The following is a 144,179-nucleotide window of genomic DNA, read 5'->3' on the forward strand; positions in this document are numbered from 1 at the left end:
TGTGTATCCCTCCTCCCAGTCTTCCATTCCATGCTGCCAAGTCTCTCCATTGTAGATGCTAGCCTGGGGAGAAGGACAGGAAAAAACAAAATTCTGAATTTCCCCAGTTTTTTTTTTAAGATTTTAAAAAAAAATTTTATACAATTGCTGGGTTACAGGTCAGAGGTGCAGGAGGGTGAGAGGATTCACCAGAGACAGAGCAGGGAGCAGAACAGGCAGACAGACTGAAAGCACTGCTGAGGGAAGCAGTGGGCATGACAAGAGAGGTCTGCCGCTCCATGTGGAAATCTCCCTGGCTGGCTGGGAATTCAACACACTCTGCAGAGGCTGCAGACAGCTTCACAGCACAGCTCTCAACCCATTGTGCCACGGGGGAGGCCCTCCCCAGTTTTTATTTAATCTGAACATGCTACATAATTGAGTTGACCTATGATTGACCTTGATCCGATTTTCTGCTATCAGTTGGAATGGGGGTTCACAATAGAAATTGCTTGGCTATAAAATAAATACATAAACATTCTTCTTTGTACTCAATTTTTGTAGATTAAAAATTTGTACCAGCTACATGAGGCCAAGTCTTATCCAGAACCATAGGGAGCATCGAAATCTATGGGAGTGCAGTCCAGAAATCTATAATCTATTATTTTAAACAAATGCTCCAGGTGATTGGTGCTGTAAAGTTTGAGAACCACTGTTTTAGCATCATCTGCCTTGACTTGTGTCTCCTTTCCTACTTTGCTGAATTCCTCCTGACCATTTTCTGTTTCTCCTCCATGGGGTCCTCTCCTTGGCTTTTCCCTTTCATTCTGGTGTTATCCAATCCATCAGTTTATTAGGTAGCCTTATATTCTTTTATATCTCCCGGTGGATGGATAACTACCATGTGATTATATTCAACCTAAATCTCTCATCTGCTGTTAAGAAATATAATTGTCAGTCTTCTTATTGCTCTTTTGAAGGTTGTAAGACTCCCCCCCCCCCAATTTGAAAGATTTTCTCATTGTTTTGAGTTTTTTAAATTCGTTTTAATAAGATTTCTAGTTGTGAATTTGACTTGGTTGGAGTTCATGGTGATGTTTGAATCTGTGCCTTTATTTTTTTCATCAATTTGGGGAAATTCTTAGGCCATTTTCTCTTTTAAGATTGCTCCACTTTCTCTCTCCTAGCTAAAGTTACATATTTTAAAAACCTATTCTTTATATCTCGTGTGTTTTTCATACACTTTCCTATGTTTTCCATCCTTTTGATTCTGTGTTTCGGCCTGGATAATTTTCTCTCTTCTAGTTCAGTAATTCTTTTTTCAGCCATATCTAATCAGCTGTTAAATTTATCCAATGAAATCTTTAAATCAGATATTGCACATTTTAGTTCTCACATTTAAAAAATCCATTTAATTCCTTGAACTAATAATTAGTTCAAGGATATAATTATTTAAAATAATTAATGATCTTTATTTAAAATCTAGGTCTGATAACTCCAGTATCTAAATTGCCCAAGACCTGTTTATTTATTATTTCTGTTTCTGAAAATGTCTCCAAGCATATTTTGTTTTTCCTAGGTTATTTTTGGATGACATTTTTCTATCAGAGAATTTACTTTTGCTTTTGGCAGGCAGTTCTAGGCTAAGAGCACTAGAAAACCTGGATCACTTTAATTCAATCAACTCTATTTTCACCTTTATTCCTAATGTTAGCCCACTTGGGTCCCAACAAAAAGCCTGGTACATGATCAGGGCCTCTCCTTCTTGGTAGACCCCCAATTGTTTTTTGCCTCCTCATTCTTGTTTATTGAAAGTCCTGTTACAGGACACTGTGAAGGGAACCCCAGCCCCAAACCTGCCTGCTCTAAATGGGTTCTGCCCTCCACTGCATCAAGTCAAAACATACTCTAGTGTGTAAGACCTTTAATGGAAAGCAACTTTAATACAATTAGTGTGCAACAAAGAAAAAACAGAGAATATAGTTTCCAAATCCAGCACCTGAAGTTACCTATCCCCTAATGGGTAAATGCCTAGAAAAACAGAGTAGGCCCAAAGCAGGGCTACTGAGGCCTGAAAGCCTGCCACACGTCTAAGTCACCTCCTGGTGGGAATCCATAGGAAAGGGCCAGAGGGGTTCCTGTTGTCTTATCTCCTTCCCCATCCCACTCAACCTGCTTTTCCTGTGTAGTTGTTTCTTTTCATGGTTTTCCAAGCTATAAATATTATCTGGGAGTCTTATCTTTCTCTGTTTCTTAAGTGCTATCACTTACCAACTACTGTGTACATTACCTCCACTATTTTCTTTCCACCTGAGCCCACTACTCTGTTCCTTAGAATATCAGACTTGGCCTTTCTTCATCTCCCTCCTGAACCACTATAGTAGTGTCTTTCCTAATTATCCTCCCTATTTTCAGATCCTCTCCCTTGCTTACCCTGCCTGAGATGTCAGAAAATTCTCCCAGAAAAGCTGGGACCACGTCATTGTCTACTTAAAGTCCTTCAAATGCTCCTCACAACCTCTACAGTTAAGGAATAACCCTCACCCAGGCACTCAGACCCTCCAACACACTTTTTTCACTGTACCCATTGATTTGCCTGATTCTTCCACCATCTAGCCAAATCACCCTCCCTGCCCACCATCCCCCTTCCCCTAGCACAGCACCACTCTCTGCCTCTTTTCCTCCATCATTTATCTTTCTCAATGTTTCTCCTCTGAAATAGTATCAAATGCTACTCCATTCCATCAGCCAAAATTTTTTGAGCACCTGCTATGTGCTGGGCATAATGAAAGTCCCTGAGAATACAAAGGTAAGTTAGGGAGACATGGTCTGCTAAACATATACCAAGAAAAGATTTATCTCCTGTATGAAACTTCCCTAGCCTTCCTTCTGTATTTTCTTTCTTTCTGTCTTTTTTCTTTTGCTTGTTCATTGCTGCCCTCTCCACATCAATTTTATGAATTTCTTATCTCCCTTCTTCTGGATTAGATTTTTTTTTTTTTGGCTTTAGAGGGTGCAATCTGTATCTCAGCACTCACCTAGGACCCCTGAGAAGCATATGGGTGCCCTTTGGTCTGGCTCTGGAAGAGTGCTGAGGAAGAAAGAGCCGACACAGGTCTAATCTCTGCCGTCCCTAAACTTAGGGCGCCTAGTTATGAATAAACCCAGTATATACCATTCTGTCCCAATCTCGCAATTCCACCCAGGCCAGTAGTTCCCCTCACCACTATTCTCTGCAGCTCTTTAAGACTTTGCTGCCCTGAAAATCCTGGCTAAGTCATTTTACAATCCTCAATTTCTGCACTTTCTCTGCTTTCATAGTTTAAGAACTGCAGGCTGCTCACTTGACACTTAGAAGGTCTAAAGTGGTCTTTGCGATGGTTAATTTTACTTGTCACCTTGGCTAGTCTTAGATATTTGTTCAAACATTCTAGAAAATTAACAATTAAATCAGTACAGTTTGAGTAAAGCAGATAATCCTCCACAATGTGGGTGGGCCTCGTTCAATCAGTTGAAGGTCTTAAATGAAAATGATTGACCTTCCTGAAAAAAAAAAAATTGTGCCAACATACTGACTTCAAACTTGAACTACAACTCAGCTCTTCCCCTTTTTTGTCACCAAAAGTACACGTAATTTTTTTTTTTTTTTTTAAAAACCACTTCTTGTCCCTTGCTTACAGCCTCTGTAAACCTCTTTGACATGGGTTGGTTCCTTTCTGGTTTTGTTTTACTTTTTGCATAGGAGAAAGGTCCTTCTGTTGATCCTTGCATATGCCCCTTTTCAACATGACCCTGGAATCACTCTATTCTCGTTTCTGTGGTTTAGACAAAATTAACTAGCCATGTTATTAACCTGCCCCTGGTTTAAAAGAAATACTGAAGGAACTTTTAAAAAAGAAAGTTTCTGCTGTCTTTAGCTGGGGAAAGTGTTACAAACCTTGCTGTGGCTAGTGCCATCATGGAGGTGCCCAGGATACCCGGGTTCTTCCTGACATCTGATTCCCTGTGGGAACAATCCTTCAGACACAGGGGCCTCAAGTTTTCCTAAGAACTTGGGTGAGCCCTGAGGAATATCCCAGTTCTAGAAACTCCTGGCTAACTCTGAAAAGGCGTTCAGGCTGCAAACAAGCTTTGCAAAAGGAAACATTCTTGCTTTTTTATCAAAGTACCAAAAGGCGGTAACAGAGTAGATCTGAATCAATTACATCTAAGTCAGATGGTTCTGAAGCAGAAAACAAGATGAGTTATCAAATACAAACATTTTTCTACGCCAGTTTGTAGTTTTAAAAGGATCCAGTATTTCCAAGAAGTCTAACCAGGTGTAAGGGCAGGTTTCTTGTTCCCATTTTACAAACGAGTAAACTGAGGTTCAGAAGCCCAAGTGCCAACCTCTTTAACCAACCAATCACCAGAAGCGCGGTCGGGCCAGCGCAGCCCTGAAGGCCGGGCGGCTAACGTTGCTTTAAGTCGAGACCCACTTCCTCCCCCCCGGGCCGCGGGCTCCCCGCCCTCACAGCTGGCGCCGCCGAAGTCACGAGTTTTCCGCCGAGGCCCGCCGGGCCCGCCCCCGCCGCTGCTGATTGGGTGGCTCTGAAACCATCGCTGCTCTCCGATTGGCTGCGACTCTCCAGCTCGCCAGCGCCGCCGGGACTAACCGGATGTGCGGCTCGGACTTCCGTTTCCGTCTCCTCCCTCCTCCCGCTTGTCCTCCGCTCGCAGTCGCCACCGAAGCGGCCGCTGCCGGGCGCCGTGTCGGGAGGTCGGTTGGCTTGGCCGTCAGCGTCGGTGTCCGTGCCGTTGAACTGCCCGTTATGGCTGAGCTGGATCCGTTCGGCGCCCCGGCCGGTGCCCCTGGCGGTCCCGCGCTGGGGAACGGGGTGGCCGGCGCCGGCGAAGAAGACCCGGCCGCGGCCTTCCTGGCACAGCAGGAGAGCGAGATCGCGGGCATCGAGAACGACGAGGCCTTCGCCATCCTGGACGGCGGCGCCCCTGGCCCCCAGCCGCACGGCGAGCCGCCGGGGGGTCCCGGTGAGAGCGCGGTCGCGTTCGGGGCGGGCGGGCGTGTGTGGAAGCTCAGCCCGGAGCGGGTGTGAGGACGGGTGAAACTCCTGCTCTTTGCTGAGCCGGGAGGCGACGAGGCGCGCAAAGAGGAAATGAGACCCCGGCCCCGCCGTGCAGAGCCGCCCCGGCTCGGGCAGCCCACTCAGGCTTGCGCGTCCGAGCGCTCGTGGGTGCTGCTGGAGCGAGAAGCACAGCGAGTAAGGTGACAGTCGGGCTGCGGAGCCCCAGGAGCCGGTTCGGCACAGGAACTTTTCGTGGAGCACTTGGTGGGCCGTGAGCCTGGCCTGGCCTCTGGAGCACAGCCGCATTGGCGCAGTTTGACCAGAGTGACTGGCCAGCTGGGAAAGGAGAGCAGAAAACTAGGAAGAGTAGTGGTGTAGTTTTTGAGGCATACAACTGAAAATGACCACGCGGTTCGGCTCTTAAGCACTTTAGGTGCACAGAATATTGGGCTATGCGGAGGAAAGGAAGCGGGAATGGGGGGGCTCGGGAAAGAGAGTCTAGCTTCGGAGAAAGAAATTTAGGCTTAAGAGAGACAAGACTTTTATCATTTCTTGAGCCTGTTACAGCTGGGGTTTCTGGAGCCCTTCTTCCTATAGGAACAACTTTGGTAGGCAGTGTTACCCAAGAAGAATTTAAGATTAGCCAATTTGACCTCTGTGCCTTATCTGTATGTGATACTTATGATTGTGGTGGTGGGAGGAAAGGATCAATGGAAGGAATGCTTTCAGTAGTATGAGGAAGTAGGAAATTAGCTAAAAGACAGGAGATGTGACTTTTCATTTACTGGAGGAAACATGCAATTGAAGGAGAAGAGGGCGTTGATGGGGCTGGTAGTTCTGTTTATACCACCCTAAATGCAAACCTTAAGGGACCAGGCAGGTAACATGAGAGAAACATGCTGGCTGAGCAACTAGGAGTGTTGGATACTGAGGTTTTGGTGCATAAAGCTGTTCAGACTCAGAAATCTCAAATTCCTATGTTAGCAGGCAGAATCTTTTTTGGAAGTGAGTGCTGGTTTGCAGCCTCTTAATTTGTATATGACACCATACTCTCTCCTAAGCAAAACAGTGCCCCAATAAGAACTTAACATGAGAACATGTAAAGCGCCTGAAAATGTGATTTACTGCATACAAACTGGACTGAACTGGACCATGACTGGGAGATGAAGTTGCCTTTAAGTAATTTGTCTGAAAATCATAAAATTTACTTTTTGGTTCTTTAGACACTTTGCTCATTTAATAGAAAACTGAGTCCTCCAGAGAAATGACTTGCTTAAGGAGTAGTTAGTTCTTAAAGATAAGATGATTACTGAGCCCTGAGTCTCCCCACTCTTCCACTGTACCATGTTCTGTTGCAGCTGTTTTAGGAGGGATGTACTGGGATAGGAGCTTGTCATTTCTGTAAAGCAATTGTGGTTGGCCTGGGTAGAGACAGAGTTGAGAGAATAAGGACCCATAGTTAGGGCCTGGCTAAGGACAGTGTTACTGTTGCTCAGTCTTGTATCCCCAGTGCCTTGAAGAGTGTTACACATGTATTAGATACTCAGAAAGGAATGGGCAAAAATGCTAGGTCCAAGGGTCCTGTGTAGAACCAGCAGATCTTATGGGCAATGTGGTGAGGTAAAAAGGGTGAGAATGTGTTGGCTGCACAGGTCCCTTGTGCATCAAGCTTTCAGCAAAGGGAAGGAAGGAAGAAATGATTGCTGACTTAGTTCCTAGGAAGGACTTTTTATGTGACTTAGAGCCAGATCTCTGACAGCAAGGTTGATAATAGTGCAGTGGTCAGGGAAAAAATAGTGCAGTGGTTAGCACTTTCTTTGGGAATTACAGAACTATAGGTTTCCTCCTTTATCTGTAAGTAGAATGTCCCTGTATGGTATCATTTGGTTAGCTGTTTTTTGGGTCTGAGAGTGTTCAAAGTTTTTTCCCTATAAATTAATGGTAATTGTATTCCCAGGCCCCCAAAACACCCTGCAAATTACATGAAAAGGAACATTCTACTTATGGATAATGGGGGGAAGCGGTAGTCGGACATTTTCTTTTTTCTTTCTAAGAGGCTTTCTAGTGGTTAAAATTTTGTGCAATCCCCTTAGATTGCTTGAGTGCAAGCTTTGTGGTCTCAAGCAGCTTGAATAACCACCACTGCTACCACTGCCCTGCCTCATTTTTTGCCGTAAACGGTGCAAATACGCACCACATGAGGGTTAGTAGGATTGCATCAGAGAGCACCTGTACATAGTACCTGGGAGGAGGGAGAGCGTCATAACACAGCCTGCAGGTGTAGGGGTGTGGGGGGAGAGGGTTTACTGAGGAAACAGTTTATAGGAGGGATCTCTCTTTCTGACATCATGGTGGTTTTACAGGGGTGTATTGGCAAGAGGCGCTGACAGATTGAGGAGTAGGGAAAGAACATACATCTCAGTAGCCCCAGCCTTGGGGACAACTCCCATGGAGGCTGAAGCAGGCCAAAACCAGAGAGCTTAGGCCTAAGCCTTTATTACTCTCTCACCCAGGTGGTTAGGAGATCTGGAGAAGAGATTGTATTTAGAGGTGAGAGGTAATCTGCTGGGTGAAGTGGCTTAGGGGCTACTGAGGAGGAACAAGTAGTAAGGTAAGAGGCAGTGTAAGTCTAGAGCTGTTGAGAAGCCCTCAGTCACGCGGACTGAGGAGGGAGGAGGAGAATAAGACTATTAAGGAGCTACTGAGAGAATATGGCAATGAGGCCCTTTTAGGTTCTGACAAGTACTTTCTTGGAGGAGGAAAAAGGAAGACATGGGAAAGGAAAGGTAAATTCAAGGAAAGTTTTCTGGAAGAGAGTAATTTTCTTGGTACAGTGGTGGGGCTGAGTTCAGGGAAATCTCATGCATACTACTACTGCCCATTGACTTATACTGGGTGCTGTCTGTACTTTATAATCCACACAATAATTCTAAGCTAAGTGGTAGTATCACTTTACTTGAGATGAGAACTGATCATCTTGGAAGTTAAGCAGTGGTCCAAGGTAGCAAGCTAATAAATGGTTCACTTGGGATTCAGACCCAGGTCTGCTTGACTTTAGGTGGCTGGGGAATATGGGAAGTTGAAGGTGAGTTTGGGCCAGACAGTCTTTCATATCTACACACTTATTTGGCCCATGTTTCTGTCTGGACTTCCTGAGTTGCCCTAGAAAATCTCCTACTGGGGCATCAGGTTGCTTAGCTTAGTTGTTCTTCCTAATAAGTCAAAGCCCTAGATGACCTTTCTGCATGTTTCTATAGCAGCAGGCCATCCTTTGACTTGGGCCACTTGAATGTCTATATGAGTACAGTAACTAATAAGAGCTCAAAGTACTTGCTGGTGGGTCTGGATGAGTCTGGACCTAAAGGACAGGCACCATGTGATTTCAAAGGCGATATGGGGTGGGAATTGCTTCTAGTTTTGTGTATGGGGTAGTGATCAAAGTCTCTCCTATTGGGAATGGCCCTGGGCTGGAATATATTAACTGGATAGTTAGTATATTAGCTATAATTATTAACTAGAGTGTAGGCCTGGCTAGACTAGCCAGTGTAAACTCTAAGATTTAAAATGATTTTGCTCTTTTCTGTCTTACACAGCAATGAATTACAGATGAATTAGAGGCATTTTTTTAAAGCACCAGAAGAAAAGTGAATATCTCAGAATAGGAAAGGCCTGTAGCGTAAAAGCAGACACAGAAATCATAAAGGAAAAGTGGATGTGTCTCTCTACAGGTTAAGTAGTTCTAGGTATAAATATTATCAGTGATACAAAAAGACAATGGGGAAAATGTTTGTAATATCAGAGGAAGAACAATTAATATAGACAATACTAAGATGAAAGCTAACATGGGCACAACTCAATTCAGTAGAAAAGGAAACCACATGTCAGATGTGTGGTTATTCACAGGAAATAAGATTGGCACAACAGAACTACCTTAAGTTACTGTCTCATCAACTCAGCAAAAGTGTAAAAACACAAAAATGTAGGTTCTCCCTGGTGGCGCAGCGGTTGAGCGCTGGGTTACGAAGCTGCCCGCAGCCTCTGCAGCGCCGGTTCGATCCCTGGTTGCTCCCCGGCCACCGGAGGAGGGTCCCACATGGTGTGCAGACCTCTCCTGCCTCCCGCTGCTCCCCTCAGCAGTGTCCTCCATCTGTCTGCCTGTTCTGCTCTGCTCTCCCCTCTGGCTCTGGTGAATTCTCTCACCCTCCGGCGCTTCTGACTGTACCCAGTGCTTGTATAAATAAATAAAGAAATCTTAAAAAAAAAAAAAAAACCACAAAAATGTAAAAACTCAGTCTTCAGTAAGTCAGAGAAATGGGTGCTCATGTACTGCGCTAGTTGTAATATAAATGGTAAATAGGGAGCAAATGGGGTTGGTGTTTTAGAAGTCTCTACAGTAGATGTCCCTGTGGCTCAGGGTTTCTACATCAAGAAATTTATTACAGAGAAACAGTTGAATATGTCCCCAAATATTTTTATTAGTTTTGGGCTAAGCTTATTTTCAGTATTTGATAGAATGCTTAAAAAATTTTTGGGTAGATGGCACAGAAATAGCTTAAAGTAATAAAAAGCCACTGATAAAAACTGTAAGACACTCACCTTTGTACTATCAGAAGAGTAAAACAGGAAAATTGGGTTAGGAAAAATATGAGAAATTGTTGAAATAATCAAGATATATAACCAGCAATTGAAACACAGCTCAAAGCCAAGATGGGTTGGTCATTGCTTAGATCTTGGGTTGGTATGTATCAGACTAACAGCTGCTCTTTCCCCTGACTTCTGCTAGAGTCCCTGCTGGGATTGAGCACCGCCTTTTTAAAGGCTGATTATCAAATGAGGTAAAATAAAATCTAGTTATCTCGTAAATACATGCATCTCTTAAGCGACCTTTTTTGTATTCTAAGGTCACTTGTGAAGGGCTGTGCATATAGGTTTGTTGTGAGCACTGAAACTTACTGTCTGTGGGGTGTTTAGCTCTACCTGGCGGTGATTAGTCATTGAGAATTTAGTGATCCAGATGATTACTGAGCGCATATGTTGTGGAAGTCTCGTTTTACTGAGAGAAATTTTTGGTGTGTGATTGAAGGATGGAAACCAGGGGGCTGAGTGACCATTTCCCCATTTTTAAAACAATGTATTGGTGTCAGTGAGACATACTAGGGAAATGATCTATGAAAGTTTGCTGTACTCCCAAAACATAGATAGAGTAACTGGGAGAAGCAGAAGAACTGAAAAAATGGATAAATGTTAGGGTTGCTATCGAAAATAGGTAGTTATTTTTAATTAGTGGGGAGCCAAGAAGACCAGTGGTCTGATGAAATCTGTTAACAGGAGACTCCCCGGCCCAGGCTTCTAAGAAAGCTGTGCTGTTTCCATGTGCTGCCTTCTGAAGGCCTGTTAATGGTGGCTGCACTAGCTGCTGAGCATTCCTGTTACCTCTTAGGTTCTTAAAAGTTCATTGTCTCCCATCTTCCCTCTCTCACCCTTTGCATTGTGATGGCCCTTGAAGTTTGAAAAAATTAGGAAAAATATTTAAAAGTCCTACATAATAGGTAGACTAACCTATAGGTCAACTAACATTATAAAGAATATAGAATGGGTGGATGGAAGCTGATTTTTTATTTGTCTATATTGAGGCTTTTGAGGGAAGGCAAAACAGCTAGTCCAGAGGGTGGTGTGTGCAGCCCTGTGCAGATTGCCTCTTAGTGAGGGCTCTTGGGTCAGGGCAGAAGTTAGCAGAGCTTGCTGTTGGGATCAGTGAAGTGACTGAATTAGTGAGACACAGAATGGGGTTAAAAAAAAAGATGTGCTAGTGAAGACTGGAAAATTGACCGACGCATGCTCCATGTAAAGGCTGCCCTTGTTTCTGAACTTACTGGCAATTTAGGAATGCAGGCCCAATATTCCCAGATTGTTTCCCTGCTTGTCCTTCCTCCCGAACTTGAAAATCCTGCTTTTGTGAAATTTCCTGACTTCGTACTTTGTATTTCAAATAAAATATGTTCAGCCTGTGGACTACCATTTTGTACTGGGTGGGTAATTTATCTCTAGGTCTTAATTAGAAAAACATTTTTCATATTTTTAAGATGGACTCTTTTGATTTAGCTTTTGAATGCTAATGAGACTAGTTTAAAAGTCACACTTTGAGTTTTTGTAATTTATGTTCTTTAAGGACATTGATTTAATTTCCCCTGCTCACATCTTAGTGTCTTGGACTAATATCATATGGGCTAGTGGAATTAGTAAGAAGTCTCAAATGAAGACCTTCGGGTGCCAGTCCTACTCCATCTGAAGGATAAAGTGTCCTCACCCCAAGAAAGCATCTTGGTTTGAACGTGAAGCTGCACACCTCTGCTTACTGAGTCATTCTAGACCACACTTTCCTTTGCCTTCTCCAGAATTTTCGTAAACAGTCTTGCTCTATGAGACTCTTCTGCCGGAATCTCAAAAGCCTCTGGGCTTGAGAGCTTGGGGATTTGACCACATTCAGGTGAAGTCATTGTTTATAAGCACATCTTGGTTTCATTAAATAGAAGGTAGTTCAGAGTCATATTTAGTATCCAGCACAGGGACAGCATTTAGTGGCTTGTTGTACCTGCAGCATACGATACTATATTACTTTGTAGGTCCTGCATTTCATTAGCTCTGATTGACAGACTAAAATCTTATGTCTTGCAGATGCTGTTGATGGAGTGATGAATGGTGAATACTACCAGGTACAGAGTACTCTGATTATGTTGAATCATAGTGGTCAAGAGTCTTCCTTACTTGTAAATTGACTGACTTAGAAAGGACCCCAGTCCTTTGACTTTCCTGGATATATTAGTAGCTGGTATGTTACCTGCCAAAGTGAAGGGATTTGAAGAGAAGTGACATTAATGAGCATTTTCTAACAATCTCATTGACCTAACACTAACATTAACCTTAGTGTTACCAACTTTATTCTCAAGAAATGACCTTTCATGATGACGATGATGGCTAGTTTGGGCTGTACATTGTGTCAGGCACTGTTTGTATTTAATCTTATTTTTCACAGGCTGAGGGACCTGTATTACCATTTTTCCCATTTTACAGACGAATAAGTTGAGGCACACAGAGGTAAAATCAATTTGTCTAACAAAGGTAGTATGTGGTGGGGCAAGCATTTGAATCTTCCAGGTTGTATTGGGGGAGGAAGTAACTCGTGTTTGTTTTTTTCCCTTCTGTTACGAAGCTTTCCAGTTGCCAGCCCAACTTGCATTGGTGTAAACAGAGAACTTTATAGTTTATGTAACTGAAAAAACTCTGAGAAGAACTGGTTGTCCTTGGGCCAGGAATCAGACTTAGTTTCTTTAGGACCCTTCTGTCTGCTGTTGGAGGTGGCAGTTGCATGTTCAGCTTGCCTTCCTGGTGGCAAAAGAACTGTAGCTCTTTGAGGCCTCTCATGTTGTATTATCTCAAACAAGATGGCAGTTTGCACTTCTCCCAGTCACCCAGCAAAAGGTCTGCATATCTCTCTAGACCAGCTGAAAGTAATCACTGTAGCTTAGGAGAAGAATGTGGTGTTTTGCTTATGCTGTGTTTCAGCCCATCCCTAAACTAATTAACTGACAAAAAGGATGACATTAGTTAATGGGTAAAGCCAAAGGTAGACAAACTTTTTCTGTAAAATAGTAAACATAAAGTCTGTGGGTCTTAAGGTCTTTGTCAAACTACTGTTGCTATAATGTGAAATTAAAAAACAGGTAGTGGGCCGGGACTACAGTTTCCCACCCATAGTTTAGAACCTAATTAGATCTGGATGCAGATCCTGGCCTTATCTCTTATTAGCAGTGAGTTTGGATGTATCATTTCTGTGCCTCAGTTCAATTCACCTGCTGTGAAGGGGCATAGAAACTTGCCTTTCAGGGTGCTTAGGAGATAAAGGTTTTATGTTTTTGACTCATGGAAAGTGCCAGTAACTTGGTTAATACTACTGTAAGCAGTACTCTTTTGATTTTTGTTTATAGTTTGATTATGTTAACCTAGTAATATTCCCTAGTTCACTAGGTGAAATAATTCTCTAAAGATTAAATTCTACTTGAGTTTTAACTCGTCCCTAAATCCTACCCGTTCTCAACCCCTCCACACACCATGACTCATATTTGAACTTTCTTCATTCCTAGAATTCACTGTTTTTGATGAGGTGGTATAAAGTAACCTTTTCCCTATTGTGTCATACCATTTAGAAGTCTTAGCTTCTAGTACTTGCTCTGTTGTATGTACCTTGTTACTTTGAAGATATCATAGTCTCTTTCTTTGTCAAGCGAGTAAAGTAAAACTGCTAACACTGTTTTTTAGTAAGTGGATTACCCATCTCTGACTTTTCTGCCTCCCACTCACGTCACATTTATTCACAGGTAATATAACAGCTCTTCTTCTCCCTTGAGGATTGTAGGGATTATGTGCAGTAGTGTTGAAAACTCCCTGTGTACATATCTCAGGTTGTGTTGTTGCTTTTAAGGTAATTCTTTTAACAGTTTACAGTAGCCGTCAGTGCTGTACATGACCAGGGGCTTCTAGCTTGGATAAAACACATTTCAGGAAGAAGGTTTTGGTACTGATAGAGTGTAATTGTGTTTTGTGTTAAGGAGAGTAATGGTCCGACAGACAGTTACGCAGCTATTTCACAAGTGGATCGATTGCAGTCAGAGCCTGAGAGTATCCGCAAGTGGAGAGAAGAGCAAACGGAACGCTTGGAAGCCCTTGGTAAGGAATCCCTTTCTGGTTTTTGGTGTCTGTTTTCAGTGGAATAGTTGACTCTGCGTTTATCCCTTTTTAACTTGAATTGGGCATAATGGTTTTGTCTAGTATTTGGAAAAACATTCTTTCCCAACCTAAAGGTCTGAAGGCCACCCTTCTGGAGATGCTCGCTCACAGGCCGTTGTGTGAGGATTGGGGTGGCCTGGAGAGTCACTAAGCATTCTTGCTCAGGAGGAGCCAGCTGGTGCTGTGGAAAGAGCTCCAGAATTGATGTGAAAGGCCATGGTCAGACCCATCCTTAACACTTAGCATCTGTGGGCACTTGGTTGCTCAAACATTTGCACAGTCTTATTTCTTCATCTGTGGAGTATAAAATCAGTGTCCCTGACCCCAAGAGTAGTCTGACGGTAATTATGAGAGTGCCTTATAAATTGAAGGTATTATATTCTTGCGAGAGACTGCACAGTCCATTGTCATTTGAAGGCTGAATTTAAGGTAACCTCAGGAGGAAAATGTGAGGTATGTTAAGAAACGTGTACAATTTATTTTTCTTACCTTAATATTGCTGTCAGGTAAGTTTTAGTATTTTTATGGGTGAGGAAAGTGAGGATTAAAGATAGATGGAATCACACAGCTCAGAAGTGGTAGAGTCAGAATTTCAACCTAGCTCTGCCCTGTTCAGAGTCTGCACCCATCCCTTCAGCCACTGTGCATGTAGTGGACATACTGTCTTGTTGCCAGCCAAACCATGTCCGAGATCAGTGCCAGCCAGCCTAGCCTTTGGTGAAGATGCATAAACGGAATATCAGCTGTTGGTCAAGATTAGGTGAGAGTTGGTGTCTGTACATGGTGGGGAGGGTATGGCAGAGTATGGGGGTGTTATCCATAGCGTGTCTTTCTTTAACTTCTTGCTAAAATTTGATTTACAGAACAGTTGAAAGAAGAGTAAAACAAACATCTGTACCTCCTAGATTCCATAATTAACATTTAGCCATTCTGGTTTATTTTTATATAAAGGAGGCATATAAACACAATTAGAGTTTTGCTTTTTGACTGGTTCACTTTATGTTAAAGTGAACTTTAACATAAAGTGAACCAGTCACAACCATCACATAATTCATGCCTAAATACTTTATTGTATTTCTAGAAATTGAAACGTTACTCTGTATAACCACATCAGAGATTCCCTCATGGGAACCACTGAATAGTAAAAACATGTAACTCCTTACTTTTCAGATGGGGTGACTGACACCCAGAACTAGGCAGGGACTTGACCCAGATAACACAAACAATACCTAATCTGCTATCACTCCAGTCCAGTTTACTTAATTTTAATAATTTAAATAATCACATGTGGCTCATAGGCAGTGGCCAGTGCAGTTATAGAAAGATAAACACAGGTCTCCTTGGTGCTAGCAGCCTTGGTCCGTCTTTGTTCTTTGTTTCTCTTCTGATTACACTTTGAGGCAAGACTTAGTTGGTATTCATACTACTGGAGCTTTTTATTCATTTATTTATTTTGAAGTGATATTTATTTTAAATAAATTTTATTTTATATTCCCCATACAATTGCACCCCCCTTATTTTCACCCCAATCCCTCCCCTCCCCCACCCCCCATAGAGTGTCTGGTTCATAGTTTTTTGTTGATTTTGAGTTTCACTTTCTTATAGTTATTCATTTTCCTGGTCCCTTATTTAAGTTTTCTAGATTCCTGCTATGAGTGAGACCATCCGGTATTTTTCTTTTTCTTTCTGGCTTATTTAGCTGCGCATGATCCCTTCCAGCTCCATCCATGTTGCTGCAAATTGCATGTGTTTATCTTTTTTGAATGCTGAGTAATATTCCATGGTGTATATGTACCACATCTTCTTGATCCAGTCATCTATTTTTGGGCATTTGGGCTGTTTCCAAAGCTTAGCTATTGTAAATAGTGCTGCTATAAACATAGGGGTGCAGGCGCTCTTTGGAACTGATGTTTCTGTGTCCTTTGGGTAAATACCTAGGAGTGGAATTGCTGGATCAGATGGAAGCTCTATGTTTAGTAGGCCCAGAAATCTCCACACAGCCTACTGGAGCTTTTTAAAATGTTTTTTCTCTTCCTAAATCTTAGCAAAATTGTCTTGTCCATGGAGAGAGAATACTTTGGTGCCCACAGAAGTTGCATTTTCATTTTCAGTTATCAAATTGGGCACTTTGGGAATAGTTTTAAGTCAAGATGCCTCCCTGGGGGAACTCAAACCTTTTCCCCTTCTATTTCAATTGAATTAAATTGGTCCATGAACTAGGTGTTTCTTCAGTTTCACCTTTTTTCCTTGTGAGAACTGTGAGAAAGCGCAAGATGCTAAAAGTAGAGAACCATGTCACTGGTTTTAGCTTAAGTGATTGCCACATTCTCATACTCTTCACTTTTCTGTGAACATTGAGGGAGGCCTCAGGAGGAGACAGCCGCCAGCACCCCTGCTCTCTCCTTCTCTTCCCTTCCCTTTCCCAGATTCAAAGAGATCGCATTAGACTTGCATTCTTTCTCCCTTCAAGCTGAGCATTTAAGAATTCTAAATTCTGGGTCTCCCTGGTGGCCTAAGGGTTAAGTCTCAGCACTATCACCGCCACAGCCGGAGTTTGACCCCTGGCCAGGAAGCTAACCCACATGGCACAGTAGAGCTCTCCTGTCTTGACCGCTGTTCCCCTCAGCAGTGTGTTTCAGTTGATCTGCTTGTTCTGCTCCCCACTTAGTCTCTGGAGAATCCCCTCACACCTCTGGCCTGCACCCCAGTTCGTCTATGCAAAAAACAAACAAACAAACAAAAAGCTAAATTCTTATTGCTAGTATCATTTTATAACTCAGTAAAAGAAAAAAATAATTTAAAGGGGCTGTTTTATGTAGTAACTACAGTTTGCAGCTGGTCAGTTTTTATTTAAATTAGTTTAATTTTTCAGAGATAAATTTCCATATTTGATGTGTGATATTCTTTCCTAAAAAAATGATCATTAGAATATGTTGAAAGAAGTCTCCATTCAAATAGTAATTTTTTGGAAGTAATTTCACCACCTTGAAAATGAGACACAATACACATTTTAAATTTAGTGCGTCTCAGTTTCTTCTCCACATGGCACCTCCAGCCCACAGCATCATCTCTGAACGCTTCTCAGAGCTCTCCACTCCACATACTCATTTCTGCCACAGACAGATGCATATCAGAAGCTTACTCTATATAGTCAAGTGGGAAATCCAAGTGAAATAATTCTCCTGATAGAATCACCTTCTGATAAATAGTAGATATGAAGTTCTTTATAATTTGAATGTTCTAGCTGCTCTTAACTAGCAGTTTCTAGTAGTTGGAGACACTGCCTTCTACAGGTGAGCACTGTAACCCTTGCATTTCTGGCAAGGGTCCCAAAAAGGCCCGAGACTACTTCATCTCGTCCCTTCAAGTAGACTCTGGCCTCATCAACACAGACTGCAGCTTCGGTTCTGGCTGTGGCTCTCTACTGACTCCTGTCTGGATCACTGGTGACCCCCTTCTAGTCACATCTTGGGGATTATTTCTAAGCTTGCCTCCCTTTCTGTCCCTCTGGAGGCAGCTTACTGAAGTAAGAATGCACTAGTCTCAGACCTGGGCTTTAATGTTGGCTCCGTCACTTACTAAAACCTTTAGGAAGAGGAATCAAACTCTGTAAGCTATAGTTTTTCTCACTGCTGAGCATGGAACTGGAGTTGCATTCTTAGAATTGTTATAAGTTTTAAATGAGATGTTGCTAAACACTTGCTAGATGTCCTTAAGGCCGAGTTTAAAGTAACATCAGGTGTCTGCTGCAGCAATAGCTGTGGCCTTTATTTCTCTCCCACTCGCTACTGACAAGTGTCTCTTTAGCTGAATGTCTCAGGAAAGCCCGTGTTTAGTGCTCAGACAATTCATGCTTGAGACTCCAGTCTGGCAAGCTTGAGAGATGTGCATTTTCTAGCATTCCTTGAATTTTTGGTTACCTGTTAATGATTTCCCTTTCTCACCCCCCCCACACAGTTCTCGTCATAGGAGTTTCACTTTGTTCTGTGCTGGCTTTGTACAAACTCATCCTGCGGTCTAAGTACGAATAGATACTCTGGCCCCTGTAATGCTCTGTTATTTCCTGGTTCCTGAATCATCGCTAGTAATTTTCCTAATAGTTCTCTGGCTCATAGAAGTGCTTCTACCATATTCAAGAGGGCCACCTTATATTTTAAAAAAGCATTAATTGTCAAACCCCTAGAATAGTTTGTGAGAAGAGTTATCAATAGGTTATCTAGTATCCATCCTGAAATAATGACAACATTACTAAAGAATCACCTGTAATTGCTTTTTCCCCAGTTGGTGCCCCCAAAAGGTTTTTTTCCTATTAAAAGTCAGTATTTCTACCACTCCCCATAAACCACCACCCCACCCCCGCTAGCTCTCAAAAAACCAGTGATCCTGTAAGGTGTCAATGGACTGAGGTGACATGTGGTGAGGCACTGGGAACAGGAGACTCCCAGAGCTGGGTGTGCAAATGGAGAAAATGAGCTTTTCCCTCCTTGCTCTGCCTCCAGCACACGCGCAAATGTGCCTGCACACAGTGTGCGTTTGAGAAGATAAACAGATGAAATGAACGTCAGTTTCTGTTTTGCCTCAGTTATATGGTCTGTCTTTTTCCTCCTTTCAAAGATGCCAACTCTCGGAAGCAAGAAGCAGAGTGGAAAGAGAAAGCGATAAAGGAGCTGGAAGAGTGGTACGCGAGGCAGGACGAGCAGCTACAGAAAACAAAAGCAAACAACAGGTTAGTCCATGCTGGTGCTGACACAGCTGGGTTTCGAGGATTTAATCCCATCCATTTCCAGCAGCCAGTGTAGGGGCTCAGCTGCTGCCTCTTTTAGGGTGAAATGTCTTTGCAGATTTTTACAAGTGCTTGAAGCAGAAGGGTCGCAAGTCTCTTGGGTCTTGTGAGTATAAGTCAGCCTGTGATTTAGCCATTCCAGCTGGAGGGAGCTCAGCTCAGCTGAGAGCTTGACTGATACGCATCGCAGCAGTGGTGTGACCCATCAAAAGGAAAGTCACTTCTTGCATCAGGTCCATCTGTAAAAATGTCACCCTGAAATGAAAGGTCGCTGTCATGAATGTGCCAGCATCCCAGTACTCGGGGGATGATTACAGCCATGGTTATATTGCATATCCTGAGGACAGCCCTATTCTCCGAAAGCTGCATTGTGAAGAAGGGTCCATTAGCAGGAAAATGTGCTTTGTAATTAGATTGCTGGGATGTTCCAGCAAAATGACATAAGAATTAATGGTTTTCCTGGTTTTTATCTGTGCTTAAGAAAATATTGAGTTAACTTTTTAAAAATGGCCTTTTCAGAATTTACCCACTCACTGAAGGCTAAGGAGCTGTGGAGAGAAAACACATTTGGTTTTCATCACCGCTGGCCAGCAGCTTTGGTCTGTAATGCGCCTTGTGTAGCTCAGAGGGGCAGAGGCAACGCTGCTTGCCTCTGCCGGGCTTGCTCCCCCTGCTGTGTTCAGACCCCAGCTGTGACTGGACAGCCACACTGCTCACTTCAGTGTGTATATAGGCCAGACCGGACTGCGGGTAAAGAGCTTTAGGTTCCTGGCATCACAGGCAGCAGGGGTCAAGGTGCCTTTATAACTCCAGCAGCTCCAGCGGATGCAATTCCTCCAGCGAAGTGTGAACTGACAACTATAGCAGAACAGGTGGGCTTTTACACATAGCAGCCTTTAGCTACTACTTTGGCCATACTTGGCCAAAAGTTCTGTCAGCTTCCCTCTGGGTGCCATGCTCAAGCCTCCTTCCTGGAGGATGCACTCTCAGGCATGGCTGTTGGCATCTCTGACAGGTATGGCGATGGCCATTCTCTTGTCTGAGTGTCAAGCTCCTGAGGTTGGATCAGCTGCCGGTGTGTCTGCTGAGCTGGCGGTTAATATGAAGTGCTGGCAGGTTGTTGCATGCCCTGTGCTTGTTCAAGGTGCTTCCCAGATGCACATATCTAAGGAAAGGTGACAGGTGCTTGGTGCAAATACTGTGTGAAGCTGTTATCCACAGGCTGCCTCCGTGGTGCTGCTCTGAAGTGGTTGGTATAATCAGGCTGACCCTTCTGGTTTGGGGGCCCTGAGTCAAATTTCAGAGTTCAAAAATGATTGTAGACATGTTTTTAAACCAGATTTGTTAAACTGTATCCCTTCTGTAAAGAAAGGAGTCTTTCTGGCCACAGTATCAGCTGTCCTTAGGATGATCTTAGCTGTTTTTAGGAGCGCAGTCTTAAGACGTTAGTCCCTGCAGACACTGATTTGGGACGTTGGTGTGTTTCTTTACTTGGGATTGTAGAAGATTGGGTTGGATGGATTGATCGATGAATCCCAGAAGTTCAGAGAACTCACCACTTTCTAAGAATGGAGAGCTATTTAGAAACGGGATCACTTGCTGTGTGGAAAACTCTCAGCCAAGGGCAGGACCCTGAGTATGTGCAGCTAGTGGCACACTAGCTTCATGGACAGAGGGATGTTTCCAATGATTCTTCAGAGGGAGCCATTATAGAAGCACTTTGGGAGACTTCTTTCAGGGGCATATGCCTTCCCCTGGAGATTTCGGTAATGCTGACTGCTTCCCCTCCCACATTTGATATTAAATTTTAAAGTCCTAACCCTATATGTAAAGTGACTCTTCTTTCTCCTTGTCTATAGGTGTAAGTGAATATCGTAAGAAAGTTAGGGTGCTAATTTCCAGCAAGTGTCTTTCTCCCTGGATGTTTAAGGGGACCACAAAGATAAGATAGAGATATTTGAAAGAGGAGACTGGGGCAAGGTAGGGTCTATTTTTGAGAATATCATTAAGCTTCTTGACTTCCAGATGCCCTCACCCAGAGCCTTGGGAGCACATCTGTACCAGGCACTGCTAGGTGGGGGCGGGGGCAGATGAAATCAACAGACAGCCTTGCCCTCACAGTTTAGTGTCCTCAGCTTGCATCTCCCTCCTTTATCCCAAGTTGGAGCCTATATGTCTTACACAGAAGCCATGAATTACTAAGTGATGGCCAGTGGAAAAGAATTCTCTTTTCATAGGAGCCAGTCTGAAGAGTCATTGGCTCCTACAGTTGGATAATTTTACTGATCAAGAATATGGCCCCAGCCCATATTCCTTTCCAAACCACATCAGAAACACCCCCAATTATAGGTAGCTTTGTGCAGACCTGTCAAGTCTTGCAAAAGCTTGCAGAATCCATGGTTCTCAGTGATGGTAGACATTTTTTCCCATACCCACTCTGGTCTTGAAATGTCTGTGGGCCTCTTGAGTGCCCTGGGGTGGGACCTGAAGGCGGTCCTCTTTCTCCCCCTCCCTGGATTCCCTTGTCTCACCTGAAGGTTGCTGCCCTCAGGCCCCTCTCTTGTTTATTTTTTCAGGCCCCCTTGACTAGAGGGTGAAGAACAAACAGGTCAGGGGCTGCCTGTGTTTGGCGTGCATGGTTTTCACTTCCCTCTGTGGCTGTCACTTTGACAGGGCAGTGTTGGCACCGACACTTTAGTCTTGGGGCTTACTGCAAAGGAGCTAGAACCCCTGACATTCAAGCTTTTTGATGTCTTAGAGATGCCTTGACAGGAGTCTTGGAACCTTTATTTTCTTCCAACAGAAGTGAGCACAGTTGAAATCCGTTAGGTTTAGTCCTTTGTGTAAACTACAAGGATTGTGGGTTTACAAGGTGCCTGCCTTTCCTTTCCCTCCCACTCATTCTGCCCACAAACAACTCTTTTTTTTCTTGCTGACTCACTTTGAGTTGCAGTCAGGCTGTTCCTTTTGCTTTCTTTAAATTTCCACAAAACCAAAATGGAAAAGAAGGGTATGTGTGAGTTTAAAAATAAACTGAAAATTACTAGAATTTCCCTTCAAATAAATGTGGCACTTAGGTTAATGACCAAGCATGATTGTCTATAAAAATGCCTTTTCTACTTCCATGCCCCAGACTAACCTGGCAAAGGACAGGGTAGGGATTCCTTGAGGAAGGGTCCCTGCCCACCCATAGTAGACACTATGGGCTGGTCGGGCTCCAGAATTCAGCCAGGGACAAGACAAAGCCTGTTTCCTGCAGTGTAAACTCTCTACCCAGCATGGCCCCCTTCATGAAGGTTCCAGATCCCTACCTTCTTGATCCAGTCCTGATGTGAGAGTTGAGGGCGGAAGTCCTGGCCTCTGAGCTGTACCTTGTGAAAGTCAAGTCTGGCACAGACTGCCGGCATGGTAAGGGATACAGAGCTAGAGCCAGGATCTTCATCTACGGGTTTTTCCACCAGCCCATTAGCATTTTTATCTTAAGGTGGGGAGTCTGAAAGGACCTGTATTCCCAGGAGACTGAAAATTGCTCCCATCCAGCCAGTGTGGGGAAGCAGTAGTCCCAGCTACAGCTGGCTCTGGGACCTGTGGCATCTGGTGTCTGGCAGCCTCCATGCCCAGTGGTGCTGACTGGGACTGTCAGAAGGGTAGCCTGGTTTCCTGAGCACACGCCAGCTGGGAAGAAGCGTTAATGTAGAATGAGGAGAGCCAGGCAGCTTGGGTTGAGTTCCGCCGGCGCCGCTTGTGTCTGAATTGCTTCATCTCTAAGCGTCGGGCAGTGCTCAGAGCCCTAGGTTGTTAGGATCGAGGAGCAAATCAACATAATGTCTGTAAAAGGGCTTAGCCCATAAGGGGGTGCTTATGAAATGCTGGTTGTTGCTGGGTGAGGCAGCGGGAGGGGGTGAAGCTGGCAGTGTCTACACTGGAGCATCCTGGTGGCGATGGCCAGCGGGAGAGTTGCCCCTGCTGGGGCCTCCAGCACTGAAGCCCGCTGGGTTAGGACGGAGCCTTGGGAGCAGCTCTCCAGAGCACATGTGAGCCTCTACTGTGGATTTCAGATGTTTCTGCTTCTCAATGTTCTCTCTTTTTTCCTGCCTGCTTGCCTGCCTTTTGGACCTCTTGCTGTCTAGGGTGGCAGATGAAGCTTTCTACAAACAACCCTTCGCTGACGTGATTGGTTATGTGTATGTTGCAAAACTAATTCCTTTTCTTTTGATTCTTTTTACTTTTCATTTAGAATTAATGCTCCTTTTATGTCACAAGTTTCTTTGCTTTTTAAATTATTTCAAATTGGCACTGTGGGGGCTGCCTACAAGTTGATAAGCTGGGGGTGTGAGCCACTGATTGTCTTGCAGAATCATGACGCCCTTTCCAAATGTGGGTCATTCATGGTCTTGTCTGGGCAGGCCTTGGGGCAGGGGTGGGTTCTGACCTGTTGCTGCCCCCACTGCTGCTTGCCTGCTCCAGGTGGGAAGGCAAAGTCTCGGGCTAAGGAGCCAGTGAGGGCAGCATTTTCTGCGCTTGATTCCTTTGAAGAACAAGGGTTGGTAGCCTTTTCCTTAGAGCAGAGGGTGGTCCCCATGTAATCGTCTATGGTTTTCCATGTTGGAAATTGTTTAGTGGCCAGTGTCTGATGCCCTGTCTTAGCTTCCCTGACACAAAAGACCCCCCCTGCAACTTTGAGGTCAAGATAGCTAAAGCTGTCTGATATGGGCCTCCTTGGCCTCCCTCAAAGAAAACTGCATATCCTCTGGAAAAGCTTTTTATTTAAAGGTTGTTGCTATCGAAGCATTATTAATGAAGACTTGGAATCAGCTCCTGCTGCTTCCGCCTTAAAAATTAGAACTAGCTTTGGCTGTAGGGAGCTGAGGGCGGATGGATGAGGAGGGTGGGCAGTAGGCCGAAGTCTGTAGCACCTCCTAGGGACTATGTCCTGATGTTCCTCCCTTTGAACTTTGAATACAGAACTGGGTTTCCTGGGCCCCCAGATGCATTTGCAACGAATCTTGTGAAATGCTGGACTTACAGGTGGTGTTGGATCTGACTTTTGCACATTCTCTCTGGAGTAGAAGTGGAGACTGGAAAGGTCGAGTCTGGGTTTGCTGGGCGGCGGGGTGGCCCAGCAAAGCCAGCTGCACGTTCCCAAGCGTAGAGTGAGTGGCAAGGGCATGTCTAGCTTACTGACCATCTGCATTGAGCTCATTCTCATTTTCTATATCTGACCTAAAGTTTCTCCTGTTTCTTTTCTTCTCTTCACCTTAAGCACAAACATAAACCATCCTTGCTACAGCCTAGAACAGTTAAGTAAACCTTTCTCACTGCCCCTAACTGTGTGTGCCATGAAGTTGCAGTGTTGTAGTGGCTCTGGGCTTCAGCGGTGTCTGCCACGGCCATCCCTGTGAGAGTGCCACCCTGTCCCCACAGACCAGTCATCTCCATTGCTTTTGCTTTGCCCGTGATGCTTGTTGGAGTAGATGAATATAGTGTGTCTTCCTGCCTCCTACCAATGTCCTTTCGGCTGTAGCTCCCACCAGTTTAGGTCTCAACTGGGGGGGTGGGCTGACCTTGTCGTGAAAGAATGTTGAAGCAGCATCTTCCCCAAAGCCCTCCCATGGGTTGGCTCTTTAGCCATCGGGCGTCCGTCCCCGCCCATGGGCCCTGAGCGGCCCAAGGCACCTGGCTGGAGGGGAAATGACCAACTTTTGGCTGAACTGGAGAATGTCCTAACAAACCCCCTTCCAGAATGGCTTGACTCTCTAGTGCCTGCTAGCATGGAAGCTTTGTCTTGAATTCCTTTTGATCTGCCTCTTTCTCGCCAGCCTTAGGAATACATCCAGAGGCTATCGTGCAGTGACCTGTGCGCATTTCAGAAGTCTCAAAATTTACTTGAAACTCAGGGCCGCCCAACATGAACTACTGCTTAAGTTCTTGATCAGCCTCCTGTCTTGCTCTTGTTAATGAAGGCAGTGTGTCGCTGGCCAAGGACTTGCTTTTTTTTTAATGCTCTGTCTCGACAGAGAGAGAGAGAGAGAGAGAGAGAGTGAGCCCTGAACCAAACACCTGTATTCCAACATTTTACACAGCACTCCAGGCACCTAGTGCCTAGGGGAGCTAGCCACGTGTCTGCCCTAGACCAGGGGCTGTTACTCTTTGGAAAACCAGAAGGCCGTTAAATCTGGCATAGAGAGGCAGTTGCTTTTTGTAACAAGGCAGTGGCCACATAGCTGAGGGGAGGTTCTCCAAACCAACATACTTTGTTGTTGCTTCCAGGGCAGCAGAAGAAGCCTTTGTAAACGACATTGATGAGTCATCCCCAGGCACTGAGTGGGAACGGGTGGCCCGGCTGTGTGACTTTAATCCCAAGTCCAGCAAGCAGGCCAAAGACGTCTCCCGCATGCGCTCTGTCCTCATCTCCCTCAAGCAGGCCCCCCTGGTGCACTGAAGAGCCACCCCGTGGAACACTACATCTGCAATATCTTAATCCTACTGAGTGAAGCTCTTCACAGTAATTGGATTAATTATGTTGAGTTCTTTTGGACCAAACCTTTGTCTTTAGAGTTGATCATTGTTTGTGATTGCATGTTTCCTTCAACTGTGTTCTCCCTGGCATTCTGAGAGGAGGGGGAGGCGGCGGAGGAAGAGAGGGAAGCCTCCAACGGTAGCCTCAGCCTGTGCTTTTGTGCATTATTCTGAGAATAAATTTCTGTTTCAAGCAATAAACATAAAGCTTCTTTATTGACCTCAAGATCTGCTGCTCTTTGGAGTGAGGTTGAAAGGGATGCAGAGTTCCTTTTGGCATTTCTAGCTCCAAGTTTTGATTGATTGTAGAATTCTGTGGGCGTTTTCATTTGGAAAGGGCGTTCCATTACTACAAGTGCATCCCTCGTTGCCCACCTAACTAACAGAGGTATGACCCCCCACCTCAGCATAGACTTTTCCCCCAGTGGCTCATATCTCGGTCCCTTTCTCTAAGATCTTGTAATATGTTGCAGATGGAACCTATCTGGGGGTCTGGAGACTTTTTCCTATAGATCTGCCCAGTAAACCTGAGTCAGGAGGGCATTAGCATGTGGTTGGCCCATTACTCGGGATGCATGTAATGTGTTGGGGTCTGTGCTGTCCCTGGCACTTGGCTCTTATTTCTGTTGTCAAATCCTTCATCTAGACCATGCTCGCCAGTACACTAGTCACTGGACACAGTGACAATACATTCCTGAGATATGTCACGTGCTCAGTGGCCACATGTGGTTGATTAGGTAGCATCCAGATTGGATGCACAGTGTGGCCTTCAGAATGTCTCCATCCCAGGAAGTTGGGAATTGCCCTGATTATACAACAGGTGCCTCTGGGAGGCTGCTCATTCAGGCAGCAACACATGATCTGCCCTCAGGACCTGGCACATTTTTTTAGATCATTGATTCAAGCACTGCATTTCACTAATCTGCTTATAGTTACCTGATTTTTACAAGTTGAAGACTGAGGTAAGTTCCTGTGGTACCACATCCAGGAACGCCTGTGCCCAGCTTACCTTTGGCCACGCCGTTGCCAAGAAGGAAAGTCCATCTTCTCTCTTGTGGTAGTTACATCTGCAGAGGAAAGGACCCTTCCTTTTTTTCCTGTCTTCCCCCTTTCCAAGCTTCGTAAGTCAGGTGTTCCTTACGTCCTAGCCCGTATCACTGGCCTTTTTGCTCGTTCATTCCGTGTAGCCACTTCTGATTGTAATCGAGCACTTACTCACTGTTGTCCATTCTTTACTTTTGGGCCTTAATAGTGCCACTCAAAATGTCAAAATCCATTTTAAAAAGTAGCTCAAAGGCCACCTGTACAGTGCCTTCCCTAGTCCCCCCGTCCTCCCCACCCTGAACACCCGTGGTGATCTACGTGGGGCTGTTCACCTTTTGGTATTGTCTTGGTGGTTTTGCTTCCCACACCAGATGGACTTCTTGAGGACAGATGTGGCAGTTTTTTTTTAAAAGTCAGTAAAACCTCTGACATCCCGCAGAACAAGAGGTGAAGAGGTGCTCGGATAACATCACAAAAGCAATCGTGCTGTGTGACTTCCCAGACTAGGTTGCGAGAGGCAGATCAGCTTACTGCTGGTTTGTTGAACACTAGCTGGTAGCCCCTCAGCACCATGTGAAAAATGACCGCCTTGAGGCCTCCACGCTTTAAGGAAGCCCAGACAAGCCCACAGAGACCACATGGAGACCCTGAAACTATGTGCAAAGAGATGTCTAGAGCATCCCAGCCTCCTGTTGGCCCAGCACCAACTCCTGGCCCACAGAGGCCATAAGAAAAAATTAGAGCTGGAAGCCTCTTGAGTTTTGTTACACATTGTAGTATCTTGGGAATTGTTTCTCATGTTCTACATTACCCATGTGGGCTTCATAAAGAGGGATTTGGCTATGGGCTTAGTGAGTGTTCACCATTTAGTTTCAAACTTTTTTTTAGGGCCACTGTGCTATTCCTGTCAAATTTTAGAAGTCACTTAATGGCTTTCTATTCATCAGATTGTTTTGGTTGAGAGAGCAGTACTAGATACCTTCAAAAAGTAATAGGACCTTCAAAAAGTAATGCAACAATATAAATCTCTTCTGGGAAGGGGAATGCTTTTAGTTGAAACAAAACACACAAAAAAACCTAAGATTTCCACAAGGAAATGTATTTATTTTTTTCTTTATAATTTATCTCAGAACAGCAACATAAAGATATTTACATTAAAATAAATTAAGGTGATTATGTAATAATTGTATTGGAATATATTAGGCTCTCCATGAATTTAATAAAAAACTGAGAATTGGTTTTAGGTTCAGTATCATCCTTCCACATATTTGGTGTAAAACTTGGCAGCAATGCAATCTTCTGGCCTGCAGAGTGGTTACGGAGTCCACCAAACACCTGATCCCCTTCCCAGCACACTGTCTTGCCCTAGACACTGATGACCAAGCAAACCAGCTTCCTTCCCAGGGATTGCCATGGAATGCTGAGATGACCAGGACCTGGAGATTATTTCACGGTTCTTGGAATTAACCAATTTACCAGCAGGAAGTTAACCCACATTAACCCAGCAGGAAGTTAAGTTCACGTCCTTCACTTAGTTTTGATTCCTTCACGTAGTTTTATATGCTAACACTGAAAACGTGTTACGGAAACCTTCATATTTTCCTAAAATAACAATCTGAAAAACATGCACATATGCTTTTTTAGATCATCTGAGAGTACCCCCAAAAACCTGCGACTAGACCAAATACTGTATTGGCAAAATCTCCACTGCATAGAGGACTATTTGATTAAATTCTCCGCTGAGCGAGAATTAATGCAAATGAGATTCTTACTAAAGCTTCTGGTAGCCTGGAGCAAATTAGGAAATACACGTTTTTGAAAGTTTTTGAGAGGTGGTGTGGCTTAGCAAAAAGCACAGAGGAACCTGGGATCAAACCCTATCTGTCTCAAAAACTCACTAGCCACAAAGCTATAGGCACATTAACTCTTAGTTTAAGCTTCTATAAAATGGGAATTAAAACATCTACCTCACAGGTGGTAAGAATTTAGAATAATGTATATGAAGCACCTAGTTCAGAGCCTGGCACAGAATAGGCACTTAATAAACAGTAGATATTAGTAAAACACTGCACCTTAATCTTTTTTAATCTATTTTTTTCCTTTTGTGTAGAACAACTGGGGTATAGGCCAGAGGTGCAGGAGGTGAAAGCATTCACCAGAGTGGGGAGCAGAACAGGCAGATCTACTGAAATACACTGCTAAAGGGAACAGAAGACGAGACAGGAGAGGTCTGCTGCGCCGTATGTGGGTTAGCTCCCTCACCAGGGAGCAAACTGAACTCAGACTGCAGCAGTGATAGTGGTGAGACTTAACCCCTAGGCCACCAGGGAAGCCCAAACACTGTATCTTGATGTATGTGAAAGCACAGACTCTTATTTAGCCAGGATCCAGAGTTACGTATGTGAGCTCTCGGTATGACACACACACACACACTGCTTTAATAGACTCTCCGGAGTCATATGCCACATAGTAAGAAATGCTATTGAAGGGAGAGGTATCTGCTTTTCAGCAGCAAAGATCCCTTTGGGACAACTAATCACCTTTCAGGGACTGCGTCCTAGTGGCCTCTTAGCTGCCCTTAAGTGATAAGGACAAGAACACTAAAGCCGCAGTAATTCTGATCCCAGGTCTAAACCTTATTCACAAGTTCTGCTAATAATAGTAACAACATATTTGAACAAGTAACATTTGGGGGTTACTGATGTCCAATTTCTTGATTGTGGTGATGGTTTCACAGGTATATACATATGTCAAAGGTTATCAAATTGTATGCTGTTAAAAATACCTCAATAAAACTGTTTAAAAAAATTTACTTACGCCTGTCATGGTGAGATCTTCTGTTCCCTGACTGGATCCCTTTTTGCAATCTATTTAGGCTCAGAGAAGGAAGGATTATTAATCCAAACTCCAGTATCGACCTCACATGCTGAGCAAGGTACATTTAATCAGCAGAACTCTAAGGCTTCCTGGTCTACTAGCTATTTTTGGCACAGAAAACTGTGACTGGTTTTGAGCTGAAATGATCCCAAAAAGAGCAATGTCTACAAAAATGGGGCTTAAGGAAGGCGATTTTGAAAGAGGAGACAAAAAGCAAAAAATTCTCTGCCAAAGTTGCCTGCCAAATACCAAATTAAAATACCAAATTTGCTTTTTAAGAAAAGCTCGTCTAAAAGACAACCTGAATCCACAAAGGAGCTCTCGAGTTTTGGTCCACATCCACCCCAGGGAGGCCTAGTAGACCCTGCGGGTTGTGTAGTCCAGAACCATGCTGGCGGCACCAAGGAGGGCGGGATCAGCCAGATCCGAGGCCACCACGTCCACGTCCTGGACAGATGGGAGGGCTTGCTGGCGGATGACATCCTTGACAATGTGAATATAGTGGCTGGCAAGGACTCCAGACAGGATGACCAGGGAAGGGTTCATGGTATGCAGGATGTTCACAACCCCAAGGCCCAAAGCTGTTCCAGCTACAGGAACACAAAACAAGTTTCAGCGAGAGTGCCAAAACAAAATGCCAAAGAACAGTTAAATCAGCAACAGTTAAATCCACAGTCAGCAACAGTTAAATCCATTCACACTGTCTCATGGAAAGCAGGATTTCAAAGAATGTTCATGCCTTAATGTGAGCAAAAAGGATCATAGAATACTTTGAATGAAAGGCTGGGTGTAAAATTGTGCATACTATACGGTGTCAATTATGTAAAAAGCAGACTGGAAGGAAATGTTAAGTGCCAGATCTCTGAAAGGTAAAACGCAAAGTGATACTTTTGCTTTCCTATCGTTCTCTAAATTTTCTATAAGAAGAGCCAATGGTTTTTTTTCATAGTTGAAAACCTGATAAAAGGCAGTGCTGCTGAACACCTTGAATGAAATTGCCTTTATCTTGCAATGAGCAGGAAAAATACTTCTGAACAGACATTCCCGAGCACTGCTCCCGAGGGAAGCGAGGTAACTAGGAGCCCAGCCCATGTGGCTGAGCTGCTGGGAGCCACACACTCACCTGTTCTCAAGATGCTCTGGGCCTTCACATTGCCGAGTTTTGCCGCTTGGATAAGATGGAGGGCACCCACGGCTTCATCTTTTGGCACTGACATCCCTTCCACCAAGAGCAGGTCTTCTGTTTGAGCAGAGGAAGGAGAAGCAGTCATTAATGAGCTGTGGCAGCCCTATAGGGAGGCCAAACTTTCAATTGTGCCTGTGGGCAGCTAGACCCCAAGTGAGAACATTTTCTTTTCACATTTGCAAAGCTGCTTCTCATTCAGATACTCACATACATCCCCAGAGGCCTTGGCTGCTATAAGTCACCTAATACTTCCCACCCACTAGCAAATCCCCAACTCTGACCAGAGCCTCCTTCCCCTCTAGCTCTTTCACTTCTTTTTTTCCACATGAACAGAGTCCTTGAGGCGCTTTCTGTCCGAGGTGCAGTGCTGCTTGCTTACTCATGCCTCACAGCCCGGGAGGAAATACACAGCCCTAAGGGGCAGCTGCTGACCTGGACTCTGCTGCTGGCTCTGCCACTACTAGCCGCCCAGTCCTGTCCATACACATCACCTCTGATGTCTCCTCTACAAGAATGGGGCAATAAAAGCTACCGCACAAGGATTATTTTGTGGGTTAATACCTGCCCTGGCAAGATAATCTTCAAATTGAGATAACAGACATAAAGTACTTAAGTGCTGGTTCAAGGAAATCCTAAACAGGTATTTCTCTTGTTATCTATATTTCTTGTCTTTCTACCAGTCACCAACCCAGATTGATCTGCCTCTTCACCTGCTATTATACTTGGGTATGATGGGAGAAAATCCCCAGCCACGCAGACTGCTACTTAGGCACCAACTGGTCTCCTCTTTTTCTGGAGCCCTGACAGCTGCCCTGGTCCACTCTTCCCCCATTCTTCTAATTCATTGCTCTTCTTCATCTCCTCAACCCTACTTCCACTCTTACTACCAAGCAGTTTTCCATATTGCTGGTATCTTAAAGGACACTACCATGGACTACCCTTACCTGCAAACATGTATGCGTTTGCACACCTTTGTTTCTCCTTTCCCTTGCATGGTGCTCTAACCTGCTGGGCTTTCAGATCACCTCTTCTTGCCTCTCCAGGGGCCTTACTAGGACCTGACCACGCTTTCTCACCTTTATTCTGAAGCTTCCCTTCCAGTCTCACTGTCTCCTTACCACTGGTCATGCTCACAAATTCCATGTCCTTAAAGCATTTCTTCCCTCTTGCTCAGTATTATGAGGCTTCTGTTCCAATTGTTTGACTGAACCTCATTCTTGGGACACCCATTTGTTCCCGAGGGTTGCTTGTTGGGGGCAGGAAAAACCATCTTAATCTTTTTATACAGATGGTATACTAACAGAATTTATCTGTGGCATTGAAGTTTCATAGGATGGAATAATTAGGAAAATATGTTTGAACAACCTTCTAAGGGAGTGATAAAAACAAGCACCATTTTTAGGACTTCAGATGATGCTATAATGGCCCAAGCTGAAGAACTTTCCTAATTTTATCTTCCCCATAAGCAGCATTTCATACTATGGACTTCCCTCCTTAAAACACTTCCCCTTTTGGCTCTGTGACCTTCCCTTTGCCTGGTTCTCCCTGAATTTCCAATGTTGATGTGTTTTCCAGAATTCCATCCTCAATCCTTGCCTAATTCTGGGCCTCATTCATAGGTGCATTACCACCTCAAAACTTTTGATGCCCAAATCCCTGCCTCTAGCCCTGACAACTCTCCTGAGCATCAGTCCCTGGTTGCCAGCTGCCTCCTACACATTTCCACTTGGAGGTCCCACAGCCTCCCAATCATCATCTTCCACTAAAACCTGTGCCTCCTCTTCTATTTCCCACCTTAAGCTGTCCATCTAGAAAACTGGTCGTCACCCTTGAGTTGTCTCACTTAAAGCTATGCTCCATCTTCCATCCCCTTCCAGAAAATGAAGTTAAAAACTTAGTGAAGAATCTGAGATTCAAATCTGATCATGACTTCCAATTTTTTCAGTGATTTCTCCATTTAATTGCTGGTTCCGATTTACCTCCTGTTATGCTACATCCGGCCATGCCCTTTATGCACCAACACCAGTGTTCCCCATGCTTCAGAGTGCTCCCTTGCTCATCCAAGCATGCCCCACTAATTCTGTTTACCCTCTAACTCACACACCCCAGGACAGCACCTATGGCTCCTTTCCCTGTGTGGAGAGGGCAGAGGAAGGAGATATTGGACCAAGGACAGTTCACTGCTTCCATGTGAGGGAGGCCCACTTTTCCTCCAGGAAGTTAAAAGGTTAAAAGTTCTAGCTTCAGTGTTCAGCTGTCTTTGTACTTGACCACCATTTGGCTATTTAATTCCTCAGGAAAAAGAAACTAACCATCATGTAGTTTTTTTGCTTCTCTCTGCAAGGCCATTCCAGAGGCATAGGCTTCAATACAGCCATGGCTTCCACAGGAACAATCAGGCCCATCCAGGGACACAACAAGGTGGCCAAGTTCTGCCGCACAGAAGGAGCTTCCATGGATCAGTTCGTGCTGATGGATGATCCCACCGCCAATTCCTATAGTGAGAGACATCAATCATCAAGAGGGTTCTACATCCAGCATAGAAAACTGTGATATGGCATCTGTTCAACAAAGCTTTGGAATCTAAAGTTCATATAATGCCTACTTTTCTAGATAATGAAAACTTACTAAGTACTAAAACTATTTGGAATCATCTCGGATGAAGATATATATATATATATATATATATATATATATTTTAAAGATTTATTTATTCATGCATTCAAGAACTGGGGTACAGGCCAGATGTGCAGGGGAGGGGGGGAGTGAGAGGATTCACCACAGACAGACACATCTGCTTAGCTCACTCTGATTTTAACCAAGATTCAGTAATTACGAACATCAATGGCTGGCTCTTACTACAGAGTTTAGAAGTTACTAATAAAGGGCATTTTGCCTTAGAAGGCTATCCTTTTGTAGAGTTGTCATGCTTCTTATGGCAATTACTTCTCAACCCCCATTGGAGCTAAGCAAGTTATAGAAGTGAGCTAGAAAATTATATATAAGCTTGCTAAAACTGTGTGTGAAAATTAAGAAGCAGTGTTGATCTTAAACGTGAGGTGGTATAAATGCACAGTTCAAATCATGTGCATTATGAAGTTAGATATATCTGGGATCAGTGCTGGCTTGACCACTTACTAGTTGAGTATTTTCCCTTATTTGAAAAGCAAATTGGGACATAAGCAAAAAACTGCAGAGTAGGAACTCCAAAAGTCCACCCCTTCACTGAAACAATGAATAAATTGGCAAAAAGGTTCAACTTTTTTTGAACTTTGGAAACCACAAGTTTACAACAATCAAACTGTTTAATCAAGAAAAAACAGCTGAATCTTAACAGCTTTTTGGCATTTGCTGGTCTTAACCACCCATACCCCAGCTTGCCAGTAACCTTGAACAGCAGCCCACTTTCCCCATACAGTTGATAGTACTGGACTGAACAGGACAAACCTTACTGTCAAAGAACCATGGTTGTTCTGAACTGCCAGGTCCTAGCCATCTCAGAGGACTCACCCCTATCTCACCTATCTCAGAACGTTCCTGTGCAGCTAGAGGGCATTTGTCAAAGACATTTAAAGGTCAAAAATACAGGTATCTGTTGCCTTGGGGAAAACAAAAGACTAGCCAAAAAGAGGAAAAGCTGGGGAATGAGAAGTCTAGGAGAGTAATTCTGACACACTCCTATGGATTTAGGTGGCCACGCATGTGCCTAAGGCAGAGCGTGTGCTCAGAAAAGACCTGAGCAGGCCCAAAGCGCCCAGGTGTGGCTCCTCTTCAGGCACCACTCAGGCAGGGAGTGAAGGAACAGGCAGAGCTCTGAAGTGCCTGAAAGAGTGCTGAGGGTGTGCCCCGACAGAGCTGAGCTCCTGAGCAAGCTTGTCTTATTCCTCTTACCTGTGCCTGTGATCAGTGTCACAAAGTTTTCCAGACCCTTTCCTTGGCCAAATTTCCTTTCTGCCAGGGCAGCGCAGTTGCCATCATTGTCTACCCACACAGGGAGATGCAAATTGTCAGATAGGGGAGTTCTAAGGTCTACAGAGTTCCATTCTTGAATAAGTTTGGTTGAATGTAACACAATTCCTTCTCGAGGATTCACACGGCCACCAGTGGAAATGCCTGAGCTCCACCATAAACACAAGGAAAAATATAATCAAAGAGTAATCTTAGCAAAATGTGCCAACTTTCTAGGCTGAGAACACAAATCAATTCATCCAAGTTCTCCTAAGACAAACATTACACCAAGGACTGTAAGGAAATGTCAGGCAGTTCTGAATTAAATCTGTACATCGCCACAGATTTATAACATCAATGGTTTTTACATAATGCTCACTTGGTATCCCAGGAACTCCCTATTCTTGGGGCCTAGAGACAGGAACTGGAGCCATCTTTATACAAGATGGTGACCTGGTGTTCAGTCACGCACTGGAACTCAGCAAACATTAAAAATACCATTTCTTGGATAATGTAATTTACAATCTCACCTACACCCAAAATTCTGCAATTCAATTTTACAGCTTCTGCTGCAGCTTCGACACACATCTGCAGGATCAAATTAATCCTTTCTTCATAGGTTTTAGGATTGAACTGAGTATACTTCTTAACTATTTCACCCTAAAAGAAAAAAAACAACAACAAGATCTGTCACACTTGTATTAGTTAAGGAGCACATGGGGAATCTTTTGACCTTTTTCATGATAAATAAGACACTGCCCTAGATTTAGATGACTGCTTAGAAAGGGGGCTACAGTCTGGCTTGGGCCAGCTATGGGGTAAGTCCAAGTAAATCCCTGGGACATGGCTATTGAAGCAAGGAACAACTCCACAGCCAACCAGACGGCCCCTCAAGTGTAATCTGAATCCAGTTCATTAAAATACTACATTTTACTCTTTAAAATGTGACAGAATGGTCTTGCTTAACTACCAAGGCAACTAAATATATATCCTAGTGAAGTTTTACTCATCCCCTCTAACTGAAGCCAATAATGGTATGACCTCAGGCTAATAATCATTATTTTAAGTAAATTTCAGAGTGATGGTAAACTTTAAAAAATCCCATTGAAATGTTACCTAGAATTACGTTAAGCACAACTCTAACATTTGATAAACACTCAGTATTCCCATCCACTATATTTTCCAAGTCTTTATATTTTACAGTAGCGTTTTACAACTTTATGTAGATCACATAGTTTTTTGGTTTAGGTTACTTTTAGCCGTCTTTATTATAGTTCTGAATAGGATCTTATTTTCCATTATTTTGTAATTAATGAAGTTTTCTCCACTGGCAAGGTTTAAAGCTGTCACTAATGATTGTCATTAAATATAAACTTCAAGTTGTGCTTCTGTACATCAGAACTACTACCTGGATAGCTTTGAACAAATACTGATGCCAGAGAATTAGCCTGGGGTTAGAGCCTAGACAACTGTAAATTTTTTAAAGCTTCTAGGTAATGCTAATGTGCAGTCACAGTTGACACTCACCTAGAAAAAATGCAAATCTTTGGTGACAATTTCATATAACTAGAAAGTTTTCGATATTTATCATCCAATCATTTTACTCATTTCTCTTATTAATTTTACAAGTTTGTTAGTTTATTTGTATTATCTACAGATAATATTTTTTGTTTTATTCTGTCTACATTTTTGCTGTTTTATTCTTGCTTCAATCCCTTAAAACTTATGTTAAACAATGTTACAGAAAACATCCTTCTTTTCCTCTTTCTTTTAATAACAATGCTTCTAGAATCTTACCACTTACACAGGGTGTTGGCCATTGATATAGGTCATCTTCATGTTAAGAAAATATTTTTTTATTAATGCTTTTTAAGTAGTATTCATAAAGGCGGTCTTTTGGCTTCTCTTGAAAAAATTATGTTTTGATTTGCTTTGGTTTAGTTGACCTAGACAATGTTGTGTTTAAAATCCTTGTTAATTCTTATGGACTGCTGAAACTTCATAATTAATTTACAATACTTCAAATGAAGATTTTCCTGGTAGGCTTATTCTTCCTTGTTAAGTTATTAGGGATAATTCTCACATGTACAACTTAGTTTTTTCATGAAGGCTCTCTTAAACTCTCTCAACACTGGTGATGTTTTAGGTAAGAGATTGAGGATTTGCTTTATTCAATGTAAATCATTTTCTAGAGGAGATGCAATTATTCTCACCATTTGCAGGCTCTTCTCCTAGTCATGGAACTAATGGACATACTCTAATTCTCCAGGCTGTTTCCAAGTATAGAATTTCAGGTCTCCTGGGATGCCCTCTCTGGTGCCTAAGTGGTCTCCCAAGTCTACTGTCTTGAACTCTGAAAATTTTATTTCTCTGAAATGTTAACAGCAAAATAGTGAAGCAGTGTAATGAATCCAAAAGTCACTACCGTGGATAAATAATTACAAGCTCCTGTGCATGTTTCTAGACTTAACTTTCAACTATACTTTTAAAAATAAGTTACTCATATGGAATATAAAGTTAAAACTTTTAGGAGTTATTTTACCTTCATGCTAACTATTGCAACTCGGAGGTTCGTCCCGCCGAGATCAACAGCCAAGGCACTCAAAGTTTCAAGAATGTGGTCAATATCTTGAGAAATGTTATCCTTCACAGGAGGAAAGCAGAATTTCTTTTGTAATGGCTCTTGAAGATCAATAGATTTGAGAAATTTCAAAATTCTTGGAACAGCATTTCCATCCCCATATATCTTTGAACTGCAATATCCAAAAAGTCTATTAAATTAATTGTTTCTCCCACACATATTAAATGATTGAGGATTTGATATTAATATATCTGAGACTTCAGGTAATAAGGTTTGTGCTTATTCCTTTTAAAATAACAACATCTGGAGCTCTTTAGCAAAATAGTAACTAAGCCCCTTTATATTACCATATAATGTCTAATTCCATTGTTGATAGATATACAACTATTTCCAGCTGAGCTACCATTAACAAAATGCCTTTGTCATCCAAAAAAAAATTTGGTTAAGCCAATTTCAGAAATATCATACTTAGGGTAGTGAAAATTTTTGTTTTGTTTTTGCATTTTTTAGTTTTTATCTTTATGTTCATGGGGGGTGGGAGGGATGGTTATTTTCAGGAAAAAACATTCAACCGCAGGAAAAGCTAACTAATTTGAAATAGAAAGGAGGGTAGTCTAATTAAAATACTGAACCAGACTATTTTTAAAGAAAATTAGTTACATCATTTTCTAATACTTAGAGAAATTCAAAGTAGACTAAAGAAGTATTTCCTAGCAAAAGTACTATATTAATTAATTGAGATAAATAAAATTACTCTCCACTAGAACCCTTAATAATAGGGGGTATGGCATTAGCAAGCTCTCTGTCACTGGCAGCCCGGGACTCATAGGGATGTAGATGTTACGGATGATTATACAGTGATCAGAGTTTGAAAATGGGACCTGAGGCAACTCCCCTTTTAAATTGCTTAAAATATATACAGGGCAGGGCCTCCCCTGGTGGTGCAGGAGGTTGAGTGCTGCGCTATGAAGATGTCCGCAGCCTTTGCAGTGCTGGTTCAATCCCGGCCGGCAGGCGAGGGTCCCACATGGCGTGGCAGACCACTCCTGTCATGCCCGACCCCTCCTGTGGTGCCTTCTGCTCCCCTCAGCAGAGCACTGTCAGTCTGCCTGTTCTGTTCCCCGCTCTGGCTCTGGTGAATCCTCTCACCCTCCCACGCATCTGGCCTGTACCCTGGTTCTTGTATAAATAAATAAAATCTTAAAAAAAAAAAAATATATATATATATAGGGCATACACTCACCAAGGATATTGTTTACCAAACTGAAGTTGTAGTGCTTGCAATATTTTGTCTTTAGTATCAGCATCCCGGACATGAAGAACATTCTCCCCTAAGTAAATGCAGTAACATATTACAATGGTAAGTAGGACTATCCAAAGAAAAAGACATTTGCAGTGTCTTGTACTCATAATTAGCCCTGAAACCCTGAAGACTTCAAATACTTCTTCTAAAGAGATCATTTTTTCTATTTTATACCTTTTAAAGCACTTTCAACAAGATTTCCCTATCCACTAGTATTTCAAATCAAGTTTTGTGCTTTGAAATACACAAAAAGATTAGCATCCAATTACCACTTATCTAGTTATCTAGCATGTGCACTTTTTCAATCTTCCCTGCCTTCCATCCTCTCAGCCAGCTTGTTCGGTCTACTCAGCAGGCCAAGCTGGTCAGTTAGTCACATTTTCTCCACACATTTTCTGCCCAATATGAGGGAGTAAATAAAGTGCAAATGATTGGGTTTTTTCCAACTGAATTGGCTAAGAGGAAAAATGCAGAGAGGGGCCAAGGAAGGGGTTGTTCTTTGTTTTTCAGATTATGAGAGAGACATAGGCGTGTTTAAATGACAAGGAGGCTAAAGATACAGGGAAAAGAAAGGATGACTGACGGATCTCTGAAAAGACAGGAGGGGTGGGAATTTAGAATACAAGTAGAAAGCTGAGCAGTAGATAGGCAGGAGAGAGCCCACCCCCTCCAATGTAAAGAAGGAAAGGATGGACAGGCACATGTTTATAAGCGTATGGCAGAAAGTACAGAAACTGCTTTTGACAAAGACCATGTCGCCAATCCCCAGTGTTCAGTTCTCTGTTCACATCTTGTTTGAACTCAGCAGTCTTAAACACCATCTCGTTAAAACATTTCTTTTCTGGGCTTTTATGATACCACATTCCTGGTTTTCCTCCTACCTCACTGGCAGTACCTTTTTAGTCCTTGACAGCCCTTGCCTCCTCACCAGAACTGTAAATGCTGAAGGGCTTTTGAAGTTGGTCATGGGTTCCACTTTCCCTATTTACACGTTCTCTCAGGGAAATATTTAGTTCCTTTAAAAAAGAAACATCTATTGCAGAGAGTACCATTATTCTCAATATCCTTTCTCTACTGGTAACAGAATTTTTACCTGGGCATCTGATCACTCAACTAAAGACTATGTTTTTCAGTTTCCTTTGCAGCTAAACCTAACTCTGTGACCAAATTCTGATAGGATGTGAGAATATTTGAACTTCCCAATTGTGCTTTTATTTATTTTTTTATTGAACTTAATGAACTTGATTTTATATGCTGAGCAATACTGCCTAAATATAATGAATCTTAATGCTAGTTTAATGGTGGTTTAATTTTTTTATACATTTCACTTACTGTGCTTTTAAAGGGAAGGGCATCTTTCCCCTTCCTCCTTCCTAGTGGCTAAAATATGGGCTTAACAGCAATAGCTGGAAATTAGTGAGAAACCAAGATAATCTAACGCATGTAAGGTACTATTATTTTGGGTCTCTGTTACAGCAGCCAAACTGGTACCCTAACTAAACACCATCTATATGCCAAACGACTCTCAAATTTCTATTTCCAACTCAAACTTGCCCTGAAACTATCTAGCTGCATACCTGCTGTCTCCACTTTGATACTATCAGGCATCTCAAACTTAACATGACCATTAAAGAACTCTTAATTCCATTCCCTCCTAAATCTGCTTCTCCTTCAGCATCCTCCCTGTAGGCAAAGTGTGCCCTCACTGCTCAATCCAAAAATCTAAGAGTTATGTTGATTCCTTTCACTACTCACATATAAGCATCAGCAAGTATTATAACAAACCCCAATTCTAACTTTTCTCTATCTCTTAATACTACTACATGGTTTAAGCCACTACATCTCATATAAACTGAAAGAACCTCTTACTTAGTCCCTGCTTCCACCCCTGCCCCACCACACTCCATTCTCCATGTAGCAGCCAGAGTGACCTTTCCCAATGCAAGTCTGTGTCATCTCTCTTAAATGGCGTCTCGTCGAAGTATTACTTAGAGAAGATTCCAGATATAAACAGCTGTCCTTCTCTAACACCATTTTGTATCACGTTTCCTCTTGTCCATTACTCTAGACCTACATTAGTCCTCCTGTTTCTCACCTAGATCAAGTTTGTTCCTATCTTTTGGTCTTCACATTGGCTGTTGCCGGTGCTCTTCCCTGATCCTCACATAGGTAATTCCTTGTCATTCAGATCTCAGGTTAAATGTCAACTCTTAAAAGAGGCATTCTTTTATCCAATGTAATATTGTCCATCACACTGCCCTGTGTTGTAATCTACACAGCACACAGATATCCTGGGCTTTTTCTTTTCTATTATTGGTCATCCCTCCCACGAGAATAGAGAAAGTTACATGAAAGCTCAGCCCTTGCTACTCTAGTTTACCATCAAATCCCTATGCAAGCACAGAGTGAGTGCTTATTAAGAATTTTTAAAACAAATCACTGAACTTGAAAGATTTCATTTGATGACTTCTATTTTCTCTGTGAAGAAGGGAGTAAAGTAATACATTGTGAATGAAAGAGTAAGAAGGTCTAAAGAGGTATGGTGGCAATTATGAAGAACTGAGACCTGATATCCTGGATTCTGATATGACTTTTTGTTTTTCATCACCTACATGCACTTTCCATTAACTACAGAAATCTATCTGTATGTTACTGTGTTAGACTTGGGCTAAGCTAATAACATGATCTAGCTCAGTCAGCAAATTCATTACTAATAATTCTACCTCTGCTTAAGTTATTTAAGGGAGATTCTTGCTTATTGCTATGCCCTAAAGTACTGAAAAAAGAGACTCTTTACTGGGTCTAGAAAATGAAAGACTAGCATTTATGTACTTATTACATGTTCAGCCACATTCTCACCTAAACACAGCCATCAAAGGCCATAATTAAAATAAATCTTATAATAATTATAATAAAATCTTAGCTCTGATATTACAAAGACAATAAAAATATAAGTAGAACCCTACAATTTTTGGCTAATCACTGTGTGTGAATTATAGACTTTAGGCTACAGTCATGATTAACTCACTTGTTTATAAAAATATATACCAGTCAGTGCATACATCATACCATCTAATAATGCATACTTATTTATCAAGCCTGGTTAATTGAAATATATGCAAAAGTAAACACCTGTTTCTCTTCCAATCTGACGTGTTCCTAGGTTGATCACAGGTGTTCCAAAAGCTCCAACCTCGCGTACCCCACAGCTGCTATTCCCAATCATACAACCAGCATGGGCAACCAACTGTATAAACTGGTCAAATGGAACATGCTTAACTGCACGAAAATTGGGATGATGCTCAATGCCCTTTTTCCGCATCACTCGAACCATCTCTTTGCTCCCTGTGAAAAAGAAGAGTCAACTGTTAAAAGTTTCGAGATAAACCATTTTCACGTAAGTGTAGTCCCCCTGAATCTCCCTGTAAATACTCATACCAGATACTAGGGAAACAGTACTTTTAATTATTGATTTTTTTCATAAATGGTGAACACCTAAAATCATCTGATCAGCTCTCTGCTTCAACTTCTCTAGGAACATTAAAGAGCAGCAGTTGGGACTTTTCAAACAGGACTGAACAAAGAAAATGCCTTTTAGTCATGTCCTAATAATAAATGCCTTTACCTTAAACAACAATTAAGAGGCTCAAGACAGGCCAACAGTCTTTGTCTCTTAAGCAGTGAGTCCTAAATGGAAAGGTCTCAAACTCCACACAGCAAGCTGGTCAGAGTATCTCTCCCTCAGCTATGTTCACATTTATAGTGACAACAGTTCAACTGGCTAACACTGCCCCTTGGACTAAGCTCTGAGAGAATACAGATAGATTCTGATATTGTGGCTGACATTTTGTTCTAAATGTATAATTTTTAAAAAAAGTTACAAATGTATGAGAGTAAGGCAATATTTACTTTTTAATTAATCTCACCTTTTCCCAGCTACTGCCCACCAAGGGAGGCAAACCTGCTAATCTGATTAGTTAGAAGGCAGGCAGCAAACACTCTTCACCAGTGGGCAGGAGTCACTGATTTAACAGAAGTTAGGAATGCATATGTTTTTTTAACTCTATGTGACAAGATAGGTACTAAACTCAGGATTTAATTCTCTAGAGCAAGTCTGGACACTTTTCTTCTGCCAGGGTATGCCAGTCATCACCTATATTATTGCAGTGCATGGGATGCCAGAGGTGCTGCTACTCCAAGATCTGCATTTGGGCCCAGTTGAAAGTTTCTCTTTGACTTTAAGCCTAAACCACAAGGACTAATCCTGTTTTTCAGAGAATGCTACATTGGGGAACCAGGGAATAGCGATGCCTTACTAGTTCCCTATTGCCTCTGGTGTATATTTTATCAAAATCCATGTGAGGAGGAGCGCATTCCTTGGATCCTTTACTTTCACAGGGGAAAATATCTCTAACATGTATACAGTCAGGAAAAGTATATTAAAAATAGAGTATCACTGGCAATGAACACTGAATGATAAAGATACAATTACATTATAAATATTTATGTATAAATTTAAAGGATTAGAAAAAATACTAAGATTTTTGAAATTTGATACATTACCTGGATGAAATCTGGATTGAGGGGTCTTTTTTTTCCAACTAACACTCTACTTTGCTTCCCCTAATAGAAAAGACTATTCAAGAGATACTAAGAGGGATTCTTTCAGAGTAAGATGGTGACATCATGCATTGCAGAGAAGGGGTCCTGCCTCCTTTACCAAAAAGAAAAAAAAAGCTTAACAGCTTAGCAATGAGTAGTATCAGCTAATAATAACCAACATTTGAGAATTCCTCAATGTGAAGCCCTTCTCTGGCACTTCTCATTTACATCTCATATCCCCATTAATCTCCCTAAGGTCTCACTAGCACTGAAGCCTACAGTACCATCTACCAGTCTGTGATTAACCAGGTCAGGCTTGAGGGTCAACTGGTTGGGGATCCCAGGTTTACACTGTATAAGCTTGATGACTTTAAAATACATTGATAGCTAACATGACTAAGAGAATAAGAAATAACAACAGTACATTTTATATGGCAGTAAATGTGATTATTAGTTTCCTAGAGTCATTTTTTTCAACTTCTAAGATTTATGTTTCTTGGCCACTACATATTCTTTTTGGTGTAAACTGGAGGGAAAAGACTAAACATAAAACTAGAGTAGAGATTCGCTTTTTTTTAAATTTTTTTTTAAAGATTTATTTATTTGTATAAGAACTGGGGTACAGGCCAAAAGTGCAGGAGGGTGGGAGGATTCACCATAGACAGAGCAGGGAGGAGCACCAGAGACAGAACAGGCAGACTGACGAAACACACTGCTGAGGGGAGCAGTGGGCGAGACAGGAGAGGTCTGCTGCACCATGTGGGTTTCTCCCTAGCCAGCCAGGATCGAACCCACGCCACAGAGGCTGCGGACAGCTTCACAGTGTGGCACTCAACTGCCTGCGCCCCCAGGGAGGCCCTAGAATGATTTTAAAAAATATATCTTTTCTGTTAAGTTTCTACTACATTAACAAAAGCATAACAACTCTGATCTACTGCAAAATTGGCTGTTCTTGAAAATTGGAATGCACTTCAGGAAAGAATGGCTATCAATAAGATGAACTAGATAGGAAAGGCAGGCAGGCAAAAAAAAAAAAAAAAAAGACATAATGGAAACATAAAATTGGAAAGGTAGGTGGCATAATTTCATTTTCAAGTTCAATTACCTGCATCAATATTTGGAAACAGAATTAGAGTCCGCTTGTTAAATGAGATAAGTGCATCCAATGTAAGTTCAAACATTTTTATGGAATGCTTAATATCAGTGGTCACAGGGTGCTGTAGTGCAACAATGTAATCTTTAGATTTTACATCATCACCTGTTTAAAGAAAATCAAAACAAACTGCTTCATTTGTTAAGCATCTTAAAAGAGGAAGAAGCAAATTCCAAAAAGCAAGACCCCAAAGCCTGTAAAAAAACAAAGTTTGTCTCACTTTGTCATGATTCCCCACATCTAAATGCAAAGAAACCTAATGTAGGTAGGGCAACCAAACTGGGATCAAATAAGAACTTACAGCAACAAGCCCCAAAGATTTGTAAAAAAACAGTTTGCAAAGGTGCTTGTTACCACAAATACAAACAAAATCTATTTTTAAATAGCAGGCCTAGAATTCATTGTTTTTAATTGTTTTTAATCCAAAATATTTCAAAACATTACAAAAACGTGAATCTTCCCAATTTCTAATTAGTGTTTTAATCAGCAATATTAATGTCACCAATCAGAGTGTGCAGAAATTAGATAAAAGGCATTAAACATTTCATATAATGCACAGGAGCTTCCCTATCACATCACTTACCAGATACAACAAATGGCAAATGTTTCTAACTCTATTCAAAGGACTAGAAAGCCTTGATTCATCCCCAGGCTGGGACACCAAGGATACTTCCTAAGCAAAATTTCCTCAGTGTAAAAAGCTTAGTTAGATAGTGCTGTGCCAAATAACGCAAACACTTATCAACAGGGCCTACAATATTCCATAAAACTGAAAATGAACTCCATTTGCTTATTTTTAATGAAAGAATATATTTCTTTGTGATATTAATTTTAATGGTCAACTTTATCACGATCTGTAAGTTTATCATTAATTTCCAAATTCAACCAGCAGCAGTTGTTTTTTATGCTTAATGGTAATAGAATTTTTACCAAGACGCTTCAGTAGTATTTGACTTAAAAGACTAAGGGCTCCAAAATTGTATTTTATAAACATTGAATATTTCCACCTTATTATGTTCTAAACTGGGAAGGGAGGCATATAAATGTTAAAGTTTTATACACAGAGGAAAAAGATCTAAAGGCTTAAAAGAGGGCATCAGAAAAAGAACTTTAGAAAGGTGAGATTAATATAATGTCAGATAATCTACTAATATAGATCAGCGCCAAAGAGAATTAAGAGCTTGGAGGAGTGGCAATAAAAGAGGTGTCTTCACTGTAAAGAACATGGAAATACCAGGTATATGCTACAATTGATCACAAGTATAAGTAAATCCTATAAAGTGTATTTCTATAATGTGAATGAACTCATTCATGACATAAATGAATGATGTCAGCCTATAATATAAGTCAGTTACTCATTCATGATTCCCCACAGCTAAATGCAAAGAACCCTAATGTAAATGTACACAAGCTGTTTTACCACAAAGCTCCTTCAACCCACATTCTTTCTCTTGGTTCAGTCTGGGCCCATACTGTCTTGAGAACACATTTAAGGCAAATCATTTTATCTTCTTTTTATTGGTGACAGTTTTCCTTAAGAGTGAACATATCAGGGAGCTTCTGTGCCGTTTTGTGCAGAGGATCATCTTTACAGCTTATTAGTTTAACTTACTGAAGGAGCAAGTAGAAGATGAAGAGGAAGAAAATTTCCAGATTACCCCATGAGAGCTTGCCAACTTCCCATTTATCTCTGTGTTAAGTGTGATTTAAACATTTGTAATATGTAGAAAATAACCGTATAATGCAGAATGCAGCAACATTGAGTTTTGTACTTAAGGTTCTATGTGGATCCCTTTAAGCAGTTTCTTTATAAAAGAATGGCAAAAACTGGATTGCTTTTTTAAACCAGTGAAAAAGAAAGCACAGGGCAGTGAACTGGAGCTACCCATCTCTGGCAGTAATAGACTTTTCTTTTTAAATTTATTTACTTATGCATAGAAGAACTGTGGTGTAGGTCAGAGGTGGGTGGGGGCGAGGATTCACCAGAGACAGAGTAGGGAGCAGAACAGGTGGATTTACTGAAATACACTGCTAAGGGGAGCAATGGGCGAGACAGGAGAGGTCTGCTGCACCATGTGGGTTAGCTCCCTGGCTGGGGATCAAACTCAGGCCGCAGCACTGACAGCATGATAGTGCGCAGACTTAACCCCTAGGCCACCAGGCACACCCCACGCCCCACAGCAATACATTTTGTGGAAAGCCTGCACCTACTTCTCAATGTGCAACTGCTGACAGTCATTCTGCCGTTGTCTCCAAAACTCAGCATCTTCTGCCCTTCCACACAATATTTTCTACTAAGGTTACCGTCATTTTGTTTTGTGTTGTAGTTTGATTTGTACTGTGGCATTTCTTTTATTATTAGAAATTTAATGTCTTTTCAACTTTGCAAATACTTTTTACTGGGATTGTTATTTATTAATGTTCTGGTAACCAAGTTGTGTGTTTTGAGTGGTCTACTCAAACCTATCTTTCTTACAGGCAGAGTGATAACAGCAGGTCGAGAAGCAGATACAGGCTTTACAATGTATTATTGCCAGGGTAGGTGGCCTGAGTACATGACCTTGTGTTTTTTCCCAACTGGTTTAAAAATATCTAGTTTTTGCTATTTTGTCATCCTTTTTACAAAGAAACTGCTTAAATTGTTACAATTAGAGCCCTTAAGTCCTGTAAGTATAGTCTTGCTGCATTTTACTTAATAAAGATATTTCTATTCATTCTGTTTTTCAGAATATAGTTAATAGTATAATCAGACCAGAATGCAAGAATGTTTATTTAGAAGCACACATAAAGGAGAGACTAGAGGGACATATGTTTGCTCCACCAGCATTATCCATACAGATTCCCTGATAACAAATCTGTCCAAAGATAAGAAATACATAGGTGGGTACTTCAGTTGTAAGTGTTTCATGGTGGCATACATCTGAAGAGGGTGTGAACCCATCCCCCTAAAACATATACAGTACAGTAAACCAGTGTTACCCCAATAAAAATGAATACCACTTAAGTTAAAAAAAAAGAAATAGATAACTGAATTTCTTTTCTGTTCTAATGTGATCTAGATTTAAAATATGTATAATCTCTTTGATTACCTAATAGCCAAATCAATTTACTATTCTTAACTTGATTACTTAATGGCTGTACCTCTTAAAAAGTACATAAATAAATCCCGATTTATCCTCTAGACATTTCACTGTTAGTTAACCACTTGATATTCTGTTAATAAACCTATTTTCTTTGCTTCTAACAAAAGGTAATGTCCAGCAAGATAAGTCATTAATCATTGAAGATTTCATATCTTTAGGCTTATTTACAGAGATAATAAACTCAATGTACAACTGTGACTTTTGCCTTAATAAGTTAAATTACCTTATATTAATAGTCACTTATGGCTTACTACTTTTTTTTTTTAATTTTTTTTAACATAATAAATTTTATTTTTATATTCCCCCATACAATTGCAACCCTCCCATTCTGACCCCAATCCCTCCCCTCCCGCCCTCCACCCTCCAAAAAGTGTCTCTGGTTCATAGTTTTTTGTTGATTTTGATTTTCACTTTCTTATAGTTATTCATTTTCCTGGTCCCTTATTTAAGTTTTCTAGGTTCCTGCTATGAGTGAGACCATCCGGTATTTTTCTTTTTCTTCTTGGCTTATTTCGCTGAGCATGATCCCTTCCAGCGCCATCCATGTTGCTGCAAATTGCATGTGTTTATCTTTTTTGAATGCTGAGTAATATTCCATGGTATATATGTACCACATCTTCTTGATCCAGTCATCTATTTTTGGGCATTTGGGTTTTACTAACTACTTTTAACATTCTCTGTCTCATCTGAGTATTACAAGATATAAGATATCTTATATCTTAAGATATAAGATTTTATCTTAATTTTATCTTAATTTTATATCTTAAGATATAAGATTATATCAAAATTAAGATATAAAATTAAGATATAAAATTTAAAATAAGTTTTCATTATACTAAAAGATAAAATACAGAAAAATGAAAACAAAAACACCCATAATTCTACAAATCAGAAATAAATATTGTCAATGATGTGGTATATATACTTCCTAACCTTTTCATTATATTATTGTTTTTTTTTTTAAAAAGACATCATATTACATATACTTTTGTAGTTTGATTTTTTTCCTGGTTTTTGCTACCACAGGATCTGAGACAGTCACCCAAAATATTGTATTTAATGGATTAAAAGCATACCGTATAGCACAGATTTAAAAACTCAATTCATTAAGTCTATTTTACAAAAAAATTGAGTCTCAAAGAGGTGAAGTCATGCCACAGTGAGATCTATGAACTAAAACCTTAGCTTTCTGATTGGTAATGGGATATTCTATCCACTATAGTTTCCAAAAACTGAAAGCTATCCAACACCTTCTGACAACCACTACCACCAGAATGAATGAATAAAGCCTGATACGTACCTAACCACATGCGAATGATGCTCATGTAGTCTTTGTTCTTAGCAGAGAGAAGTTTATCATAGGAAGGGCAGCCTGCCAGAAGGATGCGATCATGGTCCTCACACATGGATATTAGGTGTTGCTCTGCACTTCGAGTGCAGCACACATGATAATGAGCCAGTTTTGTGATGGCATGTCTGATAGAGTCATCAATGGTCCCACTGACTTCCCCACCTTCAATGTGAAGGATTCGGATGTTCATTAAGGCAGCAGATGTAGCCAGAGCCAGGGCGTCAAACCTGTCTCCATGAACAATCATGATATCAGGCTTCAGGCGATTGAGGACATCTGGTAGCTTCACTAGGGCCAGGCCCACTGACTCCACCATGGCTGCCTCATCTTCCCCTCTAACAATTGTGTGTAGCCTGGTGTTAATGTCAAAGTCATCTTGTTCAATCATGCGATATGTGTTTCTAAAGCAAGAGAGAAATGAAAAAAATGAAAGCATATTCTTAATTACAGGACCAATATGAGAAAATCTTGTATCAACCCAACATGGAAAATATTTTCTAAAATTTACTTTTTAAAGTCAAGTAAAACAACTAAAGTATAACTTACACTCAAAATTAAAAGCACAGATCATTATACAGACAGCTTAATTTTTCTAATAGCCCTATTGCCAGCATACAGATCAAGAAATAAAACATTCAGCACCTTGGAATTCTCATTTGTGCCTGCCTCAGTAAGTACCTGGAGGAAATATCTGAGAATTTTTTTTTAATTAGGAAAAAATAAATGAAATTTTGGGCCTCCCTGGTGGCGCAGGTGGTTGAGCGCAGTGCTGTGAAGCTGTCCGCAGACTCTGCAGTGCCAGTTCGATCCCCACCGGCCTTGGAGCAACCCACATGGTGAGCAGACCTCTACTGTCTTGCCCGCTGCTCCCCTCAGCAGTGTATTTCGTCAGTCTGCCTGTTCTGTTCCCCACTCTGTCTCTGGTGAATCCTCTCACGTTCCTGTGCATCTGGCCTGTACCCCGGCTCTTGTATAAATAAAATAAATCTTAAAAAAAAAAAAAGAGGGCCTCCCCTGGTGGCGCAGCGGTTGACGCTGAGCTGCGATGCTGCAGTGCCGGTTTGATCCCTGGCGGCCGGCGAGGGTCCCACATGCGCACAGACCTCTCCTGCCGCGCCCACTGCTCCCCTCAGCAGTGTATTTCATCGGTCTGCCTGTTCTGTTCCCCGCTCTGGCTCTGGCGAATTCTCTCACCCTCCTGCGCTTCTGACTGTACTCAGTGCTTGTATAAATAAATAAATAAATCTTTAAAGAAAAAAAGAAAAAAAAATGAAATTTTATACTGGTCATGACTTTTAAAAAAAAATTGTTTTAAATGAAATGCTACTAAATAGGAAAAAAAATCACTTACAAAAACAAAGCTCATTAAAGAAAATAGCAAGGAGCCAGGATATGGGAGATGTTACTAATAAAATTTCTGAATGATAAATTTTATCTCCTGAATCCTTTGCATGGTACTATGGGACCTATTCTGAGTCAAAGAGATTGCATCTTATTTCTAAGTTACCATTTTGAGAGTTCTAGGTGTAAAGTAAGCAGCTTAACTCAACTCCCCATTATTGATTATGAACCAGTGCGTGCACACACACACACAGATTTTCTCCTTATAAATAACTACAAAAGAACACCAGCACCTTGTTCTTTCCTCATCAATAAGAGGAAGGCCATGTGCTGATTGTTAAAAAAGATCCCACACTCCAGCTTTCTGCCTTAAGACTCCTGTCAAATAATCCAAATTTCAAACAGACGACCTAAACTGAGCTAGCCCACTCCCCTGCTTGAGTCTTTAAAACTTTCCTCTGCTGATGACTGTCAGTTAAGAGTGTGGTGCTCATAAAACTTCCCTCTGCCCTCACGCTGGTGGAATGCCCTTGGTTGTGGACCTGGATCATGATTCCCATTCTCCAAAAAATGCTTTCTTGTTTATATTACAGCCTAAGTCATCAGCTTAATGCCCCCAGAATCAATGTCCCCAGAATTAATGCTTAATTCTGATTGAGGTAAAAATGTAAATTTTATAGCATTAAATTGGCTGTGTAGTTACAAGTGTGTTTCATGCTTTAATAACATTAACAGTTTTCAATGACTTAATGTCATGGCTGTAATGATTAGAGTTTTTTACAGATGTTTTTTCTAACATTTTTTAAAAATTGGAAAATGCAGATAATTATCATCTGTAAACCTACCACTGAGCAATATCAGTGTTAACATTTTCTCTAACCATTTTATGCATATTTTAACATACTTGAAAACACATCATACAATTAATTTTGTAAAATTCTTAATCCATTTCACACTAATATTTTCCCAAATCATAAAGGGTTCTTTATACACATCATTTTACATCACATAGATGTCCTGGGCGTCACTTTATAGATTTAACTGAAATTCCCTGTACAGCTATGATGTTATATGTAAATAAAGACAATCTAAATGCCTTTTTTCTATTTCTTGCTTTATTTGGTATAAGTTAAAGAGAAATAGTCAAAGTGGAAAGCTTTACCTTGTTCCCAATCTTAGGAGGAGAGAATAAATTTTATGTTATAGGTTTTTCACAGCTGGCTTTTATCAGATTAAGAGTTTTTATAATGTATTTAATGCTTCTTAACATCTATTTGACATGATCATATGGACTGTCCCCTTTATTTCTGTTAATATGCAAGTTAACAAATTGATTTTCAAATGTTAAATCAATCTTAATTCCTACAGTAAACCCACTATATTGTTTAAAGTTTTATGTCCTTATTCATGAGGACTTCTGGTCCGAATTCTTATTTTTATAATGCCTTTGTCTGGTTCTGACATCAGGATGGAATATTGTTCAGTACTAAAAAGAAATTATTATCAAGCAATTACTTGAAATTACTGAAAATATATGAAGAAAGTTTATATAAAAGAAGTCAGTCTGAAAAGGCTATATACTGTATGATTCCATCTGTGACAATCTGGAAAAGGCAAATCTATGGACACAGTAAAAAGATCAGTAGCTGTAGAGGGTTGGGAGAGGAAGGGATGAATAGGTAGAAGTTTTTTTTTTTTTTTTTAAATATCATACCACTTTTTTTTTTTTTTAAAGATTTATTTCTTTACACAAGAACTGGGGGTACAGGCCAGATGTGCGGGAGGGTGAGAAGATTCACCAGAGACAGAGCGGGGAACAGAACAGGCAGACTGACAAAATACACTGCTGAGGGGAGCAGTGGGCGAGACAGGAGAGGTCTGCTGTGCCATGTGGGTTTCTCCCCGGCCGGCCAGGATTGAATCCATGCTGCAGAGGCTGCAGACAGCTTCACAGTGTGGCGCTCAACCACCTGCGCCACCAAGGAGGCCCAGAATATAAGTTTTTAGGGCAGTGAAATTATTCTATATGATACTATAATGATGGGTACATATCATTATACTTTTGTCCAAATCCAAAAAAATTTACACTACTAAGCTGAACCCTAATGTAAACTATGGACTCTGGGTGATAATAATGTATCAGTGTATGTTCATCAGCTATAACAAATGTGCCTCTCTGTGGGAGGTGTTGATAATGGGGAAGGCTATGTGTTTGGGAGCAAAAGGGTGTACAGAAAACCACTGGACCTTCTGCTCAATCTTGCTAGAGAACTAAAACTGTTTAAAAATTAGTTTTTTTAAGGTATTCTTTTACATTTACTCTTACTAGTCATTCCTTCCTGCAGATTTAATTTCCTTGGAATATGTATCATTTTTCTTCAGTCTGAAGAATTTATCTTAGCATTTTTTTTTGTAGTGTATACCTGCTGGTTGTCAGTTACTGGTTTATCTGAAAATACCTTCAATTATTTTTGGAAGATATTTTCATTGGATGATAAATTCTGGGTTAAAAAGGGTTCATTTTCTTCTCTGAATATATTAAAGATGTTCCAGTGTCTTCGGGCTTCTATTGTTTCAGATGGCAAGTTATTCATATCATTGTTTACCTAAAAGAAATGTCATTTTCTGTATTGCTACTTTCAAGAAATTGTTTTATTTTCAGTAGTTTAAGTATGCTAGGTCTACATGTACCTGTGTATTTATCTGTTGGGAGTTATTGCCCATTCTGAATCTCTAGTGACATTTTCAAAAAATTTGGAAAACTCAGGCCAGTATTTTTGTAAGATTTTTCTGCCCCTCTCCTTCCTGAGATACTAATGAAATATATTTTAGATTGTTACTGATATTGTCCCAGAGGTCACTGAGGCTCTGTTCGTAATTTTATTTTTTCGCATTCTGCTCTTTACCTAGATAATGTCTATTGATCTGTCTTAAAGTTCACTGACCTTCTCTTTTCTTCAGCATCTACATCAAGTGAAATTTTTTTTTTGCATATATTATACTTTTCAGTTCTAGAATTATTTGGTTCTTGTTTAAAATTTCTGTTGAGAATAGCTGCTCACTGAGCTAGTCCTTGTCTGCTGATGCCAACATCTGAGCCATCTCTGGGTCTGTTTTCATTGACTTTTCTTTCTTTTAATGTTGGGTGAAATTTTCCCATTTCTTCACTTATCTATCAATATGTGATTTTCTGTTGAACACTGTGAATAATATAGAGGCCCAGGGTTCTGTACATTCCTATGAAGACTGTTGATTTTTGATCAAGCAGGCAATTAAATTACTGGCTGTGCACATTTTGAAAGCTCAGTTCAACACTTAATTAGGGTGACTCAGTTTTGCTCTTAAAGAGCAAAAGGAATATAGGTTTTACTCCTAAAGTGTGGCCTTTCTGGGATTTCAGTAAAAAACCTGAGGTATTTTATTAAGTCCCTCTAACCTGGTAGGACTCAAATTCCAAACTGTCTCCCCTGAGGTGGACAGCAGATGAAACAACTCCTCAGTTTCTTCAGTCTCCAGTTGTTTTCTACTAAGCTTCTTGGAGACCCCCATGCATATGTAGTTCAGTGGTCCACCAAGAACTCAAGAAGAGTTTATAAACATATTTATAGTCTGAGGCTGTTCAGTGGCTCCTCCATTTCACAGGTTTTTTTCCCCAACTCCAAAATTTCCAGATGCTGAGCAGCCCAACTGTCATTTTCTAGTACTTCAACCTAAACAACAATGGCTTTCTTCTTGAGTTCTAGATAATCTATACCATGTGGACTGATACTCACAGGAATAGCTCCTTGGAAACATGGATCTCACCTACTACATTCACTTCTTTCAAGGATCAAACCCCATCCAGTTTCTGTTGTTGGTCACTCTCCAATACCTTCAAACAGCTTTTAAAAATATGTCGGCAAGAGTTTATAAGGATTAGCTGTGGGAGAATTAATCATATACAAGCTGCTCTGTCATCACTAAATTTTGAATTTTTTCCTTATTTTATACTTTCTTGAGGTAAATATTAGTTTTGTTACTCATGTTTCCCCTTATAACGGCAGCATTTAAGGTCATAAATTTATTCTAATTATTTTCCCCTATCATTTGATTTCCTTTATTATTTTATTATCTTATTTTTGTTATCTTTTTATCATTTGTCTCCCCCACCATAATGTTAAGTTCTATGAAAACAGGGATTTTGTTTCTATCTTATTTGCCATGAATCTAGATGCTTAATACTTATTGAAGGTGCACAGGGTCTCCACATATGTAGCCATGCTGAGTTCTTAACTTTAATTATTAAAAAGAGAAGTCCCTTCACAGTAGTATTTCAAGAAGGAAAAATGCCTATAATCAGGATATAAATACAATCAAGAACTACCTTAGCTGAGCTTGAATTCTGGGCTGCTTGGTAATTTATATTATCTGATTAATTTTGCACACAGAATACAAGATAATTTTACTCCCCAAGTTCAAGCCATACTCTTTCTTTCAATGGAGGGGAGAAAGACAACTGAATACACATTTTGGTTCTGAGCAATTACAGGTTAGCTGAAGGGCATGAATTTCAGGAAAGTTTTATTTTTGATTACCACCTGATAAAACATGACTTTAATTCTAAGACTATCCCTCCTACAGAATGTTCTCCTTTCATGACCACTTGACTCTTTCCGGAACCAGAAGCAGAATTCCCTGCAACAGCATGTTAAAAGCAAACACCAAAAATATGTGAAGAATCTGCTAAAGCCTATTGAACCCAAATATAGATTTCCTTTTTTTTTTTTTAATTGAGAATTTTTGCATATGTGTTCTTTTAGAGAGAGTGGCCTTTTTTTTTTTTAAAAAAAATATTTATTTATTTATTTATACAAGCACTGGGTACAGTCAGAAGCGCGGGAGGGTGAGAGAATTCACCAGAGCCAGAGTGGGGAACAGAACAGGCAGACGGATGAAATACACTGCTGAGGGGAGCAGCGGGCAGCAGGAGAGGTCTCTGCGCCATGTGGGACCCTTGCCGGCAGCCGGGGATCAAACCGGCGCTGCAGAGGCTGCGGGCAGCTTTGCAGTCCAGTGCTCAACGGCTGCGCCTCCAGGGAAGGCCCTTGATTTCCTTTTTTAAAACTAAATTCTATATTGTAAATTCTTCAAACTTGAATACTTTTGAAAACCATGGGACTCTAAAAAGACTAGGCCATCAATATATTATTCTTTGACTGAAACTGGACTTGATCCACTGCATTTGTCTTAAGTCTCTAACCAACCTCTTCACAGTTCTATGGTCTGATGGTACCCTCATTACTCATTAACATTTACTGTAGTACCTTTCCCCCTTGTCTCTAACTTAGAAGCATCATTCTTAGGTGAAAATGAGTTGACTGATCTATCAGTTTTTGTTTTCTAATTCTTTCTTTTCTTTGTGCTGCATATTAAAGTGTAAAGAAACATGACCAGCATTTCTCAAACCTCCCTTTCATCAGAGAAATCTGATCCTTGAGGGACTTAGTTTTCTCAACTTTCCCATTGGTGATAATTCCCTTACCATGTCTCCTCCAACAAAAAATGCTCAGATAGCTGTATTGAGTACCACAAATCTTATATAACTATCTTGAGATATAGAAGTTATGTGTAATAATTATGTTGAAGACACCTATTTTCTGTTAGAGTGAACTAGACTTACAAGATACTAATTCCTCCTAAGAGGATACTACCACCTCCATAATCAGTTAACATGTTTCACAACCTCTTCTAAGTTTTTCACTTTAGTTTGCTATTATTTTCACTGACTATCCAGAGTAACATCCTTTAATCATTAGAATATTAATCCCTCTGACTCCAAAATATTTTAACCCTTTTTATCTGAGCAACTGTGGCATGGAAACCAGTCTTCACAATGTAATGAGGACCAGTTGAGTATATAACAGGGTATATACTCTGTTGAGTGTTTGTGTGAGAGAGAAGAAGGGGAGGGAGAGAGGAGAAAAAGGACAAATACACCCACAGAAAAGAGAACAGCATATTTTGACATACATAACTTTAAAATTCTCAAGCAATCCCGAAGTACCAAAAAGAGTCATGAAATGATGTGCAGTTTTGCTAAGCAAGAATCTGGATCCCATGGATTTGAGGCTAATGCAGGGGAGCAAGTCACTGAGCTAATCATTAAGCCACTGTACAGACCAAAATACAATGTTCCAATAATTTTTTTCATATTTTTGAGAAAAATATCATAGAGCAGGATTTCTCAATGGCTACAATGTTAACATTTTTGGGTCAGATTTTTGTTATGGGGGACTGACCTGTGCATTGTAGGATATTTAGAAACGTCCTTAGCCTTTCAAAAAAAATTTTCTTTAAGATTTATTTATTTATGCATACAAGAGCTGGGGTACGGGCCAGAGGTGTGGGGGGTGAGAGGAGACACCAGAGACAGAGTAGGGGAATAGAACAGGCGGATTGACCGGAGTACTCTGCTGAGGGGAGCAGTGGGCAAGTCAGGAGAGGTCTGCTGCGCCATGTGGGTTGTTTCCTGGCAGGGGATCGAACTTGTGCTACAGAGGCTGCTGACAGCTTCATAGGTTGCATCTTAACCCTTGCACCACCAGGGAGGCCCTAAAATTTTTTTTTAATAAATGTACAAATGAATTTCTCAGTAGTTTGTTGTTAATAATTTGATTTCATTTTGCCCAAGTGGCTGAAGCTTAGTGCTTCTTAAAGTAGAGAGTTGATTCACATGGTTGAAAATTCAAGATACAAAAAGCCATATAATAAGCCCTTTTGCAGCCACTGCTTAAGAGCCAGCGGCCAAAATGAAGTTCAATCTCTCCATGACTCTGACTGGAATAAGAGCTATGAAAGGCATTTTAATGCCCCTTTCCATATTCATAGGAAGATTATGATTTTTCCCTCTTTCCAAAGAGCTGAGATCGAAGTAGAATGTTTAAGCCAATTCGGAAGGATGATGACATTCAGGTTGTCCAAGGACACCTACAAAGGGTAACAAATTGGTCAAGTGGCCAGGTTTACAGGAGGAAATATCTCATCTACACTGAACCTGTACAGCAGAGAAAGTGAACAGCCCAAGTCTTCATATGGGCATTCACCCCAGCAAGGGGGTTATCACTAGACTGAAACTGGACATAGATCACAAAAACATCCTAGAACATCAGGCCAAATCTTACCAAGCAGGAAAGGAAAAGGGCAAATACAAGGAAGAAACAATGGAGAAGATGCAGGAATAAAGTAATCTTATATACAACTTTCATTAAAAGCTGCTAAAATGGTAAAAAAAAAAAAAAAAAAAGTTATACAGTGAAAAGACTACCTTCTCACTTTTGTTTCCCAGTTAACCAGCTCCTCTCCTCAGAAGCAACCAGTTTCTTGTACTTTAAACATACATTTTCCTTAAGTACTAGTCACATTTTCTACTTAACAGTCTTACCAGACAAATAACTGCCTTTTCACCTTTAATTAAGGTGGCAACAGATAGGAAACCTATCACATTTTCCTTGAGAGCCTCTCCCACTATTTTTCCTGTCAAACTTATAAAAGTTTGACTTAGAGACTTTCATCTCAGGCTCTAGTTAAAATTTCTCTTCTACTTTGTTCTACCTTTGTCTTAAATATGTTAAGGGAAAAAAAAACCCACAGAGATGTTCTTAGTTAAAATTCACTTCCCATTTTTAAAATATATTAATTTTTTAGCTATCCATAAATTTCTTCTTACAACCAGCTGCTAAATTGGTGTTAGAGCAGGTTTTTGTTTTTAGAGAATAGTCTGAAAAAGACAACTTTAACACAAGCTTCTTTCAAGTTTAATCTATTCCTGACTATATTTGGAGTCTGTATTAATGTTTTCATGCCACAAGGGTGCACTAAATGCCACTTTATTACATTTAACAAAATGAATGGTCATCTTTTGTTTAAAATTCTGCTCCCTCAAAGATTTTCCAACTTTTTTTTTAATAAGTTTTTTTTTTTTTAAGATTTATTTATACAAGCACTGGGTACAGTCAGGAGCGCGGGAGGGTGAGAGAATTCACCAGAGCCAGAGTGGGGAGCAGCCGGGGATCGAACCGGCACTGTAGAGGCTGCAGGCAGCTTCGCAACCCAGCGCTCAACCGCTGCGCCACTGGGGAGGCCCAAAGATTTTCCAACTTTTAACAAACCTAATGTCACAAAAATAAGTATCAATGGTAACTGTAATAACATTCTACTTTACCTTGTAGAGCAATTAGATTTTTAAACTCTTGTTCCATAATTGTAATGTGAGATATAAGAAAATGTTTTTATCTTACCCATAGTCATCTATCAGGTGAGAGCCAAGTACCACCACATCAAGTTCAAAGAACTCAGGTTCCGTTTTAATTCCAAACATGATTGGGGCAAGTTTTGAATAATCAGCACGGTTGCAAGTCGCAACGCAAACACGAAGTTTTCGGTTATTCCCGTTCTTCTCCATGACTTTTTTTTTTTGTTTTGAAAGGTTCTTAAAATAGAGTTCCTGAAGTTGCAAAAATAAACATTCTTTATAATCAGAATGATAGGTTCTACATATAAACACAGAATCCTGCAGTTCTAAGTACAGTGATTAGTACAGTGATTCTTAACCTTTTTTCTACCCTGCTTCTATGTGACACACCCACTGTTACATCCAAAGTTATGAAATCCCAGCGGACTATGACTCCATCCCTTTCTCTCACACTTAAGAAAACACACTGGGTGTGTTGGTCAAAAATCAACTCGCACCAATTAAAAAGGTTTTGCAAACATCAGCTCCGAATGATTAGTTTGAAGTTACTTGTCATATCTCACAACTGATTTTGAATACATCAGACTATTCCCACACTTACAGAAAGGGAAATACAGGTCTTGAGAGGAGAAATTACTTCCCCAAGATTTTTTTTCAAGATTTATTTATTTATTCATACAAGAACCAGGGTACAGGCCAGATGCGCGGGAGGATTCACCAGAGACAGAGCGGGGAACACAACAGGCAGACTGACGAAATATACTGCTGAGGGGAGCAGCGGGCATGACAGGCGAGGTCTGCTGTGCCATGTGGGACGCTCGCCTGCCGGCCGGCCGGGATCAAACCAACACTTCAGAGGCTGCAGAGGCTGTGGAGAGCTTCACAGTGCTGCACTCAACTACCTGCGCCACCAGGGGAGGCCCTCCAGAGGAGGCCCTATTTCCCCAAGATTTAAGATCACCTCTTACAAAGGATGAGAGCTATTTACCCTCACGCTCTACAACCCCTATATATAAAACATTGCGATTAATGCTGTGTAAGATATAAACACACACGCGCGCGTGCACACACACACACACACCCCTTATCTTCAAGGCCTCATTAACAGCTGAAAACCAGCGTCTACAAACTTGACAACTCCAAACACCTACCAGATACCATCTTAAAGGCACATTCCCAAACTAAACTCATTTTTCTTTCTCAACCCATCCTTCCTTCCTGGTTCTCTCAGTTATGAACTCCATCCATTCAAATACCTTTATATCCTTGTCTTCTGTTCCCACCCTGAACCTCCTATACCCTATCAAATTCATCTGAATATCTTTCAAATCTATCTCCTCTCCATCCACACCAGAACATCCCCTAGTCCAATTCTTCACCTTAGGTCAAAATGATTTGCCTACCTTTCTAGTCTTGCCTGCTCCCATTAACTTCAGAGCGATTGTTCCAGAGTTCATAAATCTGATTATCATGCTAAACAGGACACACCAACTATGGATAAAGTCCAAACTGTTGATCTGGATGGAGCCCATCCTTCCAACTACTTCTCCCCTTCCTACAACTACCCTCACTGCTGAAGTCATACTGAAGTGCGTACAGTTCATTGGTTTCCATATCTCTCTGCCTCTCTAGATACAAATCTCTCTCTGCCTAAATCTTCCTTTTCCTCTTGCCTATACCCCCCATACTTCAAAATTCAGTCTGCATGTTACCTCTTCTGGAAAGCCTTCACATGAAACCTAAGTTCTTCCTCACTGCCACCCTTAGTTGCTGCCTCCCTTCTGAGCACTATGGCGTTACCATATACATACACACCATCACTCAACTCCTCTGCCCGCCCACCCACCCCTTTGCATACTCTCCATTCAAAAATGAAATCCAGAGGCAAGGGATAAGAGATATGTTTTATGGAATACTATGGAACATTTTAAATATCTTTATGTCAACACAAAATTTTATTTCATGGCCAATCTCAATACTTATGATTCAAGGAGTACATCAATATTTAGAATTTGCAGTCAAGAATCCAGAGCAGTTTGAGTAAGTTGTTTCAAGTAAGGGCAGAGCAGGAGTCTTTTCGACGAGAAAGAAATGCAGTGGAAATCCCACCAGTAGTCCTCTGTTGCTGGTATACAGCTAGCACTCCTGGGATCATAAAACTGCCCCATCATGAGGCTATTCTGAATGCATGGTCACCAGTAAAAAGCTAATTCCTTCCAATGGAAAGCACTTGCAAGCTTATGAAAACAGGCTTCCGTCAAGAGAATTGTATTCATAAGAGCTCAACTACCCAGTCATCAAAGAGACAAAATTATTATTTCAAAAATGGTGTTATTGTATATAATCTTTCTTCCAATTATCACTAACTGTAAGCTGAATAAATTTGTGGTAATATTTGTTGGATAAGGCAAAGCAAATCATTAGTTCATGATTGGTAAATTTGTATGTTTTAAAAGAACATTAAACTTTCCATCTGGCAATATTAAAATGCTTAGTATATAACAGGTAACTCAAAGGTTATGCTACCAAAAATGAGAGTAGGCCGGCCATATAAATAAACTATGAAAAACATCACAGTGCTACTAAGATCAAAGCTATTTTAAAGAAAGTAAATCTTAAAAAGCTAAAAGTTAAATCATTAATTTTTAAGATTTAACTTAAAAAATAATGCTAAAATTGCCTTCTTAAAGATTGAACTTTTTTTTTTTTTAAAGATTTATTTATTTATTTATACAAGCACTGCGTACAGTCAGAAGCGCGGGAGGGTGAGAGAATTCACCAGAGCCAGAGCGGGGAGCAGAGCAGGCAGAAGGACTGAAGTACACTGCTGAGGGGAGCAGCGGGCGGCAGGAGAGGTCTGTGTGTCATGTGGGACCCTCCTCCGGTGGCCGGGGAGCAGCCGGGGAGCGAACCGGCGCTGCAGAGGCTGCAGGCAGCTTCTCAACCCAGCGCTCAACCGCTGCGCCACCGGGGAGGCCCAAGATTGAACTATTTTTTAATATTTTTAACTTATTTTAGATTTAGGTAATACATTTTACATACTTTAAAGTTGAAAAGTCTTAAAAGAGTATATAGAAAAAAAATCTTCTCATGTGTGTTCCAAGCCATGTAGTTCTCCCTGTGAACTAAAATTGCTAATTTCTTACTATGCAATATAAACTATGCATATACCCTTACATATATATGCTTACATATGTAAACTGAGTTTACATATATAGTCTATAAATATATATAGTCTAAAAATATATATAGTTACATATAGTCTATAAATACATAGTACATATTAAGCAGTTGGTAACAATATCTACAAACTTGTTTTATGCCTTGATTTTTTAAAATTTATTTTGGTTTTCAATTTTAGTAAAGTACAGAGTTAACAAGTATAGAGTTTTCTACATAGGGAAGGGCTAGTCAACCACATACCTAGTCTTTAAAATGTTTTAAAGTATTTTTCTGAACGGGTAAAATAGTAATGTTTACAGGAATTAGAAATATTAAGCCTAAAAGTACAAAGTTTGAAAATTGCTAGTCACCAAATATTAAAATATATGAGGGTTATGAGAGCCCTGAATACAAAATACTATCACAAGCATTTACTGATTATTCACTGTATGCAGAACTCTGTGAAGAGAGTCATGGAAGTGAGGAAGACCCAGTCTCTGATTTCTAGGAACTTACAGTTTAGTATATGACACCAGACCAGATAGTAGACCTTAACTAGTTCATTTTCCCAACAGAAGCTCCAAAAACAAAAATAATAATCCACCAGGGTGCTTTATTTTTGCTCTAGATGTCATGCTCAAAGATACATTTCCACTTAGAACTATGACCAGATTCCAGATTCTCCATGACCAGTACAGAATGAATATGACAAATGGACTTAAAACTAGAATAGTTTAAGTTGCATAAAGTGCAATGTAAAACAAGCAAAAACTACTTTCTTCACACAGCGTAATCCTATACAGCAATTAAAATGAATGGACTAAGTCTATATTTGTTAATGTTGATAAATCTCAAAAAACAATAGAAGCAGCAAATTCTAAAAGTTAGCAGGGCACTTTTTAAAAAATATGTATAACATTACTGGATGTTATTTGTAGTAAAATTACATACCAACTCAGGAAAATAATTACCTCTTGAAAGAGAGGAAGAAAGGGGAAAAGGAATTGAAAGGGCTTTAACTATACAAACATTTTTTAGCAGAGATCTGAAACAAACGCGTTAGTCTATTAATGTGTTGATTGGCAGAGGGTATCATATTTTCTGTCCTGTCAGCATATTTGAAATAGTACATTTTAAAAATAAAAATCTCCAGTAGAACAGAGGCTACCAGAGGGGGAGGAAGAGTAAAAAATGGGGAAGGAGCACAATACATTATGGTGGAAGACTCTGGGTTCTTTAGTGGTGGGTGTAGTGTGGTAACAACACCTGAAGGGGGCAATCCTGTACCTCTAAGACAAACAACTTTGTGTAACAGAATTACCTCACTTAAAAACAGAAAAGTGTTCAAGCAGCAACAACAAAAAAATCTTTTAGACTCTGCAAAGTAGGTGTTTTGTCCAATTCAGGAGGGACTGGGTATTTGCATCCTTTTCATTCCTCAATTCCTTAATAGTAACCAGAGTCACTAAAATTAAGACAGGTAACAGAAAAGTTTGCCTTTATATTGAACTCACTGGCAATTTCTGAGAAACCTAATTCTTGAAGACTCCTTTCTGCCTTCTCTCAACTCAAGACTGCCATTGTAAATACAGCAAAAGGTGACCAGCTCTTTCCAAAAAAAATGTCCCACTCAACTGTCTGAGCAAACAAGAACAGCGACATTTGCCAGGAGCCGTGTTAACAGCTTTATAAATATTAACTCATTCCATTCTCACAGCCCTGTTTGATTAGTCCCATTATACAAGGGGCGCTTGGAGTGCAGCGGAAAACAACTCACCTGTCCCGAATCAGTTATTTGTCAGAACCAAAAATCGAACCCGGTACTGAGGATGCAGCCCACACCCAGAGTTTGCCTTCGCGTCTGTTCATTCCATAAACATCCAGGAGAACCTTCCCGTAACTGGTCCTGCCAGGAACCATGGAAATGAAGAGAACAGGATATACCTTTCTTCCCTCGGTGCAAGAGGGGATGAGACTCAGGAATAAGAAAGAAATGAGCTCTAATTACCAACAGATGTGGCTTCTATGCAGAGCTTCTATAGTTGGGCCAACCAGTTCTCTATACCACTAAGCTGTACTCCATCCCTTTCTATCAGAGAAGCAGAGAACACTTTTTTGTGTGTTGTAACAATGTCACTGGCAAGCTGACAATGCGTGTGTGTGCTGGCGGCGGGGGGTGTGATAAACGCACATCAAATTGCCCATGAAGTCGAGACTCCGTGGATTCCAGCTTGGGCGAGACCTTCGCGTTACCTCCCAGTTACCTTTCGACCCAGCTCCTTCCACCCCGGGCGGCCGGTCTGCCGCCGCCTCCGCACGCCTGGGTTCAGGCCCCTCACCTCGTTCAGCACCGCCCGCGGGATGGAGCAGGTCCCGCCGCCCTCTAACGTCCTCCCCAACTTGCCGAGTTTTCACCCAGGGTCCTCGCCGGACCAGGCGCTCCCCCGGCCGCCAGGCGGAGCCCGGAGCGGGGCTGCAGAGCGCGGCGGGCAGGAGGGCCCGCGAGGGGCTGGGGCGGGCCGGGAAGCTGAGGCCCTGGAGCGGGGCCCGGGAGGATGCTCTCCCCGAGCTTGCTCGCCCCCGAGTCCGCCCCAGCCCCTGTCCCCGAGTGGCCGACTGACGCACCGGTCTCGCCAGACGCCGGTCCGAGGTTCCCTTCCGCGCCACCGCCGCCGCCGCTGCTCACGTCCCCAGCGCGGCGCCAAAAAGCTAACGGGGCGACAACCTGCCCCTCAGCTTCCTCCACTCGGCCACGCGGGTCGATGACTCGTCGCTCGACCCCGGCCCCCCGCACGCCCTGGCACGTCAAGCCCGGGAGCACCGAATCCACGAACACGCCCTTACGTCACCTGAAGGGAGCCCCGTGATTGGCTGTGCCCGAGGGCGCCCTCGCGTGAACCAACGGTTTTTGAGGCGGCCGGGGGCGGGGTGAGGTGGGCTCTCGAGTTCCGGTGTCGTGGCGTTGCCAGCCCGGCCAGACGTTTGACGCGTCGCCGCCCAGCCTCCTCCGACGCGGGCCGCCGCGACGCTGCGAAACCCGAGCCCCGCGGCGGGCGCCTCTTTTGGCCTGGCGCCCGCCGCGGTGTAGCTCGCGCCTTCCATTCGGTCAGTCGCTTCGCAGGCCAGGACCAGAAAACATCGCTGCCAGGTGTCGGGCGCGCGGCCGGCTCCTGCGTGGGCGACAGACTGCGGGGGCGCCGGGGACGCGGGAGCTCGCGTTGGGCCTCCCGCGCCGGTGCCAGCCCCGCGACCTGCGGACGCCCGGGAGGACTTGCCCAGCTTGAAGACTTTGACGGTGTTTTCAAACTCAGTGACATGAAACCACGAATGAATTGATGATACAAAATATTAAAGCATTTTCCTACAACCATTAAATAAATTACCAGGTAAAACTAAACTCATTGAAAAACGGAACAAACGCGGGGAAACTGGGGTTGACCCTCTTAAAATTGAATATCTTGCCATAAGCAAATTTCAGATCCAAACTTTTGTACTTAGTCACGTTTTTCAATTAATGACGAAACCCCAATTTGTACAATACTGACGCACTGTTAGTTCCTCCTCGTAGTTTGGCATAGAGTCACTAAAAGGTCTTGCCAGTCACAAAAGGGGTTTTGTGCAAGGAAGTGCTGTCATTTCTCTTTAATTTTTTTAATTTTGGGATTACATCTTTACCTGTCCATCTGTGCATAGATCCCACTCACCCTCCACCAACCCAACCTGCCAATACACCATGTCCCCCCCCAAGCTTTCCTTCTCACCTGCTTCCTCCCCCCTGTACCCTCTGGTAACCAGTAAATTGTTTCTGTTTGGGTTTTTTGTTTTTTGTTTTTTCTTTTGTTATTCCACAGATGAGTGAAACCATCTCTCACCTTCTGACTTATTTCACTAGTATAGTTACCTTGAGGTTCACCCATTTTGTCCCAAAAGACATGATTTCATCTTTTTAAATAGCTGTATATATTCCATTGAATATATTATGTTAAATATATGTTGACGATATAGATCCACAATACCTTTATACATTTGTTGTGGCCGTCGTGAACAGTGCTACCATGAACATAGGTGTACATAAGTATTAGAATTTTCATACTTCTTGGATGATGGTGGTGATAAGCTCCATTAGCTTCTGTTTGACTGGGGAATCTTTATATCACCTTCATGTTTGAATGATAATTTTGCAGGATAGAGTGTTCTTAGCTGGCAGTTCCTGTCTTTTAGGATCGTGAACACTTCTTTCCTCTTTATTCTGCCTGGAGAGTGTCTGGTGCAAAATATGAGGAAAGCCTAATTTGGATGCCTTTGTAAATTATCTTCTTTATCCTAGCTTTGTGTAAATTTTTTTTAATCTTTGATTTTTGATAATTTGACAACGATGTGTCTTGGTCTAGGTCATTTTGTACATACAAGTTTCTTTTCTGGACATCCAGACTGAATTCATTCCTGAGGTTTGGTAAATTCTCAGATATTATTTCTTTGAATGAAGTCTCTGCTCCCTTCTCTCTTTCTCTTTACCTTCTAGAATACCCATTATTCTATCTATCCTCTTCTGAGTCTGAGTTTCTTGTAGAGTTTCCTCATTTTTCCTGTCTTATTTTTCTTTTTCTCTAGTTGGGTGATTTGTACACTTGAGTCTTCTATTTCTGAAATTCTTTATCCTGACAGTTACATTTCATTCGGAGTTTCTTTTTTTGTTCTTTTAATAGTTTCAGTCTCTTTGATGAAGAGATTTTTTTTTTCTTTTTTCCTGGATCTCCTTTCTAGGATTTTGCACCTCTCTGCCTTTGCCTTTGCCTGGCCTTCCATTTTGCAATTTTAATGTTGTTTTAAAATCTTTGCTTGACGAAATAAATCAGAAGGAAAAAGAAAAATATCGGATGTCTAACTTGTAAGGGGAATACAGCTAAACCAAACAAAGGATCAGGAAAAAGACAAAACTTGCAGTTAAACCCTAGATCTGAGGCATACAGCAGGGGAGGGGGTGAAGAGGGGTCAAAACAGGGGAAGGAAGAGCACAAGGGACTATGGTGATGGTCATGGGTACCACGGTGGTGGGAGAATTATGAGGACTGCACTTGAAGGAAGAAATCAAATGTTGTACAAAAATGAACAGCAATGTAAGAAAATTTAATAAAATAAATGTTGTGTATGATGTGGGAAAAAAATAAATAAATAAAATCTTTGCTTGATAGGTCTTCTATTTTTATATCATTTGTGTATGTCCCTGAACTTCTGTTCTCATTTTGCTTTTCCATCTTATGTTTGGAAGTTCCTAAGCATGTGTGTTGCCATATTTGCTTTTTTTGTGGTTGGGGAGCTGTGGATTTAGTTTTGTTTTGTTTCTCTTTTTAGTTTACCTTGGTGTGAGGTGGAAGTTGGAGGAAATTCTGGGGCTTAAATTCTCTATTTGAATTTTGCGGAGGAGTGAGGTTGGCCACCTTTGCCTCCTCTCCTCTCTCTCCACAGCAAAGTCTGCTGCTTCAGTTGTCCTAACGTCCCACCTGCCCCCCTGTTGCTCCTTTCTGCTGCAAACTGTGATCTATGAGGACTGAGTCTCCTATGAGAGGGACTAGCTCTAATCCACAAGGCTTAACGTTCAGAACTCAGTTGGGCCTGCTAGGTGAGCAGCGTGTGCCCTGTTGTCTAGCAATAGCTGTAGGAGTGGCCACCACTACAGCCTCCACTGCTGCTCTGCCACTTCCAAGAGACCCAGGTTGCAAGCTCTGCACTTGGGACATTCCAAGAGTCTGGTGAATTCTCTCTCACCAGGCCTTTTCTCTGCTATTGGGCTGAGTATTGAGTCTGGCCTCGCTCTCCCTGGTGACTCTTTGATCTCTTACTCCTGGGAGGTAGGTGGTGGGAGAGCTTTCCTTGTCCATGAGAGTAGCAGAGACACCCGTGTCCCAGGTTGGAGTGCACCTGTGCATGACTGCAATTCCTTTCTAGAAAATTCCTCCAGGGAAAGTCACAGTGCTCCCGAGTCTGTGGCTAGCTGACCCCCAGCCCATTCTGCCGGCTGCTACACTCCTCTAGTCATACTCCCCTTCACTCCTTCCCACTTCTTGCCTGCAGCCAGCCACCAACTTTATTTTGAATCCCCTGTGGGAAAATTCTAGGACTCTGTTGAGCAACTTCTGGGTCTTCCTTTGAGTAAAAAAAATTTAATAGCTGTTTTTAGGGCAGAAAGTGATCCCAACCTCTCTACTCCATCATGATGTGGATTCAGATTTCTCTTTTAAATATCACTTTGGCTGCTACATGGAGAATGTATTGGGTAAGAGTAAAAAATGTTGGCAGTGAAGTTTCTTAAAGGATACCTAAAAACTGGTGCCACTTACAGGCCTGGGGGGAGGAGACTGATTTGTCACTGAATACCTATCATATTTTATAGTATGTGCACATAAATAAATTTATTAAATTAAAATATTAATTATAAAAACTGGTGGCAGTGTAATAAAGCATAATGCAGTGTGATGGTGGTAATGGAAAGACCTCTACAGAAGTGGATGTATATGAGATTTAGTTTGTAACTAAAATTGATGAAAATTATAAATTAGATGTAAGGGGTTAGATGACTTCCAGGTTTCTGGCATTAGTAACTGGGTGTTTGGTACCATTTACTAAGATGAGAAAAGCTAAGAATGACCCGGTTTGGAGAGGGGGAAAAAAAGTAAAGTTTTAATTTGGGATATGTTTCAGATTCTTATGAGACAGCCACCTGAAGCTGTTAAAAAGGAAGCAAGACATAATGGTGTATTAGTTTCCTATTTCTGCCATAGCACACTACCTCAAAATCAGTAGCTTAAAACATTTATTATCTTACGGTTTGGAGGTTAGGGTCTGAATGGATTTCACAGGGATAAATCAATATATCAGTATGGGTGAAAACAAGAAAGTCTTTTAACAAAGGACTTTACTGGAGGTGGCCACCAAGGGAGTCCACAGGATTAGCACCCAAAAAGAAGCCAGCTGCACATTGGCTGTGTGCAAGCTGGGGTAATATAAGGGAGAGGGGAGTTGAGGAGAAGGGAAGGAATGCAAGGAAGTACAAGTTGTGAGGGCTTGAGAGGCTTCCCATTTCCAGGTCCCAGGAGGGGATGGGTGGCTGGGCACCTACAGTTACAGTGTTTATCTTCTCCAGCAGAGAATGTTCTTTTGGGGTTAACAGCCTGTAACAACCAGCAGATGCTTGCCCTTGATGTTACCTCAAAGAGGCACAAAGAATTTTGTTAGACATGTAACACAATCCATTCTCAAGATTTCCAGGAATAGAGTTGCAGAATAAATCATACAGGGAAAACAAAGCATGTTTTGTATTTGATTCTCCAGTTCTAATTTTCTAACAAGAAAGCTCAAGCTACAGGTTGAGGGGAGGGGAATCCAGCTGCACAGATATCATCACAAGAGAAATGTGACTGTGTTTGGCGAGGATGTTAACTACACTTACTATGGTGATCATTCTGAGACACACACGCAAACATATCCGCATATACATTTAGACTGTAAGACTAAATTAGTGGATACCAGAAAGGAGGGGGGTAGATAAATCGGATAAAAGAGTCAATCGTTTGATGAAGGACAGAATTGGACTTTTAGTAGTGAACTTAATGTAGTATGCACAGGGGCCTCCCCAGTGGTGCAGCAGGTTGAGCACGGCACTGTGAAGCTGTCCGCAGCCTCCGCAGCGCCGGTTCGATTCCCGGCCGGCCAGGGAGATTCCCACATGGCGTGGCAGACCTCTCCTGTCTCGCCCACTGCTCCCCTCAGCAGTGCTTTTGGTCTGTCTGCCCATTCTGCTCCCCATTCTGTCTCTGGTGAATCCTCTCACCCTCCTGGGACTCTCGCCTGTACCCCAGCTCTTGTATATAAAAAAAATAAATCTTCAAAAAAATGTAGAATGCACAGATAACTTGTATATACATACTATATTACAGATGATTTATAAAGATGCATACTTAAAACTTTATATAATGTTATAATACAATATTACTTCAATAAAAATTATTTTTCAAGTGGATAAAAGAACTGGACGTAAGACCTGAAACCATAAAATATATAGAAGAAAATATAGGTAAAACGCTGCAAGACATACATCTCAGAAGCATCTTTAAAGACTCATCACCCAAAGCAGTGATAGTGAAGGCAAAGATAAACACCTGGGATTACATCAAACTGAAAAGCTTCTGTATAGCCAAAGAGACATTAACCAAAACAGAGAGACACCCCACTGATTGGGAAAAAATCTTTGCACGCCATTCAATTGATAAGGGACTGATCACAAAGATAGACAAAGAACTCACAGGGCTCAACAAAAAATAAACAATCCAGTCAAGAAATGGGCAGAACTCAAAGAGGAAATGCAAACGGCCACTAGGCATATGAAAAAATGTTCAACATCCCTTATAATCAGGGAAATGCAAATTAAAACCACATTGAGATACCACCTTACACCAGTAAGAATGGCACATAACAGGGCCTCCCCGGTGGCACAGCGGTTGAGCTGTTGCGAAGATGCCCGCAGCCTCTGCGCCCTGGTTAGATCCCTGGCCACCGGCCAAAGGTCCTACATGGCACGCAGACCTCTCCTGCCACCTGCTGCAGACCTCTCCTGCCACCTGCTGCTCCCCTCAGCAGTGTACTCAGATCCTTCTGCCTGTTCTGCTCCCCACTCTGGCTCTGGTGAATTCTCTCACCCTCCCACACTTCTGACTGTACCCAGTGCTTATATGAAATAAATCTTAAAAAAAAAAGAAAAAAAGAATGGCACATATCAAAAAAACGAGCAACAACAAATGTTGGCGAGGATGCGGTGAAAAAGGAACTCTCCTACATTGTTGGTGGGAGTGCAAACTGGTCCAACCACTGTGGAAAGCTGTGTGGAGGTTCCTCAGTCTACTAAAAAAATGGAGCTACCATATGACCCAGCAATTCCATTCCTAGGGATCTACCCAAAGGACACAAAAACATTGATTCAAAAGAGCACCTGTACACCTATGTTTATTGCAGCACTATTTACAATAGGTAAAACCTGGAAACAACCCAAATACCCAAAAATAGATGACTGGATCAGGAAGATGTGGTATATATACACAATGGAATATTATTCAGCAATCGAAAAAGATAAATTCATGCCATTCACAGCAATGTGGATGGAGCTAGAAGGAATTATGCTCAGTAAAATAAGCCAAAAGGAAAACGAAAAATATCGGATGGTTTCACTTATAACAGGAATACAGAGGAACCAAATAAGACATCAGTGTAAAAAAAATAATAACAGTACAAAACACAGCAAAGCAAAAACAGACAATTATAAACCAGAGACATACTGCAGGGGAGGAGGAGGGAGAGGGGTAAGAGGGAGGGAGGGAGGAGCACAGGGGATTGAGGTGATGGTGCGCGGGTGCCTTGGGGAAGGAAATTCTATGGGGACTCAATCTGAGGGGGTGGAGAGAAGGAAATATTGTCTAAAAAAATTTTAAAAATGATAAATGTTAAATTAAGTATTCTACAAACTAAAAAAATTATTTTTAAAAAACGTGTTATGGGTTTATAATATAATAAAACCACAGATTTGTATAGATTATTCCATAAAGCAGAATGACAACGTCAAACATTCAGGGTATAATTAGACTATCAGGGGATCCTAGATGATAGAGATCATCTCATACAAACTCATCAAAGGGACAGACCTAAGTATGTTTTTCTGCCACTGTAGAAACATTTCTTCTAACAGGGACTTGTCTTCCTCTTTGTATCTGTTGATTTAATTATAAAGTACTCTACCTCCATAAATGCCACTCACAACCTCTATAAATAGTTTTACCTACTATTCTAAACACTTAATCTTTTTTTGTATAGTATATATATATATAAAATCTTTTTATATATATTTTATATATATATATATATCTTTCTGTGGTAGTTATCCAGGGGTGTTCACGAAAATTCAGAGTTTGAAACAGGTATACTATACAAATGTCTATACAAAAAAAGATTATATATTATATATGATATATAATATATTTTTATATATAATATAATATATAATATATTACATAGTATATATTATATTATATAATATATAATATATATGATATATAATATATTTATATATATAATATAAATATATATGTATAATATATATATAATATATATTATAATATATAATATATATGATATATAATATATTTTTATATATAATATAATATATAATATATATTACATAGTATATGTTATATATTATATTATATAATATAATATATATATATAATCTTTTTTTGTATAGACATTTGTATAGTATACCTGTTTCAAACTCTGAATTTTCGTGAACACCCCTGGATAACTACCACAGAAAGAAAGAGGACATCACCAGCAACGGTGGGCTGCTGCTCCATGACCCATGAAAAGACTTCGCACCAAGGCTGTGCTTAGTAACAAACACAGTGGTCATTAGCTGAGCATGTTAAACCAGCTCTCTGAATCATTTGCACTGTGGGATACAAGGAGGAAGGGCCAGTTGGAAATGACCTGAAAAATGGGGCATATTAAAATCACAGGCACAGTTATGCTATGAGAGGCAGTGTAGGTGGGCCATAGGGAGAGGATAGTCCCTAACTTGTCTTGGATCCCAAACAACCCTCTGATCCCAATCCATGTGTTTGCCAAAATGAACCCTCTTTTTCTTAAGATGCCCTGTTTCTGGCATCAGAATATACAGCAAAATCATAAAACAGGAAGAAACCCAAACCCCATCACTTAGATTCCCAACTCCAAATGATAGTGGCTATCTGGTGAACTGTGTGGAAAATTACTCTGAGGTTGAGTTCTATGGAAAAGAGTGTGGTGGTGTGTCTGCCGTGTTGTTTGGGAGGGCAGGGAAGAGGGTGGAAGAGAAACAGGGATGGTGCCACGAAGAAAGCAACCAAGATGGGAAAAAAAAAATCAAAAAACAAGCAATTAATCACATTATGCTGAATATTTCTATTTAATATTCTTCCCATATCTGCTCCCCTCTATATCTCAGCCACAACACTTTTATTTTCTTACATCATTGTGAACAATCATTTGTACAATATTTGATTCCTTACCTCAGGTGTAATCTCCACACACCTCCCATTACCACCTCATTTGTGAACCATCACCATAGCCCCTTGTGCTCTTCCCTCTCCTGTTTTGATTCCCTCCCTCCCCCTGCTATTTGTTCAGATCTATAATTTGCTAGTTTTGTCCTTTTTTCCTCTGACCCTGTGTTTTGTTTCTTCTATGTTCCTCCTATAAGCGAAGCCATCTGATATTTTTATTTTTCCTTCTGACTTAATTCATTGAGCATAATCCATTCCAGCTCCATCCATGTTGCTGCAAATGGCATGAGTTTATCTTTTTTGATTGCTGAATAGTATTCCATAGTGTTTATATACCACATCTTTTTGACCCAGTCATCTGTTTTTGGGCATTTAGGTTGTTTCCATATCTTAGCTATTGTCAATAAAGTGGCAATAAACACAGGAGTACAAGTTTCCTTTTGAATTAATGGTTTTGTGTCCTTTGGGTAGATTCCTAGGAGTGGAATTGCTAGGTCATATGGTAGCTCCATTTTTAGTAGTTTGAGGAACCTCCACACCGCTTTCTATAGTGGTTGGACCAGTTTGCATTCCCACCAGCAGTATAGGAGAGTTGGTTTTTCTCCACATCCTTGCCAGCATTTGTTGTTGCCATTTTTTTTTTTTTAATGGGCCATTCTCACTAGAGTAAGGTGGTATCTCATTGAGGTTTTGATTTGCATTTCCCTGATTATAAGGGATGTTGAACATTTTTTCATAAGCCTGTTGGCCATTTGCTTGTCCTCTTTGGAGAAGTCTTTTTAGCTCTCCTGCCTATTTTTTAAACTGTATTGTTTACTTTGTGTTTGTTGAATCATGTGAACTCTTTGTAGATCTTTGATATCAGTCCCTTATTAGTTGTATGGAGTGCCAATATTTTCTCCCAATCAGTAGGGTTTCTCTGTCTTTTGGTTATTTTCTCTTTTTCTGTGTAGAGTTTGATGTAGTTCTAGCTGTTTATCTTTTCCTTCATTTTCTTTGCTTCTGGGGATGAGCCCTCAAAGATGTTTCTGAGGTATATGTCGTGGAGTGTTTTGCCTATGTTTTTTTCCTGTATAGTTTATGGGTTCAGGTCTTACATTCAAGCCTTTTATATACCTTGAGTTGGTTTTTGCGTATGGTATGAGATAATAGTCTATTTCATTCTTTTCTGTGTAGCAATCCAGTTTTCCCAGCATGTATTGAAGATACTATCCCTGTTCCATTGCATATTGTTTGCCCCTTTGTCATAGATTAGCTGACCATATATGTGTGCCAGCCACAACACTTTTAATTCACAGTCTCTTGATCATAAAGAGGAAAAGTACATCTTCCAAACCAGATATCACCTCCCCAGAACAGATTGAATTGCTCTTGTTATGCTGATCAGAAAATACTATAGATGTGGGACAGCGATTCCCATCTTAGGAAATGCATGGCAGGACTAATTTTTCACTGGCTGAAAGTAATTCAATAATATCCTAAACTGTATAGGTCAGTTTCAGGTTTATGAAAATGTGAAGCTGAAAGATATGCTTTCTTTCAAGATTACAAACATACTAATTCAGATACTCAAAACTGGATAAGGAATCTTTTTGAAATTCATATTTCAGTACCACTTGTCACTATTCTTATCTCCAATTGTTAATCAGTTTACCACATCAGCCAATCAGCTTGCTAAGCATATGTAGTGGGTACTGTCCCTGTGCTAGTTTTCCCAATTCTAGAAGAGATGTACAAACACATATGATGACTATATGTTTGTTTTTGTGACATATTCCCCTCTATTAGGATTTTAAACTGTATTTTCCTGTATGGGCTATGAACGTATCTTATTTCAAACCAATAAACAATTTTATTTCTTATCTGTTTTCTGCTAAGGAAAAGAGGGAAGTCAGAAAGCGCTCAGTCATCCCTGACTAATAGGAGCTCAAAATGTTACTGGCATACTCATTCCAGAAGAACTGGAAAAGTATTAAAAGCTTGTTTGCCTTTTATCCTTGACATTGTGAGAAGTTGGATCAACAAAATTTCATTCTAAAATAACTACTCATTAAAGAGTTACATGAGGATTATGTTCTTTAGGCTTTTTTTTTTTTTAAAAAAGATTTTATTTATTTATACAAGAACTGGGGCACAGGCCAGAGGCGCGGGAGGGTGAGAGAATTCACCAGATTCAGAGCCAGGAGCAGAAGAGGCAGACGGACCTAAGATATTACTGAAGGGAGCAGCAGGTGAGGCAGGAGAGTTCTGCCACTGGCCGGCAATAGAACCTTCAGTGCAGAGGCTGTGGACAGCTTCACAGCGCTGTGCTCAACCCGCTGTGCCACTGGGGAGGCCCTGTTCTTTAGACTTTAAAGGATTTGCCTAAGATCAATAGCACTCAGTACCAGCAACAAGCGTTTGGGGAAAGGTCATGATTTCTCAATATAAGTTGGGGACTGAGTCAAGGTATACCGGCCACATCTCCTGGAGCTGAGGAAGAATACACATTTGGTGATAAACGTGCAGTGAAAGATGGAGGTGACAACCCCACAGGGATGTATTAAAGTGGGTTTCTTAATACCTATGTGGATGCTTAAGACAGCCAAATGTACATAATTAAAAACTATTAGGTCTATGTGTGAACATAGGCCTCGACCACACTCTTAGATCTTTCATGCCCTTATTCTGGAATGATCTGTTTCAACCTTTCAAGTCATTTTGTGCCTACCTTGCTTTGTGCCCCTGTAGGTGGGCACTCCTTTATTGTTATACCTCTGCTGCTGCTCTCGGTTTACTCCATCTTTCAGAATTTCATTCACTCACAAGTCTTCCATTTTGACCTCTCTATAGATAATTCCCTGGCCTCATCTATCTTCTGAGTGCTAGGCTTACATCTTCAGCTACCAGCTAGCTATTTCCTCACCTTGAACTCAGTCTATAAGATTTAGTTTGGTTTTATTTTCCTTCTTTACTTCCCCATTTCTTTTAATGGTACCAACGCGCCATTTTCATTCAGAGTCATATTTTAATCTTCTTCCTTATCTTCTCTCTGACTTTTAACACCCAATCTTTCAAATTCTTCATACATTATTTTGTATCAACTCCTTCCCATTCCTACCATTACCGCCTTAGCCCAGATCTTCATCCTCTTATTCCCTTAACTCTGCAATGCTAATTTTTTTTCATGATTTCACATACCTAAAGTCAAGGTTTATTTCATAATCCATATACATAGAAGGTAGAGTTTATTACAAAAATCTGTTATGTCAGCAGTGTCTTAGAATCAAGGAAATAGGACATCTCAGATCTAAATTACTGTGCTTCTACCTGCCCTTCCAGCCTGCATTCCCTCCCTTCTCTAGCCTGTCCTGCAAAATCCTGCCTGATTAATCCCCTTAAAACACTACTTTCATCAGTCATTTCTTAAGAAAAACATCAATGGCTCCCCATTCCCAGTTACATAAAGTATGCCTAGGGAATCCAGTTTAGCACTTAAAGCCTCCTACTTCCTCCCATCCCTGACCCCTTTCTGTCCTTACCAACATTATTCGCCCACCTAGAACCTATTGCCCAGAACATATCCTTCTCTATCTCTGTCATTCCCTAGGGTCAGAAAGCTATTTCTTACGCTACTTTCATCTACTTAGGCTTCAAGCACTATCTTTGTTGTGAAACCAAATATGAACACCCTTTCCCAAAATAATCTTCCTCTTGTAAAGTACTATGGTACTTGTCTTGACTGCTCATTTCAGACAATTAATTACCTTGAATGTATCTGTCTATGACTGTGAAGCTGATATTTACAGGGAAATTGAGAAAATTAATTACCTTACATGAGTGTCCTATTTCTCCCATCAGATAATAATAACTTTAATTCCTTAAAGTTAGCTCTGTAAGATATATTTGTCTCCCTATAATTCCTTAAGTTGTGATGGATTTAACAAACAGTCTAATAAGCATTGAGCCAAATTGGGGGGAGGGGGCGGGCAGGGGATCATATCTCTTATCACAGATTCATTGCCAACCTATTCTTTTCTCTATGGCTATTCCAAGTCACTTGTATTCAACTTCTCCCACCTACCCTCCTCTAGTGCCTAAGCTTAGTATCTTAGTAATATAACACTGTTGCTCAGCCATTATACTAAGTCAAGTGTGAAAGATCACAGTGAGTTGCAGATCAAGGAGAAACTTAGTGATATTATAAGATAAATGTGTGAAGCAGATAGTAACTGGAGGTGCAGTTAAGATGCAGTGTCTGGCTCTGTCAGCAAGGCTTTGTGTGGCGGCGTTCTAATGAGGTCAAATTTTCTTTCTTTTCACTTGAGTTGCCAGAGTTTTCAGTCAAAGAAGGGACATAATCAGATTTGCTTAATTGAAGTTGTGGAAAATGGACTGGAAAGAAGAGGAACAACTGGAAGAAGGGACACCACTTAGGAGTAACAGGGTAGTTATTGAAGTTTGGGGGGTGGCTGTGGCCATTTCTTAAAATAATAAAATTTGCTGCATCGATTGACTCTTATTAGCCCAAAAGATTTCTTGGTAACATGTGATACTGTTTGATAACATTTCACTCACACTTTCAAAATTAGGGTCAACCTTCTCAACCCTTCTGCAGCCTTATCAACTACATTTCTATAATATTCTAATCCTCGGTATTATGGCATCTTCACCAGTAGATTCCACTTCAAGAAGACACTTTCTTGCTCATCCAGAAGATGCAACTCCTTATCCATTAAAGTTTTATCATGATATTTCAGCGATTTGGTCACATCTTCAGGCTCGACTTCTAATTCTAGTTCTCTTGCTATTTCCACAACATTGGCAGTTACTTCCTCCACTGAAGTCTTGGACCCTTAAAGTCATCCATGTGGGTTGGAATCAACTTCTTCTAAATTCCTGTTAATGTTGATATTTTCACCTCTTCTCATCAACCTGTTAATGTTGATATTTTCACCTCTTCTCATGAACCATGAATGTACTCAATGGTATCCAGAATGGTAAATTCTTTCTAGAAGGTTTTTAGTGTGCCCAAATCTTTTAGAAGAACCATTATCTATGGCAGCTATACTTTCACAAAATGTATTTCTTAAATAATAACATCTGAAAGTCAAAATGAGGAGAAGGAGGAGGAAGAAAACACAGGAGGATGTCTGGAGCAGTAGCCAAACACACAACCTTGTGAAAGGACTCTTCCAATAGAGATGAGAAAACCACTGAGGATTGGGACCCAGGTAGGATTATTACCCTCTCAGCCCTGAGAGAACAAATGCATACAATTTGAATTCTGTCAAGTTAAAAAAAAAAAAAAGGAACAGAAAACTAAAATCTGTTGTTTGGCGTAACCTCCTCCATCAATCATCTTAGATCTTCTGGATAACTTGGTGCAGCTGCTAGATCAGCACTTGCTGCTTCACCTTACACTTTGGCTGTGGTGGAGATAGCTTCTTTACTTCAACCTCAGGAACCAACTTCTGCAAGCTTCATGCAGCTTCCTCACCTCTCTCAGCCTTCACAGAATTGAGGAGAGTTAGGGCCTTTATCTGGATTAGGTTTTGGCCTAAGGGAATGTTGTGACTGGTTTGATCTTCTATCCAGATCACTCAGTCTCCTTATCAGCAATAAGCTGTTCCATTTTCTTATCATTTGTCTGTTCACTGCTAGAAGTTTTAATTTCCTTCAGGAACTTTCCTCTTGCTTTCACAGCTGGGCTGTAAACAGTTTAGTGCAAGAGGCCCAGCTTTGGGCCTGTCTCAGCTTTCAACATGCCGTTAAGCTTAATCATATCTAGTTTTTGATTTAAAGTGAGAGACATGTGACTCTGCCTTTCACTTCACTCATAATGGGATATTAACTGGCCCCATTTTAGTACTGTTGGGCCTCAGGGACCAGGAAGGCCTGAAGCCAGAGACAGAGGTGGGGAACTGCTGGTGGGTGGAGCTTCAACACAGAGGCACTTAGACGTTAAGTTTGCTGCCTATTATAGTTGTGATTCATGGCGTCCTCATTGACAGTAGCCACTTGAAAGATTATGCTCAGTGAAGCAAGTCAGAAGGACTTACTTCCTCAAAGCAGGGGTGGGACAAGCACAAGAGACAAAGGTGATGGCTCATGGGGGGTGTGGTGGTGGGAGATTTATGGGGACTACACCTGAGGGGAGAAATCAAATACTGTACAAAAATGAAAACAATGTAAAAAATTTAAAAATTAATGAAAGGAAAAGAAAAAGATCATGGCACACAGATCACCATACAAAGGAAATAACAATGAGAATATTTGAAATATTGTGAGGATTACCAAAATGGGACCCAGAGACACAATGTGAGCAAGTGCTACTGGGAAAGTGATGTGGGGAAAGCTGCTCCAGGCAGGATGGCTGCCAGCCTTCAGCTTCAAAACGAGCATGTCTGTGAAGCTCAAGGAGGAAAAGCACAGGAGAGGAAGAGCGACTTCTTCTGAAATAAAGGGGAAGTGGGCTTGGGGATGGGCTGGAGTAGGTGTGAAGATAATGTGTTCTGACTTAGATATGATGAGTCTGTAGCATTGAAAGGACATTTTCATGAAATCAAGGACCCAGAAAAAGACATTGGTTGGAGATACAGAGTTGTGGTGGGCATTGTTCACCTAATAAAATCGCTCTCTCTTCTGAGTCCACAGCTCATTCTTAGCACACGACTACATTTCTTGTCTTACCTGTTTCACCAGATTTCCCCAATGCCCTGACTCCCAGTTTGTTATACTTTTATGCTACACCATTCGGAACACTTTTAGGATACTGTATATATAGTAGCATGCTAAATCTTAGACAATTTATAAATTTAATTGTATAGGATGCAAACTTCCGTGGAACCCCGGGGACTTTAGTTTATTATGACTTGTGTTTGAACATTCAGAGGTGCTCTTCTGGCCGTGCTCCTGCTTTTCCTAGCTCACGTTTTCCAGCTGCCTGCCTCTCTTCTTAGTCTTTTCTGCCTTTAAGATTCTCCTCTTAACCCTTCATTTTTTTTTTTAAGATTTATTTATTTAGGTATACAAAAACTGGGATACAGGCCAGAGGTGTGGGGAGTGAGAAGATTCACCAGAGACAGAGTGGGGAACACAACAGGCAGATCGACTGAAGTACACTGCTGAGGGGAGCATCAGGTGAGACAGGAGAGGTCTGCTGTGCCATGTGGGTATCCCCCTGCCTGGGGATCAAACTCGTGCTGCAGTGGCTGTGGACAGCTTCATAGGTTGCGTCTTAACCCCTTATGCCACCAGGGAAACTTTCTTGTTTCTGAACTTCCCAACGAAAGGTCCATGCAGCAGGCGGGAATGCAGGAGCCAACCAGGAAGCCCACCTGGGGGGCAGGAATACGGATACCTGCCTGGAGGACTCAGACAATGAGCCTCCCCCCACCCCGGAGTCTCATCTCAGACAAAGAACCTCTACCTGCCCTACGAACTTTTCCCGCCACACGAGCCCAACTACCCACCTGACCTCTCCTCGTCCTATAAAACCCTGCTTCCCCCTGAGCCCAACTACCCACCTGACCTCTCCTCGCCCTATAAAACCCTGCTTCCCCCTAACAACATGCGCGACTCCACTGACCCCTGCCTTGGGTCTGTGAGGTCCGCCCGGGACGCAATAAACTTTCCCTCCCTTTGAGAAATGTAGCCTGGCTCTCCTTTTCTTTACCGCGCCGAACCTTTCACCCAATATCCCATCTACCTCTATAAGTGCTCTGCTGACATACTTCCCAAATCCATATTTAGAAAATTAATATTTCCTAGGATTCTATTTGGTGCTTTCCTCTCCTGTCATTTTGGTGTGCACCCAGTATGACTTCATCCACTTGTGTGGCTTAACAACTATTTTCAATTATTTCTAATTCTGAATCTCTAGCCCAGTCTTCTTCATCCAGATCCAAATATCCCACTCCTCTCGGGTCATCTTTATTTGGATGTGTTCTGCAAGTCCTTCAAATAAAATTGCCCAAATAAAGTTTTCTTCTACCCCATAAACCTAGACTTCCTTCCATCTAACCCTCAGGGAATGGCGCTGACATCCTCCCAGTAGCCCAGCATCCTTGACATCTCCCCTCATAATTCAGTCTGTTGTGAGACCTGAACAATTTTACATTTTAAAAGAGCATTTGTGAAGAGAACACAGTGCCATCAAAGATAATGAGAAGGTAATGAGAGAGCTGACAGAGGAGACTAGCCTGGCTGGAGATAAGTTTTGTTGGGGCATGTTGGAAAGCTTGTTTGGATTACAAAGTGGGAAGAACCTTGGAAGGAGACTTATGGGCCACACAGAGTATTTCAGGGTTGATGTGCTCATTGAATCAACGAATATCAGGTAGTTCAAAGATCATTAAAAGAACAGTCACTGGGCCTCCCTGGTGGCACAAGGGGTTAAGTCGCAGCACTATCAAGGTCTCGCCAGCCACTGTAGCAGCAGTACGAGTCCTGGCCCGGGAGCTGACCCACAGGGCACAGCAGACTTCTCCTTTCTCGCCCACTGCTCCCCTCAGCAGTGTATTTCAGTCAATCTGCCTGTTGTGCTCCCCCTCCCCCCACTCTGTCTCTGGTGAATCCTCTCACCCCCCCACCTCTGACCTGCGCTGCAGTCTTGTATGCATAAATAAATAAAATAAATCTTTAAAAAATAAATAAAAAAAGAATAGTCACATGAAAATGGAGCGATAAGTCAGAGGTGAGTGAGAGAAACTATCACCACATAACTGGACACATTTTATAGAAGACACAAGCAAAAAAAAAAAAAAAATTAAGGAGTCCCAACAAGAAACTCAGAAAGTCTGACATTGAATTTAAATGTAAGTGTAACAGCTACCGAAAAATAAAAAACAAATTCTCATTGATGATGGCAAATAGAAATCAAGCATTAGGGATGCGGCTAGAAATAAATTATTCAGAATAGTTGCACTGACATCATTCAATGGTAAAGTTCTTATTTTAAAGTTCTCATAAACCATCCCTTAATTATATATGATTTTTTTAAGATTTATTTATTTATTTATTCATTTATTTTTTATTTATCCATTTATTTCTTCATCCACACAAGCACTGGGTACAGTCAGAAGCACGGGAGGGTGAGAGAATTCACCAGAGCTAGAGCAGGGAGCAGAGCAGGCAGAAGGACCGAAGCACACTGCTGAGGGGAGCAGCGGGCGGCAGGAGAAGTCTGCGCGCCATGTGGGACCCTCCTCTGGTGGCCGGGGAGCAGCCGAACCGGCGCTGCAGATGCTGCGGGCAGCTTTGAAACCCAGCGCTCAACCGCTGCGCCACCGGGGAGGCCCAATTATATATGATCTTTACATGGAATACACACACACACACACACACACACGTATTTTTAATACACATTTACATACACATTTCACCAAAGTGAAATGTGAGGATGGTATCCTAAAACATCTGGATTTCCATGTGCCTCAATAAGTTTTTTTAAAAGATTTTATTTATTTATACAAGAGCCGGGCACAGGCCAGAGGTGCGGGGCTCAATAAATTTTTTTAGGTTAAACAATCTATATTTAACAACATATTTACAAATTGATAAACATGATCTTTCCATTTTATTTGGCTTTTATTGGGAGGCACCTGCCTCCCAATGTGGTCAATCAGTAGTTAAATAACTGGGAGAAGAATAAGCCCAACGCTCCCTATACCATGTTTCTAAAGCCAAAGAAAAAATCAAAATAGTTGCAGGAAACACTGCACCTTTTGGAAATAAGATATATTTATGAAGCAGAACATTCAAACTGTAAAAATAAACTCACTTATCTGATGACAGCATCAGGAAGCTAAAGAGTTTATTTTCAGCTTTTTCTTTAGAAATAGGGAGATCATGAGTTTCAACATAGTAAATGTGAAACAAATAGCAACCAGAGAAAGACTAACCTGAATAAGCAGTAAAAAACATGACATTTAAAAAAAGATATATTTAAAATGAAAGCTTTCCATTTCCTTTTTTTTCTGATTGTAATTTTAATCATAAAGCTCCATTGAATTGCTAAGTGTACTTACATGAGGTCCTTGAAAGCCCGACTCCCAGTGAGGATACATGTTGATTTCCATCCCGTAGCTCAAGCTGTATATCACAAGCTCTGTATACCTGGTGTTGTTTGAATTAATGAGCAGAGCAGCTGTTGGTTCTCTTGGGTTAGCTGCCACCAAGCACTCATTAATAGCTTTCTAAACTCCAGATTAAATCTTCAGCCCCGCCTCTCTGAAAAGGAAAAAAAAAAAGTGACTCTGAATTCTTCCTGTATTTCTGGACAGTAACTTGAATGTAGGAAGACACCTGGTGTCCAAAAGTTTCTCCCTATTTTTGATTTCCATTCTATCTGCTGATTTTATTTTCACGAGAGGAAAAATATTTTTTTCTGCGTTTCTTGAAGGTAAAAAGAAAAATCTACAATCAAAATCTCAATAATCTTTTTCACATTGCTTTCACATATAGGTGTATTCAGAACATTTATTGATATACTATTTTGAGTAAAGGAAGATATTAAACACGAGGATTTGCAGTTCCTTAAGAATCACAGACCTTAGGATTTTTCAACCTTTGTTTCAAGAGACTGGAAGAAAATTCAGTTTGTTGCATTTTATGTAAGCTACTACAATTGAAAAACGTTGCTACATTTTATAAAGGATGGACCTTGCACTTTTGTTGAACGCCTACACTCAAGTAAGTGGCAGAATATAGGCTCATGATCTGCTTGTCTTCTTCATTTCATTGGTATATGTTCATTTGAACACATCATCGGCCTCACCTTATCTAACATATGAGTTTGCTTTCTACTTAAGAAAGCTAAAATAAGGAGTAGTCAACTTTTAAAAACACTTTATAGTGTTGTTTTTAAAAATTAATGAATAGGATGAGCAGCATATAGATTAGAAGAGGCAAGCACATTTATAGAACTAATACAGACTAGTACAAACCAAGGAAATGAAGTTGATTTTTAAAATGTATGTTTCTAGATTGTGTAATTTATGAAATTGAACTTTGGGGTTACATTTTGACTACTCCACATGTGCACATCCTTCACTCACACTCCACCAATCCTCTGGTGCCTAGCCCCTGAAATTGATTGAAAGAATCCTAAGGGCCTCCCAGGTGGCCCAGGGGTTAAGTCTCAGTGCTATCACCCTGCAGACTGAGTTCAGTCCCTGGCCAGGGAGCTGATCCACATGGAGCAGCAGACCTCTCCTGTCTCATCTGCTGCTCCCCTCACCAGTATATTTCAGTAGATTCGCCTGTCCACACTGTATCTCTAGTGAATCCTCTCACCTCTGGCCTACACCCTGGTTCTATGCCAAAAAAATAAAGAAAAATTAAAAAAGAAGTAATGTAAAAAGGAAGAAATCCTAAGTAAAATATTAGTAAACAAAATCCAACAATCTATGATAAGAGTAATACCAACCAAATAAAACTTGTTATTTGGACTGTGAGAATGGTTTAGTTTTAGAAAACTATATCTTACATTCTGAAAAATCATTTCCTTCATCTTTCCTAATAAAACATAAAGCTCTTTCTGTCATGTAGAATATCTAGAAACTTCCTTATCTCACTAAAGAAAAACTACCAAACCCTCTAATAAGTGTCACAAATACCCTCTTTTGCTCCTGCCATCGCTATTCACATTGCACCAAAGGCTCTGTCAGTACAACAAGACAAGAAAAATATATGAAGCTTGATTATGAGAAAGTAAAAATTAAAGTCATTCTTTATCTGTAGATTGCAGGGTTATTTACCTAGATCTCCCAAGAGAACCAACTAAAATAAGTTACTTACTTATTTTACTTAGTTACTAAGGTAACTGGACACAAAATCCTCAATGACAATTAATAGGAAAATATAGCAGGGAAAAAAAATCCAATTCACAAAATCTATGAACATAAGAGAATTAACCTAAATAAGTGTGCAAGATTTATTGAAGAAAACTCTAAACTTATTAGAAGACTTAGACTTTACAGACATTCTCTGTTCTTCCATGGGAATATTCAGTATTGTAAGGATGCTGATTCTCTCAAAATAATCTACAAGTTCAAGGTAGTCCCAATGAAAATTTTCACAATGTTTTAAACCTAACATGACAAGCTGCTTCTCAATTTCCAGGATAAGAAATATACAAAAATAAACCCAGAAAAACTAGGTGGAAAAAATAAGGTGGATGGGCCTCTCTGATGGTGCAAGGGGTTAAGCACTGCACTATGAAGCCATCACAGCCTCTGCAGCATGAGTTCGATCCCTGGCCGGCCAGGGAGAAACCCACATGGTGCAGCAGACCTCTCCTGTCTGGCCCACTGCCCCCTCAACAGTGTATTTCAGTGAGTCTGCCTGTTCTGTTCCCCACTCTGTCTCTGGTGAGTCCTCTCACCGCCCCCCCCCCCCCACCCCGCACCTCTGGCCTGTACCCAGCCAGCTCTTGTATGCATAAATAAATAAATCTTTTAAAAAATATAAGGTGGAGAATTTACCTTACCAGATATAAAAACAATCTATAAAGCTATAGTTATTAAAACAATGCAGTAGTGGAATTGAAAAAACACAACAGAATAAACAGAACAGAGTCCAGAAACTGACCTATGTGGTCAGTTGAATTTAACACATGCTAAATGAAAACAGTAGGAAAATGAAAGATAATTCATAAACTAGTACTGGGACAATAAGAGAGGCACAAGGAAATAAAATAAAGTGAATCCCTACTTTGTACCATATTAAAAAATAAATCCAGATTAATTTAAGATCTATAGTACAGAAGCATTAGAAGAAAAAAGCTTGGCAATATCTTTATAATCATGGGGTGGGAAAGACGTGGCATCCATAAGAAAGAAACAGACAAATTTTATTAAACAGAATTTTATTTATTTATTTATTTTTAAAGTAATCTCCCCAACTCTGAGGAAAATTACTTGCTTTTTTTTTTAAAAAAAAGATTTATTATTTATTTATACAAGCACTGGGTATAGTCAGAAGCGCGGGAGGGTGAAAGAATTCACCAGAGCCAGAGCAGGGAACAGAACAGGCAGACTGATGAAATACACTGCTGAGGGGCACGGCAGGAGAGGTCTGTGCACTATGCGGGACCCTCGCTGGCCTGCCGATATTGAACCAGTGCTGCAGAGGCTGTGGGCAGCTTCGCAGCCCAGTGCTCAGGTGCTGTGCCACCAGGAGAGGCCCTAAACAGAATTTTAATACTCTTCACAGCAAAAGACTAGGAAATATATTTGCAACATATACCACAAATGTTTAAAAACTATAATATATAGACCTGCTCTCAATATATGATAAAAATAAGAAAGCTATTAGCAGAGGAGAAAACCAATTCTTAGGAAGAGAAAGTACAAATATTCCAATAAATATTTGAAAAGATACAAAGTATCAGTAGCAATCAGGGAAATGTAAATGAAAACAAGCAAGGAGGAATTACTTTTTGCCTATCCAATTTTAAAAGGTAAACGGATTGATAACATGCTAGTGTTGGGGTAAAAAAGAACTTTCATACTGTCAATGAAAATATGAAGGTTTATATCCTTTCATCCTTTTTGGAGAACAATTTGGTAACATTTATCAAAATTTTTATTATAGGGCTTCCCCTGGCAGCGCAGGTGGTTGAGCACCGCACTGTGAAGCTGTCCACAGCCTCTGCAGTGCAGGTTCAATCCCCGCTGGCCAGCGAGGGTCCCACATGGCGCAGCAGACCTCTCCTGCCTCGCCCACTGCTCCCCTCAGCGGTGTATTTCATCAGTCTGCCTATTCTGTTCCCCATCTGTCTCCGGTGGATCCTTTCACCCTCCCGTGCATCCGGCCTGTACCCCAGTTCTTGTATGGACAAATAAATAAATCTTTAAAAAATTTTTTTATTCTATATTCTCTAGCACTTCAAGTTATCTATCCCATGTACATGCCTACAAATGCATACAAAGGTACATGTACATTTATAATGATGGTGCCTCTCTCTCTCTCTAGTGGACATAACCTAAATAACTCTTAATAGGAGAGTGGTTAAATAAAATACTGTGAAATACTAATACTGTAAAATACTATGTGACTGTTAAAAGGAATGTAGATCTGTTTGTATCCATATGGTATACTTCTTAGACACACTATTAAAGGAAAAAGTAAGCATCTAAACTACATGAATAGCGATCCCATGAATGTAAAATGGAGTCTATACTACATCCTACCAGTGTGTTTGGGCTGCCATAATAAACTACAGGGCACAAAGCGAACTACAGTCATAATAAACTACAGCCACCTACCTGGGCGAGTTCATTCTCACCTCCCAGACCACGAAGTAAAGCGAGCCAATGGCTTAGAAACAAAAAATTCTTACAGTCCTGGAGGTTGAGAGTCTGATGTCAGGGTGACCACAGGATTAGGTTCTGTGAAGTCATGCTTCTAATCAGCTTCTCCCTTCTTGTGTCCTCACAGGTTAGATTGTAGTGGGAGTGCCAGGGGCACTCCTGACTCTTAAAAAGGACACTGATCATTTTTAAGGATCACTTATACCACTAAAAGGACATTGATCCCAGTCCAGGGCTCCGCTCTTACCTCATCTAACCCTAATTACCCCCCAAGGTCTTATCTCCTAATCCATAACATTGAGGGTAGGATTTCAACATATGAATTTGCAGGGGACTCAAACATTCTGTGCACCATGATGCCTCATAGGATGCAGTGGTTCTAAGGAGTGAAATAAAAAGCATGATTTGGGAAGGCAGAGGGAGGCTTGAGCTGAATTTCCCAAACATTCTCTATCTAGTTCTGTGTTGCAATTATTCTCAAGGGAGGGAGCGTAGTGACAATGAGAAACAGGTGCTTTTGGGTTTCAGTGAGTAAAAATAACTTTTGCAATGTTAGGAACTATCCTGCACAATGAAAATTTTGCCCCAAATGGCAGGGCCACTGCCCTCTGAGAAAATCTACTGAAGTATTAAATTCCCTCTCCTTTCAAGTAGAAAGCTGAAGGAATTTGTGCTCACACAGTAAACAATAGCATTGTCTTCTGCGATTTGGTTGGGCGATTCAAGGGCATTCTGTATCATGGGACTCCTCCCAGGCATGGAAACTCCTAGTTAATCATTATATATTTGTTGGTTACTGAGCGTATGGGGTCTGTGTTTAAAGCAGGGTTGCAATCAGAGAAGCCAGCCAGGCCAACAAAGCGTGATTTTAAATAACTCAACTTCCTCCTTCTGTTTCTCAAATGTGCTGGAGGGTACACACAAGCCCCTGCTGGGCCAGGACAGTCACAACCTTCTGTAAAATGTGATTAGTTAATTCAAATTAAATAAACAGAAACACACAGGAAACAAGGTTGTATATTGATGCGTTGCCCAAAAAGCCCTTAGAGACTCACAGGAACCTGAGCCGTGCTTGCCCCTCAGCGAGTGCTCAGCGCTGGCTAAGTCAGCCAGGACAGCAGCTCTACAGAGCAGGTGTTAGGGGTATACTGTAGGGAGATAGTTTGGGTTTCACACACAAACCTGAAGGTGCCTCAGGGACGCGCCTCCCTCCCCACGCCACACTGAGGACCACTGCTCAGGGCGGTGACGTTGGGCAGCCAGGCTTCCAGGGATCGCCGGCTCCGGCAGGGCTGGCTGTTTTATTCATTTTTGTATTTCCAGAATCTTACATAGGTCTGGGCACATAGCAGTCCTCAGCACATTGTGAGTTAAATGAAAATGGACTGGGGGTAAATTACTAATGAGGAAGATAAAGAAACTAGAGAGGCCTCCCTGGTGGCGCAAGAGGTTAAGCACCGCACTATGAAGCTATCCGCAGCCTCTGCAGCATGAGTTCCATCACCGGCCAGGGAGAAATCACATGGCGCAGCAGACCTCTCCTGTGTCGACTGCTGCTCCCCTCAGCAGTGTACTTCAGTCAGTCAGTCAGCCTGTTCTGTTCCCCATTCTGTCTCTGGTGAATCCTCTCATCTCTGGCCTGTACCCCACATCTCTGGCCTGTACCCCAGCTCTTGTATGCATAAATAAATAAATCTTAAAAAAAACCAAACGTGAGTGAGAATGGTCTTCTTGGCACTGAAGGTCAGCTCAATATTAATCTTCATGACTTTATTTCTAGAATATATGATTTGATCTAACATGTTTTGGATTAAAGTAAGAACAATTATATCACAATATGGAAGCGGATTCTTATTTTAAAAGAAAATCAAATGTGGAGAGAATATACTAATATTCCAAGAATATGTTAATTTGAGAACTATATAGAAATATTTACTGATTAAATACTTGATTCTTAAAGGGGATTTTTATAGTGTGAATTTTTTTTTAAGATGTAGGCTTTAAAATAAGGCCTAAGCCCATTCTTCTGGTGACTGTGTTAATGTTAATATAAATTTTAACGACTCCAGATTGGAAAATATTTTTCTTACACAAACAGAGGTATGTATTAGGTCTATGCTCTTGATGAAACAATGACTTGCAACTCCATGTGTCAAATTCATCCCGTGTCTTACTTTTATTTACATGACTTTTTCTGGCAAATGAAACTGTATGCATTGGAAAAGGCTCCCCAGTTTTGTTCCTGTTCCAAAGCCCTACAATCAAGGTGTCTTTGTATCCGGGTGAGGAGCAGGTACTGAGCAGATGTGACCACAGGCCACGAGTCCAGGGAAGGGAGAGGATGGAAAATCACTGAGCAGATCATGACCTAAGGAAGGACAGGGACTTCTAGGTGTCCCCCACACTGCAAAGAGCACCTGACTCGCAGGAGACACACAGCAAACAAGCACTGACCCGACACTAACAGGGTGTGTATCCAGGGCCAAGGAGACCTAAATCCTCCTTGGCCTGAAGGAGATCTTCAGGACTATATCCTTGGAGAAAGCGACCTGGGAAGAGTGAGGCACGCAGGATTGGGGCTGGTGGGGGCCTGAGCAAGGGGAAGCAGAACCTTGAGCGGTTTTGGCAGAGCTAGACCTGAGCAGGAGGCTTAAGAAGACTCAAGGTTAAGGGTCCTGATCATGGCACAGGGGGCCTGAGTCAACCCACTGTAGGGGCAGGAAGGGCACAGTGCAGGTTTTCTATGACCCGAGCAGATGGGTGAAGGAGGAGTCCTGGAGGCCTCAGTGGCTTTTTCAGGGTTTTATTGGGTTTACCAGGTACATGGCAGGCAAGGGTGCCGGGGTGGCCAGGAGGCTGGCAGGCCTCTCAGTCCCTGGCAAATCTTCACTCTTTGTGGGCTCTCTGGCAATCTCATCCTTCTCTCGTTCTCTCTCCCTTGTTCTTGTGGTCTGTTCCTCTGGCATCACCGAGATGCCGCCCTTCTAAGCCCTGTCTCTGCCCAGGTGAACCCACCTACGTATGCCCACACCCTACTCCAGGTGCCCACCATCGGGCATGCATTCGGGACCGCAGGGATCTATCATTAATCCTAATGGTGGGAGGGCAAAAAAGTCTAACATTTACCCTACACCACCAAGGAGCAGAAGCGGGAATTGGAGGAGAGGAAGCCTCTCACCTGCTTCCTGTGTGTGCATGTGCCTGGGTGATGAACCACAGCAGAAAAAGGTTGAAGAAGCTTCTCACCTTAAGGAGCCTCTCACCTGTATTCATTTTCTGTGACTGTCCTAACAAATTACTCCAGACTGGGAGGTGACAGTGGTGGTGGTGTGTGTGTGACCTAAAGCACAAAAATTTATTAACAGTTCTGGAGGCCAGAAATCCCAAATCAAGGTGTTGTAGTGTTGTCAGGGCTTCACTCCCTCTGGATGCTCTAGGGAGAGTCTTTCTTTGCCTCTTCCAACTTGTAGTGGCTATAGGCAAGCCTTGGCTTCCTTATTCGGCTTGTGCCCACATCTCTCCAATCTCTTGCCAGTTTTTCACTTGGCCTTCCTCTCCTCTGTGTCTCTTCAAGGACCAGTGTCCTTACAAGGATAGGATTAAGTATTTACCTGAGTAATCCAGGATGACCTCATCTCAACATCCTTAATGGCATTTGCAAAGACTTTTCCAAATAACACTCCCTGAGATTTCCCTGAGGACCTATTTTTTCGGAAGGATGAAGATCAATTTTGTATATCAACTTGGCTGGGCCATGGTGCCCTGATTTGTGCTCAAACATTATTCTGGATGCTTCTGTGAAGGGACTTTAAGATGAGATTTATATTTAAATTGGTGGACTTTGAATAAACCAGACTGTCTTCCATGATATTAAATGGTCATCCAATCAGTTGAAAACCTGAGTAGAATAAAGGGCTGACCTCCCCTGAGCAAGAGGAAATTCTGTCCCCCCGGTTGCCTTGGGACTTCAGTTATAGCATTGGCTGCTCCTGAGTCTCCAGCCTTCAGCCTCCTCCATCAGATTGGGACTTACCGAGCTTCCATAATCATGTGATCCAAATCATTAAGCTTCTTAATGTGTGTATGTGCGTGTGCATACACATATGTGTGTGTGTCTCCAAGTATGTAGTGTATGTATGTACTCATATGCACATATACACATCCTATTGGCTCCTTATCTCTGGAGAACTCTGATTAATACAGGGGGCCACCATTCAACCCCCTGCACCAAATATCTCATCTACAGCACTTTCTGAGACCTAAATGTGCATTTGGTCTTGTTGAAGTACAGCTTCTGCTTCAATAGTTCTGGGCTGGGGCCCAAGACTTCCCATTTCTAACAAGCTTCCAGGTAAAGCTGGTGATCTCAGTTAGGGTGACCAGTTCCTCCCACGACTATCCCAGTTCTAACACTCAAAGTTCCTTTTCCTGTGGAAACCTTGAGCCCCAGGCAAACCAGGACAGTTGGTTACCCTTCCACTGGCCCCAGGACTGCACTTTGAGTTGCAGAGGCTAGAGATCCTTGCAGAAAGAGGACATTGTGAAAAATGGAGATTTTTCTAAAACCTGGGGGTAAGTATAAAAGTATCTTGCGGGATAAATCCATATGTATTAGTTCCCAACATGAGGTGCCAAGGATGGTCACTCTCATGTTACTCTCAAGAGTCTTCCTTTTCCAATGCTGTCATTTCTTTTAATTTTCTATCAGAACAGAAAAAAAAAAAAAACAAAAAAAACCACAACCCACACCTACACTTCAGTCAGGGTGATTTTGTATCAAATTCCCCACAGTGACTCAGCAGATGACTTTAGGGAAACAGAGACCTCCCCAAGGAAATTCCCTGTGCTTCCTCCCCCACGTTGAACATTTTTTTTTGTCCTTTTTCTGTGCACTGATTACTTCCTTCCCCTTGCCTGGCAGATAGTGAAAGGGATGAGGCATTGAAGTCAGCCAAAGCTGTGTTTGAATTCCGGCTCTGCCATTTAAAGTCAACTGATAATGGACAAATTAGTTAACTTCTCTAAGGCTGCTATAATAAAACACTGGAAGAGATCATATCCAGAGGGCACCACCAGGGGAAGGACACACCGATGCAAAATTCACACCCAGTGCCCAACACTCTGAGTTTCCTTGCTGTCCTGATGCGGGCAGAAGTTGACACAGACTCTCGTGGGCGATGCAGGCAGTGGGGGAGATGGTGTATCTTGGTCTGATGACCAAGCTAGTTATAGCTCGTAGTGTTATTTTACTTACATTTTCCCTGAAGTCAACTTTGAATGAATTCATTTTTTCACTTCGCTGGTTCTAACCAATATTATTTGTGAAGTCATGGGTTTAACTTGCTAATTATATATTTTTTCAAATGCACAGTAAATGCATTTAGGTAAAACATTCAAGAGCTATTTAGTCTTTTATGGTTGCAATAGGATTAACATGCTAGTTATAGATCTTCCTTCTAATCTACATGAGAATGAATACACTCGGGTAGTCATTCGTTCAGGACATAGCAGTGACTTTTTCTGTTAGAACAGCCTGGTGTGGTTTAGGCTCTTGGCACCCATACCAATGCCACTGACCCCAGGTCCCACTTGGTCCTAAGACTGAGAAGATCCGAGGCTTGCCACACTGTTTAGGAGGCTCTGGTATGTGTGTTTCAAGGATCCTGGCCAGTATGCAGTAAATCCCAGATCTAGTGTGGAGGTTGTAAGGTCAGGAATGACCACTGAGCAGGTTTTCTGATCCCATGCAGACCGGGTAAAGGAGGAGTCAGAGTCCTCAGTGGTTTTGCAGGTTTTTATTGGGATTACCAGGTACACAGCAGGCAGGGGCTCTGGGGGGCTGGTAGGCTGGCAGGCCTCCCAGCCCCCAGCAGGTCTTCACTCTGGGCTCTCTGGCCTTCTCTTGGCTTCTGCTTCTCTTACTTCTCTCTCAGCTTCTGCTGCTTCTTTCTCAGCTTCTGCTGCTTCTCTGCTTCTGCTGGCGTCCCTGTGAGGCCGCCCTTAAAAAGCACAGCCTTAGCCCAGGTGAATCCCATCTACCTATGCCCATACCCTACTCCAGGTGCCCGCCTTCAGGCATGCATTCAGGACCATAAGGATCCATCATCTATCCTGACGGCGGGAGGGCAGAAAAGCCTGACATTTTCCCTTACCCTACAGAGGTTTTCTTCTGCTCTTTGTTAACTTCCATATGACGGAGAGAAGTTAAAAAGGATGGGGGAATCTATTTTGGGGTTTGGATGTCTTGTTCTTGCTTTCTCATCTAATTCTTCCTTGTATGTGACTAAAAGAAAAAATGACTAAAACCTGCTGTGTGTTTGGCCATGCTTGCACGCGCACGGGTGTATGCTTGTGCACGTGTGTACTTTTTCTCCCTCTCCCCTCCTGCCTCTTTCCAGGCAACTGCATGGGTAACTTAGCTCAGGACCTATAGCAACTAGGCAGCTCAGCCACTATCACTATTTTTTTTCCCTTAGGGGGCCTGGCCCACATCCTCCTCAGAGCAATGCTCTGAGCTCAAGGTCCACACACTGATAAGATGCCAGATTCAGATCTGGAGAGAGTCTAGGAGATGCCACCTCTGGGCTAAGCCAAGAGCTCCAACCCAGGTTTATCTGACTCTCTGAGACTGCACGTCCGGGTATGGTGCCCTGCTTCAGCTAATGTGACCATTAACATATCCAGCATTTTTCAAGGAGCCGCCTGCATTTGGACTTGACTTTTCAAGTCAAGTCTTTGTCTTTTGCTTTTTTAGTCTCTTCCTTTCTCTAAGGGACTTCCTCCTTGTGCTAACATGCTCCCTCTAAGGCCAAAACAAAACCAACCAATCAAACCTAGGTGTCTCTATTGTGTACCCTTTGCAAGTGGTCAGCACCTGGTCAGCACCATCTTTTTCCTGCCTTTCTTGACACTTATTTTATGAGTGGGTTACCGTTAGGGTCTCCATCTGCCAGCCTCTCTCCCATTCATTCATTTTTCCACTGGATCTTTAGGCCCCACCAACCTCCTGAAACTGCCATCCTGAAAGTCAGGAGTGTCCTCTCATGACTCTCATCCACTTCTGCAGCCTCTGGTGCCTTCACCCTCTGGTAGTTCCCACACCAGATGGCCTTGTGCAACTCCTTTCTAGGGCTTATCCTGACTCATCATCTCCTCCTCTCTGGAGGAGGCTCCCAGGGGGCCATGTTTTCTGGCCTCTTCTTCTCTGCCTGCATTTGTCCTCTCTGGGAACAGCCATCATCTGTGTTGCCTTCTGCTCTCATCACAACATTCGTAGGGTAAAGAATTGTCAGGCTTTTCTGCCCTCCTGCCATTAGGATTAATGATGGATCCTTGTGGTCCTGAATGCATGCCTGATGGCGGGCACCTGGAGTAGGGTGTGAGCATATGTGGGTGGGTACACCTGGGCTGAGACTGAGCTTATAAGGGCAGCGTCACGGGGATGCCAGCAGAGCAGGGAAAGACCATCAGAAGAACAAGCAAGAGAGCAGCAGAACGAGAGCATGAGAGAACGCTGGAGAGCCCAGAAGGAGTGAAGACTCGCTGGGGGCTGGGAGGCCTGCCAGCTTCCTGGCCCCCCAGAACCCCTACCTTCTGTGTACCCAGTAAACTCAATAAAAGCCTGAAAAAGCACCAAGGGCTCCAGGACTCCTCCTTTACCTGTCTGCTCAGGTCATAGAGATCGTGCCCTGGCCCCTCCTGCCTCTACAACATGCCTTCTGCCTTTGCAAAAGAAAAAGGCGGCAGCATTTTGTTCCATTCTTGTTCCTTCTTGGAGCCCAGTACTAAACATGGAAATGTTGAAAGCTTAATGAAAAGGCCTCTGGGAGGGTCAGTGGGAGCAGCTCAGGGTTTCAGAAAGGAAGCGTGATCCTTGGAATGATCTCTTGAGATGCATGAGAGTACTCATAAAGAATGAGATGAACTGAACCAGCGGCTTTGCTTTCTAGTGACAGGAAGCAAACTTGTTAGCTGCTCAGGGGGATGTGTAGATATCAGCTCCTAAGTCAAGAGAGGCATCCATCAATGTTTGTTTTAATAGATTAAGGACAAGAGGGCGAGCTGGGGCCCAGGTGGAAGTGAAGTAAAGCCATTTATCCTAAAGACCTGCGGATAGCACTTATAGAAGGGAGGGGCTCCTCAGTTACCCAAGGTCCTTTAGTAAAAGTTGAGGGGAAATAAAGACCCAAGAAGGGACAGCTGTGGGCAGGTACTAGTCCTTCTGCAGCTCAGACTCCTCAGCAAACCCACTCTGATTGCCCATGCTCTCTGCAGGGTCCTGGAGGCCTTCATAGAGGCTCCTTTTTATGAGGCAGAGGCAAACCTCTTAGACATCTGTGGGTTCTAACTGTGGCTGGCAGGAAGCTTTCTGCCATTCAGGAAACAGGTGCCCTGGGAGAAGCATGGAGTGCTTTCTTGGAACCATGTCCAAGTGCTGCCTGGATGTGAAGCCCAAATTCCTTCAAGCTACTTGGACAGAATTATAATTAGGGGATAGAAGTAGGTGGGCACCCAGTCTACCCGAAGGCATTGGCAGATTATGGAGACCAGGTGGTCATGCCAGCATCAGGTGAAACTAGTCAGAAACACTTTGGCTCTGCTTTATTTTTTTTTAAAGAATTATTTATACAAGAACTGGGGTACAGGACAGATGCGTGGGAGGGTGAGAGGATTTACCAGAGACAGAGTGGGGAATAGAACAGGCAGACTGGCCAAAATACACTGCTGAGGGGAGCAGCGGGCGAGACAGGAGAGGTCTGCTTCACCATGTGGGATTCTTACGAGCTGGCTGAGATCAAACTGGCGCTGCAGAGGCTGTGGACAGCTTCACAGAGAGGCACTCAACCGCCTGCGCCACCAGGGGAGGCTCATGGCTCTGCTTTATTACCAACAGATCTTAGTTAATAACTTTCAGAACCCATAACATTGCTAGTAGTGGGTGAGTGTGTGTGTGTGTGTCTATGTGTTATGTACATGGGTGTGTTTTCAATGGGGGATATGTTTATGATGACATATGTGATGTTAAGACAATATAAAATAAAAGGTGCAAGCACAGAGGGGGTAAGTAGAAGACACAGAAGGTAGGGTAGAGGGAGCTAGTCAAGACGAGGAGCCAGAATGGGAAAGAAGGCTGCAAGAGACTTCTGTGGACAAAGCCAGCTGATCTTGTACACAGAGGATCTCCTTGGCCTTCCTGCATTGTCCAAGAGAATTAGGCATCTGTCAAGAAGATGACGACAAGGGCTCTTGACCAAGGAGGCCGGACACTGATGGGAGGAGTGAAACTAGTCAGGAACAGCACAGATCCCAAGAGTGTTTCAAACACCTGGCACCATTCCTGCCTTCCCTTTCCTCTGTCTGTCTGCTGTTAGAGGGTGGGTCAAAATCAAAACAAGTAAGTTAGACCTTTTTTACCTCCAGATTTTCTCTTAACAAATCTACCCAAAGAGCACAAAAACATTAACCTGCACCCCTATGTTTATTGCAGCACTATTGTAAGATATGGAAACAACCCAAATGCCCAAAAGTAGATGACTGGATCAAGAAGATGTGGTATATATACACAATGGAATACTATTCAGCAATCAAAAAAGATAAACTCATGACATTTGCAATAACATGGATAGAACTGGAAGGGAGTATGCTTAGTGAAATAAGCCAGGAGGGAAAAGAAAAATATCTGATGGTTTCATTTATAGGAGGAATATGGGAGAACCAAATAAGAGATCAGGAAAAAATAAATAAAATAACAAAACTAGCAGGCAACCAAAAATCAGAGACATTCTGCAGGGGAAGCGGAAGGAGAGAGTTCAAAACAGGGGGTGGGAAGAGCACAAGGGACTATGGTGATGGTTCACAGGTGAATTGGTGGTGGGAATTTTACAGGGACTACACCTGAGAGGAGAAATCAAACACTGTACAAAAAATGACAATGAAGTTACATATATATATAAATATTAAAAAAATGAAATTCTTGAAAGAAAGAACAGAGAAAACTGGCAAGAAAAAGAATGTGAATTGGAAACTTTGCAGATAACCTGACAATATATATAGAAAACCCAAAAGACTACCAAAAACTGCTAGAAATAATAAATGAAAACAGTAAAATGGCAGGACACAAAATCAATATACAAAAAATCAGTTGCATTTCTATATGAAGAGAATGTACCAGAAAAAGAGAAATAAGGAAAACAAATCCCATTTACAATCAGGCCAAAAGAATGAAACACCTGGGAGTAAACATGAAGGAGGTGAAGGACCTATATATTGAAAACTATAAAACTCTGTTACAGAAAATAAAAGAAGATACAAAAAATGGAAAGACAGCCTGTGCTCATGGTTTGAAAGAATAAACATCATTGAAATGGTTATATTACCTGAATCAATTTACAGATTCAATGCAATACCTATCAAAATCCCAATGACTTTTTTCAAGGAAATTGAATAAACAACTATAAAATTTATATAGACTGACAAAAGGCCCTGAATAGATAAAGCAATCCTGAGAGAAAAGAAGACAGATAGACGTATCACACTTCCTGTCTTCATACTGTATTAGACAACAACAGTAATCAAAATAGTATGGCATTGGAAAAAAAAACGGAAACTCAGACCAACAGAATAGAACATAAAGTCCAGAAATAAACCCAAACAAATGTGGAAAGTCAATCTTTGACAAAGGAGTCATTACCATACTAAAGGAAAGCCTCTTTAACAAATGGTTTTGAGAGACATGAAAAGCCACATGCAAAAAAAAAAAAAAAAATGAAACTAGATCCTCACTTAACTCCATACACAAAAATTAATTCAAACTGGATAAAAGATCTGGATACAAGAACCAAAACCATAAAATATTTGGGAGAAAAAAAAACACAGGAGGCACACAACAGGTCTTCTATCACAAAGATGTATTTGGGACACAACTCCAATGGCAAGGAAAATAAAAGCAAAAATAAGTAAGTAGAACTACATAAAACGAAAATACTTTGTACCTCAAAAGAAACCATCACAGAAAAAAAAAAGGCCACCTATAGAATGGGAGAGAAAAATGCACATCACATAATTTCAAAAACATATATAAAGTAATTGTACAATCTAACAACAAAAAAAGACAGCCCAATTAAAAAAAGAGCAAAATACCTAAATAAATATTTTTCTGAAGACACACAGATGACCTACAGACATATGAAAAATTACACTTATTATAAGGGAAATACAAATCAAAACTGCAATGAGATATCACCTCACCCATGTGAGAATGACCCATGTTAAAAAGAATGGAAACAACAAAAGTTGGTAAGGTTGCTTTGAAAAGGAACTCGCATCCCCTGTTTGTGGGAATGCAAGTTGGTATAACCTCTATGGAAAAACAGTATGGCGATTTTTCAAGAACATTCAAATGGAAATCTTATATGACCCAGCAATACCTCTACTAGTTATATATCCAAAAAGCATGAAAACTCTAATATGAAAAGACTTATGTAATCCTATGTTCATAGCAGCACTGTCCACAATTGCCAAGTCATGGAACCAACCTCAGTGTCCATCAACAGATAAATGGATAAAGAAATTGTGGAATATATACCCAATGCAATACTACACAGCTATTAAAAGATAAAATAATGTATCTTGGGGCAAAATAAATGGACATCCAGGTGATTATGCTAAGAGAAATAAGTCAGAAAGTGAGATGTCAGATGGTTTCACTCATCTGTGGAATATAAATAAAAACAACAAAAAACATACACAGGCAAAATACAACGGGAACAAATCTTGGACTTAGAGGAACAATTCACTGTTTACAGAGGGAACAGGGAGGGAGGAGATGATGGGAAAAGAGGTAGAGAGGGTACTGCATGGGTGGTTTAGTGGAGGGTGAGAGGAACATGTACACATATGAAGCAGGAAAGATGTACCCCAAAATTAAAATTAAAAAAATAACGGAAGGTTAAAAAACAGAAAATTATAATAACGCAGCTTTAGAATTTTAGCATTATGCCATTTTGCATCAGCTCTTGTAGTTGAGAGAGTAAATATCACAGATACAGTGGTGGGAGCTACTCTTTTTGTTTCTGAATCTACTTCATTTCCATCAGCTTCTAGTCAGTGGAGCTGCCTTCTGGCTGTAGATACAATTTGCTTTGAGACTCATGGTACTTAGGCTTTGATGTGGGAAGATAAGCACTGAAGTGGACCTTCAATCCCCCATCTCTTGCTTAGGAAGGAAGACAGACGTTGGAGGGTGGGGTGTGGGCATATCTACAGGAACAGGATGTCTCATGAAACTCAAACTGTGCCCAGGTAAGAGCACCCAGTGAAGCACTGGCACCAGTTTTTCTTGTTTATGACTTCAATCTTGTTTGTTGTCCTTCCGCTCTTGTCTTTATTGAATTTCACGCCCTTGTTTATGATGTGCCCTTTTAACTGCTAGGGTTCATGAGCATTACTATAATTTTCCACTGAAATGACTTGACCTGTATTGGGTGTTACCACACCCAAGCATTTCCCACTTATCCATCTGAAAAATTAAGACTGTCATAACTAGCAGAGATTTCCTGAGGATTAAGTAGATAATATATATAAATATCTAGCACAGTGTTCAGCAAAACATAGTAAATGTTTTTTCCCTTTGTTTCTAATTTCTCAAAAAGCATCTGTTTTAAACTCCACCTGGAATCCTCAGAGTATTGCCAACAAGCACCACAGTTGGAATTTCTGGAAATTACTTTTGATCCATTAATGGAAATTCTGACACTTCCTTTCTTCTGATTAGCCTTCATGCTAGAAACCCTGAAGGATTAATGGTGTTAAAGTCTGATTTTTCAAAAATGGAAAAATACATTTTTCAGACAGATATAAAATCAACATAGGTCAAAGATTTTATTCAATGAGTTAACTAATGAGGACATCCTGAGGATGGCAATAGTGTTTCAAATTTGAAGAATGAACAATCAATGAAGAAAAATAGAAATGGCTTGGCTAATACATGCAAAACTGGTTAATATCATAGTACAAGAAAGAGCAGTATTTGGGGTTATCTTTTTACGGAGAAGATTATGTCTTTAGCATACAAAATCCGATTATGTCATGGCAGACCAAGAATCATTTGCATTACTATCAATTATTTTTTATAAATGTACTTCAACTCCTACAGAGATGGAAAACATCCTAGTGAGCAGGAATTCATCAAATTGCACAACGCTGTAGAGTCAGAGAGTCACAGAGATTCCATTAGGCAACAAGAAGCGTTCTTCTGAGAGGAAACCTAGTCACTCTTTTTGTCATTTCCAAATTTAGGACTCATATCCTGATGATACCTTAATCTTTAGGATGTAGCCTGGGGGGAATTTTCTTGCTCTGAATTGCGGAACACAAAGTCCTGGCACAGTCATCCTGGCCTAGATCTTATATACCCAAGCCTTGTCACAGCCAATTCTTCACTCCTGGTCTCTGATTACAGGAATCTCCTCTGCCTGGAGCATGATGAGGGCTGGGGAGTAGGCACTGTGGGCAGTCAGCTCCAGCATTTAAGCGCTGTGTTCCTGGTTTCAGAAGCCCAGGGACTAGCTGTATATGAAACACCATTTTTTTTTAAAGATTTATTTATTTATTTATACAAGCACTGGGTACAGTCAGAAGCGTGGGAGGGTGAGAGAATTCACCAGAGCCAGAGTGGGGAGCAGAACAGGCAGACCGACGAAGTGCACTGCTGAGGGGAGCAGTGGGTGGCAGGAGAGGTCTGCGTGCCATGTGGGGCGGCTGGGGATCGAACCGGCGCTGCAGAGGCTGCGGGCAGCTTCGCAACCCAGCGCTCAACCGCTGCGCCACCGGGGAGGCCCTGAAACACCATTTTTAAGGTCTCCCAACACAAACTGCCCCAAGCCAAAGAGATAACTAATATATCTTATATTTGCAAAATTATCTGGTTGCTAAGTTATGACACATGCACTACCTTGGACTATCTCATGTATCATATTATTTATCTATCATTTTTTAAAGTATTGTTTCTCATGTCTTCAATGAGGTTGTATTTCCTTGAAAGCAGAAATGATTCCCCTTGACCACCATCTGATCTTAGGTTCTATGATTGCTGTTTAACAGGTATTAAATTATGTATTTAAAGAAGTGTTTAGATAGGTGTCAAAGAAATAGGTGTCAAATGACTGAAGGGGTAGATAGAAGGTATTACAATAGAGTTCTTTCCCGCTTGGAAAAATTCTTTGTCTTCCCAGTGGTTTCAGAATAACATGCCAATTTATCAGAAGCCTCTCCTCCCTGTCTCAATACACCAGATGTTACCATAAGATAGCATGTTTTTGCATCTCTGTATCTACTCTCCCAAACTGAAATGCTCTTTTCCATTGCCTTCAGGATTTAACTCAAACCACATGTCTCCCATGAAGGCTTCCCAGATCCCTCTGATTAGGAGTTACTTTGTCATTTGCCTTGTCTTCCAAACAGCCCCAGTGAGGTGGTGAGGGAGGCAGGCTGTGGAGTTAAGCTGTCTGAATCCATTTATGAATTCAGTGATCTTTGGCAAGTTACAAAACCATTCTGTGTCTTTGCTTTTTAGTATAAATTTGGATAGAATACTATTGCTCACCCCATAGAGTTTTTGTGAGTATTAAAAAAATTATTACATGTAAAGCACTTTGAAGAGACCTGGAATGTAGAGAGTACCATAAGAGTAATTTGTTATTTCTTTTGATGTTCTCATAATTCTAAACTGGTGCCTCCTTCAGTTTATTCATTCTGTCTTACATAGATTTTATTTGATTTTTATATTTCTGTTCTGTCACTGAAGAAGGACCCTTAAGGGATATTGAGGGAATATTTGCTGAATGAGAGAACAAATTTAAGAATGGATGAATGAGGAATGGCTGCTGTGTCTCTCAGTAACAAACCCTTATTTAAACCTGTTAGGGTTTACAATCACTGCTTAACCAGAAAAAAAAAAAATCATGTTTTGCTCATAGTATTTGTGACTTTTCTAACTACCAAATCTTTTGAGCATTTCTTTTGCAATTTCAGGCTTTGAAGTGTAATGTTTGAATAGCTTTGACACCTTCTACTGCTCCAGGATCTTTACTGCATAAACCATATTGGGCATATTTGTTTTCTGGGTGTTAGTCAGAGTACTAAATTGATAGTCACTTGTATTCCCTTCTAAAACTCACACATATAGTTAATTTTTCCTAATGAAAGAACTATTACAAATGTGGAAGCAGTTTTTTCAAATAGGCCATTCAAAGACAACAAAAGATGCATATAATCTTTATTGAAATTCCAGTGGAATTTTTCACATAAAAAAATCCTAAAATTTGTGTAAAATGACAAAAGACCCTGCATAGCGAAAGCAATTGTGAAGAATAAGAATAAAGAAGCATTACAAGTTCTGATTTTAAACTATATTACAAAACTGTAGTAATCAAAATATATCCAACAATGGTCTAAGACTCAAAATGCACAAGGGATCCATACAGCTTACCACACACACACACACACACACACACACACACACACACAAAATAACACAATTAAAAAATGGACAAAGGACCTGAAAGGACATTTTTCCAAAAAAGACATACAAATGACTAGCAAGTACATGAAAAGCTCAACATCACTAATAATCAGAAAAATGCCAGTCAAAGGCATAAAGGGATCTCACCTCATACCTATTGGAATGACTATAATCAAGAAGATAAGAGATAACAAAAGCAGGCTATAAGTGATGCTGGATGGTATTACTGTTATGTGGAATCTATCATTAAAAAGTCAAACTTATAGAATCAGAGTGAAAAATGGGACAAACTTTCAGTGATAAGATGAATAAAGTCTGAGGTTCTAATGTATAAATGGAGACTAAATTGGTAATACGATATTGTATAATTGAAATTTGCTAAGAGAATAAAAATTAAGTGTTCTCACTAAAAAAAGGAAATTGATGAAGTGATGGTTATGTTAATTAGCTCAATTAGGCATCCTTTCACAGTGCATATGTATAACAAAACATGTGTCCTACACTTGAAATAGCCTATAATTTTATTGATCAATTTCACCTTAGTAAAATTGAAAAAAAAAAAAATCAAGGCCTGGTATTAACTCAACACTTGATGTTAAATAAATAGATAGATTCAGGGATGAAGTAATAGGGCCTGAAGCTAACTGGAAAAAGGATTCAGTTGTAAGAAATAGTATGAAGCATGCTCAGAACTTGGAAAATCTAGGGAATCATGATTAACATGATTAACATGATTAATCATGATTAATAAGACTAAGCCAGACCAGAACTCCTGAAGCTGACGGTTTACAGAGGCTTCTGAGAAAATGGAGTCTCTGAGAAAACTCCCTGTATCGCTCTGAGGGCCCTGGGTCTCCAGGGAGGGAAGACAGACTTCTGCCCTCTAGTTCCTCAGATCGGAACTAAAGCTCTTTCTCTTCTGCATTTATAACAATCTGCCACAATCACAGGCTTATATATAAATTGCTTTCTGATAAAAGTTATCTTCTTTCAAATAGTGTCTCTAGAAAAAATAAAAGGGATCATAAGAACAAGGCCTTAAATTCATTTAAAAAAAAAAACTTAATCCAATGATTCTGAACCAGGGTTGGTTGTGTCTACATATCTATATATTCAACAAGCATTTGGAGAATTTGGGTGAATGAATGAATGAAATACCTGAAGCCATCTCGATTTTCTCAATGGGCAGGAGCAGTGTGAGAAGGGTATGGGGAGAGAGTGCCAGATGAACCTTCCAGAAAAAGGTTTGTCTGATGAATAGGTTTTAAATTTGTCACAAGGAACGCAGAAGCGGACATCCACCTTTTATGGGTAAGCCTCTGCTCGGCCTTAGAACACCGTGCCCTGGGCCTCCCTGGTGGCACAGGCGGTTGAGCGCAGGGCTGTGAAGCTGTCTGCAGCCTCTGCAGTGCGGGTTCGATCCCGGCAGGGAGAAACCCACGTGGTGCTGCAGACCTCTCCTGCCTTGCCCGCTGCTCCCCTCAGCAGTATATTTTGGTTAGTCTGCCTGTTCCGTTCCCTGCTCTGTCTCTGGTGAATCCTCTCACTCTCCTGCACCTCTGGCCTGTACCCTGGTTCTTGTATAAATAAATAAATCTTAAAAAAAAAAAAAAAGAACTCTGTGCCGGAGACAGGTTGACCTTTTATTTCCCCTGTGTCAGGGCAAAGAGGCTTTCTGATTAATGTTCTCAAGATAGAGAAACAATAAATATAAGCAAGTATGTGGTCTCAGCAGGGAGAGATTTCTTGTTGGAGCCTTTTGTCCAGTTATAATAGAGTCTGTGATAGGGGGATGGCATTATTAAATTTTTGCCAAATGACCTTTTGAAAACTCCTCATTCTGGGCTATGTCAGGCCATCATCAGCCCTTGAAGAACAGACAGTTGTGGAGGCCTAGGTGAGCTCTCTGCTGCCCCCCTATGCAATGGCAGCATCTGGGAATCCCCTGTGGCTGGCCCAACTGGCTGCCTTTTGTTTAGATGACCCCTTTCTAGAGCTGGGGGAAGGAGGTGACATTCATTGCTATTCTTGGGAAGATACACTCAGATGACTGGGAGCGCCCCAGGCCTAGTAGGAAAACATTACTTTGGACACTGATAGGCCCTGTTTGGAGGCTGATGCTACTACCTGTCTCCAGCTGGGCCACTGGGAAATTGCTGTACAATTCCTACCTCTTGCCAGGTTAATCTAAATCTGAAAATGGGGCCTCCCTGGTGGGGCAAGGGCTTAAGTTGCAGCACTATGAAGCTATTTGCAGCTATCTGCAGATGTGTGCTGCTGGTTAGGAGAGGGTAGAGGGAGGAAACGTCCCCCTGGCGCCCTCCCCCACAATATAAATAGCCCGCATGGAAAGAACATGGTGCCAGTTACTAGAAATCTTCTCTTGCAGCCCTGCTTGACCTTGGATAACACTCTTGTCCCAGGGGGCCTTAGTTTCCCCCTAGGTAAGTTAATCACCCACTGAAGATGAGTGCACTGGGAAAGGGAGCAAGCAATAGGTAGCATGAGTTTGATCCCTGGCTAGGGAGGTGACCCACAAGGCACGGCTGACCTCTCCTGACTCGCCTACTGCTCCCCTGAGCAGTGTATTTCAGTCAATCCGCCTGTTCTGTTCCTCACCCTGTCTCTGGTGAATCCTCTCACCCCACCATACCTCTGGCCTGTACCCCAGTTCTTGTACGTATAAATAAATCTGAAAAAAAAAATCTGAAAAAAAGGGCCTCCCCAGTGGCGCTGGGTTGCAAAACTGCCCGCAGCCTCTGCAGCGCCGGTTCGATCCCCGGCTGCTCCCTGGCCACCGGAGGAGGGTCCCACATGGCGCGCAGACCTCTCCTGTGGCCCTCTGCTCCCCTCAGCAGTGTACTTCGGTCCTTCTGCCTGTTCTGCTCCCTGCTCTGGCTCTGGTGAATTCTCGCTCTGGCTCTGGTGAATTCTCTCACCCTCCTACGCTTCTGACTATACCCAGTGCTTGTATAAATAAATAAATAAATCTTAAAAAAAAAAAATCTGAAAATGTTAATCCTTAGCCCTGCAGGAATAGCACCTGTGGGAGTTTAAAAGAGGAAAGAGAATGGGAGGTGAGAATAAAGGGGGAGCCAGGCTGCACACCCAGTCACTTGCAGGTGAAGAGCCTGGTGCAGGCAGAAGCCTTGACTTGGGGGCTCCTAGGGAGAGGCCTGCAGATAGAACTGAGAGCTTCTATTAACCCAGAAAAAAAAATCCCCCCTGATTTTCATTGATCACTTTAGCCTTTTTTCCCTCAGGTAGGAATATAGGCAACACATCATGGTGTATTAGAAGAAGCCCTGACTTGGGCAGGATAACAGTCGCAGGTGTTTTCATCTCATTACAATTATCAGAGATCTTGAAATATCACTGATATTCAATACTGCTTAAAATCAGTTGTTATTAGACCTGCTACTGGATCTTTGCCTTTAGTGCCTTAATGAAGCAGCACTAATCTCCCATATCACCAACGTGTTTGTTTTGACAATTACTCTTCCACAGAATCGGTTGCCTCTATGGTCCTTTGTGCTTACTTCACACGTTAGAAATTCCACTCTGAGAAATGAAGCCCAGCTGTCACTGCCTGAGGAAGGAGAGGGCTCCTGGCACTCCAAGGGTTAGGAGCTAAGAGAAGTAGCCAGCAAAGGGGAGGCGCCAACGCACAGAGTATGTGAAGTTCAGGTTCAACATCCTTTCAGAAGACACAAATCCCTTTGTGGCTCACGTCTGTTACCCTCTCACGTTGGTTAAGAGCCAACTTAGAACAGGATGGAGACATGGGAGAAGAATGGGTGGAGGACTTCAGGGATGTAAAGAAAAGGGAGGGCACAGCCGACACTCCCCAACACGCTGCACGCCCCCCTCTCCAGCCGCATCCAAGCTGTGGCGGCTGCGGGTCCCTTCCAGCCTTAAGAGCTTCCGACCCCCTGTCAGTTCCTGACACAGCCAGCCAGCTGCCTTTGCAGATACTCTCAGGCTCCAGACATCGTTTCCTCCAGAAGGCGGAGCTGAACTTTATGGTCTTTGTTTGATGAGTTTGCTGGTATTTGATCACTGAACCAAAGCCCAGTACTAACGCCTGACTTGAACTTTACAGTTTCCTTGTTTTATTAATAAGGCCATTGTAGAGTCTGACCACATGTCAAGGACGCGGTTGACTCAGAGCCACCCCCTTCCTCCTGGAGTCTTGGGGATGGAAATGTGGCCAGGAGCCAACAGGAAGCGGCGGGGAACCAGCAGGGAGAGGCTCTGCTGGCAGCTGGCTGCCCTGACCCGGCAGGCCTGCCCGGACCTCCGGGGTTGTGAAACTCCGGGCTGTCGTTTTATGATTTATCGCTCTGGGATTGCTTCCGTAGTAATCCCAGGCTCCTGTGTACATTTAAGAAGTGGGGGTGGGAGAAAGAGAAGTGCAGTGAAAACAGAGCCTCTGGGGTTTCTTCTCTGCTAGCGCTGACGTTTACACGGGGACAGAGTAAAGAACACTCTTCATTTTCCCTAGGAATCTGGGTAGGAACAAATGAAAAACCTTACCAGCCCCACTTATCTGCTGAATAGCAGATGTGTGCTGCTGGTTAGGAGAGGGTAGAGGGAGGAAACGTCCCCCTGGCGCCCTCCTCCACAATATAAATAGCCCGCATGGAAAGAACATGGTGCCAGTTACTAGAAATCTTCTCTTGCAGCCCTGCTTGACCTTGGATAACTCTCTTGTCCCAGGGGGCCTTAGTTTCCCCCTAGGTAAGTTAATCACCCACTGAAGATGAGTGCACTGGGAAAAGGGAGCAAGCAACAGGTAGCATCAGTGCAAGGAGTACAGGAAGGCAGGTGGGATGGGAGCCCTGGCCCCGGAAATGGCAGACTTTCTTCTCCCAAGCCCATGGTGAGGTCCTAGTCAGGGACCCACAGATGTGGCTGTCCCACTGACCACTGGTCCTGAACACAAACTTCCTCCCTGGCCAGAAGCCCCTGCATGGGTGCAGAAAGAAAAGGAACAAGAGTTCCTTCTGTCCTGCAACACTGGTTAGAGTTCTGTGTTTACATGAAAGAGAAGAGGGGTGCAAAGTGAATCCTCCCTCCACCCCTCCAGCCTTCCCTCCCTTCCTCTCTCCCTCCCTCCCTCCGCAGGGGTTTGAGGGACATCTAGCCTGAGACTCAGGAGACAGGCAAATCTGGTGATTACTGACATATGGGAAATAATCCAGATTCTTGGAGGAGTTGCCTTGGGGGAAACACTTTGGTGGAGAATCCTCCCTTGGGAAAGATTTGAATAAGCTGTCTTTCTTCTCAAATACTAGTGCTGCTTCCGTTCAAACACTGTGCAAAACAGTACTGCATTTATGAAATTGTGAGCCCTGGAAGACATTTGCATGGTCATGTGGGTTATGATATTTTATTTTGCCAATGAGAGCAAAGTCAAATTGAGATTCTGTAAATGGGCTTTGCTGGTTCAGCGTCAAAGGTCATTCAAACGTGCACCTTGGGATTGCTCTATGAAGTTGTCCAACTATGCCCCGGGGGTCATTTCTGCTTTGCTTCCCTGGAGTCAGTGTCATCCTGAGATAATTCCCCCCTTGCCTGCGAGATGACTATCAGTTGCCAGTAAGGATTCTGATTTCCATGTTTACATCAGGGGAAGAGGTAGCATTTCTGAGCCAACATTTTAAGTAACATTCACCTTAACTTGCACCTCCTGGATTCCCTCAAAGCCCTGACTTTGCCCAAGGGAACAGAATGTGCAGGTGGGTTTTAACCGCCTGAAGCCCAGCCCTGCAGCTAGGACCGGAGTCCTTCCCTCCTGCGAATGTGTGGCGCCTGGGCAGGGTGGCAAGGAACTTTTAGGAAGAAGGACTGAGGAAATGCATATGCAGGAGGCAATGAGAAATGTTCATTAGACAAAGCATCTACCTCTGCAAACCTGAGCACCCAGTCCAGGGACAGATGCTGCATCATCAGCCTTAGGGGAAACTGAATTAGAGGGGCAAATAATTTTAAGGGGAAAACAATGGATTTTTCTTTTGAGGGTGGTGGGTAAAATAATTGATTTTTCGTTCACTTCTAGGTTTCAACCCTCCTCCCCCACCCTCACCATCAATATGTGAATGATTCCAGAATCTTCTCTCCAGATCTTTAGGGAGTGCCTTTGTTCTCTTAGGGAAGGGGTGAATGGGAAAGGCAGTTGAGAGCCTGCCATATGGGTGGTGCTATCGTTAGCACTTTCACTTGCATTAAACGAATCCAGATAATAAGATTCTTTTCAGTTAGTAGATGAAGAAATGATGTGCCAAGAGGTTAAACAAACTATTCATGAGCATGTAGCTAATTCCTGGTACATTCCCTATATTAGTTAGTGAGTAGAAGTTTACTGCATCAAAACCAGGGAAATTTGCTCTAAGGACCTCAGGGTGTTTCAGAGCCCAGGGGCTGAGGTGCAGGCAGGACAAGGACCAGGCACTGAGGAGTCTCCAGGTCTTGCTACAGAGATTTGCCACTAAAATCACTGTCCCTTTTGTTCTTCAACTCCAAAATCCTGGAGAAGGCTCACATTGGCGCAAGGGGTGACAGGATACAAAATAGCTATCCTGGCCCCATCTGGGTGGGTGTCAGTTAAATAAGGTCTTGATTAGCTGTGTGGATAGCCCAGAGTGGTACTCTCTTTGCAGATCAGCAACAGGCAAACATCTGTGGGTAGTCAGGGACTTTCACCAGGAGCTGAAAGGAGCTTTGGTGGCCTTTTTCTGCTGGTGGCCTTTTTCTCTGTCCATGGGCATTTTTCCAAATAGCCCCTGTACTGTGAATTGTGCACTTCACAAAGTGGATTAATGAAGTAGTTGCTGGGGACCGCAGAGTTTCTTGCTTCTTCGCTATGTGATGACATTCTGCATCATTTCTTTCCCGGGAGTCATGACAGGCCAGCCTCTGTGGGCCAGGTCAGGTTCTCTGGGCAATCAGCCACCTGACTGTGGGGCATCAAGTTGCTGATGGCATCTGTATTGTGTGCACAAGCCAGTGTTCATTCCTGATGTTGAGTGTGTTGAGTAAGTGGGGAGAGATTCTCATCCTGCCTGGGCTAAAGTTGACTTGAACCTACACACATTCGGGAAAGGTGGTTCGCCCTTGGGAGAACCAGGGGAAGCCTGGCAGCCTCTCCTTGACATATCTCAGCAAAGGAGCAGCCATTCGGGTCCATGCAGAACCTGGCCCAGATCAGGAAGTGCCAGTTCTTGGAAGAAGGTAGAACTGTCCCCCAGCTAGTGCTGAGAGCTAAAGTTGGTTCCTTATATTTCCTAGAGGCCTTTTGCAGAGAAGGGTCTTTTCCAAAGAAGCCTTTGACACTGGTTCTGATCTGAAGGGGAGGAGTCTTTTTCCAGTAGGGAAGGAAGTGGTGGTGCTTTCCTAAGAAGCTTCTTTCTAGGTCTGCTGAAGTCAGTCAGTCTTGTCTTAACTGATGCAATGAAATGCTCCTAACACCCATGATCCAGGCTTCTCCAGAGCTCCAGACATGGGCTTTCAGTTGCCTTTGGACATCTACCCCAGTGTGCACAAGATGTCTAAAGACCAGGTCCTCATCTTTCACACACACTCTCTCCTCTCTCATCCTAACTCTGAGCAAAACCTGTTCCTCCTGTAAGATTTGCTCCTTGGGTGAGTTTCCCTACCAACCACCCAACCCTCCAAGCCAGGGACTCATTCTCCAATTCTTCACTCATGAAATGATTCTCGAACTCCTACCAAGTGCCAGACTCTGTGCTAGGCCCTGGTGTAAGAACATGAATCAGTGCAGACTCAAGCCGCTCATAGGCCAGTGAAAAAGCCACAAGAGCTCACTGGCAGAGGGAAAATGGCCCAACCCAGGTTCATAAAGCTGCTAGGAACATTGCAGAACATGTGGCTTTTTGTGTTGATGGCTTCATATTCTTTGGATAGATGCCCAGGAGTGGGATTGCTGGGTCTTAAGGTTTTTCATTTTTAGCCGTTTAAGGTAAATCCAGATTGCTTTCCATAATGGCTGCACCAGTTCCCATTCCCACCATCAGTGTAATAGGGTTTCTCTTTCTCTGCATCCTTTCCACTACATACTGTTGGAGTTCTTTTTAATATATGCCATTCTCCCATTGTTAGATGGTATCTTTTTGTGATTTTAATCTGCATCTCTCTTATATGGGTTACGAAATGTGTAAATATTTCACCCCATTCAACAGGTTGTCTTTTTAACATTGTATTTTCCTTCACTTAGACCTTTTAACTTGAGATAATCCCAATTATTTATTTTTGTCTTTATTTCCTTTGCCATTGGGTAGAGTCCCCAACAATGTATTGTTGTTGATGTCATGGAACACATCACCAATGGTTTCTTCCATGTATTTTGTTGTTGCAGACCTAAATTGTTAATCCAGTTGGAGTTTATCTTTGAGTGTGGAGTTAGAAGTGATCCCACTGTCCACCTCCTTATTTAACTCCAAGGTATTTAACTCTTTTTGCAATAATTAGAGAGTTCTTTTTAAAATTTCTTTTCCTACTTGTTCATTGTTTGTATTAAAAGTTATGGATTTTTGTGACTTTGCAACCTGCCACTTTATTGTATTCATCTATTGTTTCTAATAACTTTGGGGGGAGGAATATCCCCCAAGCTCCTGGGGAGGGAGGAAGAAAGGAAAGGAAGGAAGGAGAGAAGGAAGGAATGCAGGCAGGCAGGCGGGCGACTTTACTGATATATGTATCCATATATATCATGCATGTATCTATCTATCTATATATCTCATCTGCAAATAGTAAAGTTTTTTTCCCCTTTATTTCCCTGATAGATTTGGCTAAAACCTCTAATTCTCAGTTAAACAGAAGTGATGACAGTGGCACCCTTGTCTTACTGCTGATCTTAAGGGGAAAGCTTTCTGTTTTTCAGCATTAAGTATTATATTGACTATTGCTTTAAGATATATGCTTTATTCCCAACCTGTTTAGATTTTTATAAAAAATGCATGCTGAATCTTATCAAGTGCTTTCTCTGCCTCTATTAGTATTATTTATCACTTGATTTTTATCTTTACTTTTGTTAATATGCTGTATTACTTTGATTGAATGATGTATATTAAACCATCCTAACATTCCTAGAGTGAATCCCACTTGACAGTGGTATTATCCTTGTGATATATATACTGTTGAATTCGACTTGCTATTATTTTGTTGAAAAATTTTCATGGATGTTCATCAGGGATGTTGTTCTATAATTTTAACTTCTTGTGCTCTCTATCTGGTTTTAGTATTAGGGTAATGTCAGCATAGTGAAATGTATTAGAGAGCATTCTTTCTTATAGATATATATTTTTAAGATTTATTTTATTTATTTATGCATACAGGAACTGGGGTGTAGATTAGAGATATGGGGGTGGGAAGACTAACCAGAGACAGAGTGGGGAGCAGAACAGGCAGATCTACTGAGATACACTGCTGAAGGGAGCAGCGGGCAAGACAGGAGAGGTCTGCTGCGCCATGTGGGTTAGCTCCCTGGCCTGGGCTGGCATATAGCGCTGAGACTTTAACCCCTGCGCCACCAGGGAGGCCATCTCTGCTTTATTTTTAAAATCAATTTGAGCAAGATAGGCATGGGCTCTTCTTTAAAGGTGATTTTGTGATTCTGTTTACTAATATTTTCTCTTCTTTGTTAACCTATTGATAGCTAGAGGTTTGTCTATTATGTTTTTCATCTCAAAGAATCAACTCTTAGTTTCACTGATTTTTTGGTATCATCTTTCTGATCTCCATTTCATTTATTTCTACTCTTATTTTTACTATTGCCTTCCTTTTACTAACCTGGAGTCTTGTTTCTTTTTTTTTCAAGTTGCTTTAGGTGTAGATTGTATATTTGGGATTTTTCTCATTTATTTCTGTGGGGCTGTATTGAAGTTATCTTACCTCTTATGACCACTTTTGCTGTACCCTATACATTCTGATAACTTCTACTACCATTTTGTAAGGTATTTTTTAAATTCTGCTTTAATTTCCTCTTTTACCCATTAGTTATTAAACAGCATATTGTTTTAGTCTCTATGTATTCATAGTTTCTCCTTATAAATGATTTCTAATTTTACCAGCATTATGATCAGAGAGAATACTTAGTATAATTTCAATCTTTGTAGTTTTATTGACAATTGTCTTGTGTCAATTTTGCTTTATCACTTTGAGGCTGGACAGGGTTGATCACTGTGTTGCTTTACAATTTAAAAGGGAAGAGCACCTTCGGAACAGATATAGGCCTCAGTGTCAAGTGTCCAGAAGTCCCAAACAATGGCCACTTGTGGAAGATGAGGTGACACCCCAGCAGCCTGAAGGCTGGGAGGGATGCTGCACCAGACAACTACAGACTCCACATCATGAGGAGGTGGTGCCAGAGAACCAGAGGCTGTGGGCAGCTCTTTGAGACCCTGGGCTGAGCCTAACGTGCTCCTTGCAGGCAATGCCAGAGGCCGGCGCAGGTGCAGTGGCTGAGTACCCCCTGCACAGCTCTACGGAGGTGTGCAGGCCTGGAGTCATCTAGAAGACTACTGAGGTCTGATGAATCCCACAGAGGTCAAACTGCTTGATGCTTCTCTTTCTTCAGAGGCTGGGAACAGAATCTTTCTTCTTCAAAGGTGGTCTTATGAATGTTTCCTATTCCAGTGCCAACTCGTGACAGACTGCTGTCTTTGGGGGGCAAGCTACAGACTGACTTTCCTCTTCAGAGGTTGGGAGCAGAATAAATCAAGCTGGCTCTTGACCTGCCTTATAGTATCTTAAGGTCCAAACCTGATTGGGTCATTTTTAATCCTAATCATCTGATGGGTTCTTGAACTGCTTGTTTAGAAAAATGTTCTAAATTACCTCAACGACACATTACTAAAAAAAGCATCAATCAGCTCATTTTCCATTTTCAATCCAAATACATTAACTGAAGGTTGAGTGACAGCTGGAGAACTTGAACCTGATCGGTCCCTTTAGCTTGAACCTAATAGATCCATAGCTCGATCCATTTAGGATCCAAGTGCCACATATAAAAGGAGGAAAAGTTCAGCCCTTGCCCAGACCGATTTGCACTCAGGTCAGGGGAAGCTTGTGGGCCTATATGCTCTAGGGAGCCATGGCCAGAGCCAGACTTGCTGGGGTGGGGGGAGTGAACAACCACAGATGGTAGACTGAGGCCCAAATGCCTCAGTCCCAATAAAGCTATGGCCTCTGTGAGCCATGGGGATCTTTTTCAGACTAAAGTTGAAATGAACAATAACAGCTTGTATCAGACATTCCCCCTCAAATACATTCCAACGTTGACCTATGTCGAAGCAAAGTCCTGCTAGTTACTTCTCAGGACAGAGACGCTTCCAGTTGTATTTGCATTAAGCATTTGAGATAGAGACCTAAGAATTTGGATGAATGTAAGATAGCTCCTCTCTGGGGAGAGTTTGAAAGCATTTGACTCAATTGTATAAGCATTTACTTTTTAATCCTTCATCCATTTAGCTGAAAGATTGAGGACTTGATAGTTAGATTTCAGGGCAGACCAAAAGTAGAGAGGCAGCTATTATGTATCTTGGCCTTGAATCCTCATCACAGGATGAGACTGCATATGCTGTAGAACCTTAGCAAAGGTCTTCATTAGGTAGTGTTGGGCCCAATCTTTAGAAATATTGATAACACGGTAGAGTGGTGTCCATAAATATGGATTTTAAATGAAGATCTTAAATCAGCCTCTATGCTTGAGAAATGCTGCTTTGGGAATGAAGGTAATGAAGTATGATGCCGTATTGACAATGCATACCCTGAGAAAATCTCCCAGCCCTCCACCCCCCACACACTTAATCAAGGAGTGTGTGTTAGTTCCGTAGGGCTGTTGTGAAAAATCACCACAAACTGGGTAGCTTGAAAACAAACACAGAAACAGTCACACTTTGGGAGGCTAGACGTATGAATACAGGGTATGGACAGGCTGTGGTCTTTCTGAAGGCTCTAGACCCTTCCTTGCCTCTTAAAGTTTCTGATGGCTGCTGAAAAGCTTTGGCATGCCTTGGTTTACAGCCACATCACTCCATTCTCCTTGTCCATCTCCCTACAGTCTTCTTTCCTGTGTGTTCACTCCTGTGTATCCTATAAGGACCCCAGTTGTCCTTATAACCTCATCTTAGTTTATTTCTAAGTTATATCTGCAATTACTTTATTTCCAAATGAGGTTATATTCATCAGACCTGGGTGTTAGGACTTGAACATTTCTTTCAGGGGGACACAATTCAACCCACTACAATTTGCTGTATCTTGCTACTCACGGTGTGCTCAGACCATCAGCATTGATCTCACTTGGGAGCTTGTTAGAAATGGATCATTTGGGCTCATGCCAGATTACTGAATTAGAATCTGCATTTGAACAAGATGTCCTGGTGATTAGTCTGCACATTGTAGTTTCAGAAGTGTTACAGGTTTGAATAATAAAAATAGCAACTTTTCTTTTCATACCTAGTCCTGGAAAATTAAAGTTTGTTTTCCCTGGTTAGAGTCCATACAAGTTAGATTCTACTCTCCTGTTTGAATCATTTTCTTAATCAAATAGCAATACATTCTTTTGAGAATTTGCTCCTATAGTTAGTTTTACAGATGGAGAAACTAATCAATATCCCCATTTTCTGTTTTCCTTCTATTTTCAGTACTAGGAATCTTGAGTTTCATTGTGGTATAGACCACCGTGAAAATTATGTCAAGATAATTTCCATTTATTCAGTTTTACAAGGTTTTTTTAAACCATAAATGATGTTGAATCTTATCAAATGCTTTCTCAGCATCTATTGATATGATCATATGGTTTTTATATTTCTTTTTGTTGATGTGATGAATTACATTTATTGATTTCAGGTATTGAACCATCCTCGTGTTCTTGGCATAAATCTTAGTTGGTCATGATGTATAATTCTTTTAGTACCATATTGGATTTGGTTTGCTAAGATCTAATTGAGGATTTTTGCATCTGTATTCATTAGGGAGTTGGTCTGTAGTTTTCTCTCTGTTTTTGTGTTCTTTGTTAGGGTTTGGTATTGGAGTGATTTTGGCCTTATAAAATGTGCTTGGAAGTATTCTTTTTCTCAATTTTTTGACAAAGTTTAAGCAGGATATGCAGTAGTTCATCTTTGAAAGTTTGGCAGAACAGCCTTGTAAAACCATATGGTCCTGGACTTTTGTTTTTTGGGAGAGTTTTAATTGCTGTTTCAGTTTTCATGCTTGTGGTTGGTTTGTTCAGGTTTTCTATTTCTTCCCTGTTCATCCTTTGACGATTGTATGATTTATCCACCTAATATAGGTTGTTGAACTTACTTGCATATAGATGCTCATAATAATCTCTTTTATCTTCTGGATTTCTGTGGTGGTTGTTGTAACTTCTCTTTTGTTTCTAATGCTATTTATTTGTGTTTTCTCCTTTTTTCCATAGGTAGATGTTTGTCTATTTTTTAAAAATTTTTTGAAGATATTGGTTTTATTGATTTTTTGATTGTGCTTTTTTTATAGATTTTTTTTTTATTTATACAAGAGCTGGGGTACAGTCCAGAGTCACAAGAGGGTGAGATGATTCACCAGAGACAGAGCTGGGAGCAAAACAGGCAGACGGACTGAAAGCACTGCTGAGGCGAGCAGTGGGCAAGACAGGAGAGGTCTGCCTCGCCATGTGGGATTCTCTCTGGCTGACAGGGACCCGAATCAGCGCTGCAGAGGCTGTGGACAGCTTTACAGCACTGCACTCAACCCACTGTGCCACTGGGGAGGCCATGTGCTTTTTATTTTTATTTCATTTATTTCTGCTTACCTTTTACTATTTTCTTCATTCTCCTAAATTTTTGGATTTTTGTTTGTTTTTTGATTTGCCTTTTCTAGTTCCTTGAGATGAGAGACAAGATCATTCATTTGAGCTCTTCCTTCTTTCTTGATGTGGATGTGTGTTACTATATACTTCTATGCAGGTACTGCTTTTTCTGTGTCCCATAAGTTCTGGAAGATTGTGTCCTTATTATCATTTTTCGTAAGGTTTTTTAAATTTCTTTTTTGATTTCCTCATTGATTCAATGGTCATTGAGTAGTATGTTGTTCTGTCTCTACGTATTAGAGGATTCCCCTGCTTTCTTTTTGTAGTTGATTTGTACTTTTATTGTACTTCTATACTTTTATTGTCAGATAAAATGCTTGTCATATCTTCATGAATTTGTTGATACTTATCTTGTGACCCAGTTTGTAATCAATCCTGGAGAATGGCCCATGAGCACTTGAGAAAAATTTACATTTGGCTTTTGTGGGGTGAAATGCCCTATAAATGTCTGTTAGATACACATGATGTAATTCTTTGTTTAATGGAATTAACATTTTGTCTTGTTGATCTGTCCAGAAGTGAGACTGGGTTATTTAAGTCTCCAACCACATATGTATTTTCTCCAGTGTCTATTTTCAGAGTTGATAGTAGTTGCTTAATGTATTTTGGTGCTCTTTCATTTGGTGAGTCTGTATTGGTAAGTGTTATGTCTTCCTGATAAATTGTTCCCTTAATCATTATATAATGTCCCTCCCAGTAACTTGTACCTTTTTAGTTGGAAGTCTATTTTATCTTATTTTAATATAGCTGTCACTGCCTTTGTTATAACCGAAAAGTAATTAAAAGCAGGGTCTTGAAGAGATATTTGTATGCCAGTATTCATAGTAGCACCATTTAAAGTACTCAAGAGATAGAAGACCCCAAAGGAATGTATAAATGTGTATTTATAAACAGGATGTGGTCTGTAAGCACAACAAGATATTATTCAGTCTTCAAAAGAAAGGAAATCCTGTTACATACTATGACCTGCATGAACTCTGAGGGCATTATGTTAAGTGAAAAAAGACAAATTCTGTATGATTCCACTTCTATGAGTTATCTAAAGTAGTCAAATTCATAGGGACTCAAAGGTTAGTGGTAGATACACATCACCAAGGATACTTCTCTATGATCCTTTGTGTGTGTGTGTGTGTTTTAAGATTTATTTATTTATTTATTTATACAAGCACTGGGTACAGTCAGAAGAGCGGGAGGGTAAGAGAATTCACCATAGCCAGAGCGGGAACAGAACAGGCAGATTGACGAAATAAACTGCTGAGGGGAGTAGCGGGCACGACAGGAGAGGTCTGCCATGCCATGTGGGACCCTCGCCGGCGGCCAGGATCAAATCGGCACTGCAGAGGCTGTGGGCAGCTTCGCAGGTCATCGCTCAACCACTGTGCCACCAGGGGAGGCCATCTATGATCATTTGTAATGATCATTATTTTATTGTATGGATGTGAGAACATTAATTGAGACAATTTAACTAGTTTCCTATGGCTAACAAATTACCACAAATTTGGTAGCTTAAAACAACAGAAATCTATTCTCTTGTAATTCTGGAGGCTGGAAGCCCAAAAATCAGTGTCACTGAGTTGAAATCAATCTCTGGCTGGGCCACATCCCCTCCTGAAACTCTAGTGGAGGATGTGTTCTTTGCTTCTTCCACCCTCTGGGTGCTGCCAGCATTCCTTTGCGCGTGGTCATATCACTCCGATTTTCAAACCCCTCTTGCTTTGATTTTGCGTCACCTTCTCCTCTGTGTGCCTCTTTACCCTCTTGCTTCCCCTGTAGGGGTACAATTTATTGTATTTAGGGACCATCCCAATAATGCAGAACCCGTGAGGACAAAACATCAGATACAGAGACAGCATGCAGTTACAAACCTCGAACTCCAGCAAGAAGGAACCAAGGGGTGAAGGCAACTTCTAGGGTCTCCTTGTGGGAGATAGGCTCAAGGTGGCGGTAGCAATAATCAAGAAATCTAGGATAGGGCCTCCCCGGTGGCGCAGCGGTTGAGCGCTGGGTTGTGAAGCTGCCCGCAGCCTCTGCAGCGCCGGTTCGATCCCTGGCTGCTCCCCGGCCACTGGAGGAGGGTCCCACATGGCGCGCAGACCTCTCCTGCCGCCCGCTGCTCCCCTCAGCAGTGTACCTCAGTCCTTCTGCCTGCTCTGCTCCCCGCTCTGGCTTTGGTGAATTCTCTCACCCTCCAGCACTTCTGACTGTACCCAGTGCTTGTATAAATAAATAAATAAATCTTTAAAAAAAAAAAAAAAAAAGAATCTTAAAAAAAAAATAATTAAAAAAAAAAAAAAAGAAATCTAGGATAAATTACCCCAGATCATAGGAATCTGCAGTCCAAGCTGTTTTAAACCTCTTATTTCCCTCCCGCCCCCAGAAAACCTTGGAATTTTTGCAAGATTAATTTATTTGATTGCAAATATTCTCTTTACAGAGCTATGCTACCAAGTTAGAACCTCTAGTTCTGGGTTTTTAAAAGTTGCTATGCTACCAGTGCCAATTTTCAGTATCAGTCATAGGTTATGTAAAAAATACTGTAACCATGTTATAACGAATTTATTATAATTATATGCGAGGATGAACACCGGCCTGCGAATGGGATTGGAGTGCAGTAGGCCTAATCAAGGCCAGGCCTTCTCCTGGCATTTCAGGGGCTGGGGTTATAAAGACTAAGGTTCTGCTGGTCCAACCACTATGGAGAGCTGTGTGGAGATTTCTGGACCTACTAAACATAGAGCTTCCATATGATCCAGCAATTCCACTCCTAGGTATTTACCCAAAGGAAACAGAAACATCAATTCCAAAGAACACCTGCACCCCTATGTTTATAGCAGCACTGTTTACAATAGCTAAGCTTTGGAAACAGCCCAAATGCCCAAAATAGATGACTGGATCAAGAAGATGTGGTACATATATACCATGGAATATCACTCAGCATTCAAAAAAGATAAACACATGCAATTTGCAGCAACATGGATGGCGCTGGAAGGGATCATGCTCAGCGAAATAAGCCAGAAAGAAAAAGAAAAATACCGGATGGTCTCACTCATAGCAGGAATCTAGAAAACTTAAATAAGGGACCAGGAAAATGAATAACTATAAGAAAGTGAAAATCAAAATCAACAAAAAACTATGAAACAGAGACACTTTTTGGGGGGTGGGGGGCGGGAGGGGAGGGATTGGGGTCAGAATGGGGGGGTTGCAATTGTATAGGGAATATAAAAATAAAATTTATTATTTAAAAAAAATGAATGGATAAAGAAAAAGTGGTATATATAGCCATATTTCACATAATTTTGGGTCAATGATGCACTAATATATGAAGATGGACAAAAAAATAAATTTGTTATTACATGGTCAATTCCTTTTGCTTATCTTTTACAAGCAATTAAAAAGTCAACTATGTCTCATTTAAAAAAAAAAAAAAGACTACGGTTCTGGGATAGTAGGACTGGAATTGAGAAATGGCAAAGAAACTGGAGGTCCTCCCAGGAGACCAGAGCTGGGATGTGGGGAACTGCTGAAGATTAGACAGGGGTAGCTGTGGGGTTGGATTTGAAATGTCTACATTGGATATACATATGTCCATAAATATACATATGTGTATAACCCACACACTGGTGAGGGCCGGGACATGTTGGAATAATGAATATTTCAAGCTGAAGGAACTTCAGAATTTGACCTGCCATTCTGAAGTGCAGGAAAGGCTTTTTTTTTGGCCTACTCCTGAACAGATCATAAAGCCCAAATATTAGAGGTGCACTCCCTGGATCTGGAAGAAAGGACCATCCTATCTCCAAGACAGAGGGACACCTGAATCTGAAGGAACAGGTCTTCTATTCCCCCCAGTTTACTACTCCAGCTCATATCCTTTTCACTCTATCACATTTTCCACTTATTTCCATATGTCATTAAGTCTAGCATAAAAACACTCAGGTTTAACAACTTTTGGCTCCTCATTATAAAGCTCTTGTAGCACTTAAAACTTCTATTTTTTTTGGTGGAGTTTCTTTCTGAAAGTATCTTGTTCATTATTATCTTTTATTTTTTACATCATTGTTCATTTTTACACAATATTTGTTTCCCCCCACCCTCTCAGGTGTAGTCCCCATAGAGTTTCCTTCACCAGTGCACCCATGCACCATCACCACAGTCCCCTGTGCTCCTCCCTCCCTCCCTCTGATCTCTCTCCCTCCTCCTCCCCTGCAGGATGTCTCTGATTTATAATTGTCTGTTTTTGCTTTGTTGTGTTAAAACTTCTATTAAATAAATTTGTATACTTTTTGTTACAGGGATCCTGAGTTGAGAACTTAGAAAGATAAAGAGAAAAAATATTTTTCCTCCCCTATAACCAATCAAGGAAACTTTGATTAATCTACATTTTGGAACTCAGAAGTCAGTGAATCCTGAGAAACTAACAGGAGATTAACATCTTTCATTTTATTAAATAAAGTTATGTGGTAGTGTGGAAATGATGAAAAATAAGTTCTGCTAACCCAGAAAAATGCTCTTCACAGATTATAGAAAAGAATGAAGCAGTTGTATTATGAGCTAGCATTAAAGCAGCCCATCGTGTGCATTACAGGCAGCCCACTAAGAAGACTGCAAAGACAGAGAGAAATCCCCCCCCCCCCATGGTTAGCCAGGCAGATACAACCCACTCCATTAATGCAAACAATCTTTTTCCAAGAGCAAGATCCTTTCAGATCTTTCTAACAAGCAGGAGGTTACAATTTGGAGTTGGGTCCCCTGGAAAAACACCCACAAGGGCAGGGGGGCAGGCCTTCCTTCTTGATGTTCACATTTCAAAGAGATGGCTCCAAAGACACTGAAAAATGCGTACTTGACATCAAAACTGCATGGGATTTATTCAGCCCTTTAAAACATTTCCATACACCTCAAAGAGAGAGGGAAGGATTTACAATTGTAAGTGTAGTTCTCTTTCCCTTTTGTCATCAGGGAAAACCCAAATATTTTCCAGATTTATATCTTCCCATGCAGTGAGGGCTGCTGATTGTCAACCATGATGAGTTTTCTCCTTCTTCCACAGTTGTGAAGTTGAAGCTGGCTGGAAATCTGCTGAGTGAGACTGCATGTTATCCGGCCTCTGGTGCCTCTGCCTGTGGTTCTGTTACCAAGTCATGTCCTGGAGTGAACACGGGCAGAAGGAAAGTGCAACTGCTAAGTCCTCTTGCCCTGAAGGACAAGTTGCCGGCCTGGAGTGGCCTCTTTTCATGTGTTCATGACCGAGATGCAGTCACAGAGACAAGGACGTCCTCTCTGGGGGGAGGGGTGTGGGGGGGGAGGGGGTGAGATGACAAGAGGGAGGGTTCCTGAGTTTCTGAGTAGACTGCAGGGAGAAGAGCTGCCCTACCAACCTGCTCTACCTGTCAGGCAACTGTATGGAGGGGACTACATTTCTCTCCTCCAGACATACAGTTTTAAAGCTCTCTTGGCCATAAAGCAGTTGTTCTTTTATTACTCTAAATAAAAAAGAATATGAACACATATTAATATCAATATGGATATTAATAGCATGTATCTATCAATGTCCTACATTGTTGTATATATCTATAGGAGCACAGGGGAAAATTTGTCGCTACCCCTCTGGCTTCTGTTGGAGATTGAACAAACAAATTAACATCAGATAGATTAGTAGGAGAAAGGAACAAATTTAATTACATCTGGAGACTTTACAGGGCTGTAAATTCTAGGGTACATGGGCAGCCTGAGGTTTTCATTCTTGAGCTAATGAAAGGGATAGAGGCCTGGGCCATCAAGGGGAGAAGACAGGGACTCACAATGAGGAGAGGGTGACTCATACAACAAAAACCAAATGCTCTGTAACTAGATGTCTATCTGCTCTACAGATAGGTCTCTTCAATAAAAAGGCTAATTTTGGAGATGGATTTAAATGTGGATAATCCAAAGACTACAAAAGCACTCATTTGAAGAGATATCTGCACTTCTATATTCATTGCAGCACTATTTCCAATAGCCAAGTTATGAAAACAACCTAAGTGCCCAAATACAGACGAGTGGATAAGGAAGATGTGGTATATAAACACAATGGATTACCATTCAGCTATTAAAAAAGATAAACTCACACCATTTGCAACAATATGGATGGAATTGAAGGGGATTATACTAAATAAAATGTCAGAAGGAGAAAGACACTTATCAGATGGTGTTACTCATATGTGCAAGAAAGGGAAACCCAAAAAAGGATTGGATAAAGCCAAACTAACAATAAATCCTAGAAACCTGACTACAGAACTGAGGCTACCAGAGAGGAAGAGAAAGGAGCAAAACAAAATAGGGGGTAGAGAGCACAATGGATTATAAGGATGGACTGTGGGTGCTTTGGTGGTGGGTGTGATCTAGTAATACCTGAAGAGGAAGATCCTGTACCTCTACAACACAATGTGTAAACTAGTTACCTTAATAATAAAATATCTGTGTGGTCTTTTTTTCTAGGTAAGTAATGGTCGCAGTGTCTGTTGAAGCCTACAAAGCCTCAACTACATGTCAAGGTGACACATACTGGGAAAAAACTACACATCTTGGGGAGGCTTGTATATCTGGGGAACCTAACTTTCATATCTCACCTGTAGTGTGTGTGTGTTGCCTTCTAGTTACTTTACCAGTTTATAAAAGAAGAACGTTTTTATACCAAAAAAGTAGGAAAAGGATTATTGCAGAAATAAGTGTAAACTTAACACATGCCCTCATTTTTCTCACTTTGGCACAAAGTGAACATGATCCAACCATGCATCAGTTTTAGTGCATGCATTGTGTTTTGGGAATCACTGCTCATCATTATGGAGGACGTGGGATCTGATTTCCCCATTCAGACAGGGGACACAATGAATAGCAGAAGGTAGAATGCTAAATGAGTCTGTAACAGAACCTTTTTGGGAAATGGCAGAGTACATAACTTTTAAGGTAAGTCATTCCTTCATCCATGCATTGAGAGTCATGAGTGCAAGTTCCTGTGGGAGGAACCACACTCCTTGTGGGGTCATAAAAAAGAAAAAGGGACACTTTTTGCCTTCCAGCAGCTTACGTTATCCCGATTTACCATACAACCCGGTAAGTACCAAGATGGATGCTTATAAGGTTTTAATATGGGATGTCAGAGGTGTCTGGCTCAGCATGGGGAACAGAGAATCTAAGAGGTGCTGACACCTAGTGCTGCAGGTAGATGGACAAGATGGGGGGCGGGTGTGAGAGGTGGAGGGGCCATGAGTAGATGCACAGGGAGACAAAGAAGACAACACATAACTTACAGGAATGTCCGCCCCTACTCAGAACTCACGAATGTCCTCCATGTCTACCTACACTCATGTTAGTAAGGTTTTTGAAAAATTAGGTCATCGCATAGATTAAAAATAAAAGGAAAAGGAGCTATGGATCTTTTTTTGCTATACATTCAGGTTTTTATTCAATTGTACATGTTTGAATAAAATAAGCACATCTCCTCCCAGTTAGTCATTTTCTATTTCAATCAAGGTTAATGTACAAATGATTTGTCTTACAGTAGGGCCAGTTTTTACCCAAACACAATATACATGCTAAACTAACTGAGCTCAGCTAAAGGGTCTCAAGGAAATGGGGAATTTTCTCAGTATTTGTCTTACAAATAATAAAGGTTACTTCTGGAGCCACACGTTTTCATTTTTAGCAACTCTTGTCCTAAGTTGCTAAACATTTTATTCCTAAACATTTGCTAAACATCCATTGCTAAACATTTTATTCCTAAGTACTTGGTGTGTATGTTCTTTCCTTTTTTAAGTGTGCATTCATCTTTATAACTCCCCTTAAGTACATCTTCAAATAAAGGTTTTCTTTTCCTGAAGAAATTACATGCAACAAAATTGGAGATTCCTCAAAAAATTAAAAATAGATCTACATATATGGTCCAGCAATCCTACTCCTAGATATCACCCAGAAGAATGCAAAAACACTCCTTTGAAGGATATGTGCGCTCCTGGTTCATGGCAGCAATCTTTACAACAGTCAAATTATGAAAATAACCTCAATGCCAGATACACGGATCAGGGAAATGTGACACATCTCTACAGGGGAATAACACCCGGTGACAATGTGGGTGGATTTTGAGGTGATTATGCAGAGTGAAGTAAGTCAGAAAAACAAGGACAAATCCTGGATAATTTCATTCATATGTAGAATATAAAGCAACAAAGCAACAAGACAGAAACAAACCCTCAGGTTCAGTGGGGAGCTGTGTGTGGGGGGCCAGGTCCCCCAACAGGATGTCTGAGATGCTTCCCAATCAGCACTCAGCTGCAGTGGCCAGAGCTGGAAAGCTGGCAGGCTGCACGGCCTCTCTTTGTCCTTCTCTCTCATCTTCCAGGGCCGCTTTTTCTACAGCAGGGTGGGGATTTCCTTCTAAGGTGACTCAGAGGGCCAAGAGAAGTCAGCTTTCAGACCTCAGGAGACTGGAACTGCCCAGTGTCACTCCCAGTGACTCTACTGGTCAAAGCAAGTCAAGCCAGTTCAGATTCAAGGAAGGAAGACAGACTTACCTTTTGACGAAGGAGCAGCCTGTGTTCCCAGGAGGATGGGAGGACTGCCTGGTGGCTATCTTCACAAATATCTAGCTTCTGGCTCCAGACCCCCCACCCCGTACCCCTGCCTGCCTCCTGCCCCTGCCCTGCTGTCTCCACCGGATTTGTAGTGGCCGCTTCAGGTGTTGGTTCATTCAATATGTCAATCTCTGAGACTTTTGTTGCATGAGCTCTTGTATCTGCAATGTTCTCCCCTTGAGTTTTTGAGAAATGATCCTTCTTGTCATCGAGCGTCCCTAATCACCCAACCACAGCAGTGCCCTGTTGCCATCTCTTCTTGCTAATTTCTTCATGCCGCACTGCTCACTATCTGAAATCGTTGCATATATATAACTGTGTGTGTTTACATGCTTATTGTTGCACCCACTAAGAGATATTGTCTGTATCCCAGCATGTAGTTCAGTGCCCATCACAGGAGCTGTTCTATAGATTTTTTTAAATAACTAAATGATCTGAATTCTAATTCAATAAAATTACACTTTTTGGGGGTTATGCTTCTAACTTGCAATTTCATTTTGGGTTTCTTGTGCAAAATCATTAATCACATAGAATTGCCTGTGCACATCTTCAGATATAACTTATGCATTTATTACAACTCTGAGGAAATTTTCAATAGAATTTTCCAGGGAGCTTCAGGACTGATTCAAAAGTTTACATGGAAAATGTAGGAATAACAAGAATGCCATATAAAAAAAGGTAAAGTCATTTTAAAAAAACAAGATGGAGGGCCTCCCCTGGTGGTGCAGTGGTTGAGCGCTGGGCTGCAAAGCTGCCCGCAGCCTCTGCAGCACTGGTTCGATCCCCAGGCACCAGCGAGGGTCCCACATGGCCCGCAGACCTCTCCTGCTGTGCCCACTGCTCCCCTCAGCAGTGTATTTCATTAGTATGTCTATTCTGTTCCCCGCTCTGGCTCTGGTGAATTCTCTCACACTCCCGCGCTTCTGACTGTACCCAGTACTTGTATAAATAAATAAATAAATCTTTAAAAAAAAAAAAAAAACAAGATGGATGTACACGCATGTGTAAACTATTAAACTATTATTGGAAATACCCTATGAAAGAGTGGGACTGGTAAATAAGTTATGAAACACACACTATTATTGCATTCATCTTTATAACTCCCCTTAAAATTTCCTTGAAAACAATCTTGGGAGTGAGAATACTGGACAACAGGATTCTTTTGCTTTTAAAACATTTCACTTTGAAATAATTTCAAACTAACAGAAAAGTTATAAGAATAAGGAGCGTAGAAAGAATACTGTACTTCGGGCCTCCCCGGTAGCGCAGCGGTTGAGCGCTGGGTTGCGAAGCTCCCCGCATCCTCTGCAGTGCCAGTTCGATCCCCAGCTGCTCCCCGGACACCAGAGGAGGGTCCCACATGGCACGCAGACCTCTCCTGCTGCCCGCTGCTCCCCTCAGCAGTGTACCTCGGTCCCTCTGCCTGCTCTGCTCCCCGCTCTGGCTCTGGTGAATTCTCTCACCCTCCCATGCTTCTGACTGTACCCAATGCTTGTATAAATAAATAGATAAATCTTTAAAAAAAAAATGCTGTACTTCACCCTTTACTCAGATTTTCATCCATTGCTAAACATTTTATTCCTAAGTACTTGGTGTGTATGTTCTTTCCTTTTTGAAGTGTGCATTTTCTAAGAATAAGATACTCCCTGAAATAACCACAGAATTTATTGTCAATAAATTTACTTGAGATACAATACTTTGTTTTTCTTTAATTTAGTTAAATTATATATATGTGTGTGTGTGTATATATATATATATATATATGTATAGATGTATATTACATCGCTCTTCCTTTCTGTACAATGCATGCTTTCTCCTTTCAGGTGTAGTCCCTGCACAATTCCCACCACCAATTCACCCGCGCATCATCACCATAGTCCCTTGTGTAAGAACACATCCCCTCCCTTGTTTTAATCCCTGTCCCTCCTCCTCCCCTGCAGTCTCTGATTAATAATTGTCTGTTGATTTTGTTTTTTAATTTATTAAAATTATTTTTTCCTGGTCCTTTATTTGGTTCCCCCACATTCCTCCTATAAATGAAACCATACGATATTTTTCTTTTTTCCTTCTGGCTCATTTCACTGAGCATAATCCCTTCCAGCTCTATCCACATTGCTGCGAATGGCTTGAGTTTATCTTTTTTGATTGCAGAATAGTATTCCATTCTGTAAAAACAGACACACAGATCAATGGAAGTGAATAGAAAACCCAGAAATAAACTCATATATTTATGGACAACTAATCTTTGACAAGGGTGCAAAGAATATGCAATGGAACAAGGATACAATACTTTAATCTAGTGTCCATTTCCACTCTATTGTTGACTCAGCAAGTCAATAATGTCTTTACAGACTTTCTCCTGCATAAGATTCCAGTTGGGATCTCATATTTAGTTGTAACATATCTTTAACCACCATTAATTTGGAACATTTTCACAGCCCTTCTCTGTCTTTAAGACATTAACATTTTAAGAGAAAAGAGTGTTCCTCATTGTGGATCTGTTTGGTGTCAGTTACTTCAAGATTGGATTCAGGTTGTACATTCTTGATATCACCTCTGGAGGTACACAGCGTCCATCTGTCCCCCATTGCGATGCTACCTTGAATCATCTGATATTGCCAATTTCTCAATTGTGTAGTTAGTATTATTTCCCACGGGAGTCAACAAGAAACTTTCACATATCCAGTTCATCAAAATTTCTCCCTAGATTTATCATTGATTGACTTTTCCCTAAAGCAATGTTTATAATCATAACTATAAAATAATGATTTTCTTTCTATTCTTTTCAAAAAGATTTATTTTTATTTATACAAGAACTGGGGTACAGATCAGAGGTGTGGGAAGTGAGAGGATTCACCAGAGACAGAGTAGGGAACAGAACAGGCAGACTGACTGAAGTACACTGCTGAGGGGAGCAGCGGGCGACTCAGGAGAGGTCTGCTGTGCCCTGTGGGTAGATCCCTGGTTGGGGATTGAACTCGTGCTGCAGTGGACAGCTTCACAGCACTGTGCTCAACCCCTTGCACCACAAGAGAGGCCCTTAAAATGATGATTTTCTAACTCCAGTCTGTGTCCACATTTTTCAATTTACTCAGCACTTTACTGTCAACAAGAGCTCCCTCTCTCCCATTTATTTGTAATGAGTGTGGGTTACAGATTCTTATTTTTCCCTGCATTGCTGAACTCAATGACTTTAATGCTCAAGTGGCCCCAGACTTGACCAATGAAAGCCCCTTTGAGCAGACTGTCTCTGCCCTTTTTTTTTGAGCACTTCCCTACTTTCTGGCATAATAAAATATTGCAGCCTAATCTTGCACACACCCTGCCCCTGTCCTGGAATCAGCTATTTTACCAAAGAGACCTTGCTCTTTGCAGTGAAGAACAGTATTAGAGACCAATATCTGGGTGGCAGGTGTGCTTTTTACTATGGTGATGTTTTTGTTACTGGCCCCTTTCAGCAATCAGAGTTAGGAAATGTATGAAAGTACAGTAAATATACAAATATAAACATTTATACAATGTACCTCTCTACTTTCCAGATGCATGCCCAACTGTGCATGCATTTTCCTATACAGTCAGTTCTCATTCACAAAAGTTATATTTTCTAAAGTTGCCATAAGCAATGAATTAGAGAACATGGATCATAGTTCCTAGGATACTAGGGAAAATGCAGTTAGTTTCCTGTAAGCCTCTGTCACAATATTTTCAATTCATCAACATATAACCTTGTTTTATGTGTTTATTTAAAGACATCTTATTTAACATGTATTATTGATTCATAGACATTGAATTCATGACCAATCACACCGTATTTCATGTCTGAACTATTCAAACACATGTTCTCTCCAGGAGGCACATCATATCCTTCTTGTGCCAAAGAATACCGAACCGCATACGCTTTAGGACTACAATTGGGGGCCATTTTTATTTTTTTAAAAAAGATTTATTTATTTATTTATACATGCACTGGGTATAGTCAGAAGCGCGGGAGGGTGAGAGAATTCACCAGAGCCAGAGCGGGGAGCAGAGCAGGCAGAAGGACCGAAGTACACTGCTGAGGGGAGCAGCGGGCGGCAGGAGAGGTCTGCGCGCCATGTGGGACCCTCACCTGTGGCCGGGGAGCAGCCGGGAATCGAACCGGCGCCGTGGAGTCTTCGGGCAGCTTCGCAACCCAGCGCTCAACTGCTGCGCCACCGGGGAGGCCCTGGGGGCCATTTTGAACTGCAAAATCAGCTTTCACCGAGAGCGCAAACATGGGGTGGGGGATGACACTACAGAAACTGCGGAAAGGGCACATGTTTACAGAGTGAGAGCGAGAAATCAGTGTCACGTTTACCAGTCTCATCTGGAGCCGTGCAAGTCAGGTGCTCACTTTTTTTGCTGCTCGGTGCATGTCAGAGCAAACTGACACAAGTGTTGAATTGGGGCTTACAAAAAAAAAAAAAATGTAAGCACTTAAGGAACCTACCAAAAGTGAGGATTACCTTCATAACTGGAAATCATGACTTCTCACCAATCCCGCCAGGATTCTTTCTTTTCTCCCATTTCTATGTCTATAAATCCTTTCTTCTACAGTGAGAGAGAATCCTGGTCCCCAAAGTAGCAACACATTTACTTTTTGGTCCAATCCTAGAATATCTCTAAAATGAGTGCCAGCGTTGCTTCATCCATATCACTACAAAAACAAAGCTACTGAAAAGAGCTCAGCTTATCCGTAGTCTTCCTACGTTACCAAACTGTGTTTAGTTTTTTCTGTTCCTCTCCAGTGTAGTTAAGGAATTTGTCGGTTTTATACTGAATTCATTTTTTTCAGGTTGCTTAGTTTTATAGACTTCTCCTTCTGTTACGGGAACCCAGCCATCTCAGTGGCGGGAGCCGCAGGAGCAGGGGTGTTTTCGATCTGCTGCTCCCCCACAATTTGGTTGTGCAGGTGCTCCTCAGGGCTCAGTAACTGCCTTTTTGTCAGTTGTGGCAGTTGCTCTTTGGAGACCTTTTCTGTAACAGCGCACTTCCTGGATTGTGGCATGGAGCAATCAGGTGCCATGGGCTCCTTGGTAAATAGTCCAATCAGACTTGTGAGCGGGGCACCCTGAAAGAGCATATAAGCCGGGGGTGGCGGGACCTCAGAGGGAGACCATGCGACTCCAGCCACCAGAGAAGGAGAGAGAGGCAACAATGCCAGCACAAAGAGGGAAGATGATGCCAGCCCCTGGAGGAGGAGAGACGATGCCAGTCCCTGACAAAAAGAAGACGGTTCCAGCCTCTGAAGAAAGAAGAAAAGAAGCATCAGGCAACCGCAGCTCTGAAGAGAGAATAGTAGCCGAAGGACTCTGTCACGGACTGGGCCTCGGTCCTGTCTCTGATATTGCTTGAAAGGAGCACTAAAGGCCCTGGGCCTGGTGCCTCAAAGAGCTGTTTGTTTTTGGTATAACCCAACACCTCACAAAGAGCTGTTAACACTGCATGTCTCTGACACCACCTCTGCGGGACCAATAGTGGCCATCACTACTGTCTGGTGTTGTTCAGCACTCCTGGTGACCGGTGGTGACCATCACTGACGTTACCTGGGTGAGACAGCAGCCACTTGTGGATACAGTAAGCTCTTTGTTTCCTGTTTGTAAAATAAACCCCATGGTTGTTCCTGGAGTCTAAGGTCTCTTGCAATTGTGGGTGCTGGTGAGAACCACAGAGTGACCTATCCTCTTATCGGGCACTGTCCTTTGTTAGTCTATAGCTCTTGGTTTTGGTTTTTGGCCTTTTGGGGCTTTTTGGTGGTCTCTCTGGTCTCAGAGCCTGGGCAGGTGGGTGGCCTTTCCATCCTTCCATTCAGCCTCCTGCCCTGTGGCCTCTTTTGTGACCCTGTCCACCCCTGTTTCAGCTGGCAACCAGGATGGGACAGGACACCCATGGTTGATCAGCCCAAGGATCCTCTCCTTGCATTGATCACCTTAAAGTGCAAAAGCAATTGCAAGACACTGACAGAATTTGATCTGGAAACTATAATTGAATAAGTCATGCATTACCTGTTAGTTTGGGAGGTTCTGCTTCTCCTCCACCCCCTTCTCCTGCTGCTTCTGCCATAGGTTCTGGATTCATGAGAATTATAAGGTCTGGTATCAACAAGATAATATTTATACTACTGGAGTTCATATGAACATATAGTTGGAGCCCAGTTATGGCATGAATTTTGGATTTTTGCTTCTGGAGTTCATCTTAGGTATGATTGTACAAATGCTATTTGGTGCAAAGGAAGGTGATATTGTAAAAATGCAAGAGCAAAGAGAAACTGCAAGAGCAGATGCAGGTTGCTCTCCAGAAATTGGATTTGGGGAAGGTAGAAGCCCATTTGCTGGCCAGAAGAAAGGGGACCTACCTTTCCCTGATAGTGGTAATAGGAAGGCACAGGAAGAGGAGGACCACCACTTAATGGAAATTTTTAATCCACCAGTGGAGAATCCCTCCCATGTGACCAGTGCACCTCCTGAGGAGGCTGTGTAGGTTCCACAAGCCTCACCACTCCCCAGCAATAAGTCCTCTCCTTCTCACACTAGACGAGGCACTCAGTTTGGTCAAGGGAATTGCTCTGGGGCAGGACAGTTTCCTTTTTGTCAATTCCCAATGGGGGGATTGAAGGAACAGGGTCAGCCTTCTGGATATGATTGGTTTTATAATGCTTTTTCCCTGGGGGATCTCTTCAATTGGAAAAGCTCTGTCCCTTTTCATCGGCAAGACCCCCCCAAAGATCGTAGATTTGTTTGCCTCGATTTTTGCCTCCCATGGGCCAAGTTGGGAAGACATACAATCTATGTTAACTACATTGCTTACATGTGACCAGTGAAGGATGGTTTTGGGAAAAGCTGGGGAAGAAGCTGGTCATCTCCACTTGGAAGATATAGGTAAACCAGCATTGCAGGAGACTGCTCCTTTGGTAGATCCTCACTGGCATCCCAGTAATGGAGACATGGAAATGTTTGAGCACTACCAAAAGTGATTGTTAGGGGATTAAGCATTGCACTATGAAGCAATTTGCAGCCTCTGCAGCACCAGTTTGATTCCCGGCCGGCCAGGGAGCTACCCACTTGGCGCAGCAGACCTCTCCTGACTCACCCGCTGCTCCCCTCAGCAGTGTATTTCAGTCAGTCTGCCTGTTCTGTTCCCACTCTGTCTCTTGTAGATCCTCTCGCCTCCCGCATCACTGACCTGTACCCCAGTTCTTGTATGCATAAATAAATCTTTTTTTTTTTTTAAAGCCTTCCTGCAACGTTAGAATGTCAGTTTGGAGACATTCAAAATGGAGGAATGTCCTATTCTGCTCCTTGGTGGTGATCTCCTTAGTATATTGAAGGCCCAAATTGTCTTTTCACCTCAGGATCAGAGGGTACACTTACCAGTATCCCCAGAACATACCTTGCAGTATAAAATGATACTTTCCACTTCCTCCTGATATTTGTAACAAGGTAAATGAAGTAGTATGGGCTGACGGAATGCCTGGCATGCCAGAAATGTAAACCCTATAAGAATTGAATTGGTGAAAGGGAGCAAGACCCCAAGGAAAAAGCAGTATCATCTGAAAGAAGAGGCTTTGAGAGGAATCCAGCCAGTGTTAATGAGATTTCTACAGAATGGTCTCATTTGGCCCTGTCTCTCTCTCTATAATACTCGTGTATTTCCAGTAAAGAAACCCCATGCAGATGAATATTGATTTGTACAGGGTTTGAAGACAATTAATGATATTGTTGAAGACATTCATCCAACAGTGCCAAATCCTTATACTTTGTTGACTGGTATACCTGGAGATTATGGTTGATTCTCTGTGTTGGACTTGAAGATGCATTTTTCTGCATCCCAGTAGATGCTCAGGAGCAGAAGCTTTTTGCTTTTGAGTGGAAGGACCACTCAAAAAAGGACCAATTATAGGTATCTATTGCTTCACAATATTGTTGGGCTGTGCTTTCACAAGGATTTAAGAATTATCCAACAATTTTGGGGGAAATATTGGCCAGGGATCTTCAAAAGATCCATTTGAAACAGCATCCTCCTGCAATATGTGGATGACCTATTGATTGCTAGTCCTGACGATAACTTTTGTTTGGAAAATACTGTGTTAGTTTTGAACTATCTAGCAGAATGTGGTTACAAGGTGTCACCACAGAAGGCCCAGCTATGTAAGAAAAAGTGACAAACCTGGGGTTTGAGATTGAAAGAGGCAAACGAAGCCTCATGACTGAGAGGAAACAGGTAGTTTCCACACTCAAGTTTCCTAGCAGTAAAGACAGTTATGTGGATTTTTGGGAATGGCTGGTTTTTGCAGAATTTGGATCCCCGACTTTGGACTTAGAGCAAACCTCTTTTTGAAGCTCTCAAAGACCCAGACTCTGAACATTTGTATCTGATTCCTGAATGCCAGCAGATCTTTGAGAAAATAAAGAGTAAATTGACTGAAGCACTAGCCTTAGGATTGCCAGACTTCAGGAAGCCTTTCAGACCATATGTCCATGAAAGACAGAGTTGGATTGGGAGTGTTGATCCAATTATTGGGGGACCAGAAATGCAGCCCATTGCATATCTGTCCAAACAGAAGGATCAGACAACGAAGGGCTGGCATTCATGTTTGCGGACTGTGGCTGCGACTTGTGACTTTGTGTATAAAGCAGAAAAGTTTACTTTGGGTCAGCCCATTACTGTGTATCCACCACATCAGATTCTGCATTGTTAGAACAAAATGGTGGACTTTGGCTGACTGCTTGGGCACATGGGAAAATATCAAGCTGCCTACTAGATAATCCCAATGTGCAGTGATGAGTGACCAGTTCTTTAAATCCAGATACTTTGCTTCCAGTTAATATTAATACAGGAAACTTTGAAGATGGGATTGTAGCCCATAATTGTCTGGAGATTATTGAAACAGTGTATGCTAGTAGACTGGATTTATCTGACCAGCCTCTGCCAGATCCAGATTGGGAGCTGTTTATAGACGAGAGCAGCTTAAAAACACTATAGAAGCCAAGGCCCTTCCGGCAGGGACATATTGATAACTTTGACTCAAGCCCTAGAACTCTCTAAAGATGAAAGGGAAAATATCTTTACTGACCTTAAATATTCCTTCATGAGTGTCCACACGCATGGTGCCATTTGGAAAGAGAGGGGATTCCTTACAGCCAAAAATAGGGATGTTAAGCGCCCACTAGAAATTCTGGCATTATTATAAGCAGTAACCCTCCCATCAGCTGTGGCAGAAATGCAGTGCCTGGCCACCAAAGGACAGGTCTGAAATTGCAGAGGGCAGCAGCACAGCTGACCATGAGGCTAAGGCCACTGCTCGTTCTGCTCTACAAGGTTCATTAATCCCTCTCCTAGACTTGTCTAGATATGTTCCCATATACAGTGGCCAAGATGTGGAAAGGGCCCCAAAATGGAGATTTAATGACTTTGACTCCAGTTCAATTTGGAGAAAGAACTCTCACGGCATGATTCTCCTCCCAGAGGCCCTAGTCTATCCGTTATTGAAACAGCTACATGAAGGACCCCACTGTGGGAGAGATGCATTGTTAGAATTGATACGCCCATATATAAAGGAACCCAATTTGCATGTGGTAGCTTGACAAATCACAAAATGTTGCCATATTTATGCCAAGAATAACCCTAAGATTGATTCACCCCTAAGCGTTACTGGGGTTCAATACCGAGGCAAGTTCCTTTTTGAGGATTGGCAAGTGTACTTTACACAAATGCCTAGGATTACTGGAAATTATAGGTATCTATTAGTTTTTGTAGACACCTCCTCAGGATGAGTAGATGCATTCCCCAGGATTACCACTCTAGAAACAGATATAAATTAAGAGAAATTCAAAACAAAATGGACACAACACATTCTCACTTTTATGATGGATTAATTTGGAAGCAATTTATCACATGTGGGAAGAGTGCAAGTGGAGCACTGGTGCTGTAATTGAGAATCTTGAAGTGATAACATTTATCTGTATGTCCTACAGCAAAGATGACTTATCTCTTCACCACCCTGCAGAGGACTGAGTTCCCAGGCCTCATTTTCATGAAACATGCAGATTATTGAGGAATTGATATAAAAATGTTTACTTTCCAAAATACAAGTAGCTGTATCAGCCACTATGGGGTTGGTTACTAATAGTGGAACTCTCTGGGAGTTCTCTGATAGCAGCCACCATTTTATCTTCTCTAGCAAATTTCCAGGAAAATGATTTTTTTACATTTTATAATTAATTAATTAATTAATTTTACATCATTGATCATTTTTGTATGGTGTTTGATTTCTCCCCTCAGGTGTAATCCCCATAAAATTCCCACCACCAAATCACCTGTGAAATGTCACCATAGTCTCTTGTGCTCGTCTCTCTCCCTTTTTGATCCCTCTCCCTCCTCTTCCCCACATGAATGTCACCAACTTACAGTTTGCCTGCCAATTTTGTCTTTTTTTTCCTGATCCCTTGTTTGGTTTCCCTATGTTCCACCTATAAGTGAATCCAACTGATACTTTTCTCTTTCCTTCTGACTTATTTCACTAAGCGTAATCCCTTCCAGCTCCATCCATGTTGCTGCAAATGGCATGAGTCTAACTTTTTTGATTGCTGAGTAGTATTCCATTGTGTGTATATTCCACGTCTTTTTGGTCCAGTCTTCTGTTATTGGGCATTTAGATTGTTTCCTAGCTTACCTGTTGTAAATAGTGCTGTAGTGAACATAGGAGTGCAGGTTTCCTTTTGAATTAATGTTTTTGTGTCCTTTGGGTGTATCCCTAGGAATGGATTTGCTGGATCATATGGTAGCTCCATTTTTAGCAGTTTGAGGGTCCTCCACAAGGTTTTCATAGTTGTTGGACCAGTTTGCATTACCACAGCAATGTAAAAGGGCTCCTTTTCCTCCACGTCCTCACTAACATTTGTTGTTGCCAGTTTTTTTAATGTGAGTCATTCTTACTGGTGTAAAGTGGTAGCTCATTGTGGTTTTGATTTATATTTCCCTGATTATAAGTGAAGTTGAGCATTTTTTCATGTGCTATTGGCCATCTGCATTTCCTCTTTGGAGAAGTGTCTTTTTAGTTGTCCTGTCCCCCTTTTGACTGTATTCTATATTTTGTTTTTGTTGATTTGTGCAAGCTCTTTGTGAATCTTTGATATAAGTCCCTTATCAGTTGTGTGGAGTGCAAATATTTTTTCCTAATCTGTAGGGTGTCTCTTCATCTTGGTTATTGTTTCTTTTTCTGTACAGAAACTTTTTAATTGGATATAGTACAAACCCCACTATTCTGAAAGCATATATGCATTCCTATGTTCATTGCAGCTCTGTTTATAACAGCCAAATTGTAGAAGCAACATAAGTGTCCAAGGACAGATGAGTGGATTAAGAAGATGTGTGTGGGTATACATTTCAAGATGAAATCTTGACACTTGCAACAAAATGGATGGGATTGGAGGGAATCATGCTAAGTGAAATAAGTCAGAAGACTAATACCAGATGATTTCATTATATGTAAAGTATAAAGAAACAAAGCAAAGTAACAGACAAAACTAAACCAAAACAAAACCCTAAAAATCTGACTGCAGAACTGAGGTTACCAGAGTGGGGGAGGATGAACCAAAGAGAAGGAGATCCAATGGACTATGTGGGAGGATCATGGGTGTTTTTGTGGGGGATTGTAACATTATTTAGAGGTATATACCTTTACCCCTAAATCATATACAGTATTGTAAACCGGCATTATCTCAAATTTAAAAATACAATTAAAAATAAATAATGAAAGGAAAGAAGAGAAAAAAGGAAAAAACAGAAACAAAAAAGAAACAATGGAATGGTGTCTCACAGAGAAATAGCAAATAACCTCTAATTCGATATCCAGGGAAAATTACCTTCACACATGAAAGTGAAATACAAACATTTTTGGACAAACAAAAAAGAAAACTAAAATTCATTGCAAGGACAACGGCTTTATTTTTTTTTAAATAATAAATTTTATTTTTATATTCCCCCATACAACTGCACATGCCCCATTCTGACCCCAATCCTTCCCCTCCCGGTCCCCACCCCCCAAAAAGTGTCTCTGGTTCATAGTTTTTTGTTGATTTTGATTTTCACTTTCTTATAGTTATTCTTTTTCCTGGCCCCTTATTTAAGTTTTCTAGATTCCTGCTATGAGTGAGACCATCCGGCATTTTTCTTTTTCTTTTTGGCTTATTTCGCTGAGCATGATCCCTTCCAGCGCCATCCATGTTGCTGCAAATTGCATGTGTTTATCTTTTTTGAATGCTGAGTAATATTCCATGGTATATATGTACCACATCTTCTTGATCCAGTCATCTATTTTGGGGCATTTGGGTTGTTTCCAAAGTTTAGCTATTGTAAATAGTGCTGCTATAAACATAGGGGTGCAGGTGTTCTTTGGAATTGATGTTTCTGTGTCCTTTGGGTAAATACCTAGGTGTGGAATTGCCGGATCATATGGAAGCTCTATGTTTAGTAGGTCCAGAAATCTCCACACAGCTCTCCATAGTGGTTGGACCAGTTTGCAATCCCACCAACAGTGCAGGAGAGTTCCTTTTTCTCCACAACCTCGCCAACATTTGCTGTTGCTAGTTTTTTTAATATGTGCCATTCTCACTGGTGTAAGATGGTATCTCATGGTAGTTTTGATTTGCATTTCCCTGATTACAAGTGATGTTGAACATTTTTTCATATGTGTGTTGGCCATTTGCATTAAGGACAATGGCTTTAAAGGAAATGTTAAAGATTATTTTCCAGGCAGAAGGAAAATTAAGCTAGATTGAAACTTAGAGATACAAGAAGAAATGGATACTAGGAAAAATGAATATGTAGTTTAATTTAAATGAATATTTACTGTATACAAATTTATAAAATATGTACATACATACATATATACTTACATATATTTACACATGTGTGCATATTATATATAATAATAAAGTTTAGACCTGGGAAGAGGTGCCCTCCTCTAGCCCTGCACTTTGGTCTTTAAGCGGTATTCTATCCCAAAGGGTGAGGAATCCATGGGAACAAGATGATGGGGCCTGCTGGAGCCTACGTCACTCTCTATGAAGAACAGTTTGGGTACCTGGGGCCTCAGGCTTCCCCACTGAAATGGATCTGGTTATATTCCCAGGCGTATGTTGATCCTTCCCATGGCTCCTCCCTCCTAAAGGCAGACTACACTCGTGTGCACACTCTATGTCAGAGGAGCAGCCAAGTAGAGGTTGCTTGTGGCAGGTTTCTACATGGATGGGGTGTTCACACATGTGCATGAGGTGCCTCAAGGTCAGAGGTGGAAGTGGGCGAGAAGGATGGCGACAGGCAAAGAACCAGATGCTAGCTCTCCCATGCCATAGTATTCCCGCATTAAACTCTGAAGGGTTCTAAATTTAAATTTAGAATTACAGGATTGCCTTTGGGGACATGGCGGTATAGAGAGGTTGGGATCACCCTCTCCCTTAAAAAAAAAAATAATAATATTTGCTTATAAGAAGATCCAGACACTCCATCCTGCCTATAGTTCCAGGACTTCTCCACAGAGATCTTGAACTAAAATTGGTGGTGGCTGAGGGGAGGGAACAGGAGGAAGAAAGGGGGGCAAACTGGGGACAGCCACCCAAGCCCCAACAGGGACAACCTAGAACACTGTGAGATTCCCTGGAGGAACTCTGTGGACACACACGTGAGTGCATGCCCTGCCCCAAAAAGTGGGAACTCTGCAGGTCAGACTCTAGAGATTGGAAACTCTGCAGTTTTCAGCATGGGCAGAGATGGCCATCGCTCCCTTCTTCTGGAAGACAGCAAAAGAGAAGCCAGGCTGAGCCAGGCTAGATTCCGTTAAAAGCCCAATAGCACAGAGAAGGACTTGTGAGATAATTCATGAATCCTTTGTAAAGTAAACAATAGCACACAAATATTGCAGCCTGCCAGAAGCAGCGGAGACCGGTATGGGGTGGCAATGGCCACCGTGGGCAGCTACTCTCCTGCCACACACACAGCACCACCTTCTGGCCAACTGCAAATCCTGGAGCATTAATCCTGGAGCAAAAACCTGTGGTCTAGATCTAGCTCTCTCACTAGGGAGACAGCCCATGGCAGAAAGGAGCAACAGAGAGGCAGAGTGGGAAGTTTAGACAACCTAACTAAGCACAGGATAGGACTTGCTGTGGAATGAAAGAAGAGGAGGACGCAAAAGCAACCAATTTCACTCCTCAAACTGAGATCCAATATACAAGTCCCAGACTCTCTTGCCCCCATCTCAGCCAAGGTTAAATAAAAAGAGAAACAAAAAAGACTAAATCCCAGTTCCCTGACCACACGCACAAGTAGCAAACAAAGCAACACTCATGCCTAGGAAGCAAAGAACAGCTGAACACAAGATGGAAAAGCAAAATGAGTAGGACAGAAGCCCTGGGACAAATATAAAGGATAAAGAAATAGAGAAGCTGTCAGATAATGAAGACTTCAAAACAAATATTGAAACTGTTAAATGAACTACTGGAAGGTCAAAGACAGACAGGCAGGTACAGATCTGAGAAGGCGATCCAGGAACAAAAAGAGTTCTTTACCAAAGGGTCTGAATATATTGCAAGATCACAAAAAGAGACTGAATGAAATGCAGACAAATTTAGAAAGCACTATAAGTAGAATTAATCAGTAAGAGGAAGAATTTCAGAGTATAAGACTCAAACAAATGTGAGAAATTTTAGAAGAGAATCAAGATAAAGGAAAAATGAGGAAACTATGAGAAATATCAGACTCAATTACAAAAGAGGAAACAAGACTAATAGGGATATCAGAAGGAGCAGATAAAAAAATGGGAATAGAGAGGATCGGGCCAGAGTCGGGGCAGACTGCAGGCGCAGGGAAGTGCCTTTCTGACTCACCATTTTAGAATAGGGATCTTTGCTTCAACCGAGATTGCTTGGAACTGGGAGAGGACTGCCCCCACAGCCAGAGGCGAGCTGAAGGCCCCCAAAAGCCAGGTCCTACCTGGCATTAGTTGGAGCCCAGAGGGGGATCCAGTGATTTGGAGCCCATGGAGCAATCCAGCCACCCCACCTCCAGGGCAGTCTGTGGGACCTCAAGACACACCTCTGGAATTAAACAAATACAGAAGGAGGAGATACTCTGTGACAGCGACCATTAACATATCATAGTACCACTGCCCTACTGGACTTCTTTTGACTCTATTGGACCGCCAGTTTCCGACCACCCAGAAAGAGCACACCAAAAAGATGCTGGCCAGTACCAGTGACACAGTGTCCCAATGCATAGGACAAATTAGAAAACAAGCAGCAGGAAGAAGAAAAACTACAAGCAACCAAGCAAGTCCTTAGGGAAAAGACACATCACAAAATGAAAATAACCCACCAGATTGCAACATCAGTGACTTGGAATAACTTCTGAGCCTTTCAGAAAGAGAATTCAAAATTGCCATGATTAAAAAATGGACAGAAGTCATAAAGGAAAACAATGATAAGGGAAAAGTAATCAATGATCAGAAGAATGAAATTGAGTCCCTGAAAAGGGAAGTAGAAGAAATGCAGGTGATCAAAGGATTAATGGAAGAGCTAAAGAACTCTGGGAAAAGCAGTGATAGCAGAATAGATGAAATGGAAGAATGAATAAGTACTCTTGAAGACACAGAAATAAGAAGAATCAAAACAGAAAAGGAAAGAGAAGTACGAATGAAAATGAATGAAGAAAGACTTCAAGAACTATCTGACTCCATGAGGAAAGGAAATATAGTGTTATAGGAATCCCAGAAGTAGAGGAGAGAGACATAGGAACAGAGAAAATAGTCAAGGAATGTTGACGAGAACTCCCCAAACATGAAGAAGGAGCTGAAAAAAGACATACAAGAAGCAAGAGAAACACTAAACTTTTATGATGAAAGGAAAAATACAGAAAGACACATAATAGTAAAGTTCCCAAGAATCCAAGACAAGGAAAAAATAATGAAGATAACAAGAGGGATAAATAGATAACATACAAAGGAAAACCAATCAGGCTGACATCAGACTTCTCTGAAGAAACACTATAGGCAAGGAGAGAGTGGAGGGACATAGTCAACAGACTCCATGACAACAAATGCCAACCAAGAATACTCTATCCTGCAAAGCTTTCCTTCCTCTATGAAGAAAGAATAAGGGCCTTCCCAGTCAAACAGAAGCTCTGGAATTTCATTAGAAATAAACCCCCACTCCAAAAAATACTACAAGGGGTCCTAAAGCCAGAACCAACAGAGGGATGAATAAGAATGAAACAAGACCAAGTAAATAAATAAATAAATAAATAAAGCCAGAGAAAAGACAACAAAATGGCAAATACAGATGCTAACATATCAATATTAACTCTAAATGTAAATGGACTAAACTCTTCAATAAAAAGACACAGAGTCGCAGGCTGGATTAAGAAACAAAACCCAACCTTTTACTGTCTCCAGGAAACTCACTTAACTTCAAATATAAAAATAGACTGAAAGTAAAAGGATGGAAAACAATCCTACAAGCAAATGGACCAAAAAAGAAGGAAGGAACAGCTATACTTACATCAGATAAGACAGATTTCAAACTCAAAAATGTAAAAAGAGACCCAGACGGTCACTACATTATGATCAAGGGGACAATACTTCAAGAAGAAATAACACTCATTAACATATACTCACCAAATGAAGGAGCACCAAAATATATCAGACAACTATTATCATCTCTGAAAACAGACATCAGAGAAAACACATATGTAGTAGGAGACTTCAACAAACCACTGTCAACAATGGATAGATCAATGAGACAAAAAATAAGTAAGGACACTAAAGCACCAAATAAGGATCTAGAGCTCATGGGCTTAACAGACATCTATAGAATACTAACCCCCAAAAAATCTGACTACACATTTTTCTCAAGTGCATACAGATCATTCTCCAGGATCCATCACATACTGGGACATAAGACAAACATCAACAGATACACCAAGATTGAAATCCTACCAACCATCTTCTCTGACCATGAAAGCATCAAACTAGAAATAAATCATAAAAAGAAGGCAAGGAACTCTCCTACCTCACGGAGATTGAAACCCACACTACTGGAAGACCACTGGACTAATGAGGAGATCAAAGAAGAAATTAAAAAATACTTTGAGTTGAATGACAAGGAGGACATCAATTTCTTAAATGTATGGGATGCAGCAAAAGCAGTAATAAGAGGAAAATATATAACAATACAGGCTCACATCAAGAAACAAGAAAGAACTCAAAGAAACAACCTAATCTCACAGCTCAAAGAACTATGAAAAGAACAACAAAAAAAGCCAAAACCAGTAGAAGAAAAGAAATAATAAAAATCAAAGCAGAAATAAATGAAATCGAAACTAAAAAAAAAAAAACAATCAAAAAGATCAATGAAACCAAAAGTTGGTTCTTCAAAAAAATAAATAAAATAGACAAAAAAACCCTAGCCAGGCTCACAAAGGAAAAATGGGAGAAAGCACAAATAGATAGGATCACAAATGAAAGAGGAGAAATCACAACGGACACAGCAGAAATCAAAAGAATAATCAGAAACTACTATGAACAGTTGTATGGAAACAAGCTCAACAATCTAAGAGAGATAGACAAATTCCTACAACTCTACAAAGCTAGATAAAGAAGAAATAGAACACCTAAACAGACCAATTACAAGCAGTGAAATTGAAATGATAATCAAAAACCTCCCCAAAAACAGAAGCCCAGAACCAGATGGATTTACAAATGAATTCTACCAAACATTCAGAAATGAATTAGTGCCTATCCTTCACAAACTCTTTCAAAAATTGAGAAGGAAGGGATAATACCAAACACGTTCTATGAAGCCAACATTACACTAATACCAAAACCAAAAAAGGACTACACAAAAAAAGAAAACTATAGGTCAATCTCTCCAATGAACACTGATGCAAAAATTCTCAATAAAATTTTAGCTATCAGAATCCAACAATGTATCCATAAGATAATTCACCACGACCAAGTGGGATTCATTCCAGGGACACAAGGATGGTTCAATGTCCAAAAATCAATCAACGTCATCCAACACATCAACAAAAAGAAATATAAAAACCATATGACAATATCAATAGATGCTGAGAAAGCTTTCGACAAAGTAAAACACCCATTTATGATAAAGGCCCTTGAAATTCTTGGGATACAAGGAACATACCTCAACATCATAAAGGCCATATGTAACAAGCCCATAGCCAATATCATTCTCAATGGTGAAAAGCTGAAAGCATTTACATTAAGATCTGGAACAAGACAAGGATGTCCATTCTCACTACTGCTTTTCAATATAATACTGGAAATCCTAGCCAGAGCAATAAGACCAGAGAAAGACATATGAGGAATCCAAATAGGCAAGGAAGAAGTAAAACTATCACTATTTGCAGGTGATACGATAATATATAGAGAATCCCAAAAACTCCACAGAAAAGCTAATTAATCAATCAGTTTAGTTAAGTGGCAGGATACAAACTAAATACACAAAAATCAGTGGCCTTCCTATACACAATCAATCTGAAAAAGAAGAATCAAGAAAAACATCCCCTTTATTATTGAAACAAACAAAAATCAAATACTTGGGAAAAAAATCTAACATAACAAAAGAGGTAAAGGATCTATACAAAGAAAACTATAAAACACTGTTAAAAAGAAATAGAAGAAGACACAAAGAAATGGAAAGACATCCCCAGCTTATGGATTGGAAATATTAACATTATCAAAATGGCCATCCTACCAAAAGCAATCTACAGATTCAATGCTGTTCCAATAAAAATCTCAATGACCTTCAAAGAAATAGAACAAATATTGATGAAATTCATGTGGAAACACCAAAAACCCCAAATAGCCAAAGCTCTCCTGCAAAAAAAAAAGGGAATGGAGACATCACATGCCCAGATTTCAGACTATACTACAAAGCCATAATTATCAAAACTGCATGGTATTGGCACAAAAACAGACACATAGACCAATGAAACAGAATAGAAAATTCAGAAATAAACCCACAGATTTATGGTCAACTAATCTTTGACAAAGGAACAAAGAATATGCAATGGAGCAAAGAAAATTTTTTAATAAATGGTGCTGGGAAAAATGGGTCGCACATGCAAAAGAATGAAGCTTGACTACTACCCCACACCATGCACAAAAACCAACTCAAAATGGATTAAAGAACTAGACATAAGACCTGAAACCATAAAATATATAGAGGGAAATATAGGCAAAACACTACATGACATGCATCTCAAAAACATCTTTACAGACACATCACCCAAAGCAGTGATAGTGAAGGCAAAGATAAACCACTGGAACTACATCAAACTGAAAACCTACACAGCAAAAGAGACAATAGCCAAAACAAAGAGCAACCCCACCGACTGGGAGAAAGTTTTTGCACACAACACTAATGATAAAGGAAGATCACAAAAATCTACAAAGAGCTGATGAGACTCAGCAAATCAAAGAAAATAATCCAGTCAAAAAATAGGCAGAAGATGGGCCTCCCTGGTGGTGCAGCGGTTGAGCGCTGGGTTGCAAAGCTGCCCGCGGACTCTGCGGCACCGGTTCGATCCCCGGCTGCTCCCTGGCCACCAGAGGAGGGTCCCACATGGCGCGCAGACCTCTCCTGCTGCCCGCTGCTCCCCTCAGCAGTGTACTTCGGTCCTTCTGCCTGCTCTGCTCCCCGCTCTGGCTCTGGTGAAT

General features: G+C 41.5%; 2 protein-coding genes across 5 annotated transcripts; one reads left to right on the forward strand and one right to left on the reverse strand.

The window, feature by feature from the left end:
- Nucleotides 1-4,790: 4,790 nt before the first annotated feature.
- CLTA (clathrin light chain A) lies at nt 4,791-25,317 on the forward strand (the record flags this gene model as incomplete). 2 transcript variants are annotated; one of them, XM_084237509.1, is made up of 7 exons in its annotated part: nt 4,791-5,007; nt 11,718-11,755; nt 13,649-13,766; nt 18,441-18,552; nt 22,740-22,793; nt 23,873-23,908; nt 24,880-25,317. In XM_084237509.1, 7 exons carry the CDS (start codon nt 4,791-4,793, stop codon nt 25,049-25,051), a joined length of 747 nt encoding a protein of 248 aa, XP_084093635.1. In that variant the 3' UTR covers nt 25,052-25,317. The 2 variants fall into 2 exon arrangements, with proteins under 2 accessions (XP_084093635.1, XP_084093636.1); XM_084237510.1 differs by lacking the exons at nt 22,740-22,793; nt 23,873-23,908.
- Nucleotides 25,318-29,403: 4,086 nt separating this feature from the next.
- Nucleotides 29,404-82,298, reverse strand: GNE (glucosamine (UDP-N-acetyl)-2-epimerase/N-acetylmannosamine kinase; the record flags this gene model as incomplete). 3 transcript variants are annotated; one of them, XM_084237511.1, is made up of 12 exons in its annotated part: nt 29,404-29,639; nt 30,173-30,289; nt 32,548-32,730; nt 34,127-34,348; nt 34,714-34,843; nt 36,726-36,936; nt 38,008-38,095; nt 41,200-41,412; nt 43,775-43,927; nt 48,266-48,717; nt 57,934-58,139; nt 82,141-82,298. In XM_084237511.1, the coding sequence occupies 12 exons, from the start codon at nt 82,189-82,191 to the stop codon at nt 29,404-29,406; spliced, it is 2,262 nt and encodes a 753-aa protein (XP_084093637.1). The 3 variants fall into 3 exon arrangements, with proteins under 3 accessions (XP_084093637.1, XP_084093638.1, XP_084093639.1); XM_084237512.1 differs by lacking the exons at nt 43,775-43,927; nt 82,141-82,298 and having other exon boundaries at nt 57,934-58,097; XM_084237513.1 differs by lacking the exons at nt 34,127-34,348; nt 82,141-82,298 and having other exon boundaries at nt 57,934-58,097.
- Between the last annotated feature and the right edge of the window lie 61,881 nt (nt 82,299-144,179).

This window comes from Talpa europaea, assembly GCF_964194135.1.
Source record: "Talpa europaea genome assembly, chromosome: 7".
Classification (NCBI taxonomy): domain Eukaryota; kingdom Metazoa; phylum Chordata; class Mammalia; order Eulipotyphla; family Talpidae; genus Talpa; species Talpa europaea.